This window comes from Hemiscyllium ocellatum, chromosome 25, assembly GCF_020745735.1.
Source record: "Hemiscyllium ocellatum isolate sHemOce1 chromosome 25, sHemOce1.pat.X.cur, whole genome shotgun sequence".
NCBI classification, from domain to species: Eukaryota; Metazoa; Chordata; class Chondrichthyes; order Orectolobiformes; family Hemiscylliidae; genus Hemiscyllium; species Hemiscyllium ocellatum.
In genome coordinates this window covers 22,385,744-22,529,922 of record NC_083425.1, presented here as the reverse complement: position 1 = coordinate 22,529,922, position 144,179 = coordinate 22,385,744, and the positions used below count along the sequence as shown (strand labels likewise).

The window sequence follows — 144,179 nt, the reverse complement described above, 5'->3', positions numbered from 1 at the left end:
TAATGCGCATAATGATTTAGAAGGAGTTCAATAAGGTGTCCAGTGGGAGCATTATTACACAAGGGCAGGTTTACAGTACAGGAGGTCGATGATTTACAAATATCCAACTTATGAATGCATGCACTTGCAAACACAATCTATACAGGATGTAATTTTAACATCATGACATATGAACATCTCTGTCTGAGCCCTGCTGTAATGATCCAGTGACTCTCAATGCAAGCTGGAAGAACGGCATCTTATTTTTCACGTGGGGGTGCTGCAGCCTTCAGTTCAATAATATCTAGTTCAATAATTTTAGAACCTTAATACCTTCCTCCATGTCCTAAACCCACCTCCACACCCCAGGCCCTGGAGCTACTTTCAGCACAGCTCACCCACTTTCACCTACTTATAGTCCCCATTTTTGGCTTTTCTTTCTTCCTGGTTTACCATTATCATCCCTTTATTCACCTAATTGGCCTAACCATTTTTCTTACCCTCTGGACTCTATCTCCACCTATAACTTACTCCTTTTCCATCACTTCACAACACCCCCTGTCTTCAGCATATGTATCATCTTTTCCTAGCTGCTCTCAGTTCTGAAGAAGGATCACAGGACTCAAAACATTCACTCTGCTTTCTGTCCACAGATGTTACCAGACCTGCTGAGTTTCTTCAGAAATTTCTTGTTTTCTTACAGATTTCCAGCATCCGCAGTTCTTTGGTTTATTACAAAGCTTTTTTGTCAGGCACTGTAGTCCAACATGTGTACAAATTGATTTGTGAATGGGCTCTAGAACAGAACCTGTTCACAACCTGGGCACTGCCTGTATAAGGAAAAATATGGCAGTATGAATGGCAACTTAATACAGTAAACACAGGGTTACAATTAATAGGTGTTACTCGGCTCATTGAAAAGTGTGTTCCCAGCAATTGAAGCTGGGCCTGCTTTTGTTTTCAATATAAAGATAAGGTTCAGGGCAAATAAGATCAGGGGAGAGAACATTGCTGACATTCTATGATGACACTTACATTTGGCAAATGATGAATATAACTAGAAAACACATCAAGAGGAGCTAGAGAGGTGGGAACATAACGATGACAATTGTAATTCTTATTTCTTATGCTGAGAAACATAAGAAATACCGATATGCTATGAATAGCAAAATATAAAAGAACAGGGAAATATAGCAGATTAGGGAGCTCTGGTACCATGATGTAATGGTTAGTCATAGAGTCATAGACTCGTGTAGTCATAGAGTCATAGAGATGTACAGCATGGAAACAAACCCTTTGGTCCAACTCGTCCATGCTGACCAGATAGCCCAACCTAATCTAGTCCCATTTGCCCATCACTTGGTCCATACCCCTCTAAACCCTTCCTATTCAGAAGTCCATCCAGATGCCTTTTAAATGTTGCAATTATAATAGCCTGCACCACATCCTCTGGGAGGTCATTCCATACATGCACCACCCTCTGCATGAAAACGTTGCCCCTTAGGTCCCTTTTATATCTTTCCCCTCTCACCCTAAACCTATGCCCTCTAGTTCTGGACTCCCTCACCCAGTGAAAAGACTTTGTCTATTTAGACTCTGAATCCAGTAATCTGAGAGTTCAAAACTTGGCAGAACCTGCTGTTAGAAACTACCCACAGAGAACGCAGGACGTGTATTTTTTTAAAGTGCAACTGGAAGTGGATATAGACCAAAAAAATCATAAAACCTGGAACACCAAATATGTAGTCAAAGAGGTGGAAATGGTGGAGGAGTTGAACAAAGACTTTGCATCAGTCTTTCCAGTAGAAAACACTAATAGCATTTGAAAAAGACTAAATAACCAGTGGGCAAATGGGAGAGAGGAAATAAATACAGTAATTATCAATAAACAAAAGTACTCAGGAAAAAGTTGGCCGAAGGCCAATTTGTCCCTGGACCTGGTGGGATGCATTCCAAAATATTAAAGGAAGTAGTCACAGTTGTACTGGTTATAATTACTGGTAGTAATCTTCCAAGCATTCTTAGTATCAGGAAAAGTATCAAAGGATTGCAAAACTGCCAAAGTAACATCCTGATTAGGGAAGTGAATGTGCAATAGCCAAGTTTGTGGATGACACTAAAAGAGGTGGGAAGGCAAGTGGTGAAGATGACACAAAGGACTTGGTGAAGAATACACAGGTTAAGTGGGCCACAAATTGGAATATAATATGTGAAAATGTGAACGAATGTATTTGGCAGGAAGAATAGAGGAGCTGAATGTTGTATAAACGGAGAAATACTGCAGAAAGCTACGGCACAGAGGGATTTGGGATGTATGAATCACTAACATCCAAATTCAGTGAGTAATAGGAAAGGAAAATGAAATGTTGGCCTTTATTTGAAAAGGAAAGGAGTATAAAAACAGAAAAGTCTTTTTAAAACTATCCAAGGCATGTGCCAAACTGTATCTGGAATACTGTGAACAGTTTTGGTTCCCATATCTAAGGAAAGATATACTGGCATTAGAGGCAATCTAGAGAAGGTTCACAAGGTTGACCCTGGGTATGGAGAGATTTTCTTATGATGAAAAGGACATCCAAGGTTAGGGCCTAAACTCTTTGGAGATTAGAAGAATGGGTGGAGAGCTTGTTAAAAAACACAAGATTCTTTGGGAACCAACAGGATGGGTAAAGAAAGGTCATTTCTCCTGTAGGAGAGTCAAGGAGAGAGGGCATATCCTCAGAGTAAGGGATCACTGATAGATGAAGAGGAATTTATTATATGTTGGATGGGGGCGGGGGGGGGGGGGGAAGGGAAATAAATCTGTGAAATTATTTTACCACAAGGAACTCTTGAGACAGGATTATCAAGTCTATTCAAGGTTGCAATAGGCAGATTTTTAATCAATAAGGGAATCACAGATTATGGGATAAAAGTGGAGTTGATAATTTATAATCCCATTGAATGGCCAAATGGTCTATTGCTGCCCATACATTGTACAGTCTTATGCAATAATAAAGAGATATTTCGGGTGCCCCACTACAGGTGGGATTTTAAAGCCATGGAAAATGTACAGTGAAAATTTAATGGATGTTTTTTGAAATGATGAAGAGTTTGATAAAATGAATAAGGTGAAGATTACTTAAGTAAAGAGTGATAAGGACCATCTATTTAACACTGTCATGAAGAAAGGGAGGAAAACATTTCAGAGAAATTTCTTGATGCAAAGAATTGCTGAAGCATGAAATTCTTTGCATTCGAAAATAGTCGAGCCAGAACCCACTGCATACTTGAGGAGAAAAGCAGATAAACATTTGAAATGAAGTAAGAAGAGGGACTAAGGGGAGAGATCTGGGTAATGAGACTAGGATTGCTAACACATTGACTAGCCAGATGATGTCATTTAATTCTGCATGATAATGTGACATCTGTTGAAGTAACTATGAGCAAAGTTCAGAGATCAAAGACACAAGTAAAGTTTAAATAATCAATATATTCAGTCACTGTGGGCCAAAGTTCATCAAAGTAAATATAATGCTGAACTATAATCATGTACATATGGAGACAGTCATGATTGGACTACAATTATGTAGACAGAATACATCTTCAATGCTTCATCTAATTCTGGAGACCAAGTCTCACAAAAGGACAGTTAAGGTTAGAGGCAGCGCAGAGAGAAACCACAGGCATAAGTCCAAGGCTGGGATTTTAACTCAAAAGGATGAGTACCTGGCAGGAAAGAAGGGCTCCTGCCCGAAACATCGATTTTCCTGCTCCTCAGATGCTGCCTGACCTGCTGTGCTTTTCCAGCACCACTCTAATCTTGACTCTGATCTCCAGCATCTGCAGTCCTCATTTTTGCTGAGGAGTAGAAATTAGGGCAGCTAAAGACCATGAATTTATGGAAATAATTATTTTATTATATTCAATAGATATTGCAAACAAGCTGAATTTGCATTTTCTGATGAATTTGACACATACTGATGTGTCACTGCAATTTGGAACCCTAGAAGCACGATGGATATTTTTCACCAGCAATTCTAAAACATGTTTTTTAAAAAGGTGCCAAAATAGGCAAAATTTGTTGTTGATGTAAATTAAATAGCTGCAAAGAAACCATTTTAAACTATAATTGCATTTGAAAGCAGGACTGAGATTCTCATCTATGTCAATGAGCTATGGTACCTAAGTATACTAACCTGGATTCAAGGATTAATATGCCTTGTTGGTCACAGCCAAAGAACTATCTCTTAGTCACCCCTTGTAAGTAAAGGAATGATGTCACTCTGAGTCCTTTAAGCCAACTCGCCTGCAAGCCAGACAAGAAGAAATAAAATTAGAAAAGGACTCTCTTCATCCTGAATGCTCGAATTCAGCCAAGGCTGAAAGAAATCAGAACAATTTAAAAAGGTGATTGGGAGGCTAGTTGCAGATAAGGGGTCAACTGGGAAGTGGGAGGCCTTTAAAAATCCTATAATGAGAGTTCAAAAACAGTATGTTCCTGTTAGTGTGAAGGGCAAGGCTGATAGGTGTAGGGAATGCTGGATGACTCAAGAAATTGATGCTCTGGTCAAGAAAAAGAAGGTATTTGTCAGCAGGAGTATACTTAAGAGGGAAATCAGGAAGGCAAAAAGGAGACATGAGATAGCTTTGGTAAATAAAGTTAAGGAGAATCTGAAGACATTCTATAAGAATGTTAAGGGCAACAGCGTAACCAGGGAGAGAATAGGGCCCCTTAAAGATCATCAAAGGTCTATGTGTGGAACCACATGAGATTGGTGAGATACTAAACAAGTATTTCGCTTCAGTATTTACTGTGGAGAAAGACATGGAAGTTGGGGAACTTGGAGAAATAAAGAGTGATGTCTTCAAAAGAGTTCATTTACAAAACAATGAGGTGCTGGATGTTTTAAAATGCACAAAGATAAATAAATCCCTGCAAACTAATTAGATGCTTCCCAGACCTTTGTGGGAAGCTAGGGAAGAGATTGCTGGGTCCCTTGCTGAGATATTTGTATCATCAACAGCCAAAGGCAAAGCACCAGAAGACTAGAGGTTGGCCAATGTGGTGCCATTATTTAAGAAAGACTGTAAGAAAATCTGGGAATCTATAGACTGATGAACCTTACCTTACATTGTTGGGGACTCAGAAGGACAGGATTTATATGCATTTGGAAAGGCAAGGGCTGACTAGGAATAGTCAACATGGCTTTGTGGAATCTTGTCTCACTAAGTTGATTGTGTTTTTTCAAGAGGTCACAAAGAAGACTGATGAAGGCAGAGTGGTGGACCCCATTGCCCATATGGACTTCAGCAAAGCGATCGACAAGGTTTTACATGGTAGACTGGTTAATAAGGTTAGATTAAATGGGAGCCAGGGAAGCTAGCCAGTTAGATACAAAATTGGCTTGAAGGAAGGAGACAAAGAGTGGTGGTAGAGGTTTGATTTTCAGACAGGAGCCCTGTGACCAGTGGTGTGCCCCAAGAATTGGTGCTGGGTCCACGGCTTTTCGTTAATTATATAAATGATTTGGATGTGAATATAGGAGGAAAGGCTAATAAATTTGCAGATGACACCAAAATAGATGGTGTATTGGACAGTGAGGAAGATTATCTCATAGGACAATGAGACTTTGATCAGCTCGGCCAATGGGCCGAGGATTGGCAGGTCGAGTTTAATTTAGATAAATGTGAGATGTTGCATTTTGGTAGGGCAAATGAGGGTAAGACTTATATAGTAAATCGTAACTCCCTGGGAAGTGCTCGGAACAAAGAGACTTAGGGGTGCAGGTGCATAGTTCCTCAAAACTGGAGTCGCAGGTAAACAAGTTTTGGAGAAAACGTTTGGCACATCTGCCTTCATTGGTTAAAAGACAGAGTGTAGGAATTGGGACACCATGTTGCAGCTGTACAGGATATTGGTGAGGACACTTTTGGAATACTGTGTCCAATTCTGGTCCCACCTCTATAGGAAAAATTTTGTTAAACTTGAGAGTGTGCAGAAAAGATTTACAAGGATGTTGCCGGGATTGGAGGGTTTGAGCTGTACGAAATAGCTGAATAGACTGGGGTTCTTTTCCCTGGGGTTTTGGAGGATGAGGAGTGACCTTATCGATGTTTATAAAATCATGTGGGTCATGGATAAGGTGAATAGCCAAAGTTCTTTTTCCTAGGGTGGGGGAGTCCAAAACTAGAGGGCATAGCTTTAAAGTGAGAGGGGAAAGATTCAAAAAGGACCTTACAGGTAACGTTTTTACACAGGAACATATATGGAACAAGCTACCAGAGGATGTGATGGAGGTGGGTACAATTACAACATTGAAAAGGCAATGGATACATTGACTATATAAATAGGAAGGATTTAGAGGAATATGGGTCCAATACTGGCAAATGGGACTAGGTCAGATTAAGATAAGACCATAAGACATAGGAGTGGAAGTAAGGCTATTCGGCCCATCGAGTCCACTCCACCAATCAATCATGGCTGATGGGCATTTCAACTTCACTTACCAGCATTCTCCCCGTAGCCCTTAATTCCTCGTGACATCAAGAATCTATCAATCTCTGCCAAGAAGACATTTAGCGTCCCGGCCTCCACTGTACTCTGCAGCAATGAATTCCACAGGTCCATCACTCTCTGGCTGAAGAAATGTCTCCGCATTTCTGTTCTGAATTGACCCCCTCTAATTCTAAGGCTGTGTCCACGGGTCCAAGTCTCCTCGCCTAACAGAAACAATTTCCTAGCGTCCACCCTTCCCAAGCCATGTATTATCTTGTAAGTTTCTATTAAGTCTCCCCTCAATCTTCTAAACTCCAATGAATACAATCTCAGGATCCTCAGCCATTTCTTGTATGTTAGACCAACCATTCCAGGGATCATCCGTGTGAATCTCCGCTGGACACGCTCCAGTGCCAGCACGTCTTTCCTGAGGGATGGGGACCAAAACTGGACACAGTACTCCAAATGGGGCCTAACTAGAGCTTTATAAAGTCTCAGTAGCACAACGGTGCTTTTATATTCCAACCCTCTTGAGATAAATGACAACATTGCATTCGCTTTCTTAACCTGCATGTTTACCTTTAGAGAATCCTCGACTAGCATTCCCAGATCCCTTTATACTTTGGCTTTGCGAATTTTCTCACCATTTAGAAAGTAGTCTATGTATTTATTCTTTTTTCCAAAGTGCAAGACCTCGCATTTGCTCACGTTGAATTCTATCAGCCATTCCCTGGACCGATGAGATGAGAGCGAAGGGTCTGTTTCCAGAGTCTCAAATCAACTTACAAAATTAAGAATCTTTCAATCGACCATATAACTACCAACATCAGTGCTACCAGTAAATTCCATCGTGATAGTTGCAATGTTCAGAGGCTGAATGTATCTTTTATTAAGAGCTTTTATCTTTTTGAGGCACATCTTTTATTTCTAATTGGTGCACATGCATTACTGAGTCTTACAGTTAGTAGTTCATAATCTCATTCTTTATTAACTCAAGAAAGCCTGGTTAAACTGAATCTTCCTAAAACGGAAGTTTATTTGTCTTGGGAGAAAGGTATCCATAAAAGAAAGGATTTGTTTTTAAATCAATCTTGTTGCAACTAGGCAGGAGGAGATGAATAAAGAAAGAGAGTTAATTCATCTCTCCTCATCCGGGAGCTTAATAATTTGGGATATCCATCCTGGAAGCATAACATCTTGGAGAATCTTGCCCTGGTTCTGGGTGTAACCATCCACATCAACCCAAGAGGTAATTCTGTTGTGAATTTTTAGCTAGTTTTCGAGATACTTGAGCAGTAGAGACAGCCAATTGTGCAAAACAAACCATAAAGTTAAGTTTATGATCAGATAACTGAATGGTTTTGAGGAGGAAATCAATAATTGCGTGGTATTCAAACTATCAGCAAAATGATCTGAATGTCAACTGTGTTCAGACCAAACAACTGCATGTTTTACCTTAGAAGTAAGAACATCAACAAATGACTGAAGCACTAGTCTAGAATGTTTCAGCACTAGTCACTAAGCCAAAAAGCTTTTATTTAAGATAGTCTGGTAGTGTCCTGTACAGTCACACTCCAAATTACAGTTTAAATTTACTTCAAATTACAACCTAGGATACCACAATACATTTGTTTAATATAAGTCTTTGTTGTAATCAGTTCAGGCACATTGCCAGAGGGATAGCAAACAGAAAAACGGTAGCTTTTAAAAGTCTTCAGCTCCACCCACTTCCACTAGCAAAATTACCTACAGAACAAGCAAAGAACATTGATTCATTACCCTTAAGGACCTGCACCAAACATTCACTCTCAAAGTAAAATCAAGTATTGTACTTTTGCTGATACTGTGGACATTAGATTCCCTTTATGCAATGAGGTCCCTCAACTTCTTTCAAACCTACTTTCTTTTCATTAATGTAACTGTCACTTTTTCTAGCAGTTTGGCTTTGCCAATACAAGGTTCTCTGCTATTGGGCTCAGACATGTATCAGTTGACTATAAATCAACTCTCATGCATGGAGGATCACTGAACTCAAATGAAAGACAGCACAGTGCAACTCCCAAGTGTTTATGTCCCTGACTTTTCAAGTGCCAGATACAGGCTCCACCCAGCATTTGAAGCACCTCATTCTAATTCCATGTCCCATGTTGTGAGTTCAATTCAATTTAAAAGCTGTCATTCAGTTTAGATTTTCAAAATGAGTGGCACCCAGAGATGGTGCCTTTATCTAGAGGGCAGTGCCCAGCAAAAGACATAAAATGAGAGGAGGTAAACCTTTCAAATTTGGGATAGAAATAGGATTCCGATACTGAAGGCTTTGTCACAAGGATGAAGAGGAATAAGACTGTCGCACTGGTTTTACCCCTGACAGGAAGATCAGAAAATTATCTTTCCTGTACAGTTTTCAAATCCTAGGGCATAATTACGTGAACACTTCTTTTTGTTTGACAATTTCTGCATGTCAGGGTTTTCTTAAATTAAAACCTAGATCTCTCCTGCTGATTTAGTTGGGAAAGATAGAGCGTAGTCAATGTAAGTAGACCAGAATTTCGAGACAGAGCAGATTAGCTAACCTTAGCCACAGTGACAATTAAGGGGAATGCTGTAACTGTCGCACTCATCGATGCATGCCATTCAGACTGAGTTCATCGGGCTTTGTAGACATGTACCATTTGTAGTGAACTATGTGCCTGCGGAATTTGAGTTGGTTCTGTGCTATCATCAGAGGAGAGGAGGTGAAATACTTCAGAAATGAGACAGTGTTTTGAAGGATTTTAAGACTGAGCTTGACTGCTTATACGCTTTGAGGAATGCTGAGCCAAGACCAGCTGAAGTAGTTCCTGCCACTCAATGAGCATTTATAGTTCATAATCAACCAATATGTGCCTGTTAGTATAATTTTATCATGTTGATACTGGAGGATAGAGAACATACCTAAGACAGTATTTGGTGTTTGCTTTGTTTGAATCTTATACAGGAACAATTCCTCTGTCTTAAACTGTGGAGTGTGGTGACTTCATTATTTTAGAATTTAACTGTGATCTTGCATTTCCTCTTTCTTTAAAAAAAAAGTTTTGGTCCCTATTGTTGCTGGGTTTGCCAATGAGTGGATAGCTGGAGGATCAGGTAGTGCTGAGGAAGCAGAGAGGATGCAGAAAAACTTGTACAGGCTAGTGGAGTGGGCAAATGGAATACAATGTGGGAAAGAGTGAGGATATGCAATTTGTGATGAAGAATAAAGGGGAAGCCTTCGGAAATCTGAAGCACAAAGGAATTTAGGCATTCTCGTTAAGAGCCATCTTAAAGTTATCAGGCAGGTTAATTTGGCAGTTGGGAAGGTAAATGCAGTGTTAGCATTCAAGAGAGCTAGAATACAAGAGCAAGGATGAACATTTGAAGCTATATAAGGCTCTGGTCAGATCACATTTGGAATATTGTGAGCAGTTTTTGGTCCCATGAGTGGCTTGGAGAGGTTCTTATAGAGTCTGATGTATCAGATGGAAGTGATCATGGGTTTGGAAGGTGCCGTTCAACAATCTTTGGTTAATTTATGCAGTGCATCTTGTAGATTGAACAAGCTACTGATATCAATCAAGTGGCTGCTTTGTCACGGATGGTGTCAAGCTTCTTGAGTGTTGTTGGAGCTGGCCTCATCCAGGTGAGTGGGGATCACATTCCTGACTTGTGCCCTGTAGATGGTGGATAGGCTTTAGGGCATCAGAAGGTCAGTTACTTGCCATAGTATTCCTAGCCTTTGACCTGCACTTGTTGCCACTGTATTCATATGGTGAGTCCAGTTGAGGTTCAGGTCAATGGTAACCCCCAGGATGTTGATAGTTGGAGATTCAGTGATGTTAACACCATTGAATGTCAAGGGGCAGTAGTTAGATTGTCTCTTATTGGAGAATGGTCATTGCCGGGCATTTGTCATTTGTCAGCCCGAGCCTGGATATCTTCCAGATTTTGTTACATTTGAACATGGATTATTCCTGTATCTGAGGAGACATAAATGGTGCTGAATATTATGCACTTCTGACATTACGATGGAGGGAAGGTCATTGATGAAGCAGCTAAAGATGGTTGAACCTAGGTCACAACCATGAGGAATTCCTGAAGAGATGTCATGGAGCTGAAATGACTGACCTCTAACAACCAAAACCACCATCATAGGTGCCAGTGGAGAGTTTGCCTTCTGATACCCATTGATGCCAGTTTTGCTTAATGCCACATTCGGTCAAATGCAGTCTTGATGTCAAGGGCTGTCATCCTCTCCTCACCTCTGGAATTCAACTCTATTGTCCATTCTTGAATCAAGGCTGTAATGAGGTCAGGAGCTGAGTGGCCCTGGCAGAACCCAAACTGGGTGTCACAGATTATTACTGAGTAGGTGCTGCTTGATAGCACTGTTGATGACACCTTCCATCATTTTACTGATGATCGAAAGTAGACTGACGGAGTGGTAATTAGCTGGGTTAAATTTGTCTTGATTTTTGTGTACAGGAGATACCTGAGCAATTTTTCACATCGTCAGGTTGATGTCAGTATTGTAACTGCACTGGAAGAGCTTGGCTAGAGGAGCAGCTAGTTGTGGAGCACAAGTCTTCGGTACTATTGCTGAAATGTTGTCAGGTCCCATAGCCTGTGAAGTATCCAGTGCTCCCAACCATTTCTTGATATCACGTGGAGTTAATTTATTTAGTCTTATCACTGACTTCAGTTATAACAGCAATAAGAGCATTCTCACTACCATCACTGCCCAGGTTTAACTGGGATCTAGTGAACTGACCAGGATTGCTGCTGTCAGTGGCATGCGACATGTGACCCTGTTGCATGTCTTCTTATTGGGCATACTCCCCAGTGATTGAACTGACCATCATAACATGCGCTTGGACAAATATCAGCAGACCACTCAGCTCTCAGGGAGTCAGGGAGTCTTCCTCCAGCAACCTGTGATCCAGGAAGGAGATTCACGCAGGAACAGGAAAAAATAGATTTTCTTTTCTAAACTACATTTTATTCTTAAGTCTGGCTCAACCAGCAGATTGGTGAGGCCGGGACTATTCTCCTCAGAGAAAAGAAATTTGGAAGCAGATTTCACCGCAGCGTTCAAACTCTCAAGAGGCCTGGACACTGCTAATAACCAGACATTGATGGAAGGGTTGAGAACCAGACAGTTTTGATTCCAAATGGTTCAGAGAAGAATCAAAGGCAAACACAAGCAAAATGTTTTTGGACAGCGAGTAGTCAGGATCTGGAATACGCAGCCTGAAACTGTGGTGGAGCTAAATGGACCCAACTGTGCCTTCAAAAGGGAATTGAATAATTATTTGAAGAGGAAGATTTACAGGACCATGTCGCTAGAGAGGAGGGGAGCTACTGAGTTACTCTCGCAGACAGCTGTCAAACACATGATGGGATGACATGCCTCCATGGACTGAAAGGGATTCAAACTTCAAAATGCATCCATTTGATTTTGAGATTCAAATGTGTCTGGGAGTCTGCACAGACAAGAGGGGGTTATAGGGTTACCAGCTGAAACAGAACACATTTCAGTTAAGGGAAACATAACTGGTTTGGAAGTCAAGCTAAATTGTATGCAGTTCTGACAGGCCCTAATCCTAATATTTCACTTGGATACAGCTGAAAAATTGTTAAAGGGCTCTCTCTCTGAAAGAGCTTGTGTGGCTATGAGGCAGCGTTTGGAGTTTACCCTCAGCCAATGTTATTTTCCTAACGGTTTCACAATGCATACAGTCCTAACTTGATGATTCACTTTTCCCTATGCTCAATTTGTTCCCACAAAATCCACAAATTTTGGGCTTCTCTTATCTATTCTGTTCAGTACATGCTTTATTTGACTTGTTTCATTGTGACATAAAATATATGCCATTAATCTTTAAATCTCATTGATCAACTGAAAAGCCTTGGACTTCGTCTTGAGAGAAAACAAGTTGGGATACGTTAAAATGACCATCACAAAGTCACATCAGCTGAAAGAAGCCAAGATCATTTGCAAAGCAATTTCTAAATAATGCAGCTAAAATATCTGCTACGCCCTGAAAATACTGTCCAAGGCTAATTACCTGAACATTGAAATTCATGGTCTGGAAGGTATAGCTTACAATGAGATCTTTAAAAGTCTCTGGGGATGAGACTTCTCAAATACAGGTATTGTTGGAACAAAGACTTAAGTCAGACACTTATTATGCAACAAGGTGAGCGGAAAAGCCCCCTATTCATGTCAAAAGATAACAGAAAACTCGAACTATGAACCATCAAAATCCTAGTTAGAAAGGTTTCAACCCATTGTGAGCCAACAGTTACGATTTGTGCAATGAATTCCCCCTACTTGTGAAAAGCCATGATTATACACTTGTGTTTTTCACTTCAGAACATGGTAACATCGAGAAGAAGAACTCCCTACAGAACGCTACATCTCTCTCTCTTTGAAAATGGTCTGGTCTGACTCTGCAAAATCGATTAACTAGGAGAAAAAAACCATCTGTGATTTCACGGTCAAACGTGGAAATCTGCACCAAACAGCTACCAGCAGTTGAATTACTGAAGCTGCTCAGCCGCAATCCTAACCTCAGCCCTCAAATAAATTCTTCACCTGAGAACTGTAATTGTTTTTCAATTCCAACTCCCCTCACTCTCTGCCTTGTTCTGTCTTCTTGCATGCCTGGTACATGTGTGCATGTCACATGACTTGGGATGTGTACAACATTTTAATCAGTTTGCAATAAAACTAACTCTTCAATTTTGTTTACCTAGCTTGATTCTACATGGTCTAACTGCACGTTCACAGCATATTGAATTGGGAACTTAAATTCTGTTTCACCCAACAGAGGATTGAAGAGAGGAATTTAATTGCACCTACAGGCTTGTTTGTAACACTTGTCAAATAGACACAGATAGTGACTGCTCCTTGCTATGGCAGTTTTTACATGGGCGAAAGTGAGTACTGCAGATGCTGGAGATTAGAGTCAAGATTGGAATGATGCTGAAGAAGCACAGCAGGTCAAGCAGCATCCGAGGAGCAGGAAAATCGATGTTTCGGGCAAAAGCCCTTCATCAAGAATGAGGGCTCATTCCTGATAAGCCACCAGCAACATACCAGAACTTCAAGAGATGTGACTATAGTGGTCATCACTAAGGAAAAGGTGCTGAGGAAGCTAAAAAGTCTGAAGATGAATAAGTCACCCTGACCAATAGACTACACCCCAGAGTTCTGAAGGACAAACTTGAGGAGATTGTGGATGCGTTGGTGGTGATCTTTCAGAATCACTGTAGTCAGGGAGGTCCCAGAGGACTGGAAGGTTGTGAATATAAGATTCTTGGTTTAAGAAGGAGGGAGGCAAAAGACAAGAAACTATAAGGGATTTAGTCTGATCTCTGTGGTTGATAATATTTTGCAGTTCATTATAAAGTATGAGATTGTGAAGTACTGGTCCATCAGTGATGGAGGGAGTGAATGTTTAAGGTGGCAGAGGGGCTGCCAATCAAAGGGCCCCCTTTGCTGATATAGGGAGCAGGGGCACAGGAATGTAAATGTGCTGTAAAGGATATCCTGATGCCAGCCTGCATTTTAGCATCCTTTCACAGCTCCAACGACTGACATATTCCAGTTGTCTAGATCAGCGAGTCAGGCAATGCTCTGGGAACCCAGGTTTGAATCCTGATTTGGCAGATGGTGGAATTTGAATTCAATAAAGAAAATCTGGAATTAAGAGGCTAATGATAATCATAAATCTGTTTTCAATTGTTGGAAAAACCCATCTGGTTGACTAATGCCCTTTAGGGAAGGAAACTGCTGTCCTTAGCTGGTCTGGCTTATATGTGACTCCAGACCCACAGCAATGGGATTTACTCTTCACTGCCCTCTGGGCAATTAGGGATGGGTAATAAATGGTGTCCTAGCTAGCAGAATCCATGTCCTGTGAATTAATAAACAAAAAGGCCAGGGTTGATGAGAAACAATTACCCAAGCAGTAGGTAACCTGTTCAGGCAATTAAATTGGCCAATAAGTAGAGGCTGACTGGAACCTGTGGCAACCCACCTCTCCCCAACCTCCCAACACCCCCCCCCCAGTCACATGGTATATGAAGACTGTCAGATGCCTGAAAGCAAGTATCCAGCTGCTGAGCAGAAAGGCCAGTGCACAAGAATCTAAGGGTTGACAGAAATAGTCATCCTCATGTAGCCCCAGCTGCAGCATAGGCCACCCTGTGAAAGAGCTTCCCTCGCACCCCACAGAGGTGACCTAGTAGCTGGGCCTATTGCTTTTGTTACGGCTTGCAGAAAGGGCAGAGAAGGCAGAGAGAATTGTACCTTCTGTCATCTTTCACTGAACTGCAGGCTGCTACCCCTCCTATGTTGGAAGGCTCCTATTGACCTTTCAGTTTTGAGAGCCTACCCACCCTCTGTTCCTAATACTTGGATGGGATGTGGGCCCTCTGCCCACCAATAGGCTAATCCTTCCAAAGTCTCACCCGCTGGCTGTCACCAAGACAGCGCAGGGTCAGGACTGGATCTGCTGCTGACTTTGTAATCTCAATGCCAGAAGGGAAATCCAGGTCCGCCCCTTCATAATATATGTCAAAAGCATAATCATTTTGGAATTCCTCCCCATTTTAGCAAAATTTTCCAACTTGCATGGAGCCACACCTTGTCGTTCCATAATTTCAGAGCCTCCTTCAGTTAGTTTCAGGGAGAGTGTGGTTATTAGAGATGAAAAGCTTCTGAAACAATGAGCAAACACTGTGATAACACACAGAGTTAAAGGCACATTAATATTTCTATACACGGTCCTTGTTTTAATTTACATCACTCGCCCAATATCCTCCGACAGGATCATTTCCATTGCCCAGCCGTCTATAGGCATCATGTTTTGAGCCCCAGAGGTCTCCATACTTTCACATCACTGGCCTATTATGAAGTCTTGAGGCAATTCAATCGGAATGGAATGTGATCCATGCATATCTCAGCAGATGCATATCTCCGTGGCTCTCCTGAGCAGAAATACAACAATTAGCCCAAGGTTCTCATTCATACAATATGTCAGAAAGTGTGAATTGAATGGTGGATGGATATTGAATCACAAGAAAACTGACCTCAGCTATGATTCCTGCAGTGCTTGAGTAGACACAATTGCTCGGAGAAAGTGAGGACTGCAGGTGCTGGGGATCAGAGCTTAAAAATGTGTTGCTGGAAAAGCACAGCAGGTCAGGCAGCATCAAAGGAGAAGGAGAATCAACGTTTCGGGCATTGCTGCGCTTTTCCAGCAACATATTTTCAGACACAATTGCTCACTGAATTAAGAAATTCTCACATTTATTCATCTCCTTTCACTAACTCAGGATGTCTCAAAGCACTGGACAACACCACCATAGCCGGTCAAATGTCATTTGGCAACAAAACAGACTACAGACAGGAGGTGGAAGACCTGGAAAAACGGTGCACTGAGAACAGCCTAGCTCTCAATGGCAGCAAAACCAAGGAACTCATTATTGACTTTAGACGGGATGTTACTCATGCCCCCCCCCCCTACACATTAACAGCAGAGAGGTGGAACGAGTGGAGAGTGTCAAGGTCCTGGGAGTGGTCATCCATTACAAGCTTTCTTGGATTCTTCATGTGGAAGCACTGGTTACAAAGGCCCAACAATGTCTCATCTTCCTCAGGCAGCTGAGGAAATTTGGCATGACGGCGAATATCCTTGCCAACTTTTATAGATATGCTATTGAGAGCATTCTGTCTGAATGTATCACTACGTGGTATGGCATCTGTACCATTCAAGACATGAAACAGTTAGAGAGAGTGGTGAACTCAGCCCAGACAATCGCAAAGGCCAACCTCCCATCTATTGAATCCACCTACCAGGCCCACTGTCAAGGACAGGCCGCCAGCATTCTCAAAGATCCATCACACCCTGGCAATGTTTTTCTACAACCTCTACCATCAGGGAGAAGGTACAGAAGCCTGAACACACACACCAGCCGGTTTCGCAACAGTTTCTATCCTATTGTTGTTAGAATACTGAATGGATTCACAAACTCTTAACATTCACCTGTACCTGTGTTTTTGCCGCTGTTTACCTATTATTTACTATCTATGTTACTTAACTCTGTGATCTTCCTGTATTGCTCACAATACAAGGGTTTTCACTGTGCCTCGGTACACGTGACAATAAATTCAATTCAATTCAATTCAATTCAATTCAGTACAGAGCTTGAACGTTGCGGGAAGGGGAGACATGTTGCTGAAGCTGTGTAACTATGTTCTTCAGGACGAATGCAACAATGCTAAATTTCAAATGATCGGAACTTATACTGCAGGGTTAAAGGATGCTGGTTACCTGTGGTTGGCATGTTGGTTCTGACTAGCCAAGGTGTTGGCATGCAGGAAGCAAAGGAACAAAAGACTTGCTGTGCGCCCAGGTAATTCAATAGAGTCATAGGGTCATAGAGATGTACAGCATGGAAACAGATCCTTCGGTCCAACTTGTCCATGCCGACCAAATATCCTAACCCAATCTAGTCCCTTTTTCCAGCACATGGCCCATATCCCTCTAAACCCTCCCTATTCATATATCCATTCAGATGACTTTTAAATGCTGTGATTGTACCGGCCTCCAGCACTTCCTCTGGCAGCTCATTCCCTACACACACTACCCTCTGCATGAAAAAATTGCCCTTTAGGTCCCTTTTAAATTTTTGTCCTCTCATCCTAAACCTATGCCCTCTCATTTTGGACTCCCCCACCCCTGGAAAAAACCTATCTATTTTTCCTACCTATGCCTCTCATGATTTTATAAACCTCTATCAGATCACCCCTCGGTCTCCGACGCTCCAGGGATAACAGCCCCAGTCTGTTCAGCTTATCCCTGTAGCTCAAATCCTGGCAGCATCCTTGTAGATCTTTTCTGAACCCTTTCAAGTTTCACAACATCCTTCTTATAGGAAGGAGACCAGAATTGCACGCAAAATTCCAAAAGTGGCCTAACCAATGTCTTGTACAGCCACAACATGACCTCCCAACTCCTATATGTAATGCTCTGACCAATAAAGAAAAGCATACCAAACATCTTCTACATTATCCTATATACCTGCGAATCCACTTTCAAGAAACTATGGACCTGCACTAGGGTAAATAGTTGTTGGAGGGAAATGTATCTCGGTCTATGAGTGTGTGTTGCTCCTAGCAAGCATAAGTAAGTTACATTATGAGTTTAATTGATTCATCTCAACTGGTTGTTAGCGTAACACATTTGAAGGTCCCAAAACAGATATGGCAGATGATCTTATTCAGTCATGTTTGAGAGAAGAATGTTTGCCAGAATACATTGCGAACTCTGTCCTTCTGCAGTAAGATGCTGTGGGATCTTATGTGTCCATCTCATTAGGCAGACAGTAAATAGCACCTTCACAACACAATCCTCCATCAGAAAGACACAGAATTACTGCCCTAATGCATGAGAACTGTCATTTCAGCCAGAGGGGTAACTGCCTATGAACCCTTAGCCATCCAATGATCAGCAAGGGGAAACTTGAAAAGTTAAAGAACACAAGATTCTGTGTGGAGTGAATGAGATAGGCAGCCTACTCATTTTCTTCAATCAATAGACATTAATGCTTGTTACCTATTACTTAGCAGCCAATTATATTCCCCCTAAGAAATCTGATAGTCTCATGTGAGACATCAAACTCAATGTAAGATTAAATATACATTACCACTTTAGCTACACGTTGTTAACTCTAGGATTAATCACAGGATCAGTGTATAGACACATTGGTAAACAAATGGAAATTTCCTCACTGGAGGATTACTTAGAACATTGGTTAGCTCATCCCAGGATCAGTATGTTCAGGATAGTTCCAGTCAACCTGTTTTGATGTGTTATGACACACCTCTGGAGTAAATGGGACCTGAGTGCAAGCCTTCTCTCTCAAAGACAGGGACACTACCACCACACATAGCATTCGCCCCCCCCCCCCGCAGACTGCTCATAAGGACAACACTAATTCATTAACACTTGGATATATTTTCCAATCAGTCTGTTCAGAGATGTAATGGCTCACCTCTAGAGCAGATGGGACTTGAACTCAGACCTCCTGGCTCAGATGCAAGGACACTACCATGTGAACCCTATAACAGTAGAATAATTCAGTCAGGCCACAATTCATTGCAGCTAAGGCTGTGTGACAGCTTGAAGTGCCGGATCCCTAGTTTGGGATATACATACTGCTTCCTCCAGTGGCTCCTTCTAGAAGGATGCATTTCTCACTTAAAATCACAATCTTCATTTCCTGGTGTTCTTGCCATACTCATATTTTGCAGCATGATTGAGGTTGAAGGAACACTCTGCTGATGTTGTAGTGCGGCTGATGTTAATGTCACTCGAGTCAGCCTCCCCTCAGGGCATTGTCTGTGAATAACATTTATGTAGGAGCTGCTGTTCCACCAGCAATAAATGAAATCCCAGCAGTTCTATAAGCCACATCTGTACATCAGAGGATGGGGAAGGATAGTTAGTACCAGCTGGGCACCTAGAGATATGAAACAGCGGCTACAATTATAGGGGAGCTTTAAAATAAATCACAAAACCTCAACTTGCAAAAGGACTGGGTCACATAGGTGACAGCTGGAGTAAAATAAAAGGAGTTTACAAGTCTAGTTTTAACCCTTCAATTATAGAAAGCATTGTCAGCTTAACACATTTCTGCAAGGACATAACACTTTAAAAACTGAGTTTTATTGATGTGTAGGGGATATCGGAAGAAGAAGAGGCCCTTCAGGCCCTTCAGCTATGGTTCCAGTTGAAATTGTTTCTGCCTCTTCTCATTTTCCCACAAATTTGTCTTTGCTGTCCACTGCCATCTTGATGCAGTGCCTGGTCACTGTAGGATTGATGAGCGTCCGAAAGGGAGCGTGGCTCATGTGCAGTGTGTTTGTTCCCTGTGCGGTACTTTTCAGATCACTGCAAGACCATATGCCTGCACAGCTTCAAAAGAAGACTGCTTACAACTGTACTTTCTCCATCCATTCTTTTCATTTCAACAAAATGGCAATTTTCTCATCAGTCAGTAGTCAGTAGTCAAGGAGTTAAGATCTATTTTGGATTCTTGAGAACATAATTTAGGCTGACACTAAAGGGTGGTAAAGGATGTCTTTTAGATGAGATACTAAACCAAAGTCCTGTTTATTAACTCAGATTGCTGTAAAAAGTCCCATAATAATTTTCGGAAGACAGCGGAGAGGATCATTTGGTATCTTATATCAATCTGGTCTGAAGCAAGTTTGGTACATATGAAACTACATGCTAATTCCTGTTTTGACCAGGATTTATTCATAGCATTAGATATGTCTGCTTACGACCTACCAACTCAACGTTCCAACCGCCTCTCTTTCTAAATATTCTAAGTACTTAGTTAAACAATGTTCTTCACCTTTGCATTTAACAATATACAGAGGAACCTCGATTAGCTGAAGGATATGGTCAGGCACTATTTTGTCCAGTGAATCGCATTCCAGATATTCGAATGCCAGATAACATAATTTAGCTGAGCATTAGGACCTTGCGATTTTGCCGGATAATCCGATATTCAGATAATTGATTGCCTGATAATCGAGGTTCCTCTTTGGTTAGAGCTTAATCATTCTTAAAAAGAGATACAAAGTCAAAGTTTTTTTACTTTGACTTATCAACTTTTAATTGGAAACATCAATTGGTTGGGGTATGGTTGGGATGGAGATGCAGCAGGATCTGTTAACTAAAAATTTTAGTATATGCTTAAACTCAAACCAGACAGGTCAAATCAGGACATTACCATGGGGATGCAAAAGCAATTGATTGTCTCCATAACCATTTCCTCATTGAAGATATTGCAATACGTGGGTATGTTCGTCTTGCCATGATGGGACTGGACAGGCCAGATGCTGGAAGTGTATTGTTAGAAAAGCACAGCAGGTCAGGTAGCATCCAAGGAGCAGGAAAATCGACATTTCAAGTAAAAACTGAGAGTTGTAAACCTGGGGAATTCTCTACCACAGAAAAGTGTTGGGGCCAGTTCATGAGATATATCTAAGAGGGAGCTGGGCATGGCCCCAGCAGCTAAAGGGACCAATGGGAATGGAGAAAGGGCGGGAGTGGGTACTGAAATTGCATGATCAGCCATGGTCATAGTGAATGGTGGTGCAGGTCTGAAGGGCCGAATGACCTACACCTGCTCCTATTTTCTGGCTCTATGTTTCTAAAGAGCAGGGCCCTGAGCGTAAATAAATGTAGCTCTAGAACACGCAAATTGATCATACTACGAGCCTATCTGATAACCTTACATTAGTTTCTGCCATAATTCTTGGTGCAATCAGGCTTATTTAAATAAATGTTTTCTAACAACAAAATCGCATCTAATGTTGGACACTATGCTCTCAGTTTTTGCAAACAAGGTCTGCTTTTCCCAAAGTGGTGGAGGCCGGTACAATTACAGTATTTAAAAGGCACCTGGATGGGTATATGAATTGGAAGAGTTTAGAGGGGACATGGGCCAAGTGCTGAAAAATGGGACTAGAAACCCGAGAACTCTGTGGGAAGCTAGAGAAGTGATTGCTGGGCCTCTTGCTGAGATATTTGTATCATCAATAGTGACAGGTGAGCGACACGATGGCACAGCAGATAGCACTGCTGCCTCACAGCGCCTGAGACCCGGGTTCAATTCCCGATTCAGGCGACTGACTGTGTGGAGTTTTCACGTTCTCCCCGTGTCTGTGTGGGTTTCCTCCGGGTGCTCTGGTTCCCTCCCACAGTCCAAAGATGTGTTGGTCAGGTGAATTGGCCATGCTAAATTGCCCGTAGTGTTAGGTAAGGGGTAAATGTAGGGGTATGGGTGGGTAGCGCTTCGGCGGGTCGGTGTGGACTTGTTGGGCTGAAGGGCCTGTTTCCACACTGTAAGTAATCTAATCTAATCTAATCTAAAAAAAAGTGAGGTGTTGGAAGACTGGAGATTGGCAAATGTGGTGCCATTGTTTAAGAAGGGCGGTAAAGACAAGCCAGGGAACTATAGACCGATGAGCCTGACCTCAGTGGTGGGCAAGTTGTTGGAAGGAATCCTGAGGGACGGGATTTGGAAAGGCAAGGACTTATTAGGGATAGTCAACATGGCTTTGTGCGTGGGAAATTGTGTCTCACAAACTTGATTGAGTTTTTTGAAGAAGTAACAAAGAGGATTGATGAGGGAAGAACAGTAGATGTGATCTATATGGACTTCAGTAAGGCGTTCGACAAGGTTCCCCATGGGAGACTGATTAGCAAGGTTAGATCTCATGGAATACAGGGAGAACTAGCCATTTGGATACAGAACTGGCTCAAAGGTAGAAGACAGAGGGTGGTAGTGGAGGGTTGCTTTTCAGACTGGAGGCCTGTGACCAGTGTAGTGCCACAAGGATCGGTGCTGGTTCCTCTACTTTTTGTCATTTACATAAATAATTTGGATGGGAGTATAAAAGGTACAGTTAGTAAGTTTGCAGATGACACCAAAATTGGAGGTGTACTGGACAGCGAAGAGGGTTACCTCAGATTACAACAGGATCTTGACCAGATGGGCCAATGGGCTGAGAAGTGGCAGATGGAGTTTAATTCAGATAAATGCGAGGTGCTGTATTTTGGGAAAACAAATCTTAGCAGGACTTATACACTTAATGGTAAGGTCCTAGGGAGTGTTAATGAACAAAGAGACCTTGGAGTGCAGGTTCACAGCTCCTTGAAAGTGGAGCTGCAGATAGATAGGATAGTGAAGAAGGCGTTTGGTATGCTTTCCTTTATTGGTCAGAGTATTGAGTACAGGAGTTGAGAGGTCATGTTGCGGCTGTACAGGACATTGGTTAGGCTACTGTTGGAATATTGCGTGCAATTCTGCTATCGGAAAGATGTGAAACTTGAAAGGGTTCAGAAAAGATTTACAAGGATGTTGCCAGGATTGGAGGATCTGAGCTACAGGGAGAGGCTGAACAGGCTGGGGCTGTTTTCCCTGGAGCGTCGAAGGCTGGGACCTTATAGAGGTTTACAAAATTATGAGGGGCATGGATAGGATAAATAGACAAAGTCTTTTCCCTGGGGTCGGGGAACTAGAGGGCATAGGTTTCGGGTGAGAGGGGAAAGACACAAAAAAGATCTAAAGGGCAACGTTTTCATGCAGAGGGTGGTACATGTATGGAATGAGCTGCCAGAGGAAGTGGTGGAGGCTGGTACAATTGCAACATTTAAGAGACATTTGAATGGGTATATGAATAGGAAGGGTTTGGAAGGTTTGGGCAGGCACTAGATTGGGTTGGGATATCTGGTCAGCATGGACAAGTTGGACTGAAGAATCTGTTTCCATGCTATACATCTCTATGACTCTATAACTCTATTAGTTCAGGAAATCTAGTCAGCATGGACGAGTTGGATTAAAGGGTCTGTTTCTGTGCTGAACATCTCTATGACTCTATGGTCACAGTAGCACATTGCGCACTGCATACAGACAAAGGGGCATGTTCTGTGCACCTGGTGAACCTCAATCAATATTTCTGAAAGAGATTACCTGATCATGAATCTTATCGCTGTTTGTGATATCAGTCTTAATAGAAAATACCAAAGTATAATAGAACCACTAAGGTAATAAAGAATTAGCTTTTGATGCATTAACAGAAGTATTCTGCAAATTTTATGCAAGTCTAAAGTGGTTATTATTCTTTCATTTTTCAATTATCCAATAATGATATCTTGACTTTTGTTTGAGGTGGGGAGTGTGGGGGGAGGAAGCAGTCGTGACAGTGGAGTGGCCGGAAATTGGAAAGCATTTGAGAAAACAGTACCTGCAGTGAAGAAATAGAGAAATTTGCACTCTATTGTACGGCTCAAGATGTTTCACTTAGGTGAAAATTGGGACTAAGTGTAAGTGAGAAAGTTAGAGGTGATCAAATGTAGTTGAAATGAAGAGAATTTACAGAGTTTTGATGGTGAGGAGGGAAGGAGGATCTCTGTTTCACTTAATCGCCTAACATTACCATTTGTAATTTGATAAAAACTTAGCAAATTGCCTGTAAGAGAGCTCACAATGCGAGATGGCCAGGGAATTGGAAACACTCTTTCACATACTCACCAGTCTATGTGTCTAGTGATGGAGTAAATTGACTCCCCAAAAGAGCCACAGTCAACCACCTGTCTTTCTGTCCATGACTCAACGTTCAATTACTCATTCCAACTCAGAACATGAAACATGTTCACAGATTTTAAACTTATAATGTTAGCATTTCGCACTTCTGAAGTAATTGTTATCTTGAACGTTATCTTTTCCCAGCTGTTCTTACAGTGTTAATTCCCTATCCCCTCCCCTGAAAGGGTTTTATTAGATTACTTACAGTGTGGAAACAGGCCCTACGGCCCAACAAGTCCTCACCGACCCGCCGAAGCGCTACCCACCCATACCCCTACATTTACCCCTTACCTAACACTACGGGCAATTTAGCATGGCCAATTTACCTTACCCGCACATCTTTGGACTGTGGGAGGAAACCGGAGCACCCGGAGGAAACCCACGCAGACACGGGGAGAACGTGAAAACTCCACACAGTCAGTCGCCTGAGTTGGGAATTAAACCCGGGTCTCAGGCGCTGTGAGGCAGCAGTGCTAACCACTGTGACACCGTGCCGCCCACCAATGGATGGAACATGATTCCATTGCAGCTCAACTGGTCAATTAACAATTACTGGCACACTATTGACATTACAGAATTAGGATGGAAATTACATGATTTAATTATATTATAATTTAACAGTAGTTATACTCATACATTCTAATGCAGGAGGAATTATTCTGAGCTGCACAAATTGGATATGTATTCCATTTACACATCCCCATTCTTCTGTACTTTCATGTGAAACTGTAGTCACAAATTAGGATTTTTGGTTGAATAAATGGATTGTTATGATTTCGTTCATTCCTTGCTACACGTATCAGTGTGTGGAGTGAGTATACAATGCTAAATGGAGGCAGCAGCGAATTAATTGCCTGAGCCTGCTCCAGGTATAAACTGTGGCACCATCTGAAAATTCCAATAGGTTTTGTTTTGGAGGATCTGAGCTGGGAGACAATTCATCATTCAGTTTTCACACTCCAGCCACCTGAGTGATAGAAATAATCAATATTGATTCCGAATGTTGGTTTCTGGACTGTTGAGAAAAGATCTGGCATTTCTTCACAGCATTTGTCAAATATGAAAGCTTGCAAGTTTGATCTGAGAACCTGCACTTTACCCCAATCTTGGCCTTGGGCCAAAAAGTAGTGTCCAAGTCTGCAGTTGCTGGCAGTGGAATTGGCTCGATGTTTTCACCATAGCTAACCTCCAGATGAAGAATGGCATCTGGGGCTCAGATACCGCTGACCAACTAAAGGGCTGGTGCCTCCAAATGCTTCGCAACCCAAATGAGAGGAGGTGGTGCTGCTGAGGCAGGCAGGAGACCTCGAGGGAACCTACAAACACTGGTGCCCTCAGACAGGTACATAAAAGCTCGAGGGGGCTAAGGGCGTTAAGTATCATTGGATCGAGACAAAAAAACTGCAGATGCTAGGATCCAAAGTAAACAGGCAGGAGACTGGAAGAACGCAATCCAAGCAGCATCAGGAGGTGGAGAAGTCGATGTTTCAGGTATAACCCTTCTTCAAGACTGGGGTGGGTGTAGGGGGAGCTGCAGATAAAGGGAGTGGCAAGGGCAGGGTGGTGAAGTGGGATGGGTGAAGACAGGTAGAGGGTACGACCTGTTTGGTCAATGTGAGGAATGAATCCGGTAGGTGGCTGGGAGGAGTGGAAGGGAGGATAAGGGGAAGAGGCTGGAAAGGGAGTCAGGGCGAGGGAAGGGAGATTATTTGAAACTGGAGAACTCAATGTTGAGTCCTCCGGGCTGTAGGCTGCCCAGGTGTAAGATGAGGTGTTGTGAAGCCTATCTAAGGGGACTATTAGCACCATGAGGGCTGATGTGCAGGCCTGAGGTTCCTTGCGTGGAATATGGAGTTTCCAGTTCTGATGAAAATACTCTCTGCCCGAGCTGCTGCAGGAAGGCTGCCTCTTGAAGCTAGTGGTCTCCACAGCTGAAAACGAAATGCCAGTAACCCCTTAAAATGGGCCTGAATTGTGGCTTCAGTTATGAAAACCTGCTGCTTGCTCTGTGGTGTGGGCAACCAATCTGCCTCTCAGAATGCCTCTTGTCTGTTGTTGGGAAACCTCACTAAGGACTGGACAGAAAAGAAGGCATTCCAAACTGGAGCCTGCTATTTTCTTACCCTCCTTGCTTTGTTCCATCATCCAGCGGCTGGTGAAGTTCAGGCCATTTTCTTAGAAACTCTCTCAACTGTTGTATTTGCTGTAGATTTCATTATATCATTGATTTACAAACTATAGATCCCCATGACAGCGACGGGATAAATCTTTATTGATGGTAAAGTGTACTCCGATAACAAATGTCAAAATATTGAAACAAATAATTAAGTAAATGAATCCATCAAAGGACTAAGAAAATGCACATTTAATTATTCTGTTCTCAGGAACAAGTTTAAGATGCAAGTAATATGTTACTGGCTGTTTGATTAATTTTTGTAAGACTCCCAATGAATACAAATTGCAATTTAACCCTGAACCACAATATCCCATTTACTTCCATACAAAATTGCCTTTTGGTTATGCGGAGGCAAAGATCTGCCTCCAGATTCTGCCTCGCAGAGAACATAAACAATTAGTTTCAGAAAAGAAAAATCTTCAATTATAACAAAAGCAAAACATTTAAAATTCAAAACTAAAACTTTGTTCTATGCCTGAATGATAAGATGTGTCCCCATAGAGCTGACAAGTAACACTTAAGACAAGCATCTGCAGAGAAAAAAGAGACATCATTTCTGTTTTGTGCTGATTTTCTCATTCTGTTGTGTAATCTATAATAGAAATAGCTATGTTTGTAAGGTTGTTTTCATTGTTCCCTGATGTGAAGGCTCACTAGGACCTTAACCTTATTGCAGATATGAATATCTCAATGTCCTTCGCCTGTAAATTAAACAAAATGGGAATTACCGACTGTGATGTTTCATTGCTTCACAACTCCTCCTTTGATTCTGCCTACAGATTCCTTGCTAACTCTTTGGCCTGGATGAAAACCTCATTAAACCTCCAGTGATAGCAAACTGTTTTCTCAAGGACAGCAAATGCCTCATTCACTGGTTCACAGTCAAAAGACCTCAATATATGTACCTTGATAGGAGCTGAAAATGTGTTGCTGGAAAAGCGCAGCAGGTCAGGCAGCATCCAAGGAACAGAAAATTCCCCGAAACGTCAAATTTCCTGTTCCTTGGATGCTGCCTGACCTGCTGCGCTGTTCCAGCAACACATTTTCAGCATATGTACCTTGATAACACACCATAGCTTGCCAAAGGCTAAAGATAGGAGCTACCCCTACTTTCATGCAGGCCTTTAATTGTACAGTAGATATTTTAACCTATGTAAGGAATCTTAACCTATTGAATCTTATTTACTCTTCCTGATTTTTGCCATTTCAAAGAGTATTAAATTTACATTTCTGCCGTTTAACTGAACTACATTCACATCCATAAAATTCCCCTAAACTGAGTCACATTCACAGATGAGAAAGAAATTGGCAAAAAAAACCAGAGGTTATGCATAAATGAGTCTTTTTCTGATTGGCAGGATGCAATCATTGGGGTTCAGTAGGGGTCTGTGCTGGGCCGTCAACATTTTACAATTTATATCAATGACTTCGATGGTGGGAACAATTGCACAGTGGATCAACTTGCAGTTGACACAAGATAGATAGGAAACCTGCTGCGAAGATGACATAACATGAACATCAACAGATATAGATAGTTTAAGTGCATAAAGAAGATCCTGCCATATGGAGTATAACGTAATTAAATGTGAAGTTGTTTACTTTGGCAGGAAAATTAAGAAAGGAGAAGTATTATTTGAAGGGTCGCCTGTTATGACAAAGCTGAGAGATTCTCTCAGAGAATTAAATGAATTCAGAACTCTTTGCCTCAGAAGGTGCTGAAGGTGGAGCATTGAATATTGTTAGAGTGGAGGTAGATAGATTCTTGCTGGCCAAGGAAGTAAAACGTTATTGGGGACAGATGGAAATGTGGTATTTGGAACACAACTAGTTTCTTATTGAATGGCAAAGAAGACTTGAAGAGCTGAATGGCCTTTTTCTGTTTTTCTTTTCTAATTCATATATTAGTGGGTTTTTGTCAGAGGGAAAGGGAGGAACCTAGAATGTTACAGCACAGAAGAAGGCTGTCTTTCTGTTCTGGCTCTCTGAAGGACCTCATAACATACCTTCTTCCCCCTAACCCTGCCCATTTTTCGTGTTCAGTTAATAATCTAACACTTGAAAGTTTCAATTGAACCTGTTTCTACCACACTCTTGGCCAGTTCATTCCACAACCTAACCACTCACCGTGTAAAATAATGGGTTCACCTCATGTCACTGCAGCTTCTTTTCTGATTGGCTCTATGGCCTCTGGCTCTTGATCCTTCCACCAATGGGAACAGTTTCTCCATCAATTCCATCTAAATTTTGAACACCTTCACAATAACTGACTGAAAAAATTTTAACTTGTAGAAACGATTGTTGATATATTCTACTATTTCTTCAAGGTCCAAGATGTAGATATTTTTGTGTTTGGCTTAGCTTTCCATGTCATCTATTTAATGTGTTGTTTTTTCTAAACTCTTCCCTGCATGTTTGCCCTTTCAAGTCAGACTTTACTGGGTTACAGTCACACGTTTTTTTTTCACAACTTCCTTGACATCATACACACTTTGCTGTTTGATGCAGACATCCCCAGGGAATGTGGAGGAGCAGTTATATTTTCCAGATTTGTTAGCTGGGATTGGAGGAGAGAAAGTTCCAGCTGTGAAGCCACCATCCCTTTTCTATTAAGTGGTTAGCCAGAGTTTCAGAATGCTTTCTCCCAAGGAGCCTACAGGGATTTTTCTTGGTTTTTGTTTTGACAGAGAGCCATCATCCAAAATGTTAGCCTGTCATGTTTTTTCCACAGATGCTGATCTCATGTTTTCTGTTACTCTCTCCCATTTGCAACATCACAGGCCTTTTTATATTTTGCATTTAATTTAAGCTTCTTCCTTCTCATTTGGTTGCTGTGCTGTTACTCTCCAACCGCTCGAAAAGTCATTAACTGCTCTCCATGCAGTGACAAACGATGTGCCCCAAAAAGGTATGCTTCTGTAAGATAAAGGTACTGAGGCAGAAGCAGATAACATTCAGCCTCTTATGTGGTAACTACAGAACATTGTCAATTGAGAAACATTCAGTGATCTGGCATTTTTTTTTGTCGTTTCGAATGATAATATTGTGAGACCTACAACATGGCAATCAGCAATAAGATGAAAAGCTATTGAGGAAGGTACTGAAGAGTGATGATGTTTAGAAAATAGGCTGAATACAATATGTTTTGTGTTTTTAAGGGACAATGGGATTTATACCATATATAAATTATTTAATCTTTCTTATAACTTGCCAAAATTCCCTCTTCCCTTAAAGGCAACAAGAATTTCTGGGACAAGGCTCCACAGAAACTGACAATGCTCCAGTACATCAGCCAAGGGCTAGTTTTTTTACAATATGAGAATTAATAAAGAGCAAAGCATTTCAATGAACTGAATGACACTTTATCATCCTTGCCATTTTTAGGATCTTATCTATGGCTTTGGGACATGATTGCTCTTGAATAAAATAATGTTCTTGAAAGGGTTAATGTTAAAGCCTGCATTAAGCTCCACCTAATTTGATGATGTCATAAAGATTTGGGTGACAAAGGAAGACATTTTAGTGTCTTGTAACGTTCATATCCACTAGTGTCTCAATAGTCTTAGTAACAATGGGTGGGATTCTTCATTTGTAGCTAAAGTCAGATTCATGGCACCCAGTTATGGATTAGAGTGACATCTCTCATGCATTATTTCACTTCTTTAATTTATGTAAGTGAGCTTTTCTTGGGGAATCAAGCGTTTGAAGAGGCAGAAAATCTCACCACTGCCAGGACTTTCTGGGTTTTTTTTTTCTTTTATTCACTCACGGGATATGGGACTCTCTGGATAGGCCCATGTTTATTGCCCATCCCTAATTACCCCAAGGGCAACATGTGAGCCTGGAGTCTCATGTTGGCCAGACCATTTAAGGATGACAGATTACTCTTCCTTAAAGGACATTAGTGAACCAGATGGATTTTTCTGGTAATCAACAATGATGTCACAGTTATCATTAGACCCTTAATTCCAGATTCTTAATTGAATTCAAATTTGACCATCTGCCAGGGCAAAGGGATAGGAAATTGAGAGTAGTGGTTAGAACATGGAACATTACAGCACGGTACAGGCCCTTCAGCCTTCGATGTTTCACCAACTGTGAAAATTATCTGAAGCCCATCTAATATACACAATTCCATTTTTGTCCACATGACTATCTAATGACCATTTAAATGCCCTTAAAGTTGGTGAGTCTACTACTATTGAAGACAGTGCATTCCATGCCCCTACTGCTCTCCGAGTAAAGGAACTACCTCTGATATCTATCACACCTCAATTTAAAGCTATGCCCCTTCATGCTAGCCATCACCTTGCAAGGAAAAAGGCTGTCACTGTCCACCCTATCTAACCCTCTGATTATCTTATATGTCTCAATTAAGTCACCTCTCAACTTTCTTCTCTCCAACAAAAACAGCCTCACATCCCTCAGCCTTTTCTTGTAAGGCCATCCCTCCATACCAGGCAACATCCCAGTAAAAATGGATATTTTTCGGTCTGGAGAAGATTTGTAGTGGAGTTCAGCGTTTTTTCCAGATATGTTTAAATGATCTAGATCTTGATGTGTTAAAGGGACAGTTTCAAAGTTTGGGAACAGCACAAAAGTTGAGAGAATTGTAAAGTGTAGGGTGGAAAGTGTAGAATATCAGAAGGTATGGTGGCTCATTGGTTAGCACTGCTGCCTCACACCACCAGGGACCCAGCTCAATTCCAGCCTTGGGCGACTGCCTGTGTGGTGTTTGCACATTCTTCCTGTGTCTGTGTGGGTTTCCTCTGGGTGCTCTGGTTTCTTCCCACAATCCAAAGATTGGTTAGCTGAATTGGCCATGCTAAATTGCCCATAGTGTTCAGGGATATGTAGGTTAGGTGCATTAGTTAGGGGGAAATGTAGTCTAATAGGGTAGGGAATGGTTCTGGGCAGGTTATTCTTCAGAGAGTCAGTGTGGACTTATTGGGCTGAAGGGCCTGTTTCCACACTGTAGGGATTCTGTAAAAAGGAAGCTGACATTTTGCTGGAGTGGACAGAAATAATAAAGGGAAGTGTAAGATGATACTCTTTGGTACAAATAACATGGAGAGACAATATAAAATAAAGGGTGCTATATTAAAGGGTGTTCAGGAACACAGTGACCTAGATTTTTATGCACATAGAGTCATAGATTCGTATAGCACAGAAACAGACTCTTTGTTCCATCCAGTCCATGCCAAACATAATCCCAAATTAAACCAATCCCACCTGCTAGCTCCTGGCCCAGGACAGATTGAGAGAGTTGTTATTAAAGTATAGAGTACTCTTAGCTTCATTAATGGGAACAAAGCGTACAAGAGCAGAGAGATTATGAGTTAACTTATACAAGACACTGGTGAGACCTCATCTAGCGTAATCATATAACGTTCTGGGTGCAGCATATTCAAAGGCTGTGAATGTACTGGAGAAAGTGCAGAAGTGGTTTATGAGAATAGCTCCAGATACAAGACGGTTCAGTTATGAGGAAAGAGAATTTGGGACTGCTTTAGACGGAAGATCAAGGGAAGATTTGATAGAATTTTCCAAAATCAGGAGCAGAGGGAAGAATGAAAAGCTACTCCCACTTCTCACCAGATCAAGGAGTAAAGGCATGGTTTTAAAATGTTCTGCAAAGTAATAAATGCAATGAGAAAATACATACTCACACAACAAGCAATTGGGCTCTGGCATGTGCCTGGGGATACGGTAGAGACAAATTAGATTAAGGCATTCAAGAGGCCAGGGAATGCTGAATTAGAAGGAAGCAATGTGGAGGGTTACAGGGAAAAGGCAGAGATCCAGTGTTGACATGATGGCTTGTATGGCCTCATTCTGTACTATAATGATTCTTTCACCTCACCGGCTCTATTTTTAAAGCCAGGGATTTATCCTCACAATGTGGTACTCAACTATTATCACAGTGCACATGACCCTGATGAATGGAAAGCTCACTCCCACTTTACAGACAGGGACCTGGAGGCATTCTGGACAGGCTGCTGGAGAGGAAGGCTGTCCTTTTTCCAGCAGTCCACCAGAGACAACCAGCCCGGACACACACTGCAGCCCAGGTAAGTACTGTCTTACTGGTGAAAAGGGACGCCCAGACAGGTGGCATAAAGGTCAAAGGTCTTCTGCACTCTATAAAGATAAGTGCCACTTTTCCCTCTGCTACTTCACACTCATATGGCCAGCACTCACACTAACTCTGCCGATGCACACATCTCTCACCCAGGCATATGGACTGCAACTCTCACAATTGCTTTCCTCAAGTCCCCTCAATGATTCTCACCAACCTCATCCTCCTAATCTTCCCTTCCTTCTCTCTGCACTTCCCACTCACTCACTGAGGACACCTCACCACCTCTCCTAGTCTTGCGTCACCATTCAATGCTTTCCTATCTACTTCCATCATACTCAAGCCCTTCCTTTTTCTCATCACAGGAAACACATACCCACAACCAGGCCCAGAGGGTCAAGAGCCACTGGGGTTGGGTGCCAACCTTTTGCACTGGAATCAGATGAGTGCCTTGATTTATAGTGATTCCCCTTCACCTCACTAAGGAGTGCTCCACTCTTTTGGCCACTTGCTAAAAGAGCAGGCAGTGCATGTAAAGTACTGGCATGTGCTGCAGGCCTTACATTGACATAGCGTGGTACCATACATACCCATCCCTTATTTGACTGGTAGATTGAATGATCAGTGCACCTCACCATGACAACCTGCTTGCCTCCTCCTCTGCACTCAAAAGCAATGCAAGCCACAGAAGCTGGCACCCTGTACTTCAGCTTGACAGGTCCTATATGCTAAAAAAAACAATGTGACTCACACAGAAGTTGGTGTTTGTCAGTCAGCACTAAAGCCAGTGAGTGTGCACTAAGACAGAATGTGAAGAATACAGAGGCTGACAGCATCCAAGTAGGTGGGAAAGTGAGAGAGTGCTACAAAAGCATCTGGCATAGATGCGCAAGGTGTGTGTGTGTGTGTGTGTGTGTGTGTGTGTGTGTGTGTGTGTGTGTGTGTGTGTGTGTGTGTGTGTGTGTGTGTGTGTGTGTGTGTGTGTGACAGAGCTTGTATGTGTAAGACAGAGTGTGCATGTGTGTGTGTGAAAGAGAACACGGCTGCATGTGTGTGTGAGTGAGAGTATATGTGTGTGAGTGAGAGTGTTGAAGAGAGAGTGTGTGTGAATGTGTGAGAGAAAGAGTGAGAGAGAGAGAGTGTGTGTGAGTGTGTGTGTGTGAGCGTGTGTGTGCGTATACAAATCTCAGGGGTCCCTGAGCTTTAAACGAAAGTGTTGAAGAGACTGATCGAGGCTGCGTGGGTCTGGGAGAAACTGGTGATTTTGCCGGGGGCTGCTGGTTTGTTGAACAAGGAGGGTGATGGCCAAGGAGTGTGCTGTGAGCTTGTCGTGAAGGAGCAGTTGGATACAGTACAGGCATTGAGCTGCAGTCACCAGGTACCGACTTGGATTTCCATGTCAGGAATTTGCCCTGTCTACTTTCTCAGGGAAAGAGAGGAGAATTGAAAGTGGTGTATGACAAGGTGAGGCAAGGCTTCAGTGAGATGCAAACGCATGAAAATGAGGGCATTGCCACTCAATGGCGAGATTCTGAAGTCAGCATTAGTACATTGAGTGGAAAATTGAAAACATTTTTCTTGATGTCGAAAACCTGATTTTTTTCACTCTCACTGTACTTGTCCAACTTTCTCACCATCACTCATGCTCTACCAGGGAAGTGAAAGTTCCAATATCTAATGTTTTCATGTAATTTGAAACTTGATGGTTATCACGTAATGAATTACATCTTGTTTAAGGTGAGTTTCAGCTTCTTTTTCTGAACCACTGTAAACCAAGTAGGTTCCCAGACCCACTCATGGAAAGAGGATGGTGACAGCAAAAGAGCACAAACACAAGCTGGTATGGTTGGCATTGCAGTGTACACAACACCTGTCAGCAACACCTATTCAACTATGTAGTAATGACAACCAAGATGGACAACATCTTAAACCAACAGCTGGACAGAGGCAAAAACAGACGTTGCTGGAAAAACTCTGCATCAGTGAAGAGAAATCAGAGTTAATGTTTCAGTCCAGTGACCTTTCCTCAGAACTGGGTGGGCAAGATAAAAGATTGGAGTGGGAATCCCACCAGAGAGAGGAACAGAACTTCTTCAAAGTGGACATGCCTAGAAGAGATGTGGCAGTGAGTCAAAGGTGGAACTTTTTAAGAACAAGTTACTGAATATCAATCAAGAGGAAAAGGTCTGGCCTACCTCAAAGTTATGAGGCAACTTGTAGCACTGAAATAGATGGTCAATTGACCCAGCATAGCTAGGGCAGTAAACCAGATGGGACCATTTGGAGACAAATCTTTCCTGCTTTTCTCATGGATGTCTTTGTCTTTTTCCTGTTTAGTCCAAAAATTGCAGTATAGTTTTGGATATATTAGAAGTGATAAAGAAGACTTTGTTTGTACAGGAGAATAGAAAATAAAGTCTCATCTGAAAGGAAATTCCTTCCCTGATTTCTTCACTGAAATGTCAACTCCTGGACGATGCGCTCAAATCCCTGGAAAGGGGCTTCCAACCTCAGTCACTGACAGGGAGGTCAGGGTGTTGGAATTCAGCAATATTAAACAATGTCCCAAAGGGAAAGTGGAAGGACAACACATGGATGTTTAGGGACAGACATCCTGAACAATATTCTGTACATTTACAAAGGCAGAAGTGAGATTAGGGAAGAAAATTGGCAAAAAAAAATAAATATCTCACATGAAACATCATGCACTCTCTCTTCCATCCACATCACCCTCTCTCCAATATTCCCATTACCTGAAAGAATATCATAACCATTAGCCAACACTATTAAAACAGTTTAACTGAAACCGAATTTATTTCATTGCTGTTGGTGGGGCCTTGTAACATACAATTCATTCCTGTGTTTCTCTATAACAGGAGCCTTCCCAAAAGAAAAGTAATTTGATGCTGCAAAGTGCTTTGAAAAATCCTAGTTAAAAATCACACAACACTAGGTTATAGTCCAACAGGTTTAATTTGAAACACACTAGCTTTAGAAGCGACGCTCCTTCATCAGGCGATTATGGAGGGCTCGTTCGTAACACAGAAGTAAAGTTGCTTCATATTTTGTGCATTTGGCTGTGAGAATTCTGTATCATCCCTCTTGCTTACTGGGTTCAAACTTCCTTGCCATTTTTTGAACTTTAAATTCCCTCTTCCTCTAGCTTCCCCCCACCCCCACATCACTTTCAGACCATAGCTCACTTGTGCTCTGACATTACATTTAAATACCTCTTTCAGGTTTCAGTTCTCCCCTGTTTGTTAAGATATATTGAAACTGGGCCAGGTCTGTCAATAATGATCTCATCAACATCAGGAGAAAACAAATAAAAATGGTTTTATAAACAACATCCATCCTTTCTTTTCCTAATATTTATCTTGCAAAATCACTATCCCTAAGTACTGTGCCCATGTTTGTCATTCAATGCCGAATTTATTGTAAAACACAGGCTAGTCACTTGGTAAATTCTCCAGAGCTAGCAATATATTTCTTCATTAATGAACACTGAATAATAAATGTGATGAGTCAGCAGTATAATTATTGCTTCAGAATGGTTCTATTACAATTCTTTCCAAAGCAAACAGATTGTCAGAGATATTTCTGGGTCCCTCTGCCAAACGCCTTCCTCAAATAATTCATTTAATTTAATCTTCCTGTTCCTGATCAACAAGTCTCCCATTCCCTTCCCAAAGGATTCAATGCTATTAATTAATGTCACAGCAAGAGTTTCTGTTTTTGTATATTTAAAGGGCATTGTCTTTGGAAAACCTTTCATTTGTTTGCAGACACAATGCTGAAAATTGTGCTGAAATGTATAATCGAGTTGCTTGCCATTGTGGTAATGCACACAGATAGATTCCTGTAATTAACAAAACATTCAGGCTGGCAATGAGAGACGGACAGCAACACTTACGTTCCTTGAAGAAACTATAAATTTTTGGAAATCAATGTGTACAGACATATTACAACATACATCTGGGGCCAGGCTGGAACTTGAACATAGACCTCCTGGTCCAGAGGTAAGGACATTACTCTTCAGATACAAGACCCCCATAGAAAATTTTTGTTTTCTTTGTTGGGCCAATCAGGCAGGTTCCTGCGTTTGGAGGAGTTACGATTTCAGTAAATTGGATTTATTAATCACCCATTCCTTCTGGAGAGGCAACTGAGTTGCTTCTGGTTCTGTGAATGATCCAAGGCAAAAGGAAGAGGTTGACCTTCCATCCTGAGTCACATAACCACATTACCAGCACAAAATCAACATTTCCTTCTGCAGAGCCATTCCACTGGGTGATCATTGGTAGAAACTGGTGGGCACATAGGGCAAAGGGGCTATGGTAACTTGGCACAAATTTCCTCATGAGATTCCTGGAATCCTCTAAACTCTGAGTTACATCAAGCAAAACCCCATTGCTCTGAGAATAAGTTTACTTTAACGGTTTTTTTAATGCCTCAATCCAACCAGTGACCTTGCACACACATTGGAAAAGCAACTACCCACCTCTGCCCAACACAGGAAATGTGCATGGAAAGACATCAAACTGACCATGAAGTCTAGGCTGCCGGCTTATCAGGCCTGTGATCTCAGCACCTTACTATTGGGTTGTGAAATGTGGACAACCTCTAACTATCAGGAAGGCAAACTCAACTATTTCAATCTTCTCTGCTGGTGGTGTCTTCCCAGTTTCTCATAGAAGGAAAGACTGAGATCCCAGGTATTTTGGCACTGATCAAGCGGGAGTAACCTCACTACCTCAGGTACATTCATAAGAACATAAGGAATAGGAGCAGGAGTAGGGCACCTGGCCCATCAAGCTGCCTCCACTATTCAATAAGACCATTTTTATTGACTCAGCTCCACTTATCTGCCCACTCACCATAACTCTTAATTACTTTACTGTTCAAAAATTTATCTTTACCTTAAAAACATTCAACGAGCTAGCCTCAACTGATTCACTGGGCAGGGAATTCCACAGATTCACAACCCTTTGGGTGAAGACATTCCTCCTCAGTACAGTCCCAAATCTGCTCCCCTTTTTCAAGGCTATGCCCCCTGTTCTATTTTCACCCACCCGTAGAATCAATCGCCCTGCTTCTATCTTATCTATTCCCTTCATAATTTTATATGTTTCGATAAGATCCCTCCTCATTCTTCTAAATTCAAATGAGCATAGTTCCAACTTACTCAATCTCTCCTCATAAGGCAACCCTCTCAAATCTGAAATCAACCTAGTGAAATTCCTCTGTACCCCTCCAGTGCCAGTACATCCTTTCTCAAGTAGAGAGACCAAAACTGTGCATCACACTCCAGGTGTGGCCTCAATAGCACCTATACAACTGTAGCATAACTTCCTTGATTTTAAACTCCATCCCTCTAGAGATGAAGGACGATATTCCATTTGCCTTCTTAATTACCTGTTGCACCTGCAAACCAATCTTTTGTGAATCATACATAAGGACACCCAGGTCCCTCTACATAGCAGGGTGCTGCAATTTTTCACCATTTAAATAATAATCCATTTCACTGTTACTCCTACCAAAATGGATGACCTCACATTTATCAACATTGTACTCCATCCACCAGACCCTTGCTCACTCATTCAACCTACCTATATCCTTTTGCAGATTTTCAGGGTCCTCTGCACACTTTGCTCTACCACTCATCTTATTGTTAAGTGTAAACCTTGATACACTACACTTGGTCCTTAACTATAAATCATCTACATAAATTGTAAACAATTGTGGTCCCAACACTGATCCCTGAGGTACACCACTAGTCACTCATCGTCAACCATTTATCTCCATACTTTACATTCTGTTAGTTAACTAATCCCCTAACCATGTTAATAACACCTCTACATTACCCATAACACCATGCCACAGCCTGTTGTACGCCACCTTGTCGAATAGCTCCTGGAAACCCAGATACATGATATCTACTAGTTCCCCATTGTTTACTATGCTCAAATTATCCTCAAAGAATTCCAATAAGTTAGGATTGAAGACATTCACATATATAACGATTTCCTGTTTGAGGAGATTTCCAGAGACAGATGACCAACAAGATTCCTAAAACTCAGGTACAAGGATGTTAACATGAAAGGCAGGGCATTGGCCTGAAGTTTCCCATTTTCAGTTAAAAGTGTTTCATTGAGTGAGATTCATGGTGACTGGTCTACCGTACATTGGACTGATTGACCTCACACAATCTCCCAACTCTTACCCTCATTAATTCCAACTCTTGGCTCTTCTGCACCCTTCTCATGGAACCACGCAGCAGGAGGAATGGAAATGCTCACTGCTGTCAGGACTATCTGCCCTGTTCACCTGACTGGTGCCATTTTGAAAGCCCAGCAGTGCAGCTCTCCAGACACTGCAGCCCATGAAATGATCTTCACACTGTGATGTATAACTGTTATTACTGAGGATATGCCCCAGAAAGGGAAGCTCATTCCTTTCTTCACCCATAGGATGCTGGAAGTGCTGGCAGTCAGGCTGGTGGAGATGTGGCTGGTGCTTTATTCAGCCACAGAAAGCCAGCCCACCAGAGATGTCTCCAGCATCTGCAGTCCTCACTTTATCCCACCAGAGATGTAAATGCATGGAAATAAAAAAATGCCACTCAATACTGAGATTCTGAAAGTCAACCTTTCAAAGCTTAAAGGAAGAGTTGGGAATTCTTCTCTTGATATCAAGATTCTGCTTTTTTTCATTCTCACTGTTCTTTTCCTCATGTTCTCACAATTTCCCACACCATTTCAAGAGGGGTTAATTCCACCCATTTATTCTTACATGAGGGGATACTAGGCAATAACAGAGGGAAATGGCCTGGTATGTGTCACCTTATTGATAGGTGGTTAAATATCTTGACAATAGGTGCAAAAACTGAGAACAAACGGCAGTCACAAGACATGATAACCACTTCATCGGGGTGCTTGTGTCAGAGCTGACCTCTTACATTCTGTTCTTGTCCATGATCAGCAAAAGTGCAGCAAATGAAATAATCTTATTGCTAATGGATATGATTTGCTGCACATCTATCACTTTATACAGAGGAAGGATGATTACGATGGCGGCGACAATCATTAACTCCACTGTGAACATTTTTAATTGTTACGCCACTGTACAATTCTATTACTTCCTTGAAAATATATATCCCCCAATAATAGTCAAAGTTAACAATCACACAAAACCAGGCTATAGTCCAACAGGTTTATTTGGAAGCACTAGCTTTCAGAGCGCTGCTTCAACCCCCTGAAGGAGCAGTGCTCCGAAAGCTAATGCTTCCAAATAAACCTGTTGACTATAACCTGGTGTTGTATGATTTTTAACTTTGTACACCCTAGTCTAACACCAGCACCTCCAAATCAATAATAGTCAACCTTCTGTAAAAATCAACCTCTGACCTTTGAGCAAAGAATCCTTAATATTTTTTTCACATGTCTTGTGCAAATGTTGATGTGGATTCTTGGTCAAAAATCCAAACTTTTTCCGATTAGTAACCGCTTCCCACCTCTCACACATGACAACTCTTCCCCTCTTACTGACACTCTCTCTGTATCATTGCTTCTCCCCACCAATTCACACCTGCTCACTGCTTTCCTCGCTGACTCTCTCCAATGAGCAAGAGTGTGGGAGAGAAGGAGACAGAGAGTCATTGACATCTACAGCACAAAGAAAGACCCTTTGAGTCTGTCAAAAACAAGCATCTTACTATTCAAATCCTACTTCCCAGCGCTTGACCTACAACCTTGTATGCCCTGGAGGCAAGTAAAGAAGTCGGGGAGGGAGGAGGCAAGTGAGAAAGAAATTCAGGGAGTGGGAAATGGTGTTCTAAAATGGTATCAATTCAGTCATGTACACTCTCTTAGCCCCAGCACAATCAATGCAGAATGATTTAAAACCCTAATATTTGTATTAAATTTAACTCATTACTTTTTGCAAAAATATTTGGCCTCAAGGACTTAATATTTACATAAGTACATAAGTTTAGATTTTGAGTCATAGAATCATGGAAGACATACAGCATGAAAACACACCCTTCGGTCCAACTCATCCACACCAATATAGTCCCACCTGCCAGCACTTGTCCCATATCTCTCTAACCCCTTCTTAGTCATATACACACCCAGATACCTTTTAAATGTTATTATCATATCACCCTCTACCACTTCCTCTGGCAGTTCATTCCATACATACACCACCCTCTGCGTGAAAAAGTTGCCCCTTAAGTCTCTTTTAATTCTTTTACCTCACACCCTAAACCTATGCCCTCAAGTTCTGGACTGCCCCACCCCAGGGAAAAGACCTTGTCTATTTACCCTATCCATGCCCCCCATGATTTTATAAACCTCTATAAGGTTAATCCTCAGCCTCTGAAATTCCAGGGAAAACAGCCCCAGCCTATTCAGTCTCTCTCTGTCACTCAAAGCCTCCAATCCTGGCAACATCCTTGTAAACCTTTTCTGAATCATTTGTGGCAATTCAAGTAAATATCCATCTTGGTGTTGCTATATTTAAGATTTACTGATGGTCCACAGTAGAAACTGTAAAAATAGAAAATGGAGTCAATATTTGGAATTAACAGGTCTGCTTAATTAGAATGTCCTCTGTCAGAGTGCAAGCACTTTCAATTCCTTATCATCTCCAGCTGCTGTGAAGAGGATATGGCAGGAAACAAGGCATCAGCTTTGAAATCTGTCTTTGCCACAAGACATACAAATTGAATCTGTTGAAGGAAAATAATCCGAATGATAGATCAAACACTCAAAACTGCTTTGCTATGAGTCAGATATTGATTTTATTTTAACCTTTCACACTTGCTGTAAAGCTTTTCTTAAATGGCATCAGACGGAATTTCTTCTTCATTGCTTTATGGTGGCAATGGTGACTCAGCTGCTTACCATAGCAACGTGTGGCTGGAACACAAGTTTACAGCAGCAATGAGGAAGCCCCTAATTCCCACAAATAACTTGAGGGAATGTGCCTGAGTAAAAGTGACAGCATTAGTGAGGAGGCAACTTACAACCTGTAAATCCAGGCCGGGGTCATGTCATAAAGTAGAAGATTGGAAGAAGTCATCACAACAAGTTGGAATCCAAGTTCAACAAGTAATTTGGAGGCCAATAGAATTTATTCCAAAGGGAATGGAGTATAAAGTATGGAGGGTTCTCTAAAACTATACAAGCATTGGTCATACCACCGTAGAATACTGTGAACAGTTTTGGTCCTTGATCTAAAGAAAGATATATCGACATTGGAGGCAGTTCAGAGAAAGCTCATTAGGCTGATACAAGTTATAGGCAGTCTGTTTTAATGGAAGAGGTCAAGTGGATTGGGCCTGTAATCATTGGAGTTTAGAAGAATGAGAGACAACTTTATTGAGACATCTGAGATTCTTATGGTCTTGACAAGATAGATACGGAAGAGTTGTTTCTCATTGTAGGAGCATCTAGGACAAGAGGGCATAATCTCAGAATAAGGAATCGCACCTTTAGAACAGAAATGAGAAGGAATTTCTTCTCCCAGAGGTTAGTAAATCTGGAATTCTTTACTGTGGAGGCCATTGAGGCTGGGTCATTAAGTATATTCAAGGTTGAGATAGACAGATTTTTAATTAGTAAAAATCAAAGGTTATGGGGAGAAGGCAGAAAAGTGGAGTTGAAGACGATCAGATTAGCCATGATGTCATTAAATAGTGGAGCAAACCTGATAGGCTGAATGGCCTTCTTCTCTTGCTATGTCTTATTAATAGGGCTAAAAGGTAATTGGTGAAGGTGAAGGATGCAGCAGGAAAGGAGAGAGGATTGGCTGATTGGCAGAGAGTGGGGATAAAAGGGTCTTTTCCAAGATAACAATCAGAGACAAGTGGAGTTGCTTAGGGGTCAGTGTTGGGGCCATAACTATTATACATTAAAAACCCAGGAGAAAAATAATTTCAGAAGTTATGTCAGTTTATTACTTTAAGGCCAATGCCCCTTTCAGCACATTTGGGTAGTCAGTCATCACCTGTAAGTGGTTGAAAAGGGTAACATCCTTCAGAACTTTTGGCAGAATGACAGTAGTACTCTAGAAAAATATGTTTACCTCAGAACTTATAAGAGACAAAAACAAAGGCACAGACTTAGCAAATACAGAGTCCTTAGAAAAAGATCTGTAGAGGCAATCCCAATGTTTAATGTTTGACTGGGAAACAACCATTTCAGAGTGCTAATAATAAAGTTAAAGATCCCTGTCAGCACGGTGGGAGGTAACCTTTAAATTAACAAGACAAAGGACAAAGGATAGGGAAAGAAAGGAGAATGTGGTGTTCAAAGAGACCATCATCACCAAAGCTAGAGCAGAGAGTCACGGGCTAGTAAATTAATCTGTCCTGATAATGCAAACTCAGGAGTGTCATAGAACCTATTAAGTGGGAAAAAAGGGACAGTTTTAAAGAGTTAGAAGGTGGAGCAGGAAGTTAGGGAAATTCTAAGATCACAGATTTGTTGGGAAGTCAAATTAAGACTGCAGCCACATTTCTTTCTTTGAAACATTGGAGCTAGGGTTGTGTTTTGGGTATTAGACATGAAACACAATAAAGCATCTATGGTACCTCTGAAGAAACAGGAAAACGTCAACTTCAATTAGACTGCATAAGGTGAGGAAACCTCCAGTTTGACTACTGAAGGTGGGAAATCACCAGTTTGATCAGAAAAACAAGTAGGAAAATCTCAGCTAGCTATACAAAGATGCAGTAATGCAATTTAGCAGAATTGAAACTTTATTAGCAAAACAGTATACAGGATTACTAGAATGCAGTGTTTAAAAGTTTGAAGAAGCTTTAAGATCAAAATAGTTTAAGCAATATGCAGAAACTGCAGGGTTGAAAGCTGAAAAGCCATCAGATTACAAACAACATTGAGATATTACAGATTAAGGACTCTTGTGGTGCAGTGTAGTGTGGCTGCCTGTGAACCAGGAAGCCTGGATTCAAGACTCATCTGTCCCAGAGGTATTTAATAATATTTCTGAACAGGTTGATAAGGAAACTACCTATAGACAGGTTATAAAACTCCACAGATATAATATCATTTGAGAAAAAGTTGCAGAAAGAGTAAAAGGTGGATTAAAGGATTCTTGTGGTTCAGTGGCAGTATCTCTGAGCCAGGAGGCCAGGGTTCAAGTCACACGTGCAACAGACAATTGTCAATAAAATCAAAAGGAGGATTAGAGGCAACACTCTACCCCAACTGGAAACTGCCAGTAGTTGGTTTTACAGATGTATGACAATGTAAACCTCCCAGTGAACATCAGCCAACTGAGTATAGTTCTTTCACCAAGAAAGCAAATGATGGGGAGCTTTCAGCCTTTTAGTTACTTCAATAATTTTCCTCAGTTTAAAAATTGTGACTACTGGGAGTATTACACTTTATAATTGAAAATACAAGAGTATAGTGTTTAAGAGATTTTGAAGCAACATATGTCTTTACCTGGATTTATTTCTATTAGCTTTGGATCATTTACCTTAGTTAAATATTGTATTAATAAGGCAGTGTTGATTCCTTTCTAAGGGTGAAAAAAAGGTCACATCTTTACTGTATAACATTCCCTCATGGCCTCTCCATAAGACAATGGCATTACAAATTCAACCAGTTTTAATTCTCCATTATTTACGTGGAGGCAAACATCTGGGATGAATGCGTGCTGTGATATAACAAAAGACTGTATACTGAAGTTATCTTTTAAAAAGCACTCTCATTATTTTAATTAGACAGTAAAAACAATACATTTTCATTGCCTACAATAAAAAGGAGGACCTTTGATTTCTCCAGTGCCTTTAGTGACCTCAGGATGTACAAATCACAGAATTGTTATTGTGAGATGGAGGCCATTCACCATACTGTACTGTACTGTACTGGTTCTGTTACCGAGAGCTGACCTCCTGCCTTTTCCCAAGATACCTGCATATCATTTCTACCCAAATAATCATCCAATACCTTCTTGAATATCTCAATTGAATCTGCACCCATCATACTTCCGGGTAGGGTATTCCTGGATTTTCTTTTCCTCACATCACCCTTGCTTCTTTTGCACATCACTTTAAAATGCATTGCTCTGATTGCAGTAGTTTTATTGTCATAGAATCCCTACAGTGTGGAAATAGGCAGTTTGGCCCATCAAATCCACTTCAGCCCCCGAGAAAGCATCCCAAGCAGACTCACCCACCTACCTGCCCCTTCCCTCAGCCAGCCTGCACATCACAAGGCAATTGAGCATAACCTGCACAGCTTTGGATTGTGGGAGGTATCCAGAGCACTGAAAGGAAACCCACATAGACATAGAGAGAACGTGCAAACTCCACACAGACAGTTGCCCGAGATTAGAGTCAAACCCAGGTCTCTGGCACTGTGAGGCACAATGCTAACCACTGAACTACCATGCCACCCCATGGCCTGTGCCATGTAGTCAATTAAGGAAATAGAGCAGCCAAATTGTGCACAGCAAGTTCTCACAAACCTCAATGTGGAAATAACCAGATATTTTAGTGATACTGATTGAACAGGGATTAATAATGAGAATAACACAGAGGCTAACTGCCTGCTCTTCTTCAAAGTTGTGCTTTAGAATCTTTTAAATCCAGTTGAGAAGACAAACAAGACTTTGGTTAAATATCTTAACCAAAAGACAACACAGCATGCCCTTGGTACTGTACTGGAGCGTCAGCCTAGTTTCTGTTATCAGGTATATTCATACAAACCCAATCCTAATGCCTGCTTCATCACTTTAAATCACTGCAGTTTCTACATGACCACCAGCAGCTCTTCATAATGATCTGTTTTGATCAATTATGCCACTAAATTAACATCAGCCATTTTGGAACTGGATGCAAACTTTTGATAATGCAATTCAGTCAGCTCAGCACGGACTTTTTAAAGCTGCTTCTCCAGCCAATGAAATGCCCAGATGCTGATAGATGTTCACATCCTCACTTCAAAGCTCCATTCACAGTGAGTGGTTATATTGTGGATGTGGGTGTGGGTACAGTGTGGGTGTGGGTGTGGATGCAGCGTGGGTGTGGGTGTGGGTACATTGTGGATGTGGGTGTGGGTACAGTGTGGGTGTGGTTGTGGGTATCGTGTGGGTACATTGTGGATGTTGGTGTGTGGGTACATTGTATATGTGGGTGCAGATACCATGTGGGTGCGGGTGTGGGTATTGTGTGGGTATCATGTGGATGTGGATGTGGATATTGTGTGGGTGTCAGTATTGTGTGGGTATGATGTATCAGATGATTGAGAGCAATGGATTAACGTATGCACAAGATGAGATTTCCTGGCTTGTGGTGGCTCTATTATTTACCATTTCCCTTACTGACCCACTATATTTCACTTCCATTTTCTGTTTTAATTTAACCTCTGCTGCATCTACAGCTTCTTCATTTTTTTTTCTTTTTTTTAAAAGTTTCACTTGGGCCCCTCTCATGTATTTTAGATTATTCCCCAATATTTACACAATAGACAATGACCAGGAAAAACTCTGGTTAGATTCCTTCTCCTTTCCCCTTTGACTCCCAACAAATTCCCCTCACCCCACCTCCACACAACATGTTGTCACAGCCCAGCAGCGATGGCCTGCATCAGACAGAGGGAGGATACAGCTCAGGGGTTTCATGTTATCTATGGCCCTCACCTCCTGAATGTAATATTGCTGCTTATCTCAGTGTTATGAACTGACACTTTTTAAAATTCCCCAACCAAGAGGGTCAGGAATTTCCTGGACTTTACATTGCATTACATTGTAGTTAAAGCACAGAAACAGGCCAGTTGCCTCAACTGGTTTATGCCAGTATTTATAGTCCATGTAAATCTTCTCCCATCTACTTTACCTATACTGACAAACACACCTCGCCTGCCTAGCTTTCCTTTGAATGCGTTTATGCAATTCACCTCAGCTACACTCAGCAGTAGCAACTTCTGCATTCTAACCACTGTCTGGGTAAAGGGGTTTGAGGTCTCCTTTTATTATAACATTTTATTGTTACACAAGAATTCAGCTTTGTTAGTATGTTGGCAGAATGGCTTTTTCCTTGTAAAAGTGCTACTCCCTGGAAAGGCTTATTTCCCTCGATGTATCCATTCTTGAATACTGCAACTTGCTGAAAATCCAGCAGGCAATGGAAGGCACTAGTAGCTCAACTGGAAAGCTCGCTTGACCCTACAGACCGGCAGAGCCCCAGTGCAACTGTGCAGACATGTTCAATGCATACACCTTACCATTGCTATTTGGCAATGAGCAACTTATCAGAGACCACAAAAAGGATTGCCACTTAAAAATATTGGGAGACAAAAAATATTGCAAACCTGTTTGCAGCCAGGAGAGGTACTAATGCCCCCTTCCACCACTCTCACGCGACCTAACCTTCTGTAGCCTTTTCACTCACCCCTTAGTTTACTTAAACTGATTGTGCTCTGCCTACTGGTTCTCTTCTGCACTGACCAGCATGAGGTGCAAGAAGACCCAACTGTGAAAATGGTCCAGGTCTCAGATCTGACATCACTCCCACTGAGCAGCCGTTATAGCCCCTTCACCTGCATCTCGTCTGATAGAAGCACTCCTGTGAAAATCCACACCAATGGACTTAGACAGTGATTAGCTGAGTCCTGCAGAACAGAAAGGGCACAGGTTAAAATCCTGACCTGTGATGATCTGAGCTAGCTGCACAGGTCAGGATTTTATTGGTATCATGCATTAGGAAGGTAGGAAGTCAGGCAAGATTCCAGACATGGTCTCCAATAGATTCTGGTCAAATGTGGATGTCAGGGGAGGAGCAGGTTAGGCACAGATCATCTTTGTAATCAATGGCCACTTTAGTGACATATCTTTAGTGGGAACAGGGGCAAGACGATGAAGGAATGGAGTAAAGGTTTCCTTGCAGCCAAAGAAAATTGCTAGGAAAGTAAATACCAGAAGTGATTGAGTAAAAAGTGAGGTCTGCAGATGCTGGAGACCAGAGCTGAAAATGTGTTGCTGGTTAAAGCACAGCAGGTTAGGCAGCATCCAAGGAACAGGAAATTCGACGTTTCGGGCCAGAGCCCTGATGAAGGGCTCTGGCCCGAAACGTCGAATTTCCTGTTCCTTGGATGCTGCCTAACCAGAAGTGATTGACCCAAGGACAGGTGATTATGACAGCACAACCTTCCCAAAACAACCAGTCACTCCATTCCAAAGTGACAAATTTAGAGTGAGCTTTTCGGGTCATGACAAGAGGAAGGAGTGAACTTGCTGTTGATAATCTTGAATGTCAAGGACTCAGCAAACTGAAGGAATGTGAAAAGCAGAGAAACATTGCAGCCTGCCCTTGGAAAAGCTACTAGTTATTGTGACCTTGTGCTGTTTTGATGATAGAGGAGAGAAGTAACATCACAAGGCATTTTAAATCCTTTGGTAACTCAAAGTCAAACATGTGCTATTAATTTGGTACATCAAATTGATTCATTTGATTTAGGTTCCTTCCAACAGTTTTGACCCACCCCTCCTCCTGAAGGTGTTGATTCATGCTGGCTGTAAAGTTTGCCACCAGAGGCTTTCCAGAATCTTCTCTCTGAGTTGATGCATTTTTAAAAATCACTCCACCATGTAGTTTCAGAAGTTCAAACAGTTTTCAAAATAATCCGAACGGTTCTGGCCTCAGCCACCTTCAAATTCACTGTCGTTATCTATTAAAGGCGAGAATGATTCAGGTGGATTACTGCACATTGCTTAAGGGGGAATTGTCTTCATTTAATTAAATTTACCTTTGTTTGAGAGAGAGATGGTTCAAAAGAAGCAGCTGTTATCAATGACATCACCTGTCATAGCAGTGATGTGTTCCAATGTAATTGATGTAATTATCTCACGTTCATAAATAAATGAGAAAATGTTTGCCAAACACATTTTTCCAAAAGGAATCATGTTGTAAATGAACATCCATGTGTACACACATATAGTAAATGTCCCTTACTCATTGTTGCTGTCTTCTATAAGCACACGTTTCAATCTGACCTCTCGTATTGTTTCAGCCAATAACAAAGGAAGTGTCTGTTTCCCTAAACTTGCTAAACTTAGACTGTCCTTCAGGTCACACAGTCCCAGTTCTCTTTATTACTTCAACACCCCTTAAATTCAGCAAATTCACAGGTATTGCCTTCTTAAGAAGGACTGTACAGCAATTGTTGGCTGTGTAGATATGACTTGAAAATGTTCTTGTTGGGTAGAGGAGCAGAAATGAAAGAATCATATTGCCTAATCTTAGTTGCACTCTCCCCTCGAGATCCGTCAATTCAAATGCGGACACAAATGCCTGAAAAGAGCGGATGTAGGGAAGATGTTTCCATGGATAGGAGAGACTAGAATCCGAGGGCACAGCCTTAGAGTAAAGGGAAGACCTTTTTAGAACAGAGATAAAGAGAAACTTCTTTAGCTAGAGAGTGGTGAATCTGCCACAGAAGGCTGTGGAGGCCAGGTCATTGGCTATATTGAAGATGAGATAGATAGATTCTTGATATTAAAGGGGATCAAGGGTTATGGGAAGAAAGCCGGAGAATGGGGTTGAGAAACTTATCAGCCATGATTGAGTGGCGGAGCAGACTCAATGGGCTGAATGGCCAAATTCATGCTCCTTTGTCTTACTGCTTCATGGCCACTGTCTCTTGGGCACCAGGGCCTATATTGCACCACAGCAGCTGAAGTCTTAAATGTAGGTGCTCCTTACTGGACAATGGACTACTCATCCATGCAGTCAAATGAATCAACTCACCCACAAACCAGTGAATCAACACTGAATTTCCGGCACAGAAATAGGCTTTTCATCCTAGCTGTTCTATACTAGCCACATCCCACCTCTCTTCATTTTACCTTCAATCTAGTCCTGCAAGTCTAGGGCAGAAAGAGGAAATTTTGAATTTGCAGTATAACTGGCTGCAATGGACAAGCGGGCTAGCTGGCATAGAGCCCAGACAACAGCAGGAAGCTCGGAACAGATGGGGGCTCAATGCATGGAAGGCTTGAACTGCCTTTGAAATGCTGGAGCCTTCTCATTGGAAGTCAGTGGGAGAGAAGCACAGAGGAGGCAGAAAAACCTCCTGTGCAGATGAATGGCCCATTCTAAAATCCTGAGCACACCCCTCCTGTGTGAAGTCAGTTATCTGAGGAATTGGAGACTCCAGCATTCACTCCCTCTTCCTGTTTTCCTGAGTAGTGAAACTTCACAGTGGCACATATCTGTCTGTTGTACACAGTATTCCAGCCAGCTCCAACTCTCTCTATGACCTGCAGCTTTGCATAGGCACCAAGGCACAACCCTGTCAACAGCAAAGGAATAGACAAAGGCACAACAGATATTGCCTTTGGACGAATTGACAGCAAGTTTAGTGAGCACATTTCCTCTTTAATCTTCCTGCCCACTGTTTATAGAACTGCAGGTGTCCGGTTAGCCTGAGGGTTGCGGGCTGAGACAAAACATCTGAAGCTGGCCTTTACAGGTTAATGGGTTGGGACAGTAAACGCTTGAAAGGTGGACCCACATTGATCTTATAAAATACTATCTTTTGCCACAAATCTCCAGATGAGGCTTTTGTTAAAAACACACACGCTTATTCATAAATGATTCGGTCTGTTTTGCGGGTGACCTTAGCAACACAGAACTCATTGCTGCTTCCTCCTTTTATTTTCCGTCAGTCTCTGGGTCAGTGCAGCTCACATTTCCATATAAAGGCAGCTGTGGGGCCTCAGAGCCTGTGTACATTTTATTAACTGTAAACTCTGGGGAAGAAACAACAGCACCCAGTACAACCAAAAAAGGACAACTCCAAGCTGATCTGCTGCGGGTGGAGCAGAGAGGAGGGAGGAGGCAGCTCAGGACAGACCAGTGGGCAAACACAACAGGAAAGCTTTAAGGGGAGAAGAATCTGTTTCCTTTTAACCCTCTCAGCTCATTTCAAGTCTTTCAGTGCAGCACTGGGGATTCTGAAACCCGCTTCACTTCAAACAATAATGACTGTGTGATCGACAATCATCGACCTGAAACAGAACTGTTGCCATGATGAGTAATTCCAGTATTTTCCGTTTGTATTTCTGATTTCCAACAGTATTGTACTTTTTGATTAACTACTGACACTTTTGTGACAGCTTTCCTATAAACTAACATTGACCATTTGATTCCAGGGCTAAGGTTTCCTTTAAGCGGTTAACATTCTTGAGTCCTGTAATGATAGCAGGTCACTTTTGATAGTAGAGGCCAGGATCCATTGGTCAGTTGTACTTCCATCTTGAGTTAATCTCAGTACAGTATGAATGCAGAAAATAGCTATTAAACTACAGGTATTAAATACATTTCACATAAAACGTAACAGTGAACTAGTTGTCATTTCCCTAGGTGGGGAATTTCAAGACTAGGGGGTGCATTTTTAAACTGAGAGGAGAGAAATTAAAAAAAACATGAGGGGCAATTTTTTTTACACAGATGATGGTTTGCATGTGGAATGAACTTCCTGAGGAAGTGCTGATGTGAGTACAATTAAAATGTTTAAAAGACATTTGGATAAGTACATGACTTGGAAAGGTTTGGAGGGATGTGGATAGGACCAGGCAGGTGGGACTAGTTTAGTTTGGATTATGTTTGGCATGGACTGATTGGACTGTGCTGTAAGACTCTGTGACTAAATGTATATTAAAGTATTAATACTGAACACTGACTTTCTGAGTTATTCCATATTGTGCTACAGCACTGGTGCCTATACCATCTTGAAAATGCAAATGCTCGCAATTCTTTTCTTGCTGAACTTGCCTGTTGAGGAATGTGCACATCAAGGAGAGAGTTGCTGCATCAAAGAGTCAGCATTATTACAATTGTAGCTAATATAACCCAATCTTGTAAACGACAACAGTTTTTTGTAACACAAAGTGCCTTTCCTCAGCCTTTACTGCTTGTTACACCTGACCTTGAGGATTAACTGTGCAGCCTGTAAATGCACGCAAGGCACTTCCGCAAAACAACGCAGCTAAGAGCAACAACATGTGCAGGACCAGGCACAAGGTCATCTCCCACTACTCTCTTGGCATAATATCAGAGATTCTTTTAACCCCTCGTTTCTCTCCTGTAGGTGCAGGAAACTCCAGACTGCACAGCCTCAAGTCTGAAGCAAAATTATATGACATAACTCCGAGGTTTATAAAGATGCATTGCTCTACTGCGGTGAACAGTTACCAACTTGTTTCCATCTCATTACTCATCGGAAAGAATTGCTTGCTTGCTCTTGGTTTCACAGCAGTCTGCCTTTTCTATCCTTCCCTTCCTTCATTCAATTCATGAAAGAATGTATAATCATATCACATCTCAGGTCATCTCAGAATATTTCTAAAGTATAGTCACCATTAATGCATTCAATTTGCACACAGCAAGCTCACTTAAAGTCAATGACCAGATAACTGTTTGATTTTCCAGAAGTGATATTTATAACTGAACTCACTAACGCATCCCATGTTGACTGAATAAAATACACTGCTGGATGTGGTGATGAGGTATATACAGACCAGGAAGGTTAAACATAGATAGAGCTAGCTAATTTTAGCCAGTGTACTTTGTATAACCAGTCTAAATCTCATGGATTACAAAGGGAAAAACTTCACAAAGACCAAGTCCTGATTGCTATTGGTGGCTTTTGCTGGAACATGAGGAGAAAGTAAATTTCATTGTGGTGCTTCTCCTGGTAAATTAGTTTTTTTTAGATTAGACTTACAGTGTGGAAACAGGCCCTTTGGCCCAACAAGTACACATCAACCCGCCGAAGCGCAACCCACCCATACCCCTACATATACCCCTTACCTAACACTACGGGCAATTTAGCATGGCTAATTCACCTGATCCGCACATCTTTGGACTGTGGGAGGAAACCGGAGTACCCGAAGGAAACCCACGCAGACACGGGGAGAACGTGCAAACTCCACACAGTCAGTCGCCTGAGGCGGGAATTGAACCCAGGTCTCTGGCGCTGTGAGGCAACAGTGCTAACCACTGTGCCACCGTGCCGCCCACTGTTAGCATTCACTGTCTTTTATTCCACACAAGGAGCTGTCATTTTGTCCCTGGTCCATATAGAACCATGGCCCAGCATGAAGAAGTGCCCTCGGGACAGTAGGGAAGAGATGAAAAGATGGTGGTGAATGAGAAATTCAAATCTATTAACAGTCACTGGGCTTAAAACAGTAACTCTTTCTGTCTCTATAGATGCTGCCAGAAACTGCTGAGTTTCTCCAGCACTTTGCTTATTTTACTTTCTCACCACCTGAGAATCACTGCAGACCATAGACAGAATAAGCTTCTACGTTTTTTGTGGTCTTGGAAAGGAATTATCATCAGGATACAGGTAAACTTTGGAAGTTTGAAGTAAATTTGCAAACATCAAAGCCTTCAATGACAGTCTGCACATCCAAAAAAATAAGTGGACTCAAAGGTCAACTATACTTCCAGTCAGTTGTCAGCTGGATTATTGCCAATGTCATTGAATCTGGAGTGGAAGAGATTTGACTGCTGACAGCAAGTCTCATTTCTGCAGTGAGTTGCTGAACTTAGTTGATGCCCCCTGCTGCATGATCAGAGTATTTATCATTAATTGTACCCATTCACAGCATCACACATGCAAATCCTACAGGATTATTTGAATGGTAGGGAGCATATCATCATGATCATTAGCACCCCATAACCATTTAATGCTCAGTCAGGATTAATTGCCTAAGGACAAGTCTTCCATCCGCATCTGTGGAGGAAGCCCCAGTTTAGAGAGAGAGAGAGAGAGAGAGAGAGAGAGAGACTAGACCCACAGTGCCACATTTGAGCAATGGCCGGTTCTAGAATTGCACCAGAGGAGAAGGATATGAAGGCTGAACAATTTAAACACAAGGGTCCTTTCAAGAAGACCCGAGCGAAGGGCTGAGGAGCATGATTTGAGAGGCTTGGTAGATGGAGACAGATGATAAAAAGGGGCTGTAAGGCCTTGTGTGGGCACAGGGGACTCCGAAGTCTCTCATCATTTGCATATCACCACTGCCACTTGCCCAACACCTGCCTACACAGGAAATATTGCTGTGCTACCTTCCCAGGGTGCATTAAATATATTTAAGTAGATCCAGGCTTTTGCATGAAGTGTAACTGTGAAGTAACGACACCATAATTACATGGAGGAATATCAGTCCTTTAGTTTTGACTGAAAACGTGTTAACCTCAATACCGGGACTGATTAATTACATGTAACAGCAGAACAAAGTTGGGGAGGCAATGGCAGCAGTGGTAATGTCACTAGACTCATAATCCACAGGCCTAGGTTAATGTCCTGGGAGCATGTGTTTGAATGGCACAGTGGCAGATGGTGAAATTTGACTTCAGTAATAAGGTAACCCAATGGCAACCACTGCTGACTGTTTCATTGATGCCCTTTAGAAAGGGAAATCTGGCATCCTAACCTGTTCCGGCCAAAAGTGACTCCAGTGGTTGATTCTTAACTGCTCTCTAGGCAATTATGAATGGTAATAAATTAAATTTAAAGAGGCATGGAGTCATACAGCATAAAAACAGATCTTTTGGTCCAAGCAGTCCATGCCGACCATGTTCCCAACCTAAACTAGGCCTGCTTCCCTGCGTTTGGACCACATCCCTCCAAACCTTTCCTGTACTTATCCAAATGTCTTTTAAATGTTGTAACTTACCTGTGTCCATCACATCCACTTTTGGCATAGTCATCGACGTCACATCCTGTGAATAAATAGAAGAAGCATTTAACTTAATGGCTGCTATAAAGGACTCTGCTTTTCAACCTCTCTGCTTGCCAGAGACGTGGTGACACTCAGGTTAAGCAACTACCAGTCACCTCTCTCTAACAAGAGTCTGGTATCGATTGATAAAACTTACTTACTGTGGTGACCTTACTTGCCAAAACGTGATTGTCCTGCACTGTATCAGCAGAGACCAAATGGTTTCTTGGATGAACCTCTATCAGTCCATAAAGTTTCGCCCTGCTTCAATCTGGAAGAGAACAAGTCAGATTTCAAAACTGGAGTTGAGACTAACACTGTATGCTATCTAATTTTATTCTGAATAATTATAAATTCAATCAATCTTAGAAATATAGGAAATAGGAGCAGGAGTAGGCCATTCAGCCCTTCATTCATTATGATCATGGCTGCTCATCCAACTCAATGGCCTGATCTTGCTTTTTCTCCATATCCATTGATCCCTTTAGCCCTAAGTGCAAATCCAACTCCTTCTTAAAGTCACACAGTGCTTTAGCCTCGACGTCTTTCTATGGTAGCAGGTTCCACAGGCTGACCATTCTGAGTGAAGAAATTTCTCCTCATCTCAGTCCTAAATGGTTTATACCTGTATTGTTAGACATGACCCCTGGTTCTGGACTCCCCTGCCATGCATTTACTTGTCTAGTCCTGCTAGAATGTCATAGATTTCTATAAGATTCACCCTCATTCTTCTGAGCTCCAGTGAATATAGTTCTAAAAGACCCAATCTGTCCTCATATATCAGTCCTGCCATCCCAGAAATCGATCTAGTAAACCTTTGCTGTACTCTCTCAATATCAAGTTCATACTCCCTCAGATAAGGAGACCAAAACTGCATGCAATATTTACGTAAATTAATATATCATCTGAATGTCGCTATTCTTTGTTGATGTGAATTTACTGTTTAAAACAAAATTCAAGATGAAACTTTAAGCCTTTTTCCAGTTGCTGACATCTGATTAAATGTATCAAATGGAGTTTCAAGGTTAGCAATGTCGTTCAAATTGTCAAAGCAATGTAAGTTATTGGAATATCTGCAGAAATGGAGCTTTTCATTGCTATCAAGTTACATTTACTATCTGAAAACACAATTATTTCAGATGTCAAATCAATCGTGAGTTTCAAAATAAAACAGGAAGTGCCCATCTTCATTCAACAACATGTTTTTTTTTAATCAGTATTTCTGTCTGAGACGCAAGAAACCCACATTTAGTCATATTTCACCAACTGCAGGCTGGTGGATAGAAATATGTACAGATACTGGTGGCTGCTGTGTAGACAGTTTAATCCCAAAGTGACATTCAGTAACTCAAGGCAACAACAATGAATTGCATTTATATTGTACCTTTAAGTGATAAAATGTGGCAAAAAGTTCCAGTGGATGTAATCGGGCAAAATTGCACTGAACCAAAGAGACAAACATGAGAATAGATGTGCTGGAACTGATTTTTAGACTCCTGTGAGGTTGGGAACAGAATTGCATGAGTGTTAAAAATAGCACCATAGTCTTTATTCTTTTCCCCGGATCCATTTTCCCAGAGGTGGGATCTGGTGTGGCAGTTATCCACTAGTACACATAGTGGGTAACACTAAGGTGGCACAGTGGCTCGCACTGCTGCCTCACAATGCCAGGAATGCAGGTTCGATTCCAGCCTTGGGCATTTGTCTGTGTGGAGTTTGAACATTCTCCCTGTTTCCTCTGGATGTTCCAGATTCCTCCCACAGTCCAATGATGTGCAGGTCAGGTGGATTGGCCATGCTAAATTGCCTGTAGTGTGCAGGGTGGGTGGATTAACCATGGGAAATGTAGGGTCCCAAGGGATGCTGTTCGGAGGGTTGGTGTGAACTCAATGGGCTGCAAGGCCTGATCCCACACTGTAGATTCCAACTAATTAAGGGCCTGTTAACAGAGGCTGGCTGACATTACAGGATCTGGGTCTTGTTTAACTCCTGCAGGTGGCACCCCTTTGCCCAGGTTGGGCAGCAATGTCTCAGACAGCACTAGAAGGGACCTCCCATCCTGCCTGAAGGCAGCATGAACTCTAGCCTGCCCCCTGGAGGAGATTCTCCCTTCCTGCCCCCAAAACAGCGCTGGCCCAGCTGGAAATACCAACTTTTTAATTAAAGTTCAAAACTTTGCAGTCAGAAGACCTCCATTATAAAACATGCTCGCCTTCATTTCCAAAGCAACCTGAAACACTTTCGAATTAGAAGGCCTCTGATTGGATCACCAGCTTCAAGGGCCAACCCACCATCTCTGATTGGACAGTGTGCCCAGCCTCCGGTCATTCATGGGCAGCTCTGGGTCAAATCACAATGAGTGAGTCTTTCTACACATTCAGGCTCTGAACTCCATCTGAGCCTGACAGAAAGGTTTAGAAGCCTAGAGTCATTCAATTTTTAACCAAGGAGGAAGGGGGAGAGGTATCAGTATGAAAATATCTTACCTCTTAGGGAATCATGAACCTTTCTCCCATATTTAACAATACAGCATTGTAAAATATCATATTATGTTTCCTCCAGTAGCGGTTAACAGAGTGAAAGTTCATTGCTTGATAATCTAATACATGTGGATGATGAAGGGCTTATGCCTCAAACGTCGACTCTATGCTCCTTGGATGCTGCCTGACCTGCTGAGCCTTCACAGCGCCACTTTTCGACTCTGACTTTCCTGCGTCTGTAGGCTTCACTTTCTCCTTATACACGTGGAGAACAGAGTTATGTAGTCTCTAAGAGTGTGCACAGTTGGCCAACTGAAGGACAATAAGGCAACATTTTTGCTTTGATCCAAATCCCCAGTACCAGCAACATTTTATCAGAGAGGGTAGATTTTACTACAAACTCAGATTGAGTCTTGTGAAAGGCCCAAAAAATGTTAAAGCTCGTCAAATGTTTGGAAACTAAAACTTCATGGATTACAGTTTCTTGGGTCAAGCACCATTGTAATATGTAAGGAGTGCTGTTCTATATATTAGTTCACATAACGCATACCAAAATGATCAGGTTTTAGTTGAACCAGATGTCTTGAGGTTTATTAGCAACATTATTAACATTTTTTACTATATACTCTGGGGGAATGGGCTCTGTGCTGACTGATGTTATTTTACATTACAAATACCATAACTGATTAACTGAATGCATTGTACCAATTCCATTATACACAGAGGGACAGAAGGCAAGTTGCATAGTTTTATACTGGAATGTCACATGTGGTGATTTCATATAACTACCTTAAAGGTAAAAGGCCTGTCTGGTCTGGAATCTATGTAACAACACAATTTTCTCTTTACCAGCTCCCCCCTCCCCCTCCCCCATCACCTCCCTTAGCTTTAGATAATGCTTTGTTGAACTTACAATATAACTAGATCTAGTCCTTACACAATGATCACAACTCGACTCTGTAGCTACACTCACAGTGTGCTATCTGTCACCACAGATGGATGTGCCTGATTAGTCAGTATCCAAGTCCTCATCCTACATGATGGGCATGGCGACTGCAATTTGGATATGTTGCCTATTTCTTTACAGAATTTAATTATTGCTCATTTTATTGTGAAATGACCTACGATAGCCACAATGCAGGAGCTTTCAACAAACCCATGTGTTTACTTGAAAGTCTCGCTCTCTTATGCTTTGTCCTGGTTGATGTTGAGATAACAGTCTGCATGCTTATTGGCAACAATATATCATGCACATAGTTTGAAGGTGACAATGTGGGAGGACAAAACTGCGTGGAACTGTCTTCCAAACATGAAAGTTGTTAGTGAGGGTAAATTTATGGAATAGCATATAGATATAACATATAAAGTCTCTTTAGACTATCTTGGTTTTTATTGTATGAACAATGCATTCTGTAAAACCATGAGACTGAGGGTAGAGAGGAAAAGAGACAATGTGTTATATATCACATTACCAGCACGTGACTTGGAAGGATGAACTAGTGTATTGCAGACTGGTGTCAGAATCAATTTGCTGAGGAACACCAAACATGCTAAATATCGCAAAGAGACAACAACTATTGCATTAGTAGTTCCTTTGATCTGCCACACAAAAGAGAATTTAGTGAAGTAGTCAGCTGCCAGGAGGTTTTCATTCCTTGGACATGGATAATATCAATGGCAATCTTACACCACAGACTTAGAGGAATTTCTTGTGGAGAAAGAGGTCCTCCTGATTATTGAGGCTGATGGAATTGGTATGTTTCACATGATTAGATTAATCCATTAATGTCCTTATTAATGCCAGGCCAATATAGGGGTTCACATGCCAATCCCTTAATATTTTCTGCGTGTATGGTCTAGCATGTCTTGATTGTAGAGTTTGTGGGATTACCACTTGTTTGTCTTTGAAGATTACATTCCTCCGGAGTCTAGTTTGTTTCTGAATGACCAAAATGAACACACTAGGTGGGGGTCCTGTTGGATGTGTTCAGGTCACCTTGTAGTGATGATCTTTTTGAGCTGTTGCAACTGGTCACCAACAGATGCAGCTCACAAAATCTGATCTGCCAATGACTGGGACCAAAATGTATAAGGTCACTTCGAAGATCTGGAATCACTTGTGTTGTAAATGGCAGGTTTGTGACCTCATGGATCATATTAATACATAGGTCTGTGTATACTGGTGGACCAATCATAGCTGGGCTTGCTTATCAATGATATAAAAGGTTTCAGGTGCCCACACTGAAAATACATAAAGGAATGACATGTGCACTTGCACCTGTGCCAATCTTGGTATTTAATGTATGCTGTCCATTCCATTTTTGGCAAGTCACTTGGGCCGAGGTAAAGGCTCCTGTTTTTCTGACAGAGTCCACATGGTGTGTTCAGTGAGCCACATGTCCTGTCTGAGTGGGATCTGTAAGCTGTGACATTGCTGGGATTTTGTTAATGTGTTTGCATGTAATGGTTGGAACATTGTTTTTCAATTGACTCACCTTCACATGCTGAGTTCCTTTGGTCAATTGGATTTCTTGGACATTTTAGCCCAAGACCTTCTTGTATGATATAGCAGGTGTGTTTCATGAAATGCTTGACATTGTCTTGGTAGGTAATTCATTCACAATTTGGATGTCTTTGAATACTTCCAAGTTTTGTATCAAACATAAACTTTGAAATAGTTCCATGTGCACCAAGGTTAGATCATTAATATATAACAGGAAAAGCAGTGGTCCCAATAGGGTGGCACAGTGGCTCAGTGGTTAGTACTGCTGCCCCACAGCACCAGGAAACCAAGATCGATTCTACCTTCAGATGATTGTCTATGCAGAGTTTGCGCATTCCTCCTGTGCCTGCGTAGGTTTTCTCTGGGAGCTCCAGATATCTTGCATAGTCCAAAGATGTGCAGGTCAGATGGTCTGGCCATGCTAAATTGCCCATAGTGTCCAAGAATGTGCAGGCTATGTGGATTAGCCATGGGAAATATAGGGTTATGGGGAGAGGGTGTGGATCTGGATGGGAAGTTCTTCGGAGGGTCAGTATGCACTCAATGGGCTGAAAGGGGAACTCCACTGCAAACATTCCTATATCCATTGATCATTCCTCTCAGTTTCCTAATACTCAGTCAATTATGTACCCATGTTGCCATGGTCCCTTTTATTCCATGAGGCATAACTTTTTCACAAGCGAGCTGTGTGGCACTGTAGCAATCACCTTATGGAATGTAACCCTCATCAACCCTCTCTATTATCTTTTCAACTCTAGCAAGTTAGTTAAATATGATTTTCTCTTTAAAAATCCAAGCTGGCTCTTATTAATCAAACATGCCTTTTCAACATGAGTGGTAATTCTATCCAAAATATTTGTTTCTAGAATCTTCCCCAGCACTGAAGGAGTTATGCTGATTGATTTGTAATTGCTGGGTTTATTCTTATAATCCTTTTTGAACAAGATCACATTACATGCAATTCTCTAGCCCTCTGGCACTTACCTGAGTCTAGGGACGACAGAAAGATTGTGACCAGTGCTCTGTAATTTCTATTCTCACTTCCTTCAATACCATTGGATGCATCTCATTGGTCCTGGTGCTTTGTCAACTTTACGTACCAACTATTTATCTGCTGTTTCTTCTACAATGGGAGGAACAGTGGCACAGCGGTTAGCACTGTTGCCTCACAGTGCCAGGAACCCAGGTTCAATCCCCACCTCAGGCAACTGTCTGCATGGAGTTTGCACATTCTCCCAGTGCAGGTTGCCTCCAAGTGCTCTGGGGTCCTCCCATGATCCTAAAGATGTGCAGGTTAGGTGAATTGGCTGAGCTAAGTTGACAATAGTATTCAAGGATGTGTAGGTTAGATGCATTAGTTTGGAGTAAATGTCAAATAGTAGGGGAGTGGGTCAGGGTGGGTTACTGTTTGGAGGGTCAGTGTGGACTTGTTGGGCTGAAGGGCCTATTTCTACATTGTAGGAATTCTATGTATTTTAATTTTGAACCCTTGTAGTTTATAGAGTTTCCACATTGTCACCATGGCCTTAATATCATCATGTTTCCCAGTAAAGATAGATTCAAACTATGCACTTCACCCCTCAGCCACATTCACAGCTCCATGTGTATTCACCTTCTTGATCCCTAGTCAACCCTATTCCTTTTTTTAGCCACTTTTTTACTATTGCTGTGCCTACAGAAAACATACAAGTGCAATCACTTTCTTTCTGCCATCCTTCACTCCTGCTTTTGAACTAATTAACTTGCTTAATACAGAAAATCCTCATGCATAGCAAAAAGAATCTGATTTTCCTTAAGAAATGCTAACAAATGGATACATATATGTTAAAGCGCTGACTGTCAGATTAAAAGCTCGAAGGTCAATGTGTATTGTAACAGCAGTGAGATAATAAGGTTCCCCAAGCACACACACATATATTCCATCCAACCCAGAACTATTACTCTGCTCCACTCCTGGCGTGAATCATTCATTTGTATGGGAAAAAAACATTGAGGAATGTAACAATGAGACTACTTGTTTTGTATACATAATCTTTGCTGCCCTCACAGGATGACACAAATACTGCATCATTCATCCCACCAGCATTTTTTCTGTTGTGGTGAAAACGTGCCTTATAAAACAACATGACTTTATTAATTTACCCACCAGAAGCCACTAACTGAATGTTTTAAAAAGACTGAAACCATATTTCAGTCACAGTAAAGGATGACTGTCATTCGAATCATTGAAAGACTCTGTATTGCAAAACCATTGAAATGGAAGCAATCCGTCTGTAAAGTTGCAACAGGAATAATTGCCTTGAAGAAATATGAATGGGTCCAACTTCTACCAATTAACAAAGCACTCAGACAATCACCTGGATACCCAACTAAGTGGAGATACACATAATCACTTGGACAATAGGACTCTGTCGATTAAAGGAATTTGTCCAGACATAATTTAATAACATAAGATATGAACCTGAAATCCATAATTGCACAACTATAATTGATGTAACTATGTAGCTAGTCAGAGTCATGTGACACACCAACTACCCTTTGTCTGTTTACGCACCTATCTTCCCTGTAGACCATGAGAAGGCGGTGAGATGCTAAACAAGGAAGATTCCCGGGGTGGGGGTCTCTTTCTCCATATAGATTTTGAGCTCCGACTGTTGCTCTTCATCCCTCTTGCAGACAGAGATTTTTTCAAATGTGCCCAACCCAGCAACTGCTCTCATCGTAAGCACTGAGAAATTCTCCATCCACACCTTTCAACTGCCTTGACGCTGAACTCAGGGGGACTGGTAACTCTGCTGGAACTCCACCTCATCTGTTAAGTTCAGGAGTTATATGTGCTTTTATTTTCCTGGATTTTTAAAATTATTTAACCTATCCTTCCATTCTGTAAGTTAATTGTGTGCTTGAGAACTTCGAGTGTCTATTTGAAAGTTGGAGTTTTTTTTTCAGTAGACTGTATTAAGTATAATAAATGCCATTTCTTCTTTAAAAAAATCTCAAGGAACTATCTGCTTGTATCTGTTTCTATCTTATAAAGTCACAGCAGGGAAACAGTGAAACACTCAAAACATGCAAGTATGTTGCCTTTTTTAAAAAGGGGGAGAATTGAATTGTTGTGCCCAGACAAGGAGGTGGAGAAGAGGAGAGCCATTTGACTCCTCCACACCTGGCAGTAACAACACTCACCTTTGCTTTGGTTAACGGAAACTCCAAATTCAAACTAGAACATGTAACTCAAACAACTAGACAAAATCGGTCTTTCACCTGCTCTCCTTCATTATTTTCAAAGATCACATGAGCTAACATTCATTTCAATACTCCAGGAGGGAATGTCAGCTCTGATTTCCAGGTAATCAAGAGGTTTTATGCTTGAAAGAACTCATCCTATTAACTTGCTATAGAATATTTCAGTCAGGTCAATTGCTGAGAGATACAGCTGTGATGAATGTGTGACATGAATGTGTGTGTGTAGAATACCTATTGAAAACTCTGCTGCCTGTAACCTGGTTTGTACCAATTACCATTCATCCATCCTGTGCTTGCTGACCTACACTGGCTCCTCAACCAGCAATACCTCAGATTTGCAAGTTTCATCCTTGCATTCAAATGACTCCGGGGCTTGTCTGCTCCCACTGTCTGTTCACTGCTACAATCCTCTAAAATTTCAGCATTTCTCTACTTCTGGGTTCTTGTCGAGCCCAGTTTCATTTACTTCTCTTCTGGCAACCAGGTATTCAGCTGCCCATGCTCCAAACATTATGGTATCTGCCCCAAATTCACTTCTTATCTACATCTTTTCTTTCTTTTAGACAATCCTTAAAACCAATGTGACAGCTGACCTAAACTCTCCAAATGCAGTTCAGTGTCACATTTAGAATCATAGTGTTATAGAGATGTATAGCACAGAAACAGACCCTGCGGTCCAAGTCTTCAATGCAGACCAGATATCCTAACCTAATCTAGTCCCATTTGCCAGCACTTGACCTGTATCCCTTAAACCCTTCCTATTCATATACCCAACCAGATGCCTTTTAAATGTTGGAATTGTATCAGCCTCACCGCTTCCTCTTGCAGCTTATTCCATACACACACCACCCTTTGCGTGAAAAAGTTGCCCCTTAGGTCCTTTCAAAATCTTTCTCCTCTCAACATAATTCTCTGCCCTCTAGTTCTGGACTCCCCCACCACAGGGAAAAGACCTTGTCTATTTAACTATCCATGTCCCTCATGATTTTATAAAAGGTTTTATAAAAGATGACTCTATAAGGTCATCCCTTAGCCTCTGACGCTACAGAGAAAACAGCCCCAGCAAATTCAGCCTCTCCCTATAGCTCAAGTCCTCCAACGCTGGCAACATCCTTGTAAATCTTTACTGAACCCTTTCAAGTTTCCTAACATCTTTCCTAAAGGAGGTTGGCTTGGTAAGACTCCCATGAACAAATCCACAATGCCTCTCCAAAGAGCATCCCACCCAGACTCACCCCTTACTCTATTCCTTTAACCCTGCATTTCCCAAGGCTAATCCACCTAATCAATACATCCCTGGACACTATGAGCAATTTGGCATGGTCAACCCACCTAATCTACATATCTTTGGACTGTCATGGGAAACCTGATGCAATCCATGTAGACATGGGGGAGAATGGTCAAACTCCACACTGACAGTCGCCCAAAGCTGGAATTGAATCTGTGTCCCCTGGTTGTGTGAGGCAACAGTGCGAAACACTGAGCCGCATTTGAGAGATTATGGAAACCTGAACTGCTCTTCTAAAAGATGGATCAATGAAAGGACATTGGAAGTTTTGTTTTTTAAAAGACATTTGGTGGTAGTCCAATGTTTTGTGATTCTTGCTTTTTTGCTGCTTACTCCATGCCTAGTTTTATGGCTGTCAGGTTGCAGTAGTTGCTTTTGGTGATTTCATTTTGGCATAGTTGGTGATCAGTTGACAGAAGGAAGGGAATTTCCCAGATTATTTCCTGTTTGTGGAAACATAGTTGTTGTCGATGCTGTGTGGTACCTGGAAGCCTGGTCCAACAACTCTCACATGAAAAGCATCTGAAAAAGTTTGTCAATATTTCCTGTGTCTATAAAGGACCCCAGCAGCAACTGTATGTGTCGAGCAACATCTATGTTCATGCTTCTATGGCTTTTTATTAATTAATCATTCATGCATAGGTTGAGGGCATTGCTGGCCAGGTCAGTATTTATGGCCCATCTCAGAGGATAGTTAAGAGTCAACCACATTGCTCCACATCTGGAGTCACATGTATTCCAGACCAGGTAATGATGGTAGTTTCCTTCTGTAAAGTACATTAGTGGACCAGATAGATTGTTCTGACAACTGACAATGGATTCATGATCATCATTATGCTGTTAATTTCAATTTTTTATTGAATTCAGGCTATTGATCCTTATCAAACCAATAGCTATTTGAGCATTGCAAATTTTGTCCTTGCCTTAAAAATGAAGACAAAATGGCTAAAGTTTATTTTAAAAATCTCTGCAGATAGGAACACTATTTTTCCACTTTACATGGCATGTTGTGTTTTGAGTTATTTAGGGGGTAAACATATATATATTTTTATATTACAAAATAAGTGTGTTATATGTTTTATGTTTATTGAACACACTTGGTTAATGAATATTTTCACTCTAAGTCAAAAATAGACAAGGTATATGAATGTCTATATCAAAACCAAGATAAAACAATTACATTTATGTTGTGATGCATGGTCGGTAGGTTTAGAAAAACACAGTGCACTGGTCCCATCTCAGTCACAGGTATATGAGGGCATGTACTCATATGGCTAGATTTATGCTACATGTCAAACACAAACATCATGTGTGGTGGAATATGTCTGCTAATGGAGTGTGAACGGTGTGTGTGGTGCAGTAGCTGCATGCACCATTTGTAACGATAGCGTGTCTGTTGTGTGCCTGTGTACGTGGTGTGCATGTACAGATCATCCATTAAACTGAAGTAATGCTTTGCTTGTAAAATATTAAATTATTTCACTCATTTGAATTGAGCAATTTCAATAGAACAGCATAAGATATTTTGATTGATTGATTTATTGTCACATGTACTGAAGTACAGTGAAAAGCTTTGTTTATGAGTAGTTCAGGTAAATCATAGTAAACAAGGATGAACAGATTAAAAAGATTTAGAGGCATACAGGTCACATTGCACAGGGCATGCATTATGCAAGATCAATGTTAACAAGATCAACATTCATTTTAAAATAAATGAAGTGGCAAAGCTTATTTACCTATGTATACATATCTCTTTGCCTGTGTTCCTGTAGAAGTATACACATATACATAGGGAAATTTATGCTTTCCTCACTAGTTGCTGCTCCTGCAACCCAGAAATATGGGGAAGTAAGACAGCAATAATCCCCAAGGCTATATTTCTATCTTAAGTGCTGAGGGAAATATCCTCTCGCTCTGTCTGAGACCAGTAAACCCGACTGCAGTTCTAAAAAAACTGAACACCGACAAAGCTGTGCAAATGGAGGCTAATTAACCCGGCAGAACACAAATGGCTGCCATTTAAACATTAATGAGTCACTCAAGCGGATTATAAATCAGTAATCTGCCTCAATAGCGGGGGAACAGACAAAGCAATTTAAAACCTTCATTGCTAGAATCCATTCCGTTTAAGCTCTTTAAAGCAGAGGCTATTTTTACCGGAAATAATTTTCCTTCTACACTTTACAAAAAACCTTTTAAATTAAGAATTGATTGGTTTCTATGGAAAACATGATAACATTGGGCTAAAAGGTTTAAGTATGAAAAAAAAACGAGCTTTCAATAGGACTTAATTAAATTTTGGTTCCCCATGCAGAGCGTCCTTACCGCAGTTACTGACACCTGCAGGTGGGAACACAAAGTTTAATCTCCCTCCCTCAGCACCAACAACAGCGCTTTGCCTGAAATATGATTTTCTGTCCTTCTTGCTCTCTTTAACTTCCAATTTTCCTTCCTCTCTTCTGAATACACTGACATTAAAAGCATTGATGGAATAAGCAGGAATATGATAGTAAACATAAAATGTGAAAAAGACAATTCTGTTTTTTTTATAAAAAAGCAGAAGTCCAACTGAAGTTTTCCTCCTGAAATGTATTCGAATCTTCAAGTGAGGTCAGGAAAAAGATCAGAGCTGGATGCGAATAACCTTTTCAATGTCATTGTCGAGAGGTAATAATGACCACTTGGACAAATACTAGAAAGCAACCATAGCCTTTTTACAATTGTACCTGATGAATCGACACTTGTATAACATTATCCAACGTCAGTTTATAACTTCAAGACAGGAGGGGACACAAGTGTTAAATATCTGGAAGATTGTAAGAAAAATGAACTAAGCAAAAATGGAAATAAATCTAGAAACATGACATTAAACCAGTCCACAAAACAAAAACTGACGAGGAAAATACATTATAGCTGGGCATTAAGGAAAATTCCAAAGCCATCAGCAGGTTTTGTAAAAGGGAAATTATGTTTAACCAAGTTATTGGTGCTCTCTGAAGAAGTAATACGTGCTGTGGATAAAGGGAAACTGTGGTTTGATTAATGCATTCCATAAGATCCCACATCAAAGTTGTGAAAATACAAGCTCATGATGCAGTGAATAGTATATTGGCATTACAGAAGATTGGCTAGCTAACAGAAAACAGAAAGTCCACATAAATAAACCATTTCTCAATTGTTACGATATAATGACAGGTCTGCCACAGGGACGAACCTTCATACACATTATATAAATGATTTGAAGAAGGGACCAAAGGCTAAATTTGCTGATGACAGAAAAGATAGCAAAGTAATTATGAAGAGGACATGTAGCCAGATTATGTGAATGTACAAAGATCTGGCAAATAGTGAGGAATTGTGTAGCTCTGAGTTGCAGTGAGATCCAGGTGTTCTGGTGCTTGAATCACAAAAGGTGCATGTGCAAACAGCAAATAATTGGGACAGCAAATACAATGTGATCATTTATTGCAATGAGAATTGAATATAAGACGAGGGAAGTTATGCTTCAGTTATACAAGGCATTGATGAGCCTGCATCTGCAGTTCTATGCACAATATTGGTCCCTGAATGTAAATAAATACATTGGAATTAGTTCAGAAAAGGATTGCTGGATTAATACTTTTTTGCACGGGTTATCATATGAGGAATGGTTAGACAGGCTTTGCTTGTAACCACCATAGTTTAAAAGCACAAGAGACAACTTGATTGAAACATGTAAGATGTGAAGTGTTCTCGATCTGGGAGAATCTTTCCTCTTGTGGGAGAATCTAGAACTGGAGAATCTAGAAATGCTCAAAAATAAGAGGTTCCTTATTCAAGACAAACATCAGGAGAATTTTTTTTCCCACAGAAAGCTGAGAGTCTTTGGAACTCTTCTTCAAAGTTGGTGGAAGGTGAGTCTTTGAATATTTTTAAGGCAGAGGTAGACTGATGTGCAAGTGGGTGAAAGGTTATTAGGGGAAGGAGGAACATGGAATGATCATATCAGCCATCATCTTATTAAATGGTGGAGAATATTTGAGGCACCAAGTGGACTCATCCTGTTCTTAATTTGTTTGGAATTCAGTGATTAAATCCTTAGGGACCATGGACAGAGTTGATTAAAACAAGACTCTACTATGCTTGACACTGTGTAAAGGTTTTATTACATCTAACAGTGAGTGAATTAGGTGCCAAAAGAAAATATACCACTTTTCAGCAAAAACAACCCTCACCGCAGGGAGTATAAAGCTCACCCCTCCCCTTAATTTTAAAAAAAATCCTAATTCTTGTATCCAGTCTTCCACAAACCAATCATTTCCATGTGCTGCAACAAAAAAATGAACAAATACAAGTTGATTTCAGACAAATATCACTTTGGCAAGAGATGGAGAATGAGAGAACTTTAAAATGAGATTGCTTTAAAAGGGAAGAGAAGGCCATTCAATCCATTCTGTCTGTTCTGCCATTCAAGTGAATCATGGCTAATTATTATCATAAATCCAGCTACTGTACTTACTTTTATATAACATCAAAAACATATTCAGTCCTTCAGGAATGCACTGCTATTTAATATGACCATGGTTGATCATTTGCTTTGACTCCATGTTTCCACCCCTCCTCATACACCTTGATTTTAAAGCCTAGGATATCTTTGCACCTTCCAGCACACCTCTCCACACCCCCCAAAAAAATCTATGGACCTCAATTTTCAGCCTGTATTTCCTGCATCCATTCCAACTAAACCCTAACCAATACAACTTATTCTTACATGCCTGTGCAATAAAAACCTGTTGGTATCCCAGCGAATCTAGATCGATGAGGAGGGGTGGGAAAATGGTGTCATTCATATGGTTGTATACAGTGACAGTAAGACCTGTATCATTTTATTTTTATTCACACGTGGGATGTGGATGTCACTGGCTGGTCCATGCTGAGTTGAACTTGAGAAGGTATTTTTCAGCTGCCTTCTTGAACCACTGCAGTCCCTTTGGTGTAGGTGCAATCCCTAATGACGTTAGGGAGGCACTTCTGTGATTTTGATCCAGCAACATTGAAGAAGAAATAGCGATACATTCTTAAGTCTGGATGGTGAGTGGCTTTATTAAGTAATTGCCTGCACTCCAAAAGTGCACTTTTAAGCACTTTAATTTAGATGGTTAAAAATGCAGCTAGTTTTTGTTTTAATTTTTTGAAAAGTTAAAGAAATAGTCCACATTCCTGATGAAGGACTATTGTCTGAAATGTCGATTCTCCTGCTCCTTGGATCCTGCCTAACCTGCAGTGCTTTTACAGCACCCCACTCTTGACTGGTGAGTGGCTTGTACCTAGTTGTGATATGGACATGAAAGACTAAGTTGCATCTTCTTGTACTGTAACTCTTCCATGGTTCAATGCCTTTACCAAGGAGCTTGGTTAGCTAGAGTGTGGTGCAGAGTAAAGACAACAACATAGGTTCAGTTCTTGTATTGACTGTGGTAATTCATGGAGGCCATGCCTCCTCCATGCCTGTGGAATGCTTTCCCTCAAGCTATATACAACCAATTGTCTCTCAGTAATGGAGAGAGATATTTATTGTCATATGTGGACTATGTCTTTAACATTTCAAAAATTAAAACAAAAACTAGCTGCATTTTTAACTATCTTAGTTAAAGTGTTTAAAAGTACACTTCTGGAGTACAGACAATAATAAAATTGAAGAAAAAGTTCATTGGCTTCATGTGAGTGCTGTTGGTGTTAATTTTCATACCAGAACTTTTACATAGTAGATACATTTTCATCGTAACATGTACTAAAGGGCAAGTTGCTTTATCATCTATTAATTTTCAGTCGATGTCTTCAGGATATTTGTGAATAATCTATCATTCACTCCTCCACACAAGAGACTGCAAATTCCTTTCTATGCCTCAAAGTCAATGTACCTGTAAAAGTCAATGAAACAGATGTGTTAGTAGCTACAAGGCCTGGGTTCACACAGTTAACTGAATCAATGGATATTTTATTTTACTGCTCGAAACAGGTGCATTTGTGCAAATTCTGGAGAGGTGGTTTTAATAGTTTAGTTATTATTTTTATTTATCGATGAAATACAGGTGTCTTATCTGAACCCTTACAAGTTTCACAACATCCTTCCTATAGCAGAGAGACCAGAATTGCACACAATACTTCAAGTCTGGCCTAACCAATGTCTTCCACAACATGATTTCCCAATTCCTACATTCAGTGCACTGACTGATAATGTCAAGCATACCAATGCTTTCTTCACTATCCTATCTACCTGCAACTCCATTTTCAAGGAATTATGATCCTGCATTCCCAGGTGTCTGCGTTCAGCAACACTCTCCAGGACCTTGCCAATTAAGTGCATAATTGCCCTTTTTTTGCCTTTCCAAAATGCAGCACCTCATATTTATCTAAATGAAACTCCATCATGTCTATTTATGGAAAGTGTTCCTTCTTATGAATTCTAACCAAGCCCTCATTATCTGATAGACCTCTCAACAGTCCCCTCGCAATCTTTGCAGCTCCAAAGCAAACAGCACCAGCCTAACCAATTTTTCCTCATAGCTCAGACCTCCAGCTCAAGCAGCATCCTGGTAAATCTTCTCTACACCCTCTCTCATGCAATCACAATCACTATAATGTAATGATGAGAACTGTACTCAGTACTCCATTTGCAGCCTAACCAGCATTTTGTATAGTCCCAGCATAACTTCCTTGATCTTATATTCTATGCATTGACTATAAAGGCAAGCATACCATAGACCTCATTAATCACATTATCTACCTATGCTGCTACCTTTAGGAATATGTGCATAATCTTCAGTACTTTTGAGGATCACACTGTTCATAGACAAAAATCCCTGTCTTCTTAGCCTTCTTCAAATGTACCTCTCACTTTTCTGGATTAAATTCTACTTGCCATGCTCTGCCCACGTGTCCAGTCCATTGATATCCTTATATTCCATCATCACTAACACTCAACACTGGAGCCCCTCAGGGGTGCATATTCAGCCCCCTACTGTATTCACTGTTATACCCATGACTGCGTCCCCAAATACCAGACCGATGCCATTTACAAGTTGGCTGATGACACCACCATAGTCGGTCAAATCTCATATGGCGTTGAAACAGACTACAGATGGGAGGTGAAAGACCTGGAAAAATGGTGCACTGAGAACAACCTAGCTCTCAGTGCCAGCAAAACCAAGGAATTCATTATTGACTTTCGGTGGGATGTTACTCATGCCCCCCCCTGCATATCAACAACACAGAGGTGGAACGAGTGGAGAGTGTCAAACTCCTGGGAGTGGTCATCCATAACAAGATCCTTCATGTGGATGCACTGGTTACAAAGGCCCAACAAAGTCTCTTCTTCCTCAGGCAGCTGAGGAAATTTGGTATGATGGTGAATACCCTTGCCAACTTTTATAGTGCTCCATCAAAAGCATTCTGTCTGGATGTATCACTAGCTGGTATGGCAAATGTACCGTTCAAGGTCAGAAACGGTTACAGAGTGTGGTGAACTCGGCCCTGTTCACAAAGGCCAACCTCCCATCTGTAGAATCTATCTCTCAGGCCCACTGTCAAGGAAAGGCTGCCAGCATTCTCAAAGATCCATCACACCCTGGCAATGTTTTTCTACAACCTCTACCATTGGAGGGAAGGTACAGAAGCCTGAACACATGCACCAGCTGGTTTCGCAACAGTTTCTACTCTACTAATTTTAGAATACTGAATGGACTCAAAAACTCTTAACATTTGCCTGTACCTGTGTTTTTGTCTTTGTCGCTGATTACCTATTATTTACTATCTATGCTACTTAACTCTGTGATCTGGCTGTATTGCTCACAAGACAAAGTTTTTCACTGTGCCTCGGTACACGTGACAATAAATTCAATTCAATTCCTGCAGTTTACAATTATTCTCCTCACTATATGGTATCTTAACCGATTTTTATGTCATCAGAATCTCCTTTATCATGCTCCTATCTTTATGTTCAAATCATTAATGTACTCCTCAAATAGCAATGGCCCTAGTAGTGGGCCCTACACAACCCCACTGGAGAAACACATCCAGATGCAGAAGCATCACTCTACCATCACGCTCTGCTCCCTGCCTCTCAGCCAATTTTCAATTAGTTGTGCCACTTTGCCTTGAATCCCATGCGCTCTTACTTTCTTGACCGTTTTACCATGCGGGACCTGTGAAAAGCTTTGCTAAAGTCCATGTAGGCCTATTCAAATGCATCACTCTTGTCAATATCCCTGGATAAATCCTCAAAAACTTATATCAAACTTCTCAAATGTGACCTTCCCTGAACAAATGTATGCTGACTACTCCTGATTAATTCTATCCAAGTGTAGATATATTCTGTCCCTCCAGAATTCTTTCTAATAGCTTCCTCACCAATGGCTAGTCTTTAATTTTCTAGTCTGTCCCTTCCTTTTGTTTTTAATAATGTGACAATGTTAGCAGTCCTTATGTTCTGTGGCACCTCAATTGTAGCCACAGAGATTTGAAAATGACTGATATCTCTTGCCTCCCTCAGCAGCCTAGGATATATCTCATCTGGGCTGTAGATTTATCTACTTTTAAGCATGCTGAACTGCTTTGGACCTCCTCTTCTATGTTAATATCTTCTAATATTTCAGTCTTCCAACTGAAGAATAACACAAGGTATTCATTGAGGACTGTGCCACACACTCAGAGCCTCACATAGATTGTCCCTCACACCTCCTAATCTTTCCTTAGTTATTATCTTGTTCTTTTTATATTTAACAACCATCCTTGTGTTTTCCTTTATTCTACTCACCAATGCTTTTTCATGCACTCTTTTTCCTTTCTAATCTCTTTTTTAAAGTTCCATTGTGATAGGGTTCAGGTTAGGGTTAGGTTGTTATAGGATTCTAATCCTCTCCTGTCCAACTTACTCTCCACCCGCAGTCCTTGATACCATCACCAGTCAGATAGTCGCTTACCTCTGGAATTCAGCTGTTTTGTCCATGCATGGACCAAGCCCTTAATAAGGTCAGTAGCCAAATAACCTCCTAGAGCAGGCAATAATCGCTGCACTGTTAATTGCTTGTAATGGGTTGTACGTGTCCAGGCAATTTTTCACATTATCAAGCAGATTCTCGTGCTATAGCTGGAGAGCCTGTCTGCAGTTTGGTAACACTGTAAAGGGGAGTGGATCGTGTGGTTTGGTAGAACAGTGAGTGGTACCATTCAGAGAAGCCAATACCTGATTTTATTTCTCTTGGAATTAACATATGGAAAACAGGTATGCTTTGTTATAGGTTTCTAATCCTCTCCTGCCCAATATACTCTCCACTCTCAGCCAAGCAGTACAGGACTGCTGCAAGCCTCTGTCTCAGTAACCTATGCCAGCTTTACAAACCTACAAGATATTTGCAACTCTTCATTCCTGTTTTCTTGCACATCTTATATTTTGTTTTTAAATCAGTCACTCCAGAATTCTAGGATAAAAGCTTTGGAATTGCCTCCACCTCCCTACCTCTCCAACTCTTTTCTCCATTAAGGCTCTTGGAAAACCTGATTTCAGTCACTTGTTTAACATCTCCTTCTCTAGCTAAATGTTGTTGGTGACACTCTTGTGAAGTGCCTCAAAACACTTCATCACACTGAAGCTGCTATACAAATGCAAGTCTTTGTTGCAAGTAGGAAGGCTGAAAATCCACCCCAGTTTGACTTGCTGCACTACCTCTTTGGAGAAAAGACTTCTTTACCGATGAAGTGCTTTGCAGTGAGTCCAAACATTTAGAATAAAACACATTTTTATCAAAGAATCACAAAACTGCTCATCTTTGCAAGATCACCATATCATAATGAGAAAAATGTGTCATCCAAGTTTTGACTGTTTTGCTCCAAATATCTATTCAGCAACTTGCTTTGGAGACATTCATTGATCCTCATGACTGAGAAACTGAACCAATATCAACTAAACGTTACTAGGATCATTGATGCACTATCTGTTAAGGACTATGTTCTGAGTTTAATACAGTTCTTTTATACTGGCTTCATAATTCCTTCCAAGCAGTACTCCCTGAGATCAGGTAAACATTTGTTATCTTAACATTTTCAAAAAAATCAGCACATTTTTGGCACATCAACCGGGGTGATTCTTTGTGCTTCACCCTGCAATTGCCTGGGGACTTATGCTGAAACAATGAAAAGTCTTTATCTCATGCCTCTTACATCATAACACATGCTATATAGCCTTACAGTCGCGGTATGGAAGTATGGACACTATTTTATATATAGAAGCAATGGTTTAACCCTGGTGCAATGCCAGATTTTGACAAAAAAGATTATGCAAAGTTGGGCATGATTGAATTAGGCCTGTTTCATACAGCATTCAAATTTCTTTCATCCCACTAAATCCTTGCTGATCACCAACATAGGTTCACTCCATGCAAAGGTCAGCCCATTGTTGCTTTCCTGAATTTAAACCAGGGCCAACATCATATTCCTGGTACTTTAAAAGAATTCTTTAAATTTCTCTTCACAGAAGGTTACAGTGGTCCAAATTTTGCTTTAGCAATAATAGTGAAGCCATTGCCTTCCATTCCTAACACATCACCTGAGGGAAAATTCAGCTTGCAGTACAGTAGCTCCCCCACCCCACCCAAACACAAGGGATCCATTCCAAGACCTACCGCGGAAGCCCAAAACTGCAGATAGGTGTGAATCCATTCATTTAAATGGGAAAACGTACCTTCCCAGCAGATTCTGGAAGGTTCCCTGTAATATGTTCAGGCCGCGGTAAACCACGGATAACTGAAACTACGGAAACTGGACCCGAGGATCCGGGGGTCACCCTGTATTGCCTTTTCTGACTACAAAGGTCTGAGTGTGTCACACTGTTTAAGATGCCCAATTACCACATGTTACTATTCAAATATCCGCAGACAGCCTGTGAGAGCTGTCAGCCTAATGGATAGCAAGTACCACTTACTCAGCACTGACCAAAACAACTGTGCCTTTGAATTTTCTATAGTTGCAAATGTATCTTCAAGACTTGGGAATGATTTGTGCTAAAGATTCAAAAGTTTTTATTCTTCTATGATTTAAATATGCTGTGTGGAATGTGCATGAATAATGTTTTTTTTCTTCTAACCAATGGTGATGAGATTTTCAGAAAGTTCCTGCTCAGATTTTGGCAAAACTTACATCATTTCAGGAAATTCCAAGCCTGGCTGTTGGCAGACATTTTGACCATGTCAGTATAACAATAGGGCCAGATCCTTCCCTCATCCAACAAACAAAATGTACACTTTCAACCAGGGATGGCTGGACAACACTTAAGAAGCAGAGTCCATCTGTGAGCTAGAAATACAGACACTGGATGTAGTTCTTGCTGCTGGGGTCAACTAAATTTGGAAATCAAGCACCACACCCCCCTCCATACGAACTTTAATAAGGTTTTAGCACCAAACCAGTCTGGAAAAACTGGTGATACAGCCCCAGCTGCTTATGCCACCAATGTTTATTATGGGCAGCTGGTTTGTTTGGAAAGGGGTTGGTGACGATTCGCCACAGCACATTCGCTGCCGATGATTAACCACTGCCAGTTCTCCACCAACGTTTCTCCACTGGGGTCGTTTGACCTCTGGAGACTATCCACCACCGGAAATATATATATGTGCTGATTGTTTTCCCTCCCACCTGTTCTTTCATACTTCTCAATCCCCTTTATTTATACAACTACATAATATATATTGATTTAAAAAAAGAGGTAAAATAAATATTATTTTATTGGTTTATATATAAAAATGAGTTACAAACTTTAACCAGAAAAAGGAAATATATTTTAAAAACCTTTATAATGGCAGTAAAATCTCACATTAATATTAAACAATGACATTTTTTAGTTCATTTGATAGTTATGTGCTATTCCTCTAAGATATTCCAAACAATCTCTTTCACCGTATTCAAGAGTAATTTTTTTAATTCTATTGTCTGCGTCTCAATTTTTTTTAGCTTTATTTGTGGTGGGTAACCTGCTATCAGCTGTTCCATATAGAAATCTTGCCAATTCTCTGATGAGCAGCTTCAGCGTGATTATTTGTGTGATCTTCATCATTTATTGTTCTCTCATAGACCAACCACATATCATGGGGAAACAAAGGTGCCTTTCAGCTACTGCCACGTCTATTGTAGAGTCCAATATAATTAAATTCAAACCTATCTAGTATTGGTTGTAGTTCTTGAAGCAAAAAAGCTGCGAGTGCTTCTACATAGGTATCAAGGTCAGTAAGTAGCGCAAAAACCAAAGCAATTATCATTTTTGCTTTAAAAGCATAATCAGGATCAGTGTTGTATTGACGAGTTGCTCCAACTGCAGCAATATGTCTATGCATAATTAGTGCCAAATGAAAGAAACAGCCCCTAATTTTAATTTCAGGAAAACATTCTCTCATAGCACTGATAGCTGCCTGCTCAAAGTCACAATGGACTTCACCAAGGTACCAAGGACTTCACCATTTCAAACATGTATACATACGTTGGTAGAAGTATATACAATATTAGATTCCTGAAGGGCTCATGTCCGAAATGTTGATTCTCCTGCTCTTTGGATGCTGCCTGACCTGCTGCGCTTTTCCAGCAACACATTTTCAGCAACAATATTAGATGAACCCCATCAAGTCTTTTTGCTAAAGTACAATATACCTGAGAATAAAATAGGGGCTATGTTGAACGTACCACGTTGATTCTGCTAATTGATGTATCTAAGATTCCCTCCCAAATATGATTATACAATTACTTCCTTGACCACTATCTGCCAAAAGAAATTTTTCTTCTGCTCCATTATCCGGCTTATATACTTTGTATGTAATTGGAATCACCAAATAGTGAAGGTCAGTAGGGTTTCGTGGCACTAAACTAATATCATTCCTTTTTCGTCAAATTAATTTCTTTATGCTGCTTGTCATCGGTAAAGATGCTAGGACTGATTGAGGGACATCAGCTACATATTCATTAATAAGAACACTAGGTACTTCCCGCAATTCTTCTGCATGACGTTTTAAACTTGTTTTCATTTTCGCAACTTGGACACTTGCTGCGGAAAGGGAATGTGTGTGTCCATTAATTGTTTTTATCACAGTGCCACTCTTGGTGTGGATCCGTCCATTACATCAGCCCCTTTGTTCACATTGCCAAAACTTAATACTTGAATCACTCTTGGATAGTTTATCAAAAACATATATAAAACCATCATGGTAAAACTTCTTATTTCCACATTTACTAATAATTTCTGTTTCCATTTTGAAGACTTGAGGGTAAATGGGGAAAAAAATACAAGCTTAAAAAAAATTTCCTGTAATGAAAATAAGCTGTTACTGAAACAACACAAACACTACCTTAACCAATATAATGACAATTTTATAGGTTTAGATATGCTCGGTGATCAAAGGGCAGTGGCTAATTGGCGGCGGCAAATCCGCTGTGGCGAATGGTCCCATCCCGGTTTGGAGAAGTAAAATCGTACCCTATGGTTGGCTTGCCATAGTCCTGCTGCGAGGGCCCTTTTGTGCAGCTGATGGTAACTGTTAAACACAAACCACTTGATGCATTGTGTCAGAATGGTGCAGCTAAAACTGTGGATTTTTAAAGTTGAAAGAGAGAGCTACTGAAAAGCAACAGCAAGAAAGTAAATTTAAAACAAGAGTTTGCAACTTGAAATTACAGGGTGAATCAAAAGGCAGTGAATATTCCACTCTGCTGCTGTGGAAATGAAAGGGAAGATACGAAACAGAACAAGAGCTTTTCTGTACCTAATCTGTGATAAAACAATGCAATAAGTGTGTAATTAATTAAAAGTGAGCCTATAAAGATGACTGCTAGAGAGTTACTAACTGATGATTCTGACAAATCATCGTATGACATACAACAGGTCGTCATCCTTCGATCCAAGCATAATAAAGGGTTTGTGAATGTTAGAATGCTGACTGAAAGAAAGTGCCAGAAAGACACCATACAGCATCATGAACTTCATAGACATGTGCAAATTCACTCAAGACAGTGACCCAAAAATAAAGCTGCAGAGATACGTTTCAGACTTTATGATGACATCATACTTATGCAAGAGGACATATGAAGCTGCAAGTGCAATACAATGAGAAGTGTGAACATGTGAAGTTCCAGATAGACATCAAGATAAATCCACTCACCTGAGCTAAAGTAAGTCTAAAGCTTGGACAAAATCTAAACGAACTCGAGGGTTTTACAGCATTTGCGGTTCACCGATCAATTGACTGCTGAACAGATCCTAGAAGATTATAAAAATATTTTCACTTCTTGGATGTCTCCTTGCTGAAAATTGCCAAATGGATCACAAAGAAATCCAAGCAAAATTAGCACGGGCTTGTAGAAGGCAACTCCTAAAGGAAAAAATACACATCCTGAAACTATGGAAAGTAGTCCAGTGTAAAAACTAATGACACTGCACATTGCTGTTCCAAAAGCAAAAAAAAACTAAAGCCAGAACATGAAGTGGTATCAGGCATGAGTGGCAAGGTCAAGGTGAAAATACATTTCACTTTGACATAACTGCAAAGTCATAGTCAAATTCGAGCATTGGAGAGCAGTTGTATTGCAAACATTCAACACTTGACAAAGTTCAGCCCACACAGTAATTTGGGACCTGTAGAGAGAATATGTTACTACAAATCTTTGTGGTAAATATGAATTACTAGATATATCATTGCAACTGCAGGCATCTATGTTTGACTACAATGGAAGCTGTATTTGAAAATAAAACGTCCATTAATCTTTCTGTACAGCTTCATTGTAGGCAAGGGATCTAGAAGAAATGATCTCAAAATATAAAGAGTATAGAATGACCATTAATCCAAGAAGTCCATCATTCTAAGCAACAGAAATAGATGAGCCATCATTGTCATGACCATAGCACTCACAAAGGAAATTATACTCTCTGGAGAAAGTGCTTTATCCCTGTAATGTGTAGCTACCACAGGAACAGGCTATGGCAACACGCACAGATACTGTTAGGCGATCTGTATGAGTTAAAGTCTATGTATGGCATGTATGTGCAGAGACTGATTAAATTGGAACTGACCAGAGTTAAAAAAACTATTTTGTTAAATTAATGGCAATTTTATTTCTGACCATATATTTGGTAATTTTTATATAGCTTGTAATTGCAAATGATAACTTAGTCAAACTCCTTTTATTTCTTTTATGGAAAAAGGGATATTTGGTGAAATGCAACTGTACCCAGTGTTCTGGCTGGCTGGCCATAAATATGTTTCCTCAACTTCTGCTGTAAGTGACTTTGTGTAGAATTGACAGCAATTAAGCACATTTCACCTGTAACATGGCTTAATCAGGCAAATGGCACTAAACATCAGTCAGTTACAAAGGCACCATTTTTAACAAGTTAAGCAGACTGGCTATTTCATTGATGTTTCAATTATAGCCCTTAAGACCATAATCCTCTCAAATTTACAGTTTAAAAGCTCTGTTGATTTCAGGCAAATTGATGTACTTATTAAGTATCTTTTAGATAGCACAGTTGACTCCACTTCTAAGAAACTGAGCATCACTACTTGCATGGGGAGCCTGGAAAAACTAGTGGCTGAATGATAGGACTAAATGTGCTGACTGACCATCATCCAGGCTGTAAGATTCCATTGTCGTTCAAAGCATTCCCTCTTCTTTGATGAATGCTGATGACTTCTACTTGAGCTGGTATAGATCCAGAAGCCAAGCTGGCACATAACACAGGTTATGTTCAATGCAGTTTTACTGTCTACTACCTAATGAGGGCAAATCACACCAATGCCGGCACACATTGTAGTGGAAGCTGTAGTGAAACTAAATCGTCCATTAATCTTTCTGTACAGCTTAAGCTAATACAGAAGTTTAAATACAAAAAGCTGCACTAGGCAGTAATATTATAGGGTTGATAAATGGAGATGAATTCTAATCACCCAGTTGACAGTAAATTTCAAAATTAAATCAGAATCCCAAGACAGAGAATATTAAAAAGCACCTCATTTGTAGCTTCTTGTGCCCCAAAGACACAAAAGGTTGGATTTCATGGAATGTCCTCTGCATCCTGTGAAATATTTTGGTTAAGGAAGAGGAGGTTTAGGTCACTCCATATCACATATCTTCCTGTCACACAGTAAGACGGTGCTGACAGCACTATCCATCACAGCTGATTACTGATCGACAGTGCAAGACACATGAACAAAGGAAGGCTCACAAACCACAGAAAAATCGAAGGCTGACGTTGGAGATGGTGATACAGTGGCCCAAGGCATCACGTTACTGTGTAAAGCTAACCCTTCTGGAGGAGACTCTCTCAGATAGATCTAAGTCCCACAGGATGTTCAGTATCCTCAGGTAGCTGATTATTTTTACCAATGGTCATATCTCACTTCCACATACTGTTATTGTCTTCATCTAATCACTGATTGCTGATTAACCACTTCTGTTCTCTTCCTCTTGCACCCTGGGTGGCCAGCTGAATAATTATTGTTATCATAATGTCACATATTTTAAAATTACTGATCAAGAATAAATGTAAGCCAACAGCAAATGACTAGAAACAATTCTGCATTGATGTCCAAAAGTTGCTGAAAGAAAAACAGAGGTGATCTTTGCATAATCTAAGATTTGTTCAGAAAGAATGCAAGGCTACTAACGTTTTGCCCCTCTAAACCTGCCCCTCTAAAGTTAAATTATTTAGGGTTTTCATCATTTGTGTTTGTGGTACAGTATATGCAATGATGTGATCCTCAAAGTGAAACGAGTATGTGATTTTGCAATGAGTTGTACTGACAGTTGGCAATCTCTATTTTTTTCAGTCAGACAGAGAGAGCTGTGTCTAAACTAAAAGGACTTTAAATTCCTGAACCTGGCTAGGGAGGAGAAAGACTTAGTTGTGGCCTGGTAAGAGCAGAAGGGAGATGAAATATGGTGGCACCTGGTAAAACTTTGTTTTTTTCTTTGAAGCAAGAGACTGTGTGGCTTCATTCAGTATTGGAAATGGTGGGATGGTGCGTCCCCATCAGAACACCAAAAAGTTCCAACTTCTCTTGGCCATCATATTTATCTTATCAGGGTGATTGATATATGTTGCCTATTTTGCTATGGTAACCAGTGGCAAAATGTGGAGACCGAGAAATCTTTTTTATTAATTGACTCCGGCTGGAATGGCAATGGTCCCCAGAGAGGGCAGCAGCTCTGACAGTCACAGTCCATGGCAAGGCTAATACCTAAAGTATGGCATAAATTGTTCATGGTTTGAGTCAAAATTGAGACCAGAACAGAGTGGCAGGTAGAAGTTCAGTCCAGATCTGGCATTGGAGCAGAACTTAGCTGTGTGCAATAAAAGAAACATTGTATGAATAATACTGCTATTACTAATATAAAGATTAAACTAGAAAATGACCAGATTTTCCCAATACAATGTATGGGGTTAATTGCTTACTTGAGTCACTAGCTGCAGTCACAGGCAAAAATCAATCCTGTCATTTACATTAAAACAGGAATATGACATGAAGGCCCTTAAGCTTGTTCTGCCAAAAAAGCAAATGTTGGCTGATCTGTACTTCAGCCCCACCTATCTACAATTGCTCCATTATCCTGGATATGCTGACAGTTTAGGTAATCAAGTCTTTGAATTGACACCATGTGCTTTTGCTATTCAGCTGAGTCCCAGGAGCGAGTCGTGGGCTGGAACCCAGAGTGGGAGGGAGTCCAAACCCAGGCTAGCCTGGGAGACAAGTCCCAGAGGTGAGTCACGGGCTGGAGCCCGGGGTAGGAGGCATTCTGAGCTCTAACTTGACTCTAAGCAGAAAGAATGTGCTTTCTCAGGGACCTGCTGATGATGATCTTGTTGAACTGTTGCAGCTTCTTGAATCTTTCTCTTCATTATGACCAAAACTGAATCAGATCAATGTGGAACAAACACAGAATGCTGAGAAATTCAGCAGATCTGCTAGCACCTGTAGGGACAGAAATTGAGTTAATGTTTCATTTCTGGTATGATTCTTCTACAAAACCTGGTCAGTTTTGAAGGAATATCATACTGGACCTGAAACCATTTTCTCTGCTTGTTTCAGATTTCCTGCACCCATAGTATTTCACGCAATATTCTAACAGTGGCCTAACCAATGTCCTGTACAGCTGCCACATGACCTCCCAACTCCTGTACTCAATACTCTAACCAATCCATGTAGAGATGCAATTAATTTTTCTTTTTTTTTTCTCTCGCCTTATTGCTGTTTTAGTGCTTTATAGCTTTAAAAAATGTACACTGGTACTTGTAGGTGGTATTCATGCCAAAAAAAGTGACTTTTTATTGTTTATGCAATAATTTTGAAAAGTAAGGTGGCAGAATTGAATTGACATCTGGACACTTGTAAGGCATATTGATAGACGAAACTTTATTTGTGTGTGATTTTACTCTATATTATGTTCTCAGAGTGTTTAAGTCGGTTGTGACTGTGCTTTCTGCCCCTCTTAAAACCCCTGTTATTAAAATCTGATAGCAGTGGCCTTTTTTTTTAAAAGAGAGAGGGAGTGAACTCACAGATGTTTCTGCCTTCAACAAAGTTATAGCCTTCAAACTTCACTGGAACACTTTAGTCTTCAACAGATGAAAGGTGACTGTTAGGCAAGGAACATTTCTCAACTGCCATTGTTGAAATAATTCTTTCGGTTTGTCACCAAAATACTATCACCAGTTCCACTGTTCACTGACCACCTGCTGTCACTACTGGCATCATGATATAGAATTTATACTAACTCTTTCAACAAACACATTGATTTGGATCCCACTTACCACCTCCTGAGAAAAAAGAACAGGAAATTACATCACTATATGAAATGATGTCACCACAGGAAATGGCATCACCAACCCAAGGAATTCCAAACATATAAATAGAAAGCAGGAAACACCAGCAGTGCTTTGTCCAAAGGCTCACTGAAGATGCTACCCAGTATGGTGACGAAACTTCTGAAAATGAACCTTCCAGCTCAGTTAGCAAATCTACATCCAGAACCTCAACCTGAGCTACAAATCTTCTCAAAACTTGCTAACTTTTTTCACTGGAGCTTAGGATGTTGAGGGGTGACCCTAGTGGTTTATAAAATCATAAGGGGCTAAGGCAGATGCCTTTTCCCTAGGGGAGGCATTTCAAGACATTGGGATATATTTTTAAGATGAGAGGAGACTGATTTTAAAAATACATGAGGGGCAACTTCCTTTTTCATTAGAGAATGGCTCATGCATGGAATGAATGTTCAGAGGAAGTGGGGAATGTGGACACAGTTACAATGTTTAAAAGACATTTGGATAAGTACATGAATAAGGGAAAAGGGCCAAGCGCAGGCAGGTGGGACTAGTTTAGTTTGAGATTATGCTCAGCATGGACTGATTGGATCGAAGGGTCTGTTTCCATGCTGTATGCCTCTTTGACATGCTAAGACATATCTCCGGGGCAGTTGGAACTTAAACCCAAACCTCCGAGGGGGAAAGGTCACTACTATTACACCACAGGATTCTAATACACCCTGGGTTATGGATATTACTAATTCATCTGTTCAGACATGTTATTGCACACATCTGGAGTGGCACAGGCTTAAACACAGACTTTCTGACCCAGAGGTAGCACTGCACCACAACTGTCGTTCAGGCTGGGTTATATGTTTTCTTAGATTACTATTACATTATATACATAGCTACCTGGCTGACTATCTGACTAGTAATCTGGCAACCAGCTGAATGTATAGACAGAAAGATTGTATCAGAGTGTCACTTGTCCAGGTGTTGGTGCCATTTAGCTGACTTCAAGACTTGATGGCTTTCAGAGATCTTGACAACAATTCTGGTCAAATTTCCCTGGACTGAAGTCACTAAGGCCAGTTGTAGCATTCAGCAGACCAATTCAAACTGAGATCAGGCAATTCGGTGCCGATGATGGATCAATAATGACTTCTGGGTCTCAATGAATTGTCAGGAGAACAGGATTCCCACACTTGTACCCAACTTCATGTTTCCTGACTAAAGCAGCATGTGTGTGGATGCTGTTTAAGGACACAATGCTTTCAATGCTCTGTTCAGTTGATTGACAACTGACCTTCACTGCAGTGCCTTATGTTATTGAATGAATCATTAATTCTAGCTGCCTAGGCTTATAAATAGACACTTGGGCAAGGCACTGAAGGGTGTCAACATCTGTGGAATTGTTTAGCTGCTACAGATGAAGAAAAAAGAATATTGAAGGATGGAATTGATTCAAAAATATATTAAAATAATATAATCTACAGGTTCATATGAGTGACAGAGAAAATCCTGTCATTGCACAGTTAATAGTCTTCAGCACTCCAGGATCTCCTTCCCTGATGTACCCTTTACTATACCTGAAATCCCCATGCTTAAGAGGCAATCCTGTGCAAATATCATTTTAATAAAGAATTAACTGATGTACTAATGATGCTGGCACACCCCTGAATCAATATTTATTCAGTCTGAAGACAGCATGTTGCTCATAAATCTGTCTTATATCAAATTGCATTGTAATGAACCTTCCTGGCATATGAAGTTAGCATTTTGCTAATGCCAAATGTTTGAAGCTTCATAATTCATTCTGGTCTCTAAGGGATAAAAGTGCCAGCTAATGAAGCATTGAGTTAGTGGCTGGTGGATCAACAATAGATCTGGTTGGTAGCCAATGGATTTGATGCTTGGCAACTGTTTGAACTTTGCAACTAATAATCATTGTCTTGACAGAACAGCAAATCTCTGAGGTTCAAACACCATGTTCAGCCAAGCCAACTTGTGAACACTTATCAACCCAATGATACCCTGAGCTGAAGTCCCTGCCCTACACTCAGAAATGTGGAATGTTTTGTCATGTCTAGCATTGGCAAGCCCTACTCTGAAATTCACATTATATTTTATATTTGGAAATTGGACACAAAATTTACAGAGGTGTCAGCTGATTTTTCGGAATCGAAATCACTGCGCAGTCTCAAGAGGGATCAAAAGGATCATTCCAGACTGCTGCTGGATCAAGGTCTTCCCTGGAACCAATCCAGAAAGGTATTGTCATCAAATTGATTTGTTCATTCAAAAGGCCTTAACGTCTCAAACGCTTAAGGTGCTAAACAACATATGACACGTAAGCAACCCAACCACCTAATTTATTTGGAAAAAGACGGTCAACTTGTAACAGTCACAATGTGAGACTGCCATGTGTTCTGTCTACCATTAGAATCAGCAAACATTGCTTGCAGAAAGAGTTTTACCAAAAGTAAGTGAGTCAGCTGCAAGTCATCCAAACAGCCAAGATAGTTAACAGCAATATCTTGTAAGCTGGAGATACCAACAAAGTGAAAGGCCTGTTCCAATTTCAGGTTCACCTGAGAACTAGCTTCATAGAGATAGAACTAGGAGAATCCTGACAGCATGCTAAGAATCCTTCACTTTACGAGACTTCAACATTAAAAAATCAACTTCATTTAAGAGAGCAGGCCTATCACATGGAAGACATTTACCATAACCTATAGAGTTAATTATAATTTGCAACAGCTTTACTACCTTTATCTGAAACTAGACTTTGTGTGTATTAATATATACTAGGCGGAAGTGAGGACTGCAGGTGCTGGAGATCACAGTCAAGATTGGAGTGGTGCTGGAAAAGCACAGCAGGTCAGGCAGCATCCGAGGAGCAGGAAATTCGATGTTTCAGGGAGGAGCCCTTCATCAGGAATGTGTTAATGTATACGTCTGAACAGGTGTGTGGAGCATTGTGTTTTAAAATTTGGGGAAGTGCGTGAAGATAAATAACCTTCTTAATTTTAAAACTCACAAAAGCTCACTCCTGTTCTTTTTTAAGGACAGATACACTCACTGAGGATTGGAAAATTCACACCTCCTTTACACAAAACATATTGATTCCAGGCACCAAAGTGAACACAAATTCTGCCCATGACAATATGTTGATGAGTTTTCTTGTCAGTTTGCAGTATGACTGTTACAGAGGCAAAGTACATATCCTCAGGGTATAAAAGAAACCATGACGTATCAAGATCCTGTGTTCACCTTTCATCTTTAATTCTGGATTAGTGGTGCTGGAAGAGCACAGCAGTTCAGGCAGCATCTGAGGAGCAGTAAAATCAACATTTTGGGCAAAAGCCCTTCACCAGGAATAAAGTCAGAGAGCCTGAAGGGTGGAGAGATAAGCTAGAGGAGGGTGGGGGTGGGGAGAAAGTAGCATAGAGTACAATGGGTGAGTGGGGGAGGGGATGAAGGTGATAGGTCAGGGAGGAGAGTGGAGTAGATAGGTGGAAAAAGAGCCAGGCAGGTCAGACAAGTCTGGACAAGTCATGGGGACAGTGCTGAGCTGGAGGTTTGGAACTAGGGTGAGGTGGGGGAAGGGGAAATGAGGAAACTGTTGAAGTCCACATTGATGCCCTGGGGTTGAAGTGTTCCGAAGTGGAAGATGAGGTGTTCTTCCTCCAGGCGTCTGGTGGTGAGGGACCGGCGGTGAAGGAGGCCCAGGACCTCCATGTCCTCGGCAGAGTGGGAGGGGGAGTTGAAATGTTGGGCCACAGAGCAGTGTGGTTGATTGGTGCAGGTGTCCCAGAGATGTTCCCTAAAGCGCTCTGCTAGGAGGCGTCCAGTCTCCCCAAGGGTGAGGAGACCGCCTCGGGAGCAATGGATACAATAAATGATATTGGTGGGTGTGCAGGTAAAACTTTGACGGATGTGGAAGGCTCCTTTAGGGCCTTGGATGGAGGTGAGGGAGGAGGTGTGGGCGCAGGTTTTGCAATTCCTACGGTGGCAGGGGAAGGTGCCAGGATGGGAAGGTGGGTTGTACGGGGGGCGTGGACCTGACCAGGTAGTCACGGAGGGAACGGTCTTTGCAGAAGGCGGAAAGGGGTGGGGAGGGAAATATATCCCTGGTGGTGGGGTCTTTTTGGAGGTGGTGGAAATGTCGGTGGATGATTTGGTTTATGCAAAGGTTGGTAGGGTGGAAGGTGAGCACCAGGGGCATTCTGTCCTTGTTACGGTTGGAGGGGTGGTCTGAGGGCGGAGGTGCGGGATGTGGACGAGATGCGTTGGAGGGCATCTTTAACCACGTGGGAAGGGAAGTTGCGGTCTCTAAAGAAGGAGGCCATCTGGTGTGTTCTGTGGTGGAACTAGTCCTCCTGGGAGCAGATACGGCAGAGGTGGAGGAATTGGGAATACGGGATGGCATTTTTGCAAGAGGTAGGGTGGGAAGAGGTGTAATCCAGGTAGCTGTGGGAGTCAGTGGGTTTGTAAAAAATGTCAGTGTCAAGTCGGTCATTATTAATGGAGATGGAGAGGTCCAGGAAGGGGAGGGAGGTGTCAGAGATGGTCCAGCTAAATTTAAGGTCAGGGTGGAATGTGTTGGTGAAGTTGATGAATTGCTCAAGCTCCTCACGGGAGCATGAGGTGGCGCCAATGCAGTCATCAATGTAGTGGAGGAAGAGGTGGAGAGTGGTGCCAGTGTAATTATGGAAGATCGACTGTTCTACGTAGCCAACAAAGAGACAGGCATAGCTGGGCCTCATATGTGTGCCCATGGCTACCCCTTTGGTCTGGAGGAAGTGGGAGGATTCGAAGGACAAATTGTTAAGGGTGAGGACCAGTTCGGCCAAACGAATGAGAGTGTCGGTGGGAGGGTACTGTTGGGGATGTCAGGAGAGGAAAAAACGGAGGGCTTGGAGGCCCTGGTCATGGCAGATGGAGGTGTAGAGGGATTGGGTATCCATGGTGAAGATGAGGCGTTGGGGGCCGGGGAAACGGAAGTCTTGGAGGAGGTGGAGGGCATGGGTGGTGTCTCAAATGTATGTGGGGAGTTCCTGGACTAGTGGGGATAGGACAGTGTTGAGGTAGGTAGAAATGAGTTCAGTGGGGCAGGAGCATGGTGAGACAATGGGTTGGCCAGAGTGGTCAGGCTTGTGGATCTTTGCCTAGTTGACAATTCAGAACAAAGAGTAAGGATCAGGATCTTCTCTTTATTGCCACTGACTGTAGACTGCAGCATTTTAGAATGCTTTGGTCCATTTGTTTGATATAGTGGTAGATATGGAGAAGATGCAGGGCTATCACAATGAAAGTGATGAAAATAAAATGGAGATGAATGCTTCATAATTATCGGACAAATGCAAGTATTTCATAAATAAATAGTTTGGCAAAACTAAAATGCCACGTTATTGATAATGTCAATATACATTTCTCATTTCAGATACACTACTAGCATAATGTTTGAGGAGTCAAGCCTGGCATTTGATCCATGTTATACTTGGCTAGGAAATGCAAAGGGATCAAATGCAAAAACCTTAAGTCTGGTGATATTTCATGGGGAAGACTGAGGAGAATTGTGAGAAGCCACAGCAAATGGTGTAATAACATTTTTTTTAATCTGTGTAATTTTGTTCAGATTTTAAAATATTTAAAAAATTGTATTTGTTACATCCAAGCTGTTTGAATGGGTAGGAATTAGCTCCCCTAATAGTTCAATGGATATATTATATATTGCTGTAAAAGATTCCAGTTTCGTTCACTGCTGGTGTTAGACACCTTCAATTGGAAGTGGGGAAGCTGTAACTGACATCTTGGATAGGATGGGAAAGAAGAAGCCAAAGATCTACCAATCTCGTTTTTTAAGATTCCCTACAGTGTGGAAACAGGCCCTTCAGCCCAACAAGTCCATACCAACCCTCTTAATGCATAACCCACCCAGACCCATTTCCCTCTGAATGATACACCTCACACTATGAGTCAATTCACCTGACCTGCACATCTTTGGACTGTGGGAAGAAACCCTCGCAGACACAGGGAAAACGTACAAACTCCACACAGACAGCTGCCCGAGGCTAGAATCGAACCTGGGTCCCTGGTGCTGTGAGGCAGCAGTGCTAGCCACTGAGCCACCATGCCACCCATGACCATTAAGTACACCTCACATACTTATAGCCATAGGGGAAAGTAGAAAAGGAAACTAGGAGAAAAAAGGGAAGTCTGCATTTACTTAAAGCAAAAGATGGGAGAACAGGCTTTTGGTGAAGAAAGAAACTATCACACACTCTGACTTTTGCAGTTGTGCAAAATAGCCAGTGTTATTTCAGATGCCCATTGTACATCTTAGCAATTTTAGTTCCATTAACTTTAATATTGGGAGGTATGCGTAATAGGTTCAAGGTCTAATGCTGTCTAATTTAGCTATGGTATAAAGCAAAAATTACTGCACTTCTGTCAGTCCAATCCTGAGATCATGAGTGTTAATAAAAAAGCAGAACATCCTTACATTCAGCAAGTGATGCTTGATTCACAGATCCATGTGTAAACTTTGTTGGACTAGTATTTATTTCAGTCATCCGGTTGGGCCTGTATAGATGGATCATGGCCAAAGATGGAAGAAGTTCAAAAGATATCCTGTTTGCTCACTGTCAACACTTGGAAGCTTCCGCATAACCGCATCCGCAAAGTGGAATTGAAGATCACGGATAGAGGTGAAAATCATTAATCTACTGGAAGTTAAAGAGCAGATCTCTGTTCAAAATGTTTAGCAATTCAATTGGTTTTGCAAGTACAACTTTAAAGTTATAGAAAATCCTGGAAATAGTCTCTAAAAATAACATTTCTGTGAAAACATCTGTAAATTTGCATTAGGTTGTCTTTGATGATAGATGAAAGTCTTTAAGATACTCTAAAACCATACGAATCAAGTTTTTGGCTCTTTGTCCTATACCTCTTTATGTGGTTCATTGTCAAATTTGGTCCATATCACAGGCAACAAAGGGTGCTTTATTAACTTAAAGTCTCTGTATAAATGCAAGCTATTGTTGAAAACAAGGTAAAGCAATGGAAAGGTTTACAGAGAGAACTAATGCTTTTTGGTAGGACCTGACACGGCACGTGCTTGCATATGACAGAGCTAAATTGAATCCTTTCTTCCCAGGCTGCCACATTTAAAAAAATAAACTTGGAAACAACAGCTCTTGGTGATATTTTACCACCAACTAATTTGAGGACCGAGATGAATTGTAGCTCTCTTACCATTTCACTAGCAGCTCACACAGTACAGACCAGGGGAGTGAACCAGGTTCTTTAAGCCTTTATGAAATCTAATATTTCTGAAGTGGAAGGGCCTGAACTTTATCTAACAGGCTGCCAATAAACATTTGGCTCTCAGAGTGCATACAAACTGGAATTCATCTGTTTTCATAATTCTACGCTAAACATAAATATATATTTTGGGTTCAGTTCAAAGGAAAGGTACAGTTTCCACAATTTCACACTGCTGAACTCAGCTGTATTATTTTATGCTGAGAAGGTGGAGGGAACTAGCTTCAGATAAGGAACAGGTGTTTGTTGTATTATTCGAGAATCCCAGATTAGAAACACAATGAAACTGTGACTTGTGCCAGCCTTTCACTGGAATCCAGGCTGATCTTTCTTTCCCTTTTTTCCCCCCCTGTGAATAGCCTGGTTTTTTTTTGTTCCTAACTGTTTATAAAATGTCAAAGGTCACACTGAGGATTTGCAAAGCATCAGCTGGAATTTGCAAACCATTCATCACCAGGCTGCTTTGAATTCCTGTTGTCCTAAAGGATGAGGATCTGTACACATGGGAACAGAAATGTATTTGCTCCAAGGGGCGCTCGCAATTTACAGTACCGTCGCAGATTTAGAAATGCTATGCGAGAAACATTGTGTACACTCCCCAGATGGGAAAAGTGGTGACGTGTTGGATCTCAGCTTTATTAATGAGCTTTTCCCTCAATTCTCTTCCATTCATCTACACGATCTCCAGCTGTTGTTGACAGGTTGCAAAGGGGTGAAACACACTGAGTGGCTCCAGAGGTTTGGCACTGGGGTGTTGTCAAGTGATTAATTTGCTAATTGAATATTGGAGCAGATAAACGACCAAACAGATGTTCTGATAGATTAAACCATCGTAAAAATGCTAGTTTAACAAATACTTAAGAATTAGAGTAAATTACAAGTCTATATTTGTAATTAAGGATTGAGTATATTGTATGGGCTGGTAGAATCTCTGCCCGTTTCTACTTTACGATCTGTAACTATCTGTAGCCCAATCAGTCTGAATTTTGAAAAGATCAAAAACCATTTTTTTCTTTCTGCAATTATCATACTGACCCATGGTTTAAATGTCCATAAATGTAAATTAAATACCCTTTTGCACGCATCACAAATTTTACCCTGTTTGCAATTTTAAAAATTAGATTAAAACCACACATGTTAAGAAAACTGCTGGATATCTGCTGTTTCAGCAACATGTTGAAATACAGCAGCTATAAGTCTGCAAATTTTGGAAATTATTCCACAACAGCCTGGTCAGCTTTGGCTTCACGGTTGTACCCTTTCCTGAGTTAGGAGGTTATGAGTTCAGTGCCAAAGTACTGCACTGCCACTGATGTTGCCTTTTGAATCATATACGAATCTGGAGGTCTGTGTGCCTTCAGTTGAATGTAAAAACAAATGCAATATTTTGAAGGAGGATGGGGAAAACATCTCCCACTGTGGCAACAATTTGTTATAGTTTTCTCAGGGAGTCTGAGTTGCTGTGGCGACATGCATTTTTACTTGCATGTTGTAGCCTGGAGTTATGGAAAGCTTTGTAGAGGTTTCAATATTCTTTCCCTCACAAGGCTTACCAGGAACCTGTCCTACTCTTACCATTGCCACTGGTATGTGTTAGAAGGACTTACATGTTAATAGTCAACCAGTTTGGTGACATTAGGAATGCATCAACCTTGGACATCAAGTTCTAGAGTAGGACTTGAAACTATTGACTCTGAGACAGGGACATTAGCTACTGTGCCACAAGACCACCATCTTCCAGTTTGCTTGCAAATATACAACATTGAATCAAGATTGTTAATGGAGGTTATTTTTACATTGTCCCCCTGTTTGTGGGGACATGAAGTGCACAAAATAGTTGCCATGTTTTCTACAATTCAAGAATCCAAAAAAATGGAAACTCTAAACAGAGAAACAAAAGATTGAACATATATAGGAAGTTGGAATGGTGACAATAAAAATGAAAAGGATAAGGAGATGGTTCCTATTAGGGCACAGGATGGGAGAGATTTGCAGGATCTAGTGGAGCTAAAAGGAAGAATTAAAAAAAAGGACAAGGACTCTGAAGTAGATTTCATAAGTTATGAAGCAAATAAAATTCATGAGGATAAGAGTAGTGGATGCTTGCATTTTGATTTAGGCTAGCATTAGGATTTGGGGTAGAACTGGGGAACTGGCAGAGAGAAGACTGAGGAAATTAAGTGATAAATATGTGGATCAGTGTTTCATTGCAAGGACAGATAGTGAGGCAGAGATACTAGTCAGCTCTGTTTTGTCAACAAAGTTGATACGAGATTTGAAACTGAGTTCACGGCCAAATTAGATGTTGTGTGGGCACTGTTAAGACTGAGTGAATAGCCAAGAACAAATATAGGACTTAAGCAAAAGATTTCTGGTGAACAGCAACAGGAAGGTTTATCAGTGTTGTGTTGAAGAAAGTGTTGGTTAATTCAGGGCATGGCATCATATTGACAACTAACACCACGCTATTCTTTCACTTAAGCGTGGAAATGGGATATATAGTTTGGAGTTATTAGATATGGAAGGTGACCTCCTTTTTGAAGAGGCAGTTGTCGAGAGACAGGATAAATAAATAAAGACAAGGTGAAGCCTAAAGGTAGACCCCAAAACACACCATGAATCTGCAAGCTTGAGTTCACCTGGACAATCATGCTACAGAAAGCTTTCTGTGAATCACCACCTTGATGGAGTAGAGAGACCTGTGTGCTCCACCTGGTCAGTCAAACGTTCCACTTCCTATATATATCTCTGCAACATATTAAGCAATTTCCCCATGTCTTGGCAGCCACTTATCTCAAACGGCCACCGTTAGTAAGGAGATGAAACACTGGATAAGCTGATCCAGCCTTCTACAAGCAACAGCTGCAAGTGTTTGACATCAAAAAGACCTCTACAAGATAACAAAAGTCCTGCTGTAATGAGTAATTGTCATCACACCGCACTCCTGTACTGCAGTAAGGCCTGAACTGTGTATCAGTCACACATAAGAGCACCAGAGAAATCTCACAGCAATGCCTCTGCTGTACTGTCCAAGTTTAATAGGAGGATTGTTGAGCAAATACCAGTGTCCGTCTTGAAGCCAATTCCTTCAATGTTAGGCAAAACACTTGTAAAACCAATTATGACAGACTGGACAGTGTGCCTGGAGGGCTGAAAAATTCCATCTCCAACAAATTCTGCTTCCTTAATCATCAAATGGCTATCTCTCCAGGGGAGGACAAACAAAATGCTGTAAAGATTCTTGGAGGCTCCTCTTGGAAGTGAAGCAGCATAGACATGAACTGCCAGGAGAAGCTAAATCATTCAAAATGGTGACAACTTCCATCAAGTCCCGTCATGATTAAAGTCTGAAAACCTTTAATAATGAGACAGAAAAGAAAAGAAGAGGAAGAAAAGCCAGATTCCTTTATCTCGTGGGATGTCCTGCCATATAACTCTATGTGCCCAAAGCATCACCAATCGAGAATCTGCGTGTTCAGTCACATCAGACCTACAACAGTAACTGACAGGCCTGAGTTTGATTGATTTGTTGTCATGTATGTCTTGTTACAAAATACAGTGACAAATGTTGGTGTAGAGTTGCCACTCTCTGGTGCCATTTTAAAAAACAGAAAAATGAACCAAAACACTGGAATATAAAGGCAGGAAAATGAAGAAATAAAAAGAGTGTCGAACTTTACAGTCCTTCTTGTTAAGTACTTCTTCACGGGCCATGGGTCTAGTGACCAGGCATGGATCCCCTTTCGCTGAGCCACTGCTGAATGCAAGTCATCACTCTTGAGCGCCATTTTGCCTTCACTGATGCCCTCGCCGAGTCCTCACTGGACCTCGCCAATGCAGACCCCATCAATGCTGCCAGGTACTGAACCGGGCCCAAGCACTATCCCGCTGCTGCCGTGAGTCTGCTTAAGGTCTACCTCGCCAATGCAGCCGGGTCCTGGGTCAACTCTCACCTCCACGAATCTGCGCTGGACGCAGATGTCGCCGGGAACCCAACCTAACCTCACATTTGTGGCAGCAGCAGGGGCCATGTTTTGGCACGAGTGCCACCTGGGTGAGGCAGAAACTGCTGGGAACTCAACCTCATCTCTGACACTGCCACTGAGGGCCACTCAACACTGCTGCGACTGAGCTCTTCACCAAGAGGTAAGGAAAATAACACTGAGCAAAAAAGCAGGAGAGAAGAGGGATAGAAAAGTGAATGGAGCTAATGAACACTTGACTCAGAATCCCTACTCTACAGGCAACACATCCTTGAACTGAAGGACAACCTCAATCGAGCTCTACCCTGAACACTACCCAGTTGGACATCAGGCAGAAGTCCTATACTGGCATGGTGTTCAAACACAGTATTTAAGCATCCGCAAGTAGAATGACCACTTGGATCAGTTTACTGGAAGGTAGTGGACATCTATTGAACTGTACCCTGGGATCTCTGAGAGAGAGGAAAAGATTTGCAAGCAGGGGATGTTCAAGTTAAAGTTGGGGAATGAAGTAGCCTTGTCAGGGCCAAAGATTGCAGGATCTTGACCAGATGGGCCAATAGGTTGAGAAATGGCAGGTAGAGCTTAATTTAGATAAATGCGAGGTACTGCATTTTGGGAAAGCAAATCTTAGCAGGGCTTATACATTTAATGGTAAGGTCCAAGGGAGTACTGCTGAACAAAGAGACCTTGGAGTGCAGGTTAATAGCTCCTTGAAAGTGGAGTCTCAGGTAGATAGTTTAGTGAAGAAGACATTTGGTAAGCTTTTCTTTATTGGTCAGAATATTGAGTACAGGAGTTGGGAGGTCATGTTGTAGCTGTACAGTACACTGGTTAGGCCACTGTTGGAATATTGCATGCAATTCTGTTTTCCTTCCTATCAGAAAGATGTTGTGAAACTTGAAAGGGTTCAGAAAAGATTTACAAGGATGTTGCCAGTGTTGGAGGAGTTGAGCTATAAGGAAGGGTTGAACGGGCTGGGACTGTTTTCCCTGGAGCGTCGAAGGCTAAGGGGTGACTTATAGAAGTTTATAAAATCATGAGGGGTATGGATAGGGTAAATAAACAAAGTCTTTTCCCTAGGGTGAGGGAGTCCAGAACTAGAGGGCACATTTTTAGGGTGAGAGGGGACAGATATAAAAGAGACTTAAGGGGCAACTTTTTTATGCAGAGGATGGTACGTGTATGGAACGAGCTGCCAGAGGAAGTGGTGGAGGCTGGTCCAATTGCAACATTTAAACGGCATCTAGATGGGTGTATGAATAGGAAGGATTTGGAGGGATATGGGCCAGGTGCTGGCAGGTGGGACTAGATTGGGTTGGGATATCTGGTTGGCGTGGACGTTTGGACCGAAGGGTCTGTTTTCGTGCTGCACATTTCTATGACTGGAAAGCTGTAGGGGTTAACCTGGGAGTAAAGTGCTGAAGTGGTGAAATGATAATTGCTACCGCAATGTGGAGACTTTGCTAAGTGTCTGCAACAGTCAAAGAATTATAATAATTTAACTGCACTTAGCTACAGCTTCACCATTCACCAGTGAGTTTTGTGGGCCCCCTCTTTGTGTGAGACTGCTGATGGTTTCAGCCTGCTCCCACCCCCCATTCATATATCCTTGGATGAGAGAATAATGGATGAGCTCCTGACTGAAGGGGTTTTGGTTTGCAGTGATCCGCACAATTTCAGCCAATTTTCAACCTGAACTGGAAATGGAACTTTATTCGGGTATTTTTTTCTTTTTCCCCATCTCATTTGACAATAGACGAGGGGCAGACAGTTGTCTCTGTTGGAATCCCTGACAGCTCCGGTATCAGCCTTGAAACAGAGCGCGTTTCCTCCCTAGGGAGCTGAACTAATATGAACAGAGACAATCTGCAAAACGCAGATAGAGAGGGGCTACCCAGAGCACTGTCAGAACGCTGTCTGAAAATTCCCACAGGGCCACTCTGTGGGGGCACGTTGTGGATTTTCTTTTATCATTCACATCACGCGGTTGTGTTTGACAAGGACTAATGAACGCTGACACGGGGAGGTTATGCAATATTTATACAGTGCCTCAGAGACATGGCAACGTATTGCACCGACCCCGCGCTGTAGGGCAGTTATGGATCCCTCGCACTATTTCCATTAACCCTTAAAGAACTGCAGCAGCTGGCTGGCCCAGTTGGGTGAGTTTGGAACTGAATGCTTTGTGCGGCTGAACCAAACTCCAGCTGTCGAGAGTGCACTTTAGTCTGTGGAAAGTCGCCTTGCCGAAGTTGGTGGCAATGTTTGGGCGAACACACTCGACAGGATTGCAGTTGGAACTTTGCAAAGCAGCAAGCGACAGCAGCCCGCCTTGTCTCTGCAGATGTGGTTAGCCCTGGAGGGGAGTGGCCGGTGTTGGGCCATGCAAGACCATAGTGGGGGCGGCGATAAAGGAAGGGGCATCAGACTCAGAATGATGTCTGGTCTCTGGGAAATGTGCTATCCGTATGTAACAGTTATTAAAGAAACATTCACTGTCCACCCAAGTGGTTTCAGTCCTAAATTTAGAAGTGAAATGATTTTTTGGTATGTGTGCGCGTAGTACCTCGATGCACTGTCACTCTAAATCCTCACATCTCATTCTCGATTTTACACAAATGAAGGCAATGCCGGAGCCACTGGGGAATGTGACTGGGTCGGCGGGGGATGGGGATTTGTTTAATCGAATCATCACACTGACAGGGAAAGGTCAGCTTGCAGAATAATGCGTGGAGCAAGCTGTCAGTTTGTCAATACTCATCCAGCTAATTGATCAGTCCACCCTGTTAAGTAGTTTGTGGGCCTGCACAGCGAGATTTATAACATTTTAAATAGACATCGATCAGGCACAACTTATCAGAATTTGGATTTTATGAATAGCCCTGGCGACGGGTGTTTGTATTTTCAAAGTCTTGCAGGATTCCCAATGGTCAGGGCCTGAAGCAAGTTGAGCAGGTGTGTGGGAGAAACAAATACGGAGGGAGAAGGAGAACGTGACTGAACAAAAGGCAGCTAACTGGACCATATTATTCCCACTGCAACCAAGGGGCCGTTTATATCAACGGAAAGCAGCCTGCTGTGTTGGCTGGTGTCCTGTTCACAGCCAACAGTCCTATGTCTGACCCTAAAGCTGGCTTCATGAGATGGACACTTGGATAGGACATCATGATAACGCTGAGCATTTCCAGTAGAAAGTCATTGTCCTGTTTTAATTAATCTTCCTGAGAGCCAAGCAAATGTTCTTCAATGTCTGACCGTGATCAGGAGGAATTCCAAATTCCACTATTGTCTCTCCTTGGTGTAGGTGGTCTGTCTTAACCCTGCCCAGCCACTAGCATATCAAAATTCTAAATTGGAATCATTCACTTAAATCTGATAAAAACAGGTGAAGGAGCTTGCAACCTTTCCTTCAGACTTCTTCTAGATTTAGCTGGAGGTTGGTTAGCTCAGTTGTTTTCTGATACAGAGTAGCATGCGCAGTAGAGGTTCAATTCCCATAGCAGCTGAAGTCAACATCAGAAGATCAAATCCTGGAACTCAAGTCCCTTCAACAAACTGCCAGTTACCAGCAGAGTGTCCAGTCTCAGGGAACTGCCTTTAACATTAAGGCCCTGATGAATCCTATCCCATTGCTCATCATAAGGCAGAATGTGGGAGGGTTCTTGTAATGTAGTGGTAGTGTCCCCACCTCTGGTCCAAGTCCCAGCTGCATTATAACATCTGAACAGGTTGGTTAGGACTGCACCTCCTGACTGGGCAATATTACCTTATGACAGGGCTGTAGAAGAGACACTGCCTTCCTAACCTGCTATCTTCTTTCTGACCTCTCCGCACCCACCCCACTCCGGCCTATCACCCTCACCTTGACCTCCTTCCACCTATCACATCTCCATCGCCCCTCCCCCAAGTCCCTCCTCCCTACCTTTTATCTTAGCCTGCTGGACACACTTTCCTCATTCCTGATGAAGGGCTTATGCCCGAAACGTTGAATTTCCTGTTCCTTGGATGCTGCCTGACCTGCTGCACTTTTCCAGCAACACATTTTCAGCTCTGTAGAAGAGACACACAAGCCCATTGGCCTCAGCAAGCTTAGGCACATTAGAGCGTAATTGCACAAACAGTGGACATCATTCCTGCTTTTGTTCACTGTTCTATATCTTCCCTGGAACTCATACCAATTATAAGGTTTATAAGATTATCATGCTTTAGGATTGAGCTTTTAACTTAAGGCACTTGTTCACTTAGTGCCTACCTGCCTTGCCATACTCTGCCAATTAGCGCAGTCATATAACCTCGCAGCTTGTCTTCCTGGTCAGTGGTCCTCAGTCAAGTTGGTATATATCGTACTCTAGGGCAATGTGTGACATCAATCTCATCTACTCCAAATGCCAGCAGCATATACAACAAGCAGACATGTCACAAACCCCTAGGTGAGCAGTTCTTATTGACATCCATGGAGATACCCATCAGTCAAGGGGTACCTGGAACAATAAGTCAAGGGCAGTCTCCAATACCAGTCTGGGGATTGGCCATGGTCAAGCATACAGTTGGAGTAGTTGCTTGATCCAGGTATTTAGGTTAAAGTCATCTCTATTGCACTGGTTGACAACCTACACCAGACCTGAGAAAAGTCAGTACGCAAAAGATTTTGAAGAAGATTTGGATGAAAGATTTTGAGGAAGGATGGTCTGTGACAGGGTGGAAAGCTGGAAATGTTGAATGGGACAGGGAGTTAGTCTTATAGGGCCAAAGAGAATAGTGGGCTGAGAGCAGGAGGGGGAAAGGTTTTGCATCATATCAGATATTTTGCTATCTGAAAGCAAGAGCAAACTAAAGCATGCAAAGGAAAGGAACAAAGTTGGGGGGTGGTGTGAAATGGAATTCATTGCCTGAAATTGTTGAAGTCAGCCTTGAGTCTGGAAGGCTGTGAAGTGCCTAATTGAAAGAGGAGGTGCTGCTCCTCAAATTTCCGTTCAGCATCATTAGAACAGTGCAGCAGGCCAAGGATAGATATGTCCGTATGAGAACAATGGGGAAGCATTAAAATGAGAGGCCACTGGAATCTTGAGGTCAGGTTGTGGGCTGAGTGGAGTGAGCTTCACAAAAGAGTAATATAGTCCTTTCTCAGAGGTGCTGGTTCCCCAGATGTAGGACTGACCAGGATCAGAAGAACCCCAAGGTGACAACCTGAGCTGCCCCACAATGTCTGGGGCAAACCTGATGCACAGGATCTGTATTCAGCTGTGAGGGAGCAAGCTAAAGTCCATTTTATGTCCAGGGAAACGAGTATTTGTATACTGGTCGATTGGGATCACATCCCACAGTTCCCTTCATTTTCCTGAAAATTAATAACACATGGCTCTGCTGAGGGGCCATTTTTTGATTAATAAGCTGGCCAACTATGAAAGAGAGAGATCGTGTTTGAACAAAGGCATAGCACCACCTACTGACTCTCAATGCCATTACAGCACAAAGCAGCGAGAGACAAAAAAAACAGCAAGGTTTGGAAAGCATCCATCCATCACATTCATCTGTTTGCAGAATAGCAGGAGTGCAACTTGATTCCCAGACTTGATGCATTGATATGGTACATTGGAGTCATCTGAAACTGGTTAATCACAATCCAATCTGTTGAAAGGAGACACAATTTGCCATGCTATCAGAATATGCTAGGTATTGACTGTTCCCTGTTACACTATCAATACAGAGATTTTAAAAAGTGCATTTTTAAAAAGAAAAAGCATGTAATTCAAATTCTTATTTTAATTTCATATTCTGAACATTTTAGCAGATTTTCTTTTCCTAGTTTCCTGTAAATGTGATCCTCTAATTAAACACAAGCCAGGAATCAGCACTCACAGGATCCTCTGAATCTGTGCTCATTAGTATCAGACCAAGTAGTGCATTAAAAGCATCCATTTTAATAGTGCTTTTCTGCACCTTTGGTCCATCCTCTGCTGATGCTAATGACTGAGACAATTTTGGTTTGGCACCAGATGCCCTCTGCTGCCTTACACAAGGAACCATTCCTCATTGGAAAGGCTTGACTGTGAGTGTTGACAGATTTGTCAAGCCTTGCTTGTCTCAGTCAACTCCTGTCCAATCTCTAACCTCCATTTTCTTTTCCAAGGTCTTTGAACATGCCAACACCGCCCTGTTGTGTTTGCATCTCTTCCAAAATTCGCTCTGTGAATGCTACCAGCCTGCACTCCACACTAACCAAAACACCAAGGCTACACTTGTCAAAGTTACCACATTATCATCTCTGATTGCAACCATGGCAATTTACTCCTCAATTAACTCTCTGCTGCATTTGACAGGGTTCATTACACCAGCTCCTCCTCCATCATCATTCCTCTTTGATTCACCTCAGTAGAAAGGTCTTTGTTTGCATTACCCTGATACCTGTCCTAATACAAGGAGAAAGTGAGTGCAGTTGCTGAAGAGTCAGAGTCAAAAAGTGTGGTGCTCTGATTCCCGTGCTCAAGGTCAATAAAGCCAATAACAGCATCCCTGCTGGCAATCCAGCAGAGAATAAATAATTCAGGAATTGAATCTGGGACCTTTAGATGGATATGGTTGAGCTAAATGTTGCCTTTACCAACTGACCAAAAAGTACAGCATTTGATAACAGATTTGCTCATCATTCCTAGCTTAATGACCAAATGCTTCCATCATTTTCTTTAGGACAGGCAGCTGTGGGTTCATCATCGAGAGTGCGGTGCTGGAAAAGCACAGCAGGTCAGGCAGCATCCGAGGAGCAGGAGAATCGATGTTTCAGGCATAAGCCCTTCATCGCTGTGGGTTCGTGCCCAGAAACAAATATTAAATTCAATATTTAAGATTTATTTCTGTTAATCTTTCAACAGCATCAGAAATCATTATAAACTTTCTTCTGCTTCTTTAAAAAATAAATATATTTAGTTACTTCTCAGCTTTGAACAGAACTGACCATATGGACATCTCCCAAGAAGACCAAATATCAGAAAGTACGTCAGGAACTCAAATTACAACTCTTTTAACCACAACTGAATAAAACAGTTCAGTGAATGATGTGGTCCAAATACACAGGCCTGTTCAGTGAATCCAAAAGTAGACCAGAAAATGTCCTTTCCCTGGGGGAGCTTTGAGTCCTAAAACAACTAAGGGTGGCTCTTGAACTTGGGGAGAGAGTAGTGAAGTTGTGTGTGGAGAAATTGCAGAAGGAAGACACACTGTGACTGAAAGCATTTTCTGCTGATTACAGATTTCCAACTGGTGCAGGATACCTCCTGCATTTCGTTACATGGGCCTTTTATGAAGTGTTTCACAACATTTTAAGCTACGTTGTCAAAAACACAATTATTCACTTTTGCTTTTGTTATCCTCAGTCTTTCAGCACTCATTGCTCAAACCTGATTTCTTATGATCTGTTTGTTTCTCAGCAACATAATTAAGTTGAATCAGATAGTTTGTCAGACACAATTCAATGCTTAAAATGTTTTTAAACATAAACACAGTCTGTAATGAGTAATTAAATAAAGGAAAATCGAGACCTGATGAAGCACAGTGTCAAAATAATGCAATTTTTTAATTTTCCAGTGAAGCCAGCCTTTCAGAAACATACATTTGAGTTCAGAAATACTGAATTAAGAGTAACAGCTCTTGATTATTCCAGCAGGATGAAAATGCTTCGACTTGCAACCAATCTGCACTCAACCTTAGATGGAAAGAGTTACATTTTGACAAGATTCCTCTGCTTGCAGGCTACTGCTGGACAGCAAGAACCTAGATCAAATCTCACTCACCCATTCAACTCTGTCAGAAGTGTGTTTGAAAATTCTAACTCTAATTAAAGTGAATCATTTGGTTTATCACAAGATGCTAACAGGCATGGAAGACCATTTGGCCCATCTTAATTTGTCCATCCATAAAGTCTGTAGTCTTCTCATTGTTGCACTTGTCTTTTAAAACGTTGCCACCACCTCGACTGTATTTCAAAATCCATTTCATGAATATCAGCCCTAAACTGCCCCCTTATTAGATCAAACCTGTGTCCCTTCATTCAACTTCCACAGCTTAATGTGTTCTTTACTATTTGTAATCTTGTATAACTCTGTAAGATCACATTTATTTAACTCGGAAAGAAGTTTCTATGTCATGTCGTTCCAGTCTCTTATTGTTGATCCCTAGCACAGTTGCAATGCATGAATATATCTTGATTCTTGGACAAAAAATTGGAAATATTACCTGAGTCTGACCAGAGGGCTGTAAAACCTGTCCATCTATCCCTAGAACTTCATATAGATCCAATCAGAAACTGCCATTTTAAATACCTCCAGGATCACAGTATCTGGGCAGCACACACATGACTGGTGGGTAAGTGTAAGAAATTGAGGCATTTGTCCCATCATCATTGTCAGCATCCTGTCAACTGCACACACTGTAATCATGGCTAGTGAGAGTGGGTGTTTGAGCCAGTGATGAAATACTGGTCAAACTGGCTGCATTGTCCTGGCTAGTGTTGCTGTTAGTACACTCACCCAGGCAATTGTAGACAGTTCAATCACGTTCCTCAAATGTAACTGGAGGAAAGCTTTCGCTGGGTCTGAATGTCAGCCGCTCATAGCACAAAATCCAGCTTCTGGCCTGCTCTCGCTGCAACAGAATTAATGTGGCTGCTTCAACTGGGTTCCAGGTTCATGGTAATCTGGTTTGGACGGTGAACAGAAAGACGGGGTGGTTGGGTTCTTGTTCTAGATGGCATTGACATCCCACAAGTGGCAATGTTACTTGGCACTCATTAGCCCGAATTTGGATCCAAGACTTGCTGTGCGCAGGCACTGACTGCTTCATTATGTTGGGAAACATGATTAAAGTGTAACACTATGTAACCACCAACTAAGAACTCTGCTTCTGACCTTGTTATCTACGTGCTACACCTTTGTCAGTCTCTATTTTCAATTTTCTTCCATCCCCTTCTTCTGAAGGTACCAACTCTGTCAACAAAAGTATTTCCACAAGGATTTGGGGTAACAATGGTTCTGTTCATGTATTAACCTCAACAGTGAGTGCCAATTTATTGAAAGCAGACTGATCATCAAATTCATCATCCCTAACCCTAAGGCACTGAGGCTAGTTGTTATGCCATGACCACTGTGGTTGTTACAGCTCAGGAGGGATCAAAGAGAGCTTTCACAATCTGAATGACTTGTGGACAGTCAATTTAACTCTAATTTTTCCAATACAGTATAAACCTTTAAACTAGTATTTTTAATGAAATTAAATAAATAGCTACAGATACCAGTCAGCATTTATTGACAAACAATTTTATTTCAAGTTTTTCAACACTGTATTTGTTATCAAGTTACATTTATGTATCTCCCATCTGATAAAAGCAGTTTCCCATATTAACTCTCACATGTCTGTGGCAACAATACCATTTACATTGTTGAGCCATTTATCACAGTGAAATATCAGGAATTGCAAGCTCTTGTTTAACAATGAGATTCATGCAAATGGTACAAAGACCACAAGTATCGCAGAAACACATCAGTCCACATCCTCCAACCTGCCACTGATCCATTATTTCACTGTGACCATCAATGTCATTTCTTGTGTTTTTATACAACACGGTGATGTTTCAATGATGCGACAAAGTGCTTTCCATTACAAATTATTTTCAGAGTACAGTGACTCTGCTTAAGCAAACTACCCCAGCTCTTTGGCCAAGGGGGCTGCAATTACTACATTTATGTAATTACACAGTGTCCGGTTGGCTCAAGACCAGAATTCTTGTCTCACAATCAGAAGATCGGGTAGTTTGAACAGTTCCAGTTGTTATACGATAACCAAATCAGTGTTCCTCAGCTGCCCGTATAGCTGCAGAAGTTTGGCCACAGTATCGCTCATATTGATTTCCACCCCAACACACAACTGGTCGCGCAACGACCGCACCTCTTTAAGCAGGCCCTGAAGTAAAACAAAACCCAAAAGTAGAAATTACAGTGTGAACAATCCCAGAGAGATCTCTTGCTCTTTGTGCAACACAAACTGACTACCATCTGGAATGTGATTCTGGACCGTCTGAAGAGAGCACTTTGAACTGCTGCATCCTCCCACCTGCACCCAACATTTGGAAAATTGGTCAAATTGTCGACCTGGATCGACCTGGCCTTCAAGAGTAAAAGTGGGAGTTGAATTTGACCAAGTAAAAGCAATCCTTTAATTTGTTGCTTTATGAATTTCAAACTTTATTGCATTTTTGCTGGGATGGGAATTCTGTTCATGGAATTAAGTCACCAAAAGTAGAGAATTTAAAAAAAAACTTGTTTTATTCAGGTTGTAAGTTTGCTCACTGGGTTGGAAGGTTTAATTTCAGACGTTTCATCACAATACCAGGTAACGTCATCAGTGAGCCGCTGATGAAGCATGACCGTTCTGTCCCGCTTTCTATTTGTGCTCCTTGGTCTGTTAAGTCCTGGTGATATCATTTCCAGGACTTCTTCTCAGAGGTTGGTAAATGGGGTCCAAATTAAATGTATTTATTGATGGAGTTGAGGTTTGAAAGCCAGGTCTCTAGGAATTCCTGTGTATGTCGCTGTTTAACCTGTCCTAGGATGGATGTGTTGTCCCGGTTGAAGTGGTGTCCTCCTTCATCTGTGTGTAAGGATAATAGTGATAGCTGGTCATGCCTTTTGGTGGCTAGTTGGTGTTCATGTATCCTGGGTGTGTTGTGTCTTCTTGTTTGGGTTTGTTGTTTTAAGAAACGACGGACTGTGCTTATCAGATATCCTTTGTTCTTAAATAGGCTCAATAGATATTTTTCTTCTGCTGCTCATAGTTCCTGGGTGCTGTAGTGTGTTGTGGCCCATTTAAGTAATATCCTGATGCTGCTCTATTTGTGGGTGTTGGGGTGATTGCTCCTGTAGTTAAGTATCTGGTCGGTGTGTGCTGCTTTCCTGTAGACGCTGGTTTGTAATTCTCCATTGGCGGTTGACTGTGACAACAGACTCCCCTTCCTGGATGTCACAGTGGAACGAACAGTCAATGGAGAACTGCAGACCAGTGCTTCACCAGAGGCTGACTGATGATGTTACCTAGCATGGTGACAAAACGTCTGAGAACAAACCTACCAGCTCAGCGAGCAAACTTACAACCTGAATCTCAACCTGAGCTACAAATAGAGTCATAGAGTCATACAGCACAGAAACAGACTTCTCGGTCCAACTTGTCCATGCTGACTAGATATCCAAACCTAATCTAGTCCCATTTGCCAGCACTTGGCCCATATTCCTCTAAACCTTTCCTATTCACATATCCATCCAGATGCCTTTAAAATACTGTAATGGTACCAGCCTTCACCACTTCCTCCGGCAGCTCATTCCATGCGCGCATCACCTTCTGCGTGAAAACATTACCCTTTACGTCCCTTTTATATCTTTCCCCTCTCACCCCAAACCCTCTAGTTCTGGACTCCCCACCCCAGGGAAAAGACTTTGTCTATTTACCCTATCCATGCCCCTCATTGATTTTATAAACCTCTATCAGGTCACTCCTCAGCCTTCGACGCTCCAGGGAAAACAGCCCCAGCCTATTCAGCCTCTGCCTATCGCTCAAATCCTCCAACCCTGGCAACATCCTTGTAAATCTTTTCTGAATCCTTTCAAGTTTCACAACATCCTTCCAATAGTAAGGAGATTAGAAGTGCAAGCAATATTCCAAAAGTGGCCTAACCAATGTCCTGTACTGCTGCAATATACCTCCCAACTCCGATACTCAATGCCCTGACCAATAAAGGAAAGAATACCAAACGCTGCCTTCACTAACCTATCTACCTGCGACTCTACTTTCAAGGAGCTATGAACCTGCACTCCAAGGTCTCCCCATTCGGCAACACTCCCCAGAACCCCACCAAGTATATAAGTCCAGCTAAGACCTGCTTTCACAAATGCAGCACCCCGTAGCCCACCGGCCCATCTGATCAAGACCTCGCCATAATCCGAGGCAACTTCCTCGCCGTCCACAACACCCCCAACCCTGCAAAAACCCACCAAATATACCTCCCAAGTTCACATGCAAATCATCCACACAAATGATGAAAAGCAGTGAACACAGCACCAATGCCCGTGGCTCTCCATCTGTCACAGGCCTCCAGCCTGAAAAACAACCCTCCACCACCACCCTCTGTTCTCCACCCTTGAGCCGGCCCTGCATCCAAATGGCCAAATATCCCTGCACTCCATGAGATCCAACCCCGCCAGTCAGTCTCCCACAAAGAACCCCATTGAACTCCCCACCGAAGTCAACACAGATCACGTCCAACGCTCTGCCCTCATCAATCCTCCCTGCTACTGTTTTAAAAAACTCAATCAAGTTTGTGAGACATGATTTCCCACGCACAAAGCCATGTTGACGATCCCTAAACAGTCCTTGCCTTCCCAAATACTTGTAAACAATGTACCTCTGGATTACCTCCAACAACTTGCCTACCACCGACGTCAGGCTAACTTGCAGGTTAGTGTCCTAGATCTTTAAATAAAACATAGGTGAGACAATTTGTTTAATTTCTGTGATTAAATTAGAAGAGAGAGAAATGGCTCTTAAAATTGCTAAAGAGGTTCTGGGATTTGAAGATGATTCTCAAATTTGCCAAGAAAGTTTAGAAGAAAAGAAAAAGGCCATATTTTTAGAATTAGTAAATAAGTTAGATTTGGGTTTAACGAAGGACAGAAGTAAAGCTGAAATTGTAAGGGAATTACTCAAACACTTAGATGTGTCAAAGAAACAGACAAGTGCAGTAGAGGTAAAAAATACTTAAATTACAACTGAGGAAAATGGAGTTAGAAGACAAACAAAGGGAATGAGAAAGGGAAAGAGAGACAGAAGAGAGAGAGGAAAAAGAGAGAGAGAGAGAGAGAGAGAAGGTTTTTAGCTGAGCAAAGGGAGAAAGAAGAAAGGGAGAGACAAAAAGAGAATGTGAACTTGAGAAGTTGCGACTTAGCCAGCAAAGTCAAGGTAACAGGATAGAGATTAAAACAGAAGGTAGTAATATATACAAATATGTCAAAACTCCGTCACATTTTGATGAGAAAGAAGTTGAAGCCTTTGTTATTTCATTCAAAAAATTGGCTAGGCAGAGGGGTGGTCAGAGGGTGGATGGGTAATGCTAGCTCAGACTAAACTGGTAGGCAGAGCTCGCGAGATGTTTGCCACAGTGTCAGACAAGGTGTCAAGAGATTATAAAGAGGTTAAATAGGCTATTTTAAGTACTTATGAATTGTTACTAGAAGCACATAGGCAGCATTTCAGAAACACAAAAAAGGAATCTGGTCAGACTTACGCTGAGTTCAAAAGAATTAAATATTTTGACTGATGGGTGTGTGCTTTGAAAATAGTTAAGACAGTTGAGGCTCTAAGAGAGATTATTCTGCTGCAGGAGTTTAAAAACTCACTTCCGGAGATGGTAAGAATTGATGTGGAGGAACAGCAAGTTCAGGAAGTGAGAAGGGCAGCAGAAGTAGCAGATGAGTACAGCTGGTGCATAAGATAAGCTTTCAGCCAGAATTTCGTCCTGTGAGGGACAGAAGTTGGGAGAAAGGGAGATCCTACACTACAAAACCAAGAGTAGACAGCACTGCTAAGAATTTACCACAGGATAAAAAAGAAGCTCAAGAGGGTGGAAAGCAGGTGAAAGGCCTCAGGTGTTTCCACGGATATGGAGTGGGGCACAGTAAATTACAGTGCCAGTGGTTTCAGAAGGGCAGTGGGAAAAGGTGTTTTCATTGCCAGAAGGTGGGACACGCAAAGTCACAGTGCTGGTCATTAAAGAAAAGCACTATGGGAAAAGATGTAGTAAAAGAAGCTAAGCCAATAACATTAGTAAAGGGATAGGTTAGGAAGCTATCTATCTCAGGAGCATAAAATGCAGTTGAAAGATTTGTTACTGCAGTATAAGGACATCTTCTCAGAAGTCGCAAACTTCTCTTTATTCTTGAGTTGTGGGCACAGTGTTAATTCCCATCCTTAGTTGCCCTGAGATATTTACAGTCTTCAATGTAGTGTGGAACTGGAGTCCTATACCAGCTACTGTGCACTGTTCTTTGGAGCAAAATGGAAAGCTTTGTGTATTATCATCTACTGCCACCAGAGGCCTCTAGCATGCCCAGAAAATTCTTCATTAAAAAAATCCTTACTGCAGTAGGCATTTTCTTATAGTCGACACTAATATTTAGGTCATTTTTAAAAACAGTCATAGCATAATTTGGCCGACAGAATCTGACTAGGAGGCAGATTCAATTCCATAAACAAAATCGGTGTCCCAACTAAAATGTGGTTAAGTTAGAAATTCCTTAAGCATCAACTCATCGGATTTATTTTACTTAGTCAAATTCAATTCCAGATTTCCTTTTTAAGATGTAAGATCCAGGTGTACAATTTGACCAATTTTGCTAACCAGCCAGCTTCAGCTCTGATCAGAATAAATACCCTTTTGCAGATTGAGCATATAATAGATACAAAATTGAACATACATGTTGGCCTGAAACCTCTTTCTGCAGAAGTATACAAGAATGAAGAGGGATCTTTACAAATTAAAGTGCTTGAATCAAACAACGCAGGATATTGTATTCTGCACCTGTATTAGCTGAGGTTCACTGGTCAGGAAGAGATCAAGAGCTATCGTAACAACATCCCAGCAAAAAGCTCACAATACAATACTAACTGATCTGGATAATTAAGCACTGAAACTGATAGTAAATTAGATTTGCATTGGTGATGGTAGCCCCTCACTACGTCACATACTAGTCATCATACAGATGCAATAACAGTGTGCATTGACTAGCTACTTAACCACTCATGCAACCTCACTTTCTTGCCTGTTCACAATAACCTTTGATTCCCTGTCATCCCAAAGTCTGTTGATCTCAACCCTGACATTATTCAATTGAGTAGCCACCGTTCTTGGAGGCAGCAGATTCCAAAGATACACAGCCCTCTGTGGGAAGAAATTCATCCTCACCTTAGTCCAAATTGGCTGAACTATCATTCCTGAAAATGTTGCCCCCAATTCTAAATTCCTAAACCATTTAGCATCCAATGCAAAATCATCTCCGAACTTTTCACATGACTTTTGATTTTCCAAGTGTCCCTGTGGAAATGCCTATTTGGACGCAACAGCCAACATCAGATACTCTCTGTCCTTTGTTGCCATGTACAGTCTGTTAGATCATAATAACATCAGCACCTAGTCTGAACCGAACATGCACTGCATTTTTGAATTTATGCCCGACTGAGAAACCTCTTAGTAAGAAAATTACTGTTGAATGGCAGAGTGTAGAATTGAGAGATGACAGCACATCCCCAAGTGATAGAATTTTTATTCAGTTCCAGAAAATAATATTCACTGTGCTCTTCACCAACTGGAGGTAGCTAAGTCAATTGTTCTCAGTGCATAGTACTGTTACCTAAATAGGTCTCTACATGCCTTAACAGATTCACTAGTAAAAAATGAGGTCTGCAGATGTTGGAGATCACAGCTGAAAATGTGTTGCTGGTCAAAGCACAGCAGGCCAGGCAGCATCTCAGGAATAGAGAATTCTCTATTCCTGAGATGCTGCCTGGCCTGCTGTGCTTTGACCAGCAACACATTTTTAACAGATTCACTGGCAGGATCTCTTGAGTTGCACTGCCCTTTGGTTTATGATGTAGATTCTTATAATCAGGATCAAAATCAAGATTAATTTTCACCCTTTTTCAGCAGGTTCAGCAACAAGAATAAGTGATGGGAAAAATCTCTGTTTAAATCAATTTCCTTTCATTTAAAACTTTGAATCAGAACTTCTCACCAAGCCTGAACAGTACTTTCAAAATTTGGTTGCTTGTATTTTATTTACTAATTGATTGGAATTCTCGTTCATTAAACAATAGCCTCAATGGTGATCATTTATAGAGCATTTGATGTGAAAAACATCGTGCATATATGTGTTCTCTGACCCATCTCAGGGTTTGTGTCACCCTGTAGAGGAAATCCTGTATGTTGGCTTACACAATTTCTGGTGGGGCTGTGGGTAATGTTATAGAACAGAGGGACCTAGGGGTGCAAGGACATAATTCTTGTGCATAACATATACAGGGGAGTTAAAAAAGTGTTTGGCACACTTGCCTTCATTGCTCATTCCTTTGAGTATTGGAGTTGGGAAGTCATGTTGAGATTGCACAGAACATTGGTGAGGCTTCTTCTGGAATACTGTGTCCAGTTCTGGTCGCCCAGTTACAGGCAGAATATTACGCTGGAGAGGGTTCAGAAGAGATTTACCAGGGTATGGAAAGTTTGCATCATAAATAAAGGTTGGGATATTTTTCACTAGAGCGTAGGAGGTTGAGAGGCAATCTGACAGAAGTTTATAAAAAAAAATGAGAGGTATAGATAGAGTTAATAGTAGCTGTCTTTTCTCTAGGATGGGTAATTTCAAGACTAGGGGGGCACATTTTTCAGGTGAAAGAACAGAGATTTAAAAAAAGACATGAGGCAATTTTTTTTTACACAGAGTGGGATTCACATGTGGAGTTAACTTCCTGAGGAAGTGGTGGATGTGGGTATAATTACAACATTTAAAAGACATTTGGATAGATCCATGAATAGAGAAAAGGTTTGGAGGCATATGGGCCAGGGGTAGACAGGTGGGATTAGTTTAGTTTGGGATTATGTTCGGCATGGTTGGATCAAACAGTCTGTTTCTGTGTTGTGTGACTCTATGTGAGCAGCACAACCAAATTTAATTCTGTTTCCATCTGAAACTCAAGACCAGTTTCCAAAAGAAGTCAATGGATAGTCATCAGAACCTGACCGAGCGTTTCCCCTCCTGAGCACAGGGATACTGAACTGGAATGGCTCTCCTGTTATTCCAACAGATATCAGCCAACTCATGAGTACTTACGCCTGGAGGACCATCAACTTGGTAAAAGACATTCTTCGGTCTGCCTGAAACATGTTGGTCTTCCAGACCTCGACTGAGTGTTGCAGACTGGCACATCCCAAGGTTCAGGTCTACGTGCTGAGGAACACTCTAAAGCTTGGGGCAGCTGCTGTCAAGGCTCAGTGGGGAAAGACCACTGTCTGAGGTCTTCCTGCTGAAGGTAAATGGGGGTCTGTTCAGTTAACAGACCCTCCTGTTGCCTCAAACGCATGTAAATTTAGTCTGGTTCAAGTAAGAAATGCCTTTAGTTTGTTTGGATAGCATCAACCTCCAATGTTAGTTTGTTTCCTTGATATGCTTCTGTACGGAACTGAAGTGTATTTGTGACTATGTAAATAAATATTTCTTTTATGAATAAAGTATATTTCTGAAGTTAAGAAAACATACTGATGCACACCAAGAGAAACATTGACTGCACCTGGAGAGCCATCAACTCAGTGAAAGACTCTTTGGTCTGTCCAAAACTTGTGGGTCTTCCACAACAAGGAGTTGACCCTGACCGAGTGTGGCAGACTAGCACATTCCAAGGTCCAGGACTACCTGCTGGGGGACGCATGAAAGCCTGGGGCAGCTGCTGCCAAGGCACAGAGGAGGTCTTCCTGCTGAAGTTAAATGGAGGTTTGTTCATTTATTGGATCCTTCCAGTGCCTCAAATAAATGTAAATATAATCTTACACCAGTAAGAAATGCCATGATCTAGTTTGTTGTACAAAGTCAAACTCCAATGTTTGCTTGTTCCTTCATATGCTACTGTACAGAACCAAGCTATGTTTGTACGTATTTAAGATTTTCTTCTGAATAAACTTTTGAAATAAAAAAAAGTGCTGAGAATCAAGCCTGGGACCCTGCTGACTGCGTGGCAACTTTGTCAGTGCCAGTCTCTCTAACAAACATTCCTCCAGTCTAGCAGGAAGTATCATACTGACCTAAGATATTGCTGAGCACAATAAGAAAACAGCTCATCCATAAACCTTGACATAGGCTCAAATAGGTTAACAATGTTAAAAACATACCACAGACTTGCTGGCGACAGAGAAGCCGTAGCTGGGTGCTCAGGAGACAAGGCCAGATGGTGTTAGTAATGTTCTCATCCCTGTCTTAGAATATACACACACACGCATTACAGCAAACCAGTAAGACCAGTGGTGCCCAGTCCCAAGGTGGCTGGTTGTGCAGAATGTTGCCAGAATAAATGAGTGCCTTTTAGGGAGCTGCCTCCAGGACTCACCTAAATGATTTCTACCTTTGGTAACTGAAATATTTCGATCGGATGCACACTGGTTTATTTTTACCTTCTCCCAGTTATTCCTGCCTGAGAGAGCATCCAGGAGATGCTCAGTTGTAATTCAGACAGGTTACTGCTCCAGGTTTAAACATAATCCTAGGATCGACTTTGAAGATGTAACCTTTTCCAAGGGTCAACACTGTGTTATCAGGTAATTTGCCAGACCTCAGGGATTATAAGAATGATGGAGGGATTGGAGGGAGGGGAAGATATATGGGGTATACATCTTGGGCTTTAGGTTTTCAATTAGCGAATCAATAGCACAGTCTGCCTTCCCCGCATCTGCCGAGCCCCTCACTCAAGTCTCAGCAGAGTTCCCAAGTTTATTTTACACTCCCTTTACCTCAGCATTGTGTATCAGCCGTCTTAGACACTGTACTCGAAAGCCAGGCAATGAGTCACTGCTGGGAGAACTCTGCTCCAACAGCATCTGTTCAGTGTAAAAGAAACATAAGTACAATTAATCAATTTGAGAAGATTGGTCAAATGACAGGTTTGCTATGAAGGTCTCAAACATCTGGTTACATTGTACATCCCTCACACTTCATTACTTTTTACAAACAGTGACTGAATGAGAAATAGCAGTTACTCTACAACTAAGCATTACTTTAACTGTAAAGATTAATGATTTGTCCGTCCATGCCAGTGCTTTAGCTGGTGTTTTTCCCTGGTAAAAATGTGCTGTTATTTCTTCTTTCCTGATTCACCCTGTTCCTCTCTAAAACCCCAGGCAGGAGACCAATTCTCAACCAATGAGGGACGCCGGTAGCCCACAGTGAAGGCCTGATTTTTGAGGATGCGGTGGTGAGGACAGGCCTCATGGAGCCAACACTCCTCCTGATCTTGCCACCTTTCCTATGTGGAAATAGCAAGCTTCTATATGCCTTCATTTCCTCTCCCCACGGACCAGCCCTCCACCTTGGAGATCATTTTGACTTGCAATGGCAGGAACCAGTGAGGGTCCCACAGGATTGGAACAGCTAAATATACCTCCACTGTACGTTTCCACTAACACGGCACTGCAGTGTCACTTTGCCAAGTGCTCCACAGCTATAATAACAGAAAATTCAATGAAAGAACATAATCTTAACATCTCTTATTTACTATGTTAGATCCAAAGACGAGCCATATTAATTTGCACAAAATGTAGCAAATCTCAGGACTGGAAGTAGTTTAGAATTCAGCAAAAGAGGATCAAGAAGTTGATTAAGAGAGGAAAAACAGATTGAGTGTAAACTTGCAAGGCACAAAGTAGACTGTAAGAGGTTCTATTGGTATTTAAAAAGAAAAAGATTAGTAAAGACAAACTTACAGTCTGAAATGGGAGAACTGATAACGGAGAACAAAGAAATGACAGAGCAATTAAACAGCTACATTTGGCTCTCCTTCATAGAAGAAGACAGAGTCATAATCATAGTCATACAGCATAGAAATAGACCCTTCGGACCACCAGTCCATGCCAAACTTAATCCCAAAATTACTAGTCCCACCTGCCTGCTCCTGGTCCATATCCCTCAAGCAAGGGTCTGTTGGGAAGGAGGAATTGTAGGATATTAGTGTTTTAAAAAAAGGAGTGCAGGAATAGAAATTAACAGAGCAGAAAACAGATCAATCCTCATGGTCTGATAATCGACATGTCAAGACACAAAAGGTGGTGGTCATGGAAATATTGGATGCACTGTTGGCAACTTCCAAAATTCGATAAATTCTGGAACTGTCCCAGTAGAGTAGGGAGTGGCAAATGTACACCGGTATTTTAAAAAATGAGTGAGAGAGAAAACTGTAAATTAAAGACCTAACATCAGTAGGAGGGAAAATATTGGAGTATACTGTAAAGGATGTGGTATCAGGACACTTAGAAAATACCAACAGGATTACACAAGTCAACATGGATTTATGAAAGGGAAATCATGTTAAAAAACCTACTGATTTTTGTTTAATAGGCATAACTATTAGAGGAAGGAGGATCAGTGAACATGGTATATTTAGGTTATAGAAAAGGTTTTAAATAAAATCCTTCAAAGAAGTTAGTGTGCAAACTCAAAGCACACAGGATTGATGGTAATATATTGGCATGGTTTGATAATTAGGTCAGAGTGGTGCTGGAGAAGCACAGCAGGTCAGGCAGCATCCGAGGAGCAGGAAAATCGACGTTTCAGGCAAAAGGGCTTTTACCTGAAATGTTGATTCACCTGCTCCTCGGATGCTGCCTGACCTGCTGTGCTTTTCCAGCACCACTCTGATCTAAACTCTGGTTTCCAGCATCTGCAGTCCTCACTTTGCCATGGTTTGAGAATTAGTTAACAGTCAGAAAACAGAATCGGAATAAATGATTTGCTTTTAGAGGGAAAGGCGGTGACAACTGGATGCTGCAGAGATCAGTGCCTGGGATCCACCAATCAGCACATATATCAATGATTTAGAATGATGAACAAAATGTCATATTTCCAGCATATTTTGCTGATGTTACAAAATTGGGTCAGATTGTGAGTGAGGAGGAGGACATAGAGAGGCTGAAGGGTGATTTATACAAGTTGAATGAGTGGGAAAATGCATGGCACGTGCAGTACAACATGGATAAATGTGGCATTTTACACCTCAGAGTGCAAAACAGAAAGGCAGAGTATTGTTTAAATGGCGATAGATTGGGAAATGCTAATGTATAAAGGAATCGGTGTTATCACAGATGAGAAAGCAGGCATGCAAGTTCAGCGAGCAGTCAGGAAGGCAAATGGTATGTTGTCTTTCACTGCACGAGAGTTGACGACAGCAGCAAGGAAGTCTTACTGGGCTTGTAAACAAGGAAGCATGTATACAAGGTCTTGATGAGAGCATAGCCAGGATAGTGTATGCAGTTTTGGTATCCTTACCCAAGGGAAAATGTGCATAGCATAAAGGGAACACAGTGAAGGTTCATCAGACTGATTCCTGGGATAGCAGGTCTGTCATATGAAGACAGATAGCATCGACTGAGCCTGCATTAAAGGGGAGTTTAGAAGAATGAGAAGATAGAAAATTGAAATGTATTAAATTCTAACTGAATTGGAGAGATTGGATGCAGTGATAATAATCCCCCTAATCAGAGTGTCCAGAGAAAATGGCCATTACCTCAAGATACACAGTAGGTCATTTTGGACTGAAGTGAAGAGAAATTTCTTCAGTCAGAGGCAGGTGGCTCAGTAGTGAGCACTGCTGCCTCACAGCGCTAGGGACCGGCTTCAATTCCAAACTGTGTGGAGTTTGCACATTCTCCCCGTGTCTGCATGGGTCTCCTCCAAGTGCTCCGATTTCCTCCCACAATCCAAAAGATGTGTAGGTTAGGTGAACTGTCCATGCTAAATTAGTGTTCAAGGACATGCGGATTAGATGCACTAGTCGGGGTATATGTAGAACAATAGGGTAGGGGAATAGGTCTGGGTGGGTTACTCTATGGAAGGTCGGTGTGGACCACACTGTAGGAATTCGATGAAAAGGTGAACCTATGGAATTCTCTACAGTAGAAGGCTGTGGAAGCTAAATCACTAAAAATGAGAGAAATGGATTTCTAAATACAGAAGGTATCAAGGGGATATGGGGAGAGAACAAGATCATGATATTAAGATAGAACATCCACAGGCTTTTACAGGGATGGGCTTCATAGACAGTATGCTTTTGTCAACCTTGATCCTCCCACCACCCTTACTGTTTATAAACAGAACAACTCAATTCTATTCATAAACAATCGAGGAACAACAAAGATAAAGTGAAGATTCAGATACACGGTCGAAACATTGTCCTCTCATCTATCAAAAGGTACAAGCAGTTAAAGGGAAACAGTTTTTTATTCTTATCAGCGTAAAGATTCTAAACACAAGATCGCCTCTTTGCAGATTGTGTCTCCAGTAAAGCCATTTAAAGCAGTGCTGTGGTTGGGCCATGCATCAGCTGTGCGAAGAGCAAGACATTGATGGCTGGATGGAAACAGGACTCCGATCAGTCTGGCTTTATCAGCTCCATTTAACAGCTCTACTGCCCCAATGAAAACAAGGAGAAAGTACACAACTGTCTAAGTGAATCTTACAACCGCTTCACCAGTCACTAGAAAAGAATACCAGATCGAGAGCCCGCTCACAAGCAACAGGCCAAATGGCCTCCTTTTACTGGGGATGAAATCTGAAAGAGGGAATCTTGTTTCAAGAATCTTTATGTTGGGAAGAATCAAAAAACATCTCCCTTTAACAACAGGAACATGCTGCCTGTCCCTTTCAATATGCAAGAGCTTAATGTTTCAATCATTGATTGTACTTTGTAACTGAGCTGAAAATGTGTTGCTGGAAAAGTGCAGCAGGTCAGGCAGCATCCAAGGAGCAGGAGAATCGACGTTTCGGGCACGAGCCCTTCTTCAGGAATGAGGAGAGTGTGCCAAGCAGGCTAAGATAAAAGGTAGGGAGGAGGGACTTGGGGGAGGGGCGTTGGAAATGCGATGGGTGGAAGGAGGTTAAGGTGAGAGTGATAGGCTGGAGTGGGGGTGGGGGCGGAGAGGTCAGGAAGAAGCTTGCAGGTTAGGAAGGTGGTGCTGAGTTCGAGGGTTGGGACTGAGACAAGGTGGGGGGAGGGGAAATGAGGAAACTGGAGAAATCTGAGTTCATCCTAGGTGGAAGATGAGGCGCTCTTCCTCCAACTGTCGTGTTGCTATGGTCTGGCGATGGAGGAGTCCAAGGACCTGCATGTCCTTGGTGGAGTGGGAGGGGGAGTTGAAGTGTTGAGCCACGGGGTGGTTGGGTTGGTTGTCCAGGTGTCCCAGAGGTGTTCTCTGAAACGTTCTGCAAATAGGCGGCCTGTCTCCCCAATATAGAGGAGGCCACATCGGGTGCAGCGGATGCAGTAAATGATGTGTGTGGAGGTGCACTTTGTGTACTTTGTAACCAAATCTTTTGACTTTAAATTTTCAGCCACCTGATCAAGGATCCATCAATGTTCAATGAGTCACACCATGCAGGACCCATTGGAGTTCTGAGTGACTTAGTGGAGGGTCAATGTAGAGCAGTGAGGACAGGAGTAGCTCTGGCCAGCACAGACTGTCAACATCCTACCTGGACACGCCGTGTAATTGCCTGATGCAAGAAACAAAGCGTGGTTAGCGAAGAACATTCCATCACAATTTCCATGACAGTGAGTGGTCCATCAACAAAGAAATCGGCAATGGCAACCTGTAGGGGTAACAGCAGAATCAGTGCGTCTGCAAGGCTGGGTCAAGGTTCATGCACCTAAATGCTGCCGACAAGAGGGAAATAATCCATTTTGAATTAAGTAGTACAATTAATGGAAATAAGCAATATCGCAATCTTTTTCTAATTTCATACTAAAATTTAAATGTCCAGCTCCCTTACCACTTTATCAAATGTCACTTCTGCTCTTGAAAATTCTTGTTTCTCACTGGATAGGCCTTCATAACAGTAGGCAGGATTCACAAAACCCAGCATTAACTAACTGACAATCTCCGACAGAGCAAGCATTAACCATTCACCTGCTTTGAGAGTATCCGGACCCTGCTGGCGTCCGGTGCAATACAGTGCACCATTGGTAGAGGCTGCATCCTTACTGTTGCCACCTCAGGATTGCCAGAGAACAGCCACTGAAGGACATCAGATCCATTCATTGCACCATTTCCTGGGGGGAGGTGGGGAAAGAAAAAAAAGAGGGAAAACACCAACTCAGTGGAAATGCTCTATGGGTCAATCATGGAAAGTACACTCAATTAAAATGTTCAAGCAGAATAACTGAAAACCCCTTGCAATTCATCTACTGACTCCACAGCAATCTACTGATTACTGTAGTAAAACAATAGATTAGATAGAATTTTGTTGAAGTTTCAGAATTGTTTACTTGTATAGAGACACTGGAGTTATGTTGCTGTTGTGTCCTCACCAGAGGAAGCTGTAGAAAAAAGCAATGAACGGAAAACTTGAAGTTAGTTTTCCTGGAGCTGTCCCCGGGAAATCACAGGGGGCCACTTTGAGGTAACTTAATTGAAAAAATGGTAGTGCAGTTCATCGTAAGTAATAGCAGGGATATCAAAAACCATTCGGCCCATCACATCCATACTAGTTAACAACTATCCAGCATAATCCTATTTTCCAGCCTTTGATATGTAACTTTATAGGTTACAGCAATTCTGAACATATGCATGTACTTTTTAAATGTTAGGAAAGGTTCTGCCTCTAGACCCTTTCATGCGGCATCTTCCAGTTTCCGACCATCGTCTGGGTGAAAGCATTTCCTTCAAATTACAGCAAAAAAAATTGCTACCGCTTGCATTAAGTCTATGGCCCTTGGTTTGGTCACTACATCTACAGAGTATAGGATTTTCCTATCCACTCTAATGAGACACTATGTTGTTTTAAATCAGGTCTTAAATCAAGTCTCTCTCCTCTGTTGTAAAAGGAAAATAACCCCAAGCTAGCCAATCTTCCCACATAACCCACATTGTCCAATCCAGGCTCTAATCATCTAGCTACAGGCAGAGAACTAAGTGTTTTCAGGACAATGGAACATCTCTTGATTTGGACACAGTCTTCTATTTTAAATTAGTAACTGCAGCAGTATCAGTCTGAGACCGAACTGACAAGGGAGTCAGTAATATCTCAGTAAACAAAACCTGCTGTTAGATGCCTCCAGCACAATCCCTGAGTTAGCAACAATTTCAGCACTGGAGCAATAAAGTGCTGAACATTAATCTTGAATAAATCTATGGGCAGAATTGGAGCTGCAGGACTTGGAAACAGTGGAGACTCTCTGTCAATAAAAATTGGGATCAGCATCAAGCACATTTTATGCCAAATACAGACTAATGATCTCTCTGTCACATTTGCTCAATCTTATCTATTTTTGACTTAACTTATAAACACAGGGGCATGATGCAATATTTCCTGAAATCATTTTGCTTTTCAAAATCCACTTGGAGGTATTGGTGGGAGGAAGATACAATGTCACATACTAAACAGTAAGAAAAAACTGGCATTAAGTAAAAAAGGGCCTATCTCTGCTAGACAGTATCTTCTGAATCACACTTTTAACAAACCTGACAAACTAAACAAACTACCCTTTCCCAAACCAAGCCCATAAATGTTGAAATGAGAAGCAAGAACTTTAATTAGATACCAGCTTCACCACATTTATTATGGCAGAGCAAAACGAGACACTTTCCCCACAGAATTCATCTGTGTAACCACTGCCACAGCTAGCCCTATGCTCAGTGAGTTGTGCTCACCTTTATCAGTGAGGCCAAGTACAAATGGCTCAAAGCCCACCATCTCCTGCCAGCTCACCACTCAGTATCAAGAAAACTGTGGCCCAGAAGAAATAAAGATACCCTAAACTCAAGTAATCCACGAGGAGAAAGTGAGGTCTGCAGATGCTGGAGATCAGAGCTGAAAATGTGTTGCTGGAAAAGCACAGCAGGTCAGGCAGGGCTTGTGCCCGAAACGTTGAATTTCCTGTTCCTTGGATGCTGCCTGACCTGCTGCGCTTTTCCAGCAACACATTTTCAGCTCAAATAATCCACACCAGGCTAATTTAATGCATTGGTACCATTAAACAGGAAGCCTTTTTAAGTGACTACTTTTCATATGAAATTCACTGAACTCATGACCGCTACGGCTTTACTTTTATTTTTTTTTACTTTACCCTGGTTTCATAACACTCAAATATTCCTTTAGATTGTCAGCTCCATTTGATCATCCTGGAATTAAGGATAATTACCTAGATGTTCCTTCTGAATGTAAGCTGAGAGGAAATTGTACATTTTTTCCCCTGTTTTCTTTAAACACAGTAATGGGAGATGGAAAAACTGTTTGATTGGGTGGGCCACAAGAAAGTCATGTGATTAACCTCCAGGCATGCATCCAACCATAGCTGGCAACTTTGTGTGCTCTTCAGTCACAACTTGAATATAAAAAGCCAAAATTTGAGATGGCCCTGCTGCTTGTTTTTCCAGTTTAAGTGGGCCATATGAAACCCTAGTGACAAAACAGCCCCTCAAAAGAAAAACCTTTTAATGATAAAATCAGCTGTAGCATATGTTATGGGCTGAACTTAGTCAAAACACTCATGGGTTTTTAAAATCTGATGCTTCAGCCAGAGAGAGTTCCAGAAAATTCCATACAGAAGACTGCCAGGAGGGACACACAGCAGATCCAAGAAGGTTGCAAGCTATTCGGTTTTGAATTTTTCGTGGCCACAATGCCAGTGGGAACAAACTGCAACAGTATCGTCCACCATTCCCAACTGTCCGTTTTATATACGGCACCTCTAGTGAAATAGCAATTCATTCCTGGCCTTGAGAAAATGCCAACTCCCAATCGTACCCTGGGGCTGAGTCTACATGTCGAGATGTCGTGTGAGGCTGGATTTCCAGTGAATAACCTGGCAACACATGAACAGTGAGGTACCAGAGGTCAACAGCTAAATGTGGAACTAACCTCAGTATCTCCAAGAGAAAGAAAAATAGATGCAGAACAAAGCAGGGTAACTCATAAGATTTTGATTAAATCATGAACTATTTTAATAAGTCAGGAGAGGCTGCCAACTTGTCATCGCACATTTTGCACTGTCACACAGTCAAAATCGATCTCAGAAAGCCTCCCAACATTTTAGTGGGTTAGTACACTGGGTTGTTTTGTGGGAATGACCAAGCTTGGCCGAGTCTTTGAAAGAGACACTGACAATAGCCAGAAAGTGTCCCAGGGAAATTCTGTGCACAACTTCCTTGCTCAGTGCTACCTGGTCACAAGCTTGGAACAGCCATGGTTAGAGGCCTTGGATACAGATTGGTGGTGCTGTCACTCCACAGGTAAGTGTGCCTGAAATCAAAGTAGTTGGACAATCTCAGATATACATGCTGACAGATCAGATCTCAGTCCATCATTCATAAATCAAACTTTCCTACCTGTGCCCAAATCTTTCAGAACAGCCTTCAGCAGTTCATGTGACAACTTGATGGAAGCTGAGAAAGGTTCTTTAGCAGTACTCTCACTAGCCAGAACACTGAAAGAACCTTTTAACTTTTCACTGTCTTTAACGTTGTCAGCTTCAAAGCACATCAAGGACTGCAGAAATATTTTTAACGGGTCTGATATTCTGGATTTGCGGTTGATGTTCAGAGCTGGTACCACTTCAGCTGCTCCTCCTCCATTAATGTGCAGGCAATCTAACAAATCAATCACGTGAGTGTTTAAAGGCAAACAAATTCCATTATTATCAGAACATCCAGGAGCCAGCAAGGAACTGTGAGGGAAGGGGCATTCATTGATATTTCCTGTCAAAATACTGTTCAAGTTATAATAAAGAAAGCAGTGAATCGACACAGGAAATGCAATAAAATCATCACTCGCAGAGTTCAAAGGGACAGTGACCTCCATCTTCTTTCCAGGTGCAAGTTCAGTGATGGGAAAATTGTAAGTAAAGGCTGTGCTGTCCGAGCTTTTGGTCAAAGCAGATGTCTGCTTAATAACCTTGACACAAAGAGACCACTTGTGTTCCAGTGGCCAATCACTGAAGTTCTCCAAAATGCAAGAAACAACTAGTGAATCCTGCAGCAGTAAGCGGTTCCACTTTGCAGTGACACAACAGCTGATTAGTTGTTTCGAAGACACCGTTCCCTTCTCCTGATCTTCCTGACTGGATAGCAGCCCACAGCATATGTTGAAGTCCTGGTTCAGCCCCTTTAAAGCTTTGTCTTTTTGCTGCATGACATGCTTCAGGGATGTGATTCTGGGGACGAGAAAAAAAAAGACAAGTGAATTTTGATTTTACTGTTGTCCTGATCTGCTCTTCTTCAGAGGTTGCTGGGAGAGAGTTCCACAAACAAATTCTACTTTTATCAGAACATCCAGAAGCCAGCAAGGAACTGTGAGGGAAGGGGCATTCATTGGTATTTCCTGTCAAAATACTGTTCGAGTTATAACAGAGAAAGCAGTGAATCGACACAGGCTCTCTGTCTCTATGCTGCCATTCTTCCTAAAACTTCAAAAAGGAGTTAGGAGAAAGCAACCCAACATGGCGCCATAACAAAACCCAAACTGGTGTCACCATTCATTTTCTGATCAGGAATAGCAACCCCACCGTAAACAAGGGCCACTGTTGGCCACTGTAAACTGTCCTGTATGAGTGGTCTACCTGACTTGGCACTAACCAGGCAGTGCATCCATAGAAAAGCTTTAACTCATATTATCCTCCTACCTGTCAGTGACACTGCCAATCCCAGCGAGGAGATCCTTAATGCGTTGCCCTGCGCTAGGTGCTTTGAAGTTCATGCTTTTGGCTGCACTTGAACTGGAAGGTAAAGTACACGTCATCACCTTGCCTTTCGCAGTCAGTGCTACAAAGTTGAGGTCACCTGGTTAAAGACACAAACTGTGAACAGAGAGAAACCTTACACCACCCATTTCAGCAAACCTGCACCCCAGTCTTAGAACCCAAGAGGTGACCCGGCAACAATTAGGTTCCTGAGAGTTGCTTAAACCCTTGCCATCCGTGTCAGAATCAGAACCAGAACATTCAAGTAGACAGAAAGTGAAGGTGCCTTTGTCAAGCACAGAATGCTCTTCATCTAAAACACATGAGTTTGTGGTTAGAGTGTTAATGCAATAATATGACACAGAACAGAAAATATTTCCACTCCCAAGAGATGTGAGATCCTTGAGCAAGTAAATTAGAACAACGCTTAGTAGAATGAATTCCAGATACTATCCTCCCACAGAATCAGTAGCAGCTTGCAGTGAGGGACATCTGCAGCAAAGAAATATTGACTGATGGTCAGCAAGCAATCTGCTGGCTCTTACATGAATGATGCTAAACATGACAATAGGACCTTCACGAGACTGTGATTGTGTTTAATAGCAACAAAAATGCCAAAATGGGAAAACTTTAATAGAAAGGATTTTGAGGGATTCCACAATATTCTTTAAAAAGAGAGATTTGTCAATGCAAGTATCATTCTAATAACAGAATTGCTGCTAAGCATTTGCCTATTCTACTCCAGAATCTACATCACTGACATGTCCTCGCAGACTGTTACTTAGTTTTGTTCCTATCCCACACTCCAGTCAGTTTCTTCCAATGCATACTCCTTACTTCAGATCTCTGAACTTATGTCACCCATCGGAGAATGTTGGAAACAATGACTGAGTAAGGAATACAATGAAATCAGAAGCAGGAAAGTGCTGAAAATACTCAGCAGATCTTGCAGCAGTGGAGAGAGAAATAGAATCGACGCTTCAGGATGATGACCTTTCATCAGAACCAGATCCCTAGCTAAGATATTATTACCATTGGGTGTCAATGATGGGGTGGAAACAGCAACAATTCCACAGATGTTCAGACTAACGGGTGTAAGGATGGATGGCAAAATACCATCTGATTGGCTATTCCTCTCATCTGCTGTCCTCCCAGACACTTCACAGGATGTTTTTCTTTGGACAAACTCAATGCTGAAGAAATCCCAGCTAGTGCTGTAGTAAAGGGTACTAGCACAGCAACAGGCACTGATGACCGGCCCTCGAACGTGATACTCAATGAAGTTGGGAAACCATATCTCCATTTGAAGGCTGGCTTTGATAATCACTATTTTGCCACCTTTCCCGATTACCACAACACCATCAGGAATCAACGGCTTGTCCGATTGTGACTGGTGTCCAGGATCATTACTCCCATACTGGTTTATTGACACAGCCCCAATAAAAACTACTGGCTGTTCGAGATGGTGCAGCACTGTTATTCGTGATGCGTGACCTCTGACCTCAGAGCTCATGCATTTGATTGGCACAAAGCAAAGTTGGCCATCTGGCAATCCAAAGAGGATGATGGGAGAATTCAGCATGTTCGCATCCACACTAAAGAGCAGGCTAAAAAGCGATGGCTCAAGAGACATGTGATCATCGTTCCTCAATTGCTTCTCAGAATCCTTCACTGGCTGAGGGTAAATGCAACGTAACACTGGTTGGGAAGTCGTTTTGAGTGATTTTTCACAAGTTGGAAAATTGGGATGAAAAGCAAAGTCTATGTCTTCAATTTTTCTGCATGACTGAAGCTCGCAGCCTGCAGGTGGGAGTCTGAGGAAGGTCACCCTCCATTTCTGAGCCTCCTTTATCACTGTAACAATGATGTCATCTGACACAATGAAGGAGGAGATGGCAGGATCCCTGATGATGCATCCCTCAGCACTGATAGCACAGACACGAGGCATACTGCTCCCACGGTTACATTCCGACTGGGAAGCAGCAAGAAGCGATTCCCCAGCTTCTGTCTCTTCTACGAGGCTGAAAAAAAAGGAAGAATAAAGCAAACTGCATAACTTTTTATATAGGGATACGTAGCAATAAAATAAACCTTGAACACATTATGATATACTAAAAATTTGGGAAGTGACAGAATCTGGAAAATGAATCCAACAATCAAGTGCTTTCCTGTTCAAATTACTAGATAAACATGGTGGCACAGTGGTTAGCACAGTCGCCTCACAGCACCAGAGACCCAGGTTCAATTCCCGCCTCAGGTGACTGACTGTGTGGAGTTTGCACATTCTCCCCGTGTCTGCATGGGTTTCCTCCAGGTGCTCCGGTTTCCTCCCACAGTCCAAAGGTGTGCGGGTCACGTGAATTGGCTATGCTAAATTGCCCGTAGTGTGGGGTAAATGTAGGGGTATGGGTGGGTTGTGCTTCAGCAGGTTGGTGTGGACTTGTTGGGCCAAAGGGCCTGTTTCCACACTGTAAGTAATCTAATCTAATCATAAAGTCTACAGATAGTGATCATAAAGTCTACAGATAGTGAAGCAATTACAAGGAAACAGAGGTTCACTTTTTAAAAAAAAATTTCCTTCACAAGTCAAGGGCATCGCTGTCTAGATCAGCATTTATAGCCCATCCCTAATTGTTTAGAATCAACCACATTATTGTGGGTCTGGAGTCACATGGAGGCCAGGCCAGGCTAAGGACGGCAGTTTCCTTCCCTAAAGGACATTAGCGAACCAGGATGGGGTTTTCCAACAATCGACAATAGATTCGTGGTCATCATTAGACTCTTAATGCTAGAATTTTAGTGAATTCAAATTCCACCATCTGCCGTGGCAGGATTCAAACTTGGCTCCCCAGAACTTTACCTGGATTGTCTGGTTTATAAATTGCATCATCCACTGACATTTCCACCAAACACAAATGGACCCCACCACCAGGGATATATTTCCCTCCCCACCCCATCCACTTTCCACAAAGACTGTTCCTTCTGCGACTACCTGGTCAGGTCCACGTCCCCTAACAAGCCACCCTTCCCTCCTGGCAACTTCCCCTGCCATCGCAGGAATTGCATAACCTGTGCCCACACCTCTCGCTCCCCCCCCCACCATCCAATTTCCAGAAGAAGCCTTCCACTTCCATCAAAGTATCACCTGCACTTCCACGTGTCATTTAATGTATTCGTTGCTCCCGATGCAATCTCCTCTACACAGGGGAGACTAGATGCCTTCTCGCAGAGCACTTTAGAAAACATCTCTGGGACACTCACACCAATCAACCCCACCACCCTGTGGTCGCACATTTCAATCTCCCCTCCCACTCTGCCAAGAACATGCAGGTCCTTGGGCCTCCTACATTGTCACTCCCTCACCACCTGACGCCTGGAGGAAGAACGCTTTATCTTCTGCCTCAGGACCTTTCAACCACATGGCATCAAAGTGGACTTCACCGGTTTCCTCATTTACGCTTCCTCACCTTAGCCCAGTTCCAAACTTCCAGCTCAACACCGTCCTCATGACCTGTCCATCTTCCTTCCCACCTATCTGCTCCAACCTCACCTCTGACCTATCACCTTTACCCACACCTCCATTCACCTATTGCACTCTTAACTACCTTCTTCCTAGCTCTGTCCTCCCTCCCATTTATCTCTCCACCCCGAGGCTCCCAGCCTCATTCCTGACGAAGGGCTCCAGCCCAAAACATCGATTCACCTGCTCCTCGGATGCTGCCTGACCTGCTGTGCTTTTCCAGCACCATGCTCTGGATTAACAGTCAGCGATGATATCACAAGATTATCATCTCCCCTGAATACTGCATATTCCACTGATATTTTTTAGATTAAATTAGATTCTCTACAGTGTGGAAACAGGCCCTTCGGCCCAACCAGTTCACACCGACCCTCCAAAGAGTAACCCACCCTGACCCATTTCCCTCCAACTAATGTACCTAATACTGTGGGCAATTTAGCATGGCCAATTCACCTGACCCGCACATCTTTGGACTGAGAGATGTTGCATCTGACAAGGCGTGGAATCCATCAAATGACTCGATAATTTCAAAAGTGGCTTCAATTGTGCAAAGGAAGCAGTTACACTGACAAGGATTAGATAACCATGACTACACAAAGGCTAGACCAAGCTATATATTTACTTTGAATACAGGCCCAATGCTTTTCCACTTCTGTGGAAATATTTTGCACAATATAACAAATGCAACTATTTTTTACACTAGTTCTGCGTAGCTTAATCTATTCTCCAGTTGTCTTAATTTTAATAAACTATCACAGCAACAATTTATCTAATGTCCTTAAGGGAGGTAAAATTGTCCCAATGCCCTTCAAAGAGGCTGAAGAAACAAAGTGGATACTGAATTAAAGGACATATTAGGCAGGTTGAGCCAAAATTGGGTGAGATTTAAGGAAGATCTTGGAGAAGAAAAGTTAGAGGCAGATGGACCCAAAGAGAATTCCAGAGTTTGAGGCCTGGGTGACACTGATGGTGAGGAAGAGGAAGGAGGGCTTGCACAAGTGGCTAGATTTAGAGGAAAAGAACTAGTAGTCAACAGAATGGATGGCCTTAACTATAGAAGGAAAAATGTGCTTTACAAGAACGGGTCAGAACAAAGTGAGGAGCTCAAAGAAGGGGAAAGTACCTGTGAATGAAGGATCTGTATGTAACCTGCCGAAAGGACCGCACATCATTATAGTTTAGGTGAGTGTGTGGTAGAACATTACCCAAGGCAGTTTCAGTAAGAGGCAAGTTACAGACAAATGAATGATTTTGCTTTTAATCTTTCATGATGTGGGCATGAACTGTCCCATAGTTGTGGACATCAGGGGCTTATTAATGAATGAATCAACAGTTTGGAAGGAAAGGGAGAGGGACAATGAGCAATTCACAGACAGAGTTGAAGAGGTGATACAGAAAGGGCTGAGCAGGATGGGAAATTTGGCAGCACTAACCCTGTGATACTTTGGCAAGAGGAGAGGAATGCTGCTTCTTACTGGGACTTTGAGAAAGAGGCTGGGAGGACAACGGAGACCAAAGTATGCAGACAGTAGGGCGGGACCAGCCATGGCAAAGATACATTTCTTCTTTCCTAACTTTGATTGCAGGCCTAATTTTTTTTCCAGTTCTGTGGATTATAGAAATAACCTAGCATTTAATAACAGAATTCTGCAAAGTTTTACACTTGACATGTATAACCTGACGTACTCTCCAATTACACTAATTTTGATAAAAGACCAGAAGAATTATTTATCTCTCACTAGAGAAATGAAAAATGATATTAATGGGTAACAAATGGGGGAGGAAACTAATGAGAATGGATCTGGGAAGAACAAAAGGGAGACAAATGTTCTTCAATATTGCTCCTAGGTTCGGGTCAATAATTAAAATGACAAACAATTGGGGGTATGTAGTCCAAGAAAATGTACAACTCTCAATAGTTAACCAATTACCTGTCCTACTCAGGGTGTACTTAAACATCCATGAAATGCTATAATCAGCAAAGCAAAGGTTTCAGACTATGCCTCTACCCTACTTACGCAGTCCAGGCAGCTTTGGAACCCAGCAACAAGTCAAAAACATGGAAAATCAGCTGAGGTTCGAAGTTGCAAATTCAGGTGCTAATTTTGCATTTTCTTTTCATTACCAGCCAGGTTTCAAACAGATGCGGATCCTTTATCAACCAGCTGGGAGGTGTGCACAATAGATGAAATACATTCCCCTCCCCATTTTCTGTTTCCTCCCCGAGGTGATTGAGCTGATGCAGAGAAACATACCCCCTCGGGAAGGTCTGGGCATTAAATGACAGTCTAGACTGAGATTCCTGTTTGAAGACAGCTGCTGTGTTACAGCTATCAGGCTACAGCTGTTAAATGTTTTATGGTGCAGGTTTTATGAAGAGCAGAAAATATTCTTCCAATGTAAAACAGAACACTATATCCACAGGACATTTTAGTTTTGTATGTCGCTTTATTTCATATTCCAAGCTCATTCTACTGATTGTATGTTTTAATGAAACCAATGTCCATTTTCCACTCAAAGTTTGTGTTCAAAGAGCATTAGATATTTTACTTTTCAGTATATTCAGTCCTTACAATTTTTACTCCACTTGCATGTTAAAAAGGTATAATTCTTCTCCCTTCTCGCACATTTCCCAACATCAGAAATGTTATGCATTAATAAACAGAGTTTCATCTGATACTGTGGCCAGTCTAATGACCAATGTCACTTTAATAATTTTACTTACGGTCTGGCCTTATTTCAAATCTAAACCATATTTTCTGTTCTAACTTTATAGAATGGTAACCCTACCTTTCATCACTGGCAAAAATTCAATAATTGTAGCCAACAATTATCTTTATAGATGAAAACCATGTTGTACATCACATTCAACTTGGTCCATAGAGATTTTTGCTACAAGAATTTGTTGTAGCAATCAACAGTGATACATATCAAAAGTCACCATGGCTCAGAGGTCTATAGGGCTGCCCTCTCATTAGAGAGACGACTGGTGGCGTTTAACCTAGGGGTCACCATGTCTCAGGCAAGGGGAGAGATTGAGAAGAAAGGACCATCATAGTAACCTCAACTGTTATGGGAATCGAACACACACTGTTGACTTCACTCTGCATCAGAGACTAGCTGCCCAGCCAACTAGGCTAACCAACCCCTAGTACAATTCAAGCGCTGTAACACTACCCTTTGCTGACAGACTAACAACTTGTCTGTCAGCACCGACCTCCTGTGAAAGATGAAGCAAAATGATTAATTCCCCAACGGCAACAACTGCCAAAAGCTAACTAGAAATCCTGGATCTGTGGGAACCTGACCCACTCAGGCTGCTTCTATTGTTCCAACTTTTTAAAAAATCCCAGGACCTCCTACGTTGTTTATCTTCTCATAGACTACTAGGCACCTGTCCCCTAATCTCTATCTAAAAGAAACCCAGATAAAACACACCTTGTAATGCCACAGCATCATCATACTGCCATAGAAACTATGTCAAACTGCTGGTGGTTAGGGACCAATGTAAAATCACAGCCAACTTATTAAGGAAGCCATGACTCAGTAGAGCTTACTGAATACTCAATCCTATGGATCCTTCCACATAAAAGAACCTCCTATTTGCCCTTTGGATTCACCCAATCAATTAATCAATTTACCCCAATCACCCACTCACATACTTGCTAAAACAAAAGATTTCCCTTTGTTCCCTTAAACAAAACAATTGAAGACAACCAATTTTAAACAAAAACTAGTGAAAATATTAAACAATTTTTTCTTCATATTTCACAACTTATAATTCAATTAACCTTCCACATTCCCATTTCTTACCTTAACCAAAAAATACTGCTTAATTACAGATTGACAGAAATAGTATTTGTTTGCATTTTTATCATTCCTCATAACATCAACCTCCCTCTTCAAAAGTCTCCAGCAATTTATTGAAGCAAAGACCCTTTTTTAAAATGAAACAATCTCTGACAATTGGTTACTTGCTTTGGAAATTTATTTTCTTTCTAGGATTTCCTTTATGTTGGTAAGGTCGATGCTCAACCTTTACTCAGTGAACATACATTATCCCAAAGTGAACAATTACCCACATGAAATTTGCGGGAAAACATTTCTCAGAAATAAAAGCAGAAATTGCTGGAAAAGCTCAGCAGGTCTGGCAGCATCTGTGCAGAGAAATCAGAGTTAACGTTTTTGGGTTCGGTGACCCTTCCTTAGAGCTCAGCATCAGCTGAGCTTTTCCAGCAACTTCTGTTTTTATTTCTGATTTACAGCATCCACAGTCCTTTCAGTTTTGAAATATCTCTCAGATTGTACAGAAACAAAAAATGCTGAGAATCGCATCTGATCATGCAGCATCTATGGAGAGACAGTAAGTTAATGTTTCGAGTCCAGATTACTCTTCACCAGAGCAGCTCTAATGAAAAGTCATCTAGAAAAATTAGCTTGCTCTATCTCCATGGATGCTGCCCAACCCACTGTGATCTCCAGCACTTTTTGTTTTTAGTACAGATTCCAGCATCTGTAGTAATTTGCTTCTAAATTGTGTTTCTCAGATTGTCCCTTGTATACCATTTGTTTTAAAATATTGTATAAATATACCCCATACCAATAGCTTACATTAGTGCCAAGATTTCAGCAGCAAAGTTACTTTTAACTATCTTTGCTATTCTCTTGACTCCCTAGGCCAATTGACCACATTAACTGTTCTTTTACAACAAAAACATGACAAACTCTGCTGCACAGAAATAGTCATCCGGAAAAGAGCATGTGATGCTTTGCTAAAAACAACCAGCTTCGCATAGTCATAGAGATGTACAGCACGGAAACAGAACCTTCGGTCCAATTCATTCATGCTAATCAGATATCCTAAACTAATCTAGTCCCATTTGCCAGTACTTGGCCCATATACCTCCAAACCCTAACTATTCATATGCCCATCTAAATGTCTTTTAAATGCTGTAATTGTACCAGCCTCCACCACTTCCTCTGGTGGCTCATTCCATACACGTACCACCCTCTGCGTGAAAAAAGTTGCTCCTTAGGTCCTTTTTAAATCTTTCCCCTCTCACCCTAAACTTGTGCCCCCTAGTTCCAGACTCCCCCAACCCAGAGAAAAGATCCTGTCTATTTACCCTATCCATGCCCCTTATAATTTTATAAACCTCTATAAGGTCACCCCACAGCCTCTGACGCTCCAGGAAAACAGCCCCAGCCTATTCAGCCTCTCCCTATAGCTCATCATTATGTTTCTTTCATTGCGATATTTCAAGTATTGCTAGCCTAAAATGATAGGTATGAAGCAATATTGAAGAAGTCTTTTCCAACCATTCAATGAGCAACATCGTATCCTACAACTCCCTCTCACCCCATCACAACACATATTTTCTGTTAGCTTTGCACTTGGTTAAAAGCTGCTCACCTTTCACATAAATAGTCTGATTCCTATATAATAATTCACATTTATTCTAAGTAACCACTTTATCTTCTATGTCTTAGGCTTTCGAGTGGAGAGGAGACGAATTCTGGAAAGAAATGGAGATTTTTGCTTGACTTATACATTTGAAGCTACCATTACCTGAGCTCATGAACCCAAGACTAGAATGAAATAGACTTCTCAGATGTACACAACTTTAACAACCTTTGTGTACTTCAAATCAAACAAGAACTTGAGTACCAAGGACATATGCTTCACATTGTAACCCAATAAAACAGCAACTAGATGTATATCATTACTATTTTGTAGCTTCATATGTACAATAGTTGATCTATAAAACTCACAGATGCTCATTGCGAAGAGTGGATTTCTTTTTTTTTTCTGTAAATGCTATGAAGTGTTAATTAATCTATTTTCTGTCTTATCCAAGGCCAACAAATTGAGCCTGTACTTTTCTGAATTATATTTCACAAATGTTTTATTTACTCTTAAGACTTTCTTAATAGTAGCATGCTTCATCACAGCACTGAGTTCCAATCCGTCATAATTGGCACTGGGTCTAGTCTGACTATACAGCAGAGTTAACTGTCCAGTCAAACGTAACTGATCTTCCATGGATACAAAGTCATCTTCCTTTGAAGAGCAGGCTTTATTTTCTCACGATGTCAGTGATCTTTTCCAAGTAAGCTTTCTCCAAATATGTAGGGCATTCAAATTCTCAGAAAGAATATTGAGCCGAGTGTAGTCCCTTCCCAAACTAGTGGATAATCATCCAATAACAAAGAAATTTCTCTACTGCTTCGTAAAGCTAACTGATATAAATTATGGACCCCAACTACTTTCCATTTTCTTCGTGGGCATTGCCCATACTGGAACAGATGTTAACTTCAAACTTGATTTATCTCTAGGATTTTATGAAATCACCTCACCTGTTGCTATGTGATTTCTTTCCTGCACACCACTACTGAGGAGACTTTATTTTACTGCCGTTTTCCTTGATATTCCAATATTCACATTTTCATACAAATTCCTAAATTTACGATTGGCAAATTCCCTCCAATGTCAGTTGGGAATTTAGCCAGTGCCTCGGTCTGGCCCTTATCCATTTCCTCATTGTCTCTTCGAATATTCTTCGTTTCTGTTTACTGTACATTACTGTAAACTGACTAAATCTAGTTGCCATTGTCTATGAAATGCAAGATAAAAATATTCTACGGCCATATCTTCAAGTCCATTACTGCAATCTTGTTAATGGGAGATACATCATACGCCATGACGGTATTTTTTTTTAAGATATATAACATTTATCGCTAATCTTTTCTATTGGTTTAATATACTGATACTCTTGCATTCTTTAGATGATAGGCAAATCTGTAGTTGTAAGACAATGAGCCTTTGTTCCTTTAAAATCCTACTCCCTGATGCCAATAACATCTGCTTAATATTTTGATTTATTTAATAATATCTAACTTCTGAAATGTCAAGATTGTGTAAACCGCCAATCCAGTGATTTATGCAAAACAATTGCACCGTCGTGTTCCTTGGTCAGTTTCATTTGAGCCTTCTTCATAGATGCCTGCTCAACTGTAAGAGTATTTCAGAGCTGAAAATGTGTTGCTGGTTAAAGCGCAGCAGGTCAGGCAGCATCCAAGGAACAGGATGCTGCCTGACCTGCTGCGCTTTAACCAGCAACACATTTTCAGCTCTGATCTCCAGCATCTGCAGACCTCACTTTTTACTGTAAGAGTATTTCCACTGACACTATGTTTGTGTTGATAAAATTCCCAGCTCGGTTACAAGGAATCACCACTCGTTTTGGTGAGGTCAGCATTTGTCAAGCACAACCTGAAGCAAGAAAATTTTTCAACTTTCTTAACCTTACTTCAGTCATTACTATGAAAAAAAAGCTAACCAAACCACATTAAACACTAGATATGCATTCACTGTCGAACGCAGTCCCACTCAATGAGTCTGTGACTAAAATATTAACTCATTACTAAGTTGAACAATTACCCCTGCCAGTTCAGTATCTCCATCTTTTCCTTCCAATCATTCCATGTCGTGCATAATTTTGAAAACCTTGTTGTTCCATTTAGGACATTTAATTGCATGATGGTATTCTGAGTTGTAAGAACCCCCAATGGGGGGTTCTGCCTGTTTGCAATTCAATGAGATCATGATTTGTCTGTGACTTAACTCCATAAATCCACCATTACCCCCATATCCCTTACCATGTAGCCTACTACTGGTCTAGTCAGTAAGTTTGAGAATGATACAAAGATTAGAGAAGTTGCAGATAGTGAGGAGGATTGTTAGAGGATACAGCAGGATGTAGATCAGTTGAAGGCATGGGCAGAAAAATGGCAGATGGAGTTTAATCTGGACAAATGTGAGATGAAACATTTTGGAAGGTCAAGTACAGGTGGAAATTATACAGTGAATAACAGAACAGTTAGGAGTATTGATATGCAGAGGGATCTGAGTGTGCAGATCCACAGGTCACCGAAGGTGGCAGTGCAGGTAGAAAATGTACTAAAAAAGGCCAATGGCATGCTTGTCTTCATTGGAAGAGACATTGTGTATAAGGATAGGCAAGTTATGCTGTGGCTTCATAGAACTTTAGTTGAGCCACACTTGGAATATTGCATACAGTTCTTGTCACCAATTATCAGAAGGATGTGAATGCTTTGGAGAGGGTAGAGAAAAGGTATACCAGGATGTTGCCTGGCATGGGGGATTTTAGTTATGAAGAAAGGTTGGATAGACTGGGTTTGTTTTCTTTGGAACACTGGAAGTTGAGGGGCGACCTGATGAAAGTTTATAAGATTGTGAATAGCGTGGATAGAGTGGAAAGTATGAAGCTTTTTCCCAGAATGGAAGGGTCAATTACTCGGGGACACAGGTTCAAGGTGCAGTGGGGGGAGTTTAAAAGTGTTGTGCAAGGCAAGTCTTTCCACACAAAAGGTGGTGAGTGCCTGAACCATGCTGCCAGAGGAGACGATGGAAGCGGATACAATCGCGTCATTCAAGAAGCACCTGGACAAATACAAGAATAGGAAGGGAGTAGAGGGACATGGATCGTGTAAGTGAAGGCAGACTTAGAATAGAAGGGCAAAATGTGTAGGCGCAGGCTTGGAGGGCCAAAGGGCCTGTTCCTATGCTGTACTGTTCTTTGTCAACAAAAAAAAAATCAATTTCTGTTTTAAAATTAACAATTGATTAAGCACCAATTGCTATTCGTGGAAAAGAGTTCCAAATTCCAAACACCCTGTGTCTTTGTAGAAGTGTTCACTATCTTCACTTTTGAAAAGGTTTGCCTCAAGGTTTTAGACCAAGGCACCTTGTCCTAGATTCCTCAGCCAGCGGAATTGGTTTCTCCCAATAAATACCATCTGTTTCCCTTAGTATCTTGAAAATGTGAATCAAATCTCCTTTACTTTCTAAATTCAGGAGAACATAATCCTAATCTTCAAAGCTTAATCGTTGGAGTCCAAGTTATTATTCCGGTAAATCTGTGCTAAATTCCCTCTGGGATTCCTCAGGTATGATGCCAAAAATCCTCACAATAGATCAAAGCAGATCTTTTGATAACTGAAGCATGATATCTACCCTCTTGTATCTTGTTTCTCAACATATAAAGGCCATTGCATACATTTTCACAATACCTTTGGCTGTGTTTACTGATATTTTTGGCACAATCACTTAAGTTCTAAATATCATCACAGCAAAACTATTTTTAAAGGATTTTTATCAGTAACAGAAAACAATAACATACTGCATATTGGGTCTTAACCAATGTCACTAAAGATGCTAACAAATGCTAGCGCACTAAGCAATGAGTTATGCTGTTGCAAATTATGGCAGCAATGTAGATATTAATCAGTAAATATTCAGAAACCTAAAGTTTCTTAACTTTTCAACCTTGTTTCATTGTTAAGACTGTCTTGAATAAAATCCTTGAAATATTGAACTTATAATGAAAAATCTACAATTTATGAAATTATACAATTATTTCATTGCTTCTGAGCGAGTTTGCAAGCATTTTTATTTTACAGATAAGTCTAGAATGATGAAAATTCTAATTTACTATAATCATGCAACAATCACAATATAGCAATATAGAGTTCTGTTCAATTAACAGTGTACTCTGCCTTATTCAGCACCACTGTTAGGCAATATATTACTGTATTTATTTATATCTACTCTTGATTAAGTAGTACAATATTACACTGAATATATCTTACCTATGGTTCAATGATATGTTGTATATTCCACTTCCAGCACATAGCACAAACAACTGCTCATGTCTACTGTCCACTTCCACATGCCATACAGAGCTGGGGAACCTGTACACAATCTAGTAATGCAAAAAAAATGAAGATTTTTAAACCTTTCCATTTTCCCCACCAATTTCTTCTAGCTGCTGGTTACAAGAGTGAGACAGTATACTCCACCATTTTATCCAAGAGCTTGTATTTGTGTAATACATTTCACAACCTTAGTATTTTATGCAGTCTGCTTATGGAACCAGTGTCTGCGTGGGTTTCCACCGGGTGCTCTGGTTTCCTCCCACAATCGAAACATGTGCAGTTCAGGTCAATTGGCTATGCTAAATTGCCCATAGTGGTAAGTGCATTTTGTCAGGGGTAAATATAGGGGACTGGGTCTGGGTGGGTTACTCTTCGGAGGGTCAGTATGGACTTGTTGGGCTGAAGGGCCTGTTTCCATATTGTAGGGAATCTAATCTAAACTGATGTACGAAGCAGAGCAACCAATTTGCACACAGCAAACTCCCTCAAATAGCAGATGATAAATGACCAGATAATCTGTTCTTAGTGCTGGTTGAGGAATAAACAATTGCCAAGAAGAATTTGTGTTTTTATTTCCAAAAGAGTGAATAGAAACTCTTATTTTTAATTCAGACGACAGAGGGGGGTCAGTTTACTGTGTCATCTCAAAGACAGCATTTCCAACAATCCAGCAGTCACTCAGTACTGTACTGAGGTGTCAATCTAGATATATGTGCTTACATTTCTGAAGTGGGACTTGACCATAGGATCACCTGATTCAAAGGTGAGAATTATTTCAATTGAAGCAGAAAAGACATAATTCTTCATCCTAAACCCAAACATTGATAGTCAGTAAAGTATCTGCCCATAGTAGATATTACAGCCACCCAGAATTCCATTCTCGCTCAATGTCTATAAGAGTACACATTCAGATATGACTATCAGGAATAACAACTGTAGATTTCATTTTTCATGGTCCACTGATATTCATTGCACATTCCCAGGCAGTTCTGCATTTTACTGAAGTGACTGATAGTCTTGAACACCAAAGACAAATCTCAGAGGGGTCTGTGGCAGAAGAGAAAGGGGAGTCAGTGGCAGGGAGAGAGAATTACAAGAACTGTAGAGTAAGAAGGGAATCCTGGGTGGAGAAGGCCTGAATCCTACTCCAATTGTTGCTAATGTCAGCAAAGATACTAAAACTAAATATAGGTCACTGGTTTCAATACATAATGAGCTTACACGATAGTTTTAGACTGTCACTGATAACTCGCAAAAAGAAAGTCCCTATGAATTTAGCAGTTGCCCAGACTCGCATAGATTGGGTGCTTCACTGCTAGATTGGTCACTATTGCTTGTCCAAGAATCTCAACCTGTCAATCATCCCTTTAGCATCCCAATACAATCCACATCCTGGGGCAAAACTTGGGCCACCATGTAATGTCATCTTCTGGACATAATGAAAATTTGTATTTGATGATACGTTAGTGAAAAGGAGCTGGATTGACTCAGTGGGCAGTCATCTCTCAGCCAGAAGACCCTAGGTTCATGTCCCACATCAGGACTTTTTAGCATTCATGGGTCCCTCAAACTCTATGCTGCACTCCCTCAACCAGACACTTACCCACCCCTACCCGAAGCTGCAAGCAAATCCATTAAGGTTGGTTGTCATGCTCCCTACATGGTGAGACTCCCACGCGCTGTTAACACCCCTTCACTCAACTGGCATCAGGGCAAGAAAGTAGCCCAAGTGCCTTCATAATAACATGGTCTTTATTTGGGAAGTTCTGGAAGCAAGGTTTGCTGACACGCCATCAAGCTCGCCTAGAATACAGGGCAGAAGATTCCACTCATTCTCATAGCATGGACTTGTCAAGCTGGTCTTCTAAGGGGTTACACAAGGTCCAAAACAGAAACCATAAAGTATTTGGGAATGGCACTGGATAAAAGATGGGCTCCAGTCCATGTCCCAGTGATGGCTTGAGAAAGATACAGTGGTCGGAAACAGTGTAGCGGCTTGGTCCGGCCTGTAACGTCACAAAGGAGGTGAACGCCGGTGATTGGCAGCTGTCACTCGCCTGTAACAAGCCGCTGTCCCTCTGATAAACGAAGACAAACTCCGATCGGCTCCACACGCACGGGCGGCCCGGAGAGCCCAGCAGCCGCACACCTCCACTGGCGAGCCCCGGGCCCAGCTTCACGGGGTCCAGGTAGCTGACAGCTTTGGCCCGACATCCCGCCATCTCTGCAAAGCTCCCGGAATCCGAGCGCTGCAGCCAATCCGAGGGAGACACTCTACGGAGCGCCACGAAGATCAAAACAGGCCGCTCTCCCCCTCCCTTACTCTCACAAAACCCGAGGGCAGTCGATCCAAGTATTAGAAAGAATAAACTGCAGTATCGATTTGAACAGCAGAAACTGCTAAAAAAAAACCCAGTGGAAATAATGTCACGGTGTGGAATTTGTCAGTTCTGCAGAAATAACTTTTGACTTTAACTTAAATTTCTCCCTTTTCACAGTTCTTAACCGCCTGTAGTGGATAGATTTTGGGCATTTTCCACTTTTTTTATTGCTTATGATTTGATTTGATTTTTAAAAAGGAAATAGAATAAACACATTTGGGGAATGTAACCATAACTCGTAAATTACAAGACTCCAGAATTTCGTAAAGGTATTTTTAATGTATGGCTGTTTTAAAACAAAATGTTGCGAATAAGTGACAGCCCATGTCCTAAAGTGGTGCCAGTTAAACCCGTCCCCACCCCCCACAGTTATTTTTTTCTCATTTTTCTTCCCCCAAATAAATTTTAAAGTTTATTCTTTAAAAGTGATTGTTTAATCGTGGAGGGCTGACTGTGATGAAAGTATAGGCGAAAGTGGGTATTGCACATGCTAGAGATTAGAGTCAAGATTAGAGTGGTGCTGGAAAAGCACAGCAGGTCAAACAGCGTCCAAGGAGTAGGAAAATCGACGTTTCGGGCAAAAGCCGTTCGTCAGGAATGAGCAATGTAATGAAAGTATACCTTGGCAGCCAGGGGCAAAACTCACAAGAAGGCAAAAACGTTTTTTGTGTCAGAGAATTTTATTTTTTGTAATATTCATCCACTCAATTTCAGGGTGAAATGGTCCATTTGATTCACCACTGAGCTATTTTCAAACAACAGATGCGTGATTGGTTAGAGTGGTGAACCTGTATGAATGGAGACAGTCGAGTTTCATAAATTCAAACAGCAATGCACAATTAGTTGCAAAGTGCAGCAGTAAGAAGGTCCCAGAGCTTTTCTCTCTGAATTTGCTGGATCCTGTTTTCCAAATCCTTCTCGACAGGGAATTGCATGGAAAGGTGCAGTAGGAGGGAATTTAGATAACAGAGGAGTGGACGAGAATGTCATGGTGACAACCTCCTTTGATGTGCTGACAGGGAGAGGTAGTGGCACAAATGGTAGAGGATGATCTTTCCAATATGGAACAAAAACAGAAATTGCTGGAGAAACTGAGCAGCTCTGGCAGCATCTGTGCAGAGAAAACAGAATTAATATTTGAGTCCAGTGATAGCAATTTCTGGGGGTTTTTTTGGTTCAGATTTCCAGTACCTCCAGTTCGCCGCCTTCGCCTCCGTGCCCAATTCTTCCGCCGCCTTCGCCTCCGTGCCTACTTTCACAACCAAGACTCCCGCCCACCCTCTGACGACCCCTTCTCCCGCCTCCAACACACCCCATCCACCTGGACACCCCGTGCTGGCCTCCTACCCGCCCTCGACCTCTTTATAGCCAACTGCCGCCGTGACATTAACCGACTCAACCTGTCCACCCCTCTCACCCACTCCAACCTCTCACCCTCAGAACGTGCAGCCCTCCACTCCCTCCGCTCCAATCCCAACCTCACCATCAAACCCGCAGACAAGGGAGGCGCGGTGATAGTTTGGCGCACTGACCTGTATACCGCTGAAGCCAAACGCCAGCTCGTGGACGCCTCCTCTTATCGCCCCCTTGACCACGACCCCACCTCCCACCACCAAACCATCATCTCCCAGACCATCCAGGACCTCATCATCTCCCATCCACCGCCTCCAACCTCATAGTCCCACAACCCCGCACCGCCCGTTTCTACCTCCTGCCCAAAATCCACAAACCTGCCTGCCCCGGCCGACCCATTGTCTCAGCCTGCTCCTGCCCCACCGAACTCATCTCCCAATACCTCGACACGGTCCTGTCCCCTTTAGTCCAAGAACTCCCCACCTACGTTCGGGACACCACCCACGCCCTCCACCTCCTCCAGGATTTTCGCTTCCCCGGTCCCCAACGCCTTATTTTCACTATGGACATCCAGTTCCTGTACACCTCCATCCCCCATCACAAAGGACTCAAAGCCCTCCGCTTCTTCCTTTCCCGCCGCACCAACCAGTACCCTTCCACTGACACCCTCCTTCGACTGACTGAACTGGTCCTCACCCTGAATAACTTCTCTTTTCAATCCTCCCACTTCCTCCAAACTAAAGGAGTTGCCATGGGCACCCGCATGGGCCCCAGCTATGCCTGCCTCTTCGTAGGATATGTGGAACAGTCCATCTTCTGCAACTACACTGGCACCACCCCCCACCTTTTCCTCCGCTACATCGATGACTGTATCGGCGCTGCCTCGTGCTCCCACGAGGAGGTTGAACAGTTCATCAACTTTACTAACACCTTCCATCCCGACCTGAAATTCACCTGGACTGTCTCAGACTCCTCCCTCCCCTTCCTAGACCTTTCCATTTCTATCTCGGGCGACCGACTCAACACAGACATCTATTATAAACCGACTGACTCCCACAGCTACCTGGACTACACCTCCTCCCACCCTGCCCCCTGTAAAAACGCCATCCCATATTCCCAATTCCTTCGTCTCCGCCGCATCTGCTCCCAGGAGGACCAATTCCAACACCGCACAGCCCAGATGGCCTCCTTCTTCAAGGACCGCAGATTCCCCCCAGACGTGATCGACGATGCCCTCCACCGCATCTCCTCCACTTCCCGCTCCTCCACCCTTGAGCCCCGCTCCTCCAACCGCCACCAAGACAGAACCCCACTGGTTCTCACCTACCACCCCACCAACCTCCGCATACAACGTATCATCCGCCGCCATTTCCGCCACCTCCAAACGGACCCCACCACCAAGGATATATTTCCCTCCCCGCCCCTATCAGCGTTCCGCAAGGACCACTCCCTTCGTGACTCCCTCGTCAGATCCACACCCCCCACCAACCCAACCTCCACCCCCGGCACCTTCCCCTGCAACCGCAGGAAATGTAAAACTTGCGCCCACACCTCCACACTCACTTCCCTCCAAGGCCCCAAGGGATCCTTCCATATCCGCCACAAGTTCACCTGTACCTCCACACACATCATCTATTGCATCCGCTGCACCCGATGTGGCCTCCTCTATATTGGTGAGACAGGCCGCTTACTTGCGGAACGCTTCAGAGAACACCTCCGGGCCGCCCGAACCAACCAACCCAATCACCCCGTGGCTCAACACTTTAACTCTCCCTCCCACTCCACCGAGGACATGCAGGTCCTTGGACTCCTCCACCGGCAGAACACAACTACACGATGGCTGGAGGAGGAGCGCCTCATCTTCCGCCTGGGAACCCTCCAACCACAAGGTATGAATTCAGATTTCTCCAGTTTCCTCATTTCCCCTCCCCCCACCTTGTCTCAGTCGGTTCCCTCAACTCAGCACCGCCCTCCTAACCTGCAATCCTCTTCCTGACCTCTCCGCCCCCACCCCACTCCGGCCTATCACCCTCACCTTGACCTCCTTCCACCTATCCCACCTCCATCGCCCCTCCCCCTAGTCCCTCCTCCCTACCTTTTATCTTAGCCTGCTTGGCTCTCTCTCTCTTATTCCTGATGAAGGGCTTATGCTCGAAACGTCGAATTCTCTATTCCTGAGATGCTGCCTGGCCTGCTGTGCTTTGACCAGCAACACATTTGCAGCTGTGATCTCCAGCATCTGCAGACCTCATTTTTTACTCTTTGAATGTGGAGCCTGGTGGGTTGGAATGCAAAGACAAAGGGAACCTCCCAGCATTCTGGGAGAGTGGGGATGTAGTCAAAATGAGAGTGCACAAGTGGGTCCAGCACATTTAGGGGAACAGGTAGAACCTTCAGTTATGATGAAAATAAGACATATCAGAACAGCATGTGGTTGCCTCATCAGAACAAATGTGATGGAGATGGAGAAGCTGAGACAACAGAATTAAGACCTTACAGCAGGAGGGTGTGGAGAAGTGTAATCACCTCTACTGCCACTGTATCTTTTCTTAGAGAATGGCCCAAAACTGTTCACAGTGTTCTAGGAGTGGTCTGACTCGTGACCTTTACAGCTGTAGCAAAACCTCCCTACTTCTCATACTCCATTCTAATTGAAATAAAGGCCAAAATTCCACTTTTTTGAATACTAGCTTTTTGTGATCCATTCATGATGACTCCCAAATCCCTCTGTTCTGTAGCCTTCTGCAGTCTTTCAATATTTTAGTAATATTCAGCTCCTCTATTCTTCTTTCCAAAATGCATGAGCTCATATTTTTCCACATCATATCCCATCTGTCAAGTTTTTGCCTGCTCACTTATTCTGCCTATATCCCTTTGTCAACTCTTTGTGTATTCCTCATCCCTTGCCTTCCTACATATATTTATGTCATCCACAAACTTGGGTATTGTACATTCACTTAATTGTGGCACCAGCACTAATCTCTGTGGCACTCCACTAGTTACAAGTTGTCAGCCTGAAAATGCCCCCTTATGCCAACTCTCTACCTTCTATTAGCCAATCCTCGATGCATGCTAATATACTACCTCCAACAGCATGGGCTTTTATTAAGTAGGATAATGTGTGCTACCTTGCAAATGCCTTCTGAAAATCGAAATATATTACATGTACTGTTTCCCTTTTATCTATCCTGCTTACTACTTCCTTAAATAATTGTAGTAAATTTATCAGGCATGATTCTCCCTTCATGAGGCCATGCTGACTGATCATGTTATGCAATGCTAAATGCTCTTATGGTAGTCCCTAACATTTTCCCAATAAAGGACCATTTTCACTTGGCCCTGCACAGAATAACAGACAAAAAGGGTGTTCAGCAGTGGCAGCAGCAATACTAGGTTGAGGTAGACGCAGCTCTACCCCAGCCTGTGGTCTCCCACCGAGTGAGGAGCAGACCCCAGGTTTAAACCTGATCCAGACTCACAGGTTGAGCTGTGTGTCCAGATGCGGCTAGGGCCAGGCTCCTGACAACAAAGATAGTGTCAGTAGCGAGTCTGGTCCCTGCGGCACTGGTGGAGGCAACCCTTAGTGAGCTCATGGCAACAGCGGCATTGGTGAGGGTGAGGTGGTAAAGTGGCAACTCTTTGTTCTAGTGACAGTAGCACAGTGAAACATGTTTTCAGCAGTGCCATCAGTTTAGCAGCAGGGATTTGAAGTATAAGGGATGGTGGAGCCCAGATCCAGGGCAATGGCTGAGCTAGGAGTGGGAGCTGTTCCAAAGACCACCTAACCTTATTGAGGTAAGCCTATAAGATGAACTTTATTGGTTTATTTTATGGCTTTATAGTCTGTGTTTTGGGATAGTGCTGGAGACACTGAACAACACTTTTTACTGTTCTTGTAACAAATACAGGTGATAATAACTAAATCAAATGAAATAAATCATGGCAAATCAAATAAAGTTGTTACATTGGCAGTTTTCCAATCCTGTGGAACTTTTCCAGAAACTAAGGATTTGTACTAATGCATCCATTATTTCTGTAGCTACTTCCTTTAAAATCCTAGAATGCATCAGGTCCTGTGGACTTAGCAGCCTTGAGTTCCATTACATTCCCTAGCACTTTTTCTGTAGTGATAGTTATTGTATTTATTTTATGCCCTTTTGCCCCTTGAACAATTTGTAATTTTGGAATGCAATTGACATCTTCTACTGTAGAGACTGATTTAAAGTATTTGTTTAATTCATTTGTCACTTTATGGTACCCCGTTTTTATTTTCTCTGCTTTATTCTCAAAGGGGTCTATGTTCACTTTAGCTTCTCTCTTCCTTGTTATTTGTATTTAAAGAAGCTCTTGCCATGTGCCTTGATGAGTACTGAGAAGAGAAGCAATTTCTTCTCTCAGAGGGTGGTGAACCTTTGGAACTCCTTGCCACAGAGAGCTGTGAGGACAGAGTCCTTGTGTATATTTAAGGCTGCGATAGATCCTTGATCAGTAGGAAAATTAAGGGTTACGGTGAAAGAGCAGGAGAGTGGACAAGAAGATTGTCAGATCAGCCATGATCCTATTGAATGGTGGAGCAGGCCTTCTTCTGTTCTTATTTCTTATGGTATTGATACTACTTGCAAGTATACCCTCAACATTTATTTTCTCCATTTGTTATCAGTTATTTTTTGTTGGATTTCAGTTTTCTAGCTTTCCACTAATCATTTTCACATTTTTTTTTCAATCTAATTGTATTTTCAACTTAACTGGATGTAAGTTTGCTCGCTATGCTTTAAGATTCGTCACCATGCTAGGTAGCACCATCAGTGAGCTTCCAGATGAAGCACTGGTTGAATGGCCTGCTTTCTATTTATGTATTTGGGTTTCGTTGAGTTGGTGATGTCATTTTCTGTGGTGATGTCATTTCCTGTTCTATTTTCTCAAGGGGTGGTTAATGGCATCCAGTCAATGTGTTTGTTGATAGAGTTCCTATTGGAGTGCCATGCTTCTGGGAATTCTCATGCATGTGCCTGTTTGGCTTGTCCTAGGATGGATGTGTTATCCAAGTCGAAGTGGTGTCCTTTCTCATCTGTATGTAAAGATACTAGTGAGAGTGGGTCATGTCTTTTTGTGGCTAGATGATATTCATGTATCTTGGTGGCTAGTTTTCTACCTATTTGTCCAATGTAGTGTTTGTCAAAGTTCTTGCAAGGCATTTTGTAACTGACATTAGTTTTGCTTGTTGTCTGTATGGGGTCTTTCAAATTCATTAGCTGCTGGTTTAGTGTGTTGGTGGGTTTGTGGGCTACCACGATGCCAAGAGGTCTGAGTCGTCTGGCAGTCATTTCCGAGATGTCCTTGATGTAGGGGAGAGTGGCTAGGG

The 144,179-nt window shown here is 41.8% G+C and overlaps 1 protein-coding gene and 1 long non-coding RNA gene across 2 annotated transcripts; one reads left to right on the top strand and one right to left on the bottom strand.

The window, feature by feature from the left end:
* The first annotated feature begins 84,819 nt into the window (after window positions 1-84,819).
* Window positions 84,820-100,698, top strand: LOC132827840 (uncharacterized). Its single transcript, XR_009646051.1, has 4 exons — window positions 84,820-84,961; window positions 87,442-87,598; window positions 88,592-88,708; window positions 99,998-100,698. It is a non-coding gene; the product is annotated as an uncharacterized LOC132827840 (long non-coding RNA).
* A 1,951-nt stretch (window positions 100,699-102,649) lies between these two features.
* faap100 (FA core complex associated protein 100) lies at window positions 102,650-137,305 on the bottom strand. The gene is made up of 9 exons (XM_060844509.1): window positions 137,141-137,305; window positions 135,018-135,130; window positions 122,858-123,846; window positions 121,769-121,925; window positions 120,477-121,300; window positions 117,057-117,199; window positions 116,623-116,739; window positions 111,894-111,980; window positions 102,650-103,261 (listed from the first exon to the last, which is right to left on the bottom strand). The coding sequence occupies exons 1-9, from the start codon at window positions 137,303-137,305 to the stop codon at window positions 103,130-103,132; spliced, it is 2,727 nt and encodes a 908-aa protein (XP_060700492.1). The 3' UTR covers window positions 102,650-103,129.
* Between the last annotated feature and the right edge of the window lie 6,874 nt (window positions 137,306-144,179).

Bases quoted from the DNA above. Each gene is read 5' to 3' on its own strand.
- faap100 (XM_060844509.1), bottom strand. From the start codon at position 137,305: ATGGCGGGATGTCGGGCCAAAGCTGTCAGCTACCTGGACCCCGTGAAG. The intron at 111,981-116,622 runs GTAGGATGTTGA...TACACTGAACAG, and splicing joins CAATTACACGGCGTGTCCAG to ATGCTGTTGGAGCAGAGTTC. The intron at 103,262-111,893 runs GTAAAGGGAGTG...GTTTTACTTCAG, and splicing joins GGCTGATACACAATGCTGAG to GGCCTGCTTAAAGAGGTGCG.